The sequence below is a fragment of the Larimichthys crocea genome, chromosome XVII, assembly GCF_000972845.2.
Source record: "Larimichthys crocea isolate SSNF chromosome XVII, L_crocea_2.0, whole genome shotgun sequence".
NCBI lineage: Eukaryota > Metazoa > Chordata > Actinopteri > Sciaenidae > Larimichthys > Larimichthys crocea.
In genome coordinates, this window is record NC_040027.1 from 14,509,219 (window position 1) to 14,616,568 (window position 107,350).

A 107,350-nucleotide genomic window follows, 5' to 3' on the forward strand; every position below is an offset into this window, starting at 1 on the left:
GATTTCAACCCTTTTCATCCCTCTTCTATGAGAGACGAACAAACATGTAGGCCTAATTAACATTTTAATGTGTCATTTTATTTAAGCCTGGCCTACAATAACTTTTATACATTTTTTTTAAACAGTGTGTTTATTCATTTTCAGAGAACATTGTCACACTGCAACAAATATACAAGTGCAAAACATAACGTCACAGTAAGGCTCACCTCAGTAAGGTAAACATGACAGGGCAGTAGAATGCAAAGTCATCCTGTAAGTGTCCCGTGGTCCAAATGTTATCTTAGTTAGAGAAAAGCACTCCACAAAACAAACAAACGACAAACATACTAAATACATAGCAATACTAATTTGTTGATGGTTGACACACAAGGGAGCATGCCTCCAATGCTTTCTTCTCCTCTAGAACACCATATAAGGTCTCCACATACTGTCAAAAATGGGAATTTAACCTTTAACGTAAAAGTGAGTTTTTTGTTATTGTTGGTTATTAAAATGCCAAGGTTTGAACATGTCCCCTGATTCATCCAATTGGAGTGCAAATACCTCGGCTGTTTGTAGTTTCTTAAATATCTGTACCCTCACATTCACATTATTTTGGTAAAAATTGTCAATATTCTGGCAAAAACTGGCGGACCCCCCTGCAGTATCTTTGAGGACCCCCTGGGGTCACGGACCCCGGGTTGAAGACCCCTGGTCTATGTCAGGGACAAGAGTAAATCTCGGACTGATTTTTAGTCAATGGTGAGAGCTTTGTGAAATAAAAGGCTGAAAGACAACGCCAGCTGCTTTGTCTTTGTGTTTCTGCACTTGCTTGATTGTGGCTGTTTGAAAAGTTGTTGTCTCACTAGTTTTGTTCATAAGTAATATAATCATAACAAATACACATGTACAGCTGTTTTATTTAAAACGGTGGTACAAACTGGGGGCATAAAATCACAAAAATACCACTTTCAACACAGTCTTCCTAAGCGGTGTCATCTGCTAGCTGAATGATTCAAATTGGTACTTCATGTCACATCCAGTCCCTGCTCGCCTACTCCAGTTTCCCGCTTTATGTTTGTCACGCCCTAATCACCTGTGTATTTAAACCCTTTGTTTCCACTTCCCCAGTGCCAGATTGTTATGTGTACCATGTGCCTACTCTCAGCGTTTTCCTGTGTGTCTTTCCGGTTTTGCCCTTGCCTGTTTTTGTACCCTGCCTTTGCCTCATCCATTTGGTTGTTGCCTGCCTTACCTGACTGATCTCCTGTGTACCGAACCTTTGCCTGTGATTAAGACTGGTTAACTCCTTATCTGCCTCCCGAGTCCTGCAGCTGTTCCTGTGTCCGTGCCGTGTAACATTCATAACATTGGGTGAATTTTTCAGACATTTCTCTGGACAAAACTGCAGCTACACACGACATGATCGTAACGGCGAGTTTGCATTACTACAGCTATTACTACAAACAGCGTACATGTCTGGGCCCTTCAGTGTCAAGGTCATGTCATCAGCGGTCAAACGTGTGTATGACTAGCTGTATTATTTGATCACTGGCCGGGGATTCCCTGTTTTTCTGGGTATTGGTTAACGTATTAAAATGATGCATGGCTGTCAGTTCCAACATTTCTTCTTCCATTCAACTGCTGTATCTATGACTATCTTCACATCTACAGGCCATAGCTATTTCTCATCTGTAATATCTTTGTCACTTGACTTTACACGACATCAGAGCAGTTCAAAAGAAGTATGGTGCCCGAGGCTCCTCAGCTCTTGAGTTATTAACTGTTTTCAACACATCAGTTCTGAACTGTATTTCCTTCTGGGTAAAAAAGGAAAAGGAAAATGACTATGTTGACATTAAAGAAAAACGCCTGTGGCTTTAAATACAAAAGATTCATTCATATATAGTCTTCAACTCAGGCAGATTTTAAAGTGTAACAAAGCTACATGCTAACGAAGTAGTTCTGCTAATGGCTTCGGCAATCTCCGTCAGTCACGTGACCGTCAGTTTGCCGGTCTCCCGCTTCACGAAGAAACCCGAGCTCTCTGATTGGCTCCTGCCAGTGAACGAGAATCCGAGCGCTCCTAGTGCAACAACGAGACCTCCCATTGAACACTAGAGGGCAGGAGCCAACTATAAATATGTGTTTCCAGACTGTAAGATATATTTACATTTAGCATAGTAGGGGATTATTTCATTTAGATTTTCTACCATTAAATAAAAGATCTGGAATAATTTGGTGCGACACTGACTTCAGGTCAGTCTATGTCTATGTAAGGGGTCTTACATAGACTGCTGGCACCAAGATGCTCCACAGAGAGACACAAGAAGTCTTTCCTACCTGTGAGCATTAGTCTCTACAACTCCTCCTCAAAATATCAGACTAGCCATCGAACTTGCAATCTTCCACACATGCATACTGCACTTTACATATTGTATAATTCACAGTTACTTGGCTTTTATGTTACTGTTACTGCTTTTTATTTAACTGTTATTTATACCTGTGTATATAGTGTTAAAGTTTTTTCTTAGGATTTTGCTATCCAACCTCTATAATGTTCAAATGTTTTTCTTGCTATTATATTATATGTTTATATTGCTATCTAACTCACCATTTGGGAGCTGCTGTAACTAACACAATTTCCCTGCGGGGATTTATAAAGTATTTCTGATTCTGATTCTGATTCAACAGCTTTTTATCCCTCTTCTATGAGAGATGAACAGAACATGTAGGCCTAATTAACATTTTAAACAATAAACACACTGTTTAAAAAAAAACATTTCTATATATATATTTATTCATTTTTAGAGAACATTGTCACACTGCAACAAATAATACAGGTGCAAAACATAACAGTCACAGTAAGGCTCACCTTCAGTAAGGTAAACATGACAGGGCAGTAGAATGCAAAGTCATCCTTAAGTGTCACCGGTGGTCCAAGTGTTATCTTAGTTATCCCAAAGAGAAAAGCACTCCACAAAACAAAACAAACAAACAAACATACTAAATACATAGCAATACTCATTTGTTGATGGTTGACACACAAGGGGAGCATGCCTCCAATGCTTTCTTCTCCTCTAAGAACACCATATAAGGTCTCCACATACTGTCAAAAATGGGATATTTAACCTTTAACGTAAAAGTGAGTTTTTCTAGTGCAAGAGAGTCTGACAGTCCTAGCTAAATAACTTTTATATTTACTTTTATTTCACCTAATTAACCTATTTATATACTGGGTTTTTAGCCTATATGTGTTTATGATTGATAAAAAAAAAAAAAAAGTTATTGTTGGTTATTAAATGCCAAGAGTTTGGACATGTCCACTGATTCATCCAGTTGGAGTGCAAATGCCTCGGCTGTTTGTAGTTTCTTAAATATCTGTACCCTCACATTCACCATTATTTTGGTAAAAATTGTCAATCATTCTGGCAAAAACTGGCGGACCCCCTGCAGTATCTTTGAGGACCCCCTGGGGTCACGGCCCCCGGGTTGAAGACCCCTGGTCTATGTCAGGGACGAGAGTAAATCTAGGACTGATTTTTAGTCAATGGTGAGAGCTTTGTGAAATAAAAGGCTGAAAGACAGACGCCAAGCTGCTTTGTCTTTGTGTTTTTGCACTTGCTTGATGTTTGGCTGTTTGAAAAGTTGTTGTCTCACTAGTTTTTGTTCATAAGTAATATAATCATAACAAATACACATGTACAGCTGTTTCTATTTAAAACGGTGGTACAAACTGGGGGCATTAAATCACAAAAATACCACTTTCAACACAGTCTTCCTAAGCGGTGTCATCTGCTAGCTGAGTAATTCAAATTGGTATTTCATTGTCACATCCAGTCCCTGCTCCGCCTACTCCAGTTTCCCGCTTTATGTTTGTCACGCCCTAATCACCTGTGTATTTAAACCCTTTGTTTCCACTTCCCCAGTGCCAGATTGTTAGTGTACCATGTGTCCTACTCTCCAGCGTTTTCCTTGTGTGTTTTCCGGTTTTGACCCTTGCCTGTTTTTGTACCCTGCCTTTGCCTCATCCATTTGGATTGTTTGCCTGCCTTACCTGACTGATCTCCTGTGTACCGAACTTTTGCCTGTGATTAAAGACTGGTTAACTCATGTATCTGCCTCCCGAGTCCTGCAGTTTAGTCCTGTGTCCGTGCCGTGTAACATTCATAACATTGGGTGAATTTTTCAGACATTTCTCTGAACAAAACTGCACAGGCTATCACATTGACATTATCAGTAACGGCGAGTTTGCATTACTACAGCTATTACTACTACAGCGTACATGTCTGGGCCCTTCAGTGTCAAGGGTCATGTCATCAGCGGTCAAACAGTGTATGACTAGCTGTATTATTTGATTCACTGGCCGGGGATTCCCTGTTGTTCTGGGTATTGGTTAACGATATTAAGATGATGCATGGCTGTCAGTTCCAACATTTCTTCTTCCATTCAAACTGCTGTATCTATGACTATCTTCACATCTACAGGCCATAGCTATTTCTCATCTGTAATATCTTTGTCACTTGACTTTACACGACATCAGAGCAGTTCAAAAGAAGTATGGTGCCCGAGGCTCCTCAGCTCTTGAGTTATTAATTGTTTTTAACACAATCAGTTCTGAACTGTATTTCCTTCTGGGTAAAAAAGGAAAAGGAAAAATGACTATGTTGACATTAAAGAAAAACGCCTGTGGCTTTAAATACAAAAGATTCATTCATATATAGTCTTCAACTCAGGACAGATTTCTTGCTGCCTCCAAGAAGTTCCCATGGAGTGTATAGACTGATTTCTCTCTCTCTTTTTTAATTGAAGAGTTTATTTTTTAATTATGGACAGTACAAAGAATGGATGTCGTATCTGTGATTTTTCAGAGGTTGTTTTAAAAACTCAAGATCTGTGGCCACCATGTTGCCTCTTCTATCTACCGACTCATCTAAAAATGGGCAAAGACGCAGATCATCAGCAGACTTGGGGCAACTAAATGACACTTGGGTACTCAAACAAGCCATCTGTAATGGCACCCACTTGTGAATCAAAGCAGCCACGTGGTTATTAATGCGTAAATTTAAGCCTTAATATAATTTGAACGGATATTATATAAACATTCACCCTCAGTACAGTTGTGATGAACGGGAAAATTAGCTATAGAGAGCAAAACTTCCACTTCCACATTCACTCACGCTTCACTTCACAGCCACAGAGGTTGCCGCTTGTTCTACACCATGTTTGGCCTTTTAGTTTATATATTACAAATCATCCAAGATAAAGAATGCCCTCTGTCCTGCTGATTGCAGTGACGGTGATTCATGATTATCATAATATCACTGACCTTTCTGCACCTGAGTGTGCACCTTTCACTCTCAAATCCCACAAGTCAAACACATCATTTGCATCCACCTGGGCCATAAAGGGTGATATAAAACATTCCTGCAAGCTGAGGCATGACCACTAAATTCCCCAGCTGTGCTCACTCACTCACTCACTCACATACACCTGTTGGTATGTTGCTTGAACTGAGAGCTTGTAAAACCCTCATGACATGCATTCTTTGGATGTTATTGCTGACTAGTTAAGAAAATAAAGTGCGTTGTTATGAAACGTGGCTTCCGAGGAATTTATTTAATACAGAGAAGTATGATGAAATGTCAATAAGGAGTTTACAAAGGAGGTCACAGAATGAGGCGAGCTGAGACTAAACTAGCGTGCCATCCAGGCATTAACATGGGGTCTGCTGATAGGGGATTTTCAGGGGGAAATACTGCCTATGGCTCTCGGTTATGCTGACTTATCCTTCCTTTAACTCTTCTTCTTTAGCCTCTGTTGTTCTCATTATCTCTGCCATTTCACATACTAATCCGCCACTTACTCATTCGTCTACATGATTAATTACTCATTGGTATTTCTCACAGGTAAATAGCTTGCACCTGGATACACAGTGTCTGTTTACTACTGACTCAGGTGTCACTGTCTTTGTCTTCATTTAGCCTGGAGATCATCCTCTCCAGCACGTCTCTCCCTGTGTTTTGACTCATGCACGCAGTGAATCAGTCTTTCTGGATTGTGCAGCCTACTTGATTCACTGGAAACCACTGCAAACTTGAGACTGAAAATAGCCAAACAGCATAGATGAACCTTGTGCCTCATGCATGTTTCGTAAAGTAAATTGTCCAAAGAGTTTCTGTTGGCCTTAATGTGGAAACAGTGAGGGCTGGACCTTGGTTGAGGAGGGAGGTTTGGGGCTGGTCTAAGGACAAGGTTAGGAGGTTATATATACTCTACAACTAAAGCAAATAAGTGCTTGGAACCAATCCACTGTTACAGGGCTGTATTTAAGTGTTTAGGGTCAAATATGAGTCAAGTTTTAAGTCATTCAAAGGTCTGTCATAGTCAAGTTTCAAGTTCTTTAGGGCAACTCCAGTTCAGAAGTCTTCATTAGCAAATTGCAAGTCAAGAAAGTCTCTGAATTTTAATTGTCAAACGGAATAGAAGAAGAAAACTTGAGACGTGTTTTTTCCTGTCCGTCTAAAGTCAGTTCTTTAAATGGACTGTATGTGTATAGCGCCTTTTTTACACTACACTTTTACACTACACATCACATTCACCAATTCATACACACATTCATACGCTGACAATAACAGGAGGAACTAGAAGGAACTAGAAAGCAATCACATTCACACACACTGATGTGTCTTCAAGAACAATTGGGGTGCCCAAGGTCACTACGACATGGACAACCTCCTGAGCCCCAGAGCGTGAGGTCAATAAAATTAAGATCAAATTTAAAAGAGAAAATGTTTTCTGCTCTCCCTCTGATGTCCTCCAGCTGCTCCACGTCATCTCTTGGATCAACAGTAAACTGCAGTGAAGTACAGCTTCTGGTAGCTGACGCTAGTTCAGTTTGTTAGCCGTGCTGCCTGGACTGTGAGCTCAGACCACCAGAAGAGTGTTATTGTCATACTACAGGCGCTTTGGACCATCAGGAATAGGATATCTTCAGGCCCGAGGCGCAAGCGAATGCAGATGGGGAGTGCCAGAACCAAAGCTGGGCAAGCAGGCAATGTAACCAGGCCAGAGGACGTTGATGGAGGAAGAGAAATGGAGAAAGTGACCAAGCAAGAAGCCACGAGACAAGAGTAAATCTGGGACTGACTTTTAGTCGTTGTCAAGAGCTTTGTGAAATAAAAGGCTGAAAGACAGACGCAGAGCTGGGCTTCTTGTTGTTGGACTAGTAATAATAATAATAATAATAATAACTAGTTTTTGATCATAATATAATAAATACACGTGTATGGACATAATGGCAGAGGCCAGGGGCCGAAGAGGATGTTGACGGAGGAAGCTAACAAGAAGCTGCCAGAGAAGAGTAAATCTGGAACCCACTTTTAGTCGTAGAGCACTTTGACTATTTAATATGATTGTTATTATACAATGTGACATGTGGCAAAAGGAGGAGCATGAGGCAATGCAAAGGAGTGAGCCACGGTACAGGGGGCGTCACAGAACAGGTGTGGTACTCTTGCTGCTGCTCAGCCGCAGTCAACACCTAAAGCAAAACATCTCCATACCTTTGGCTTACGGGCCGCACAATGTCGCAATTGACACGGACCAAAAGATTTTGCTGCAAGTGGCCTGCTATCTGAGAGGTTTGCTTCATCACAGTAACAGCCCTAAAATTAGAGGACGGTGCCCTGATTTATGTGGAAAAGTTAAGGGGGTGGGGGCACATTCCTTGAGCGCTGTAGGCAGGAAGTTTTGGAATCTCCATGGAAATTAAGGCAAAACACAGAGCTCCACAGTTATTTTTTCCAAGTATTCCACACAGGCTTTTAGTGCAAAATGTGCCTCCAAAAGGAGACACATGATTTGTTAGCAATTGTCCCCTCTATTGCTGCCAGACACATTGATGTACTTGCATTATGACACAAATAGAGCATGACTTTAAAAGAGCAATAACTGTTAAAAGAGCCAAGATAAATATAAGCAGAGTAAACAAGCAAACGTGTAAAACAGCACGTAAAGAATGCGTATATATTTTTCTCATGACTCTATAATTTACTGACCACGGTAAGCAAACAACAAAACTATTCATTATCTGGAAAACAATCTGACTTCACTGACATCTGTTCCTGATCCACTATGACTGATGCTGTAGTCAAATGAGAACCATTCACAGTTGCTGGGAGTCAAAGTGGTGAAATCATGGTGATAAATGCAACAATCACAGTAATTCCCGCGGAACTCCAGATGTGTGTGGAATGCATACACGTACGTTGGATTGAATTTTCCTTCATCCTGGCTGGATGATGATGAGTTCAGGACACATGAAGGTCCCTTAAGGAATGAACGCCCCCAACCTCGCGAAGCTGTTCAAACTTGGCATCGCCTGGAGTCACGTAATCGTAACCTTTCACCTACAGAAGCCCCTAAACATCACTCAGAGTTTGGTGGTGTTGGGGCTCTTGTCTTACATGTGAAATGTGATCTGTCTGAGCACAAATTGGATCAAAATAATAGTAAATCACAGAGTCAAGCCAAGGCGCTACATGTGTCCCAGCTGAAAACGGTCTTCAGCAGATGGAGATTAATCACGGCAGCCTTTCTGAGCTGAGAAAAGTGGCACTTGGCTACAATAAGTAAAGGCAGCAGGAAGAAAATGTACGGCATGTATGGAATGCCATCCCAAGCTCACCAGGGGGAATGAGTGCGGCAAAAATATTTACATTAAAAGTCAAAGTATACAGACAAATTCTTTCATGTAAAGGCTGCACTGACGTCTTAGAAATGTACCAAACAGATCATACACATAAAACATAAACTTCCCTTAGAGTAAGATTCAATATTCAGCTTGTGCTAAGATAATTCAGACTTCACATTATCTAGGGTTTACATTTCTGTTTGCACTCTACTGCAACTTTTCTGCATTGAGTCACAGTGGTCAGTTAACACTGATTTATGCTCCATCACAGTCAACAGTCCCCAGCAGAAATGTCATGTAATGTGGAACAAAATGTTTTGTTCACGGTGAGACAAAGAATTTCCAAGTGTTTCTTTATTTTCTTGGGATTTGGGATGTACATAACTTTGTCATGAGAGAGTTGTTTGCTCAATGAAGAATGGAAAACAGACGACGGAGGCTACAATGTTGGAGTCAGGTGAGGCCAAGCTACAACCTCCGTGACTGTGAAGTCAGATCTCCATAAGTCCCCATGTTCAAATGTCCAACTTCACAGCAGAAATAAACATATTTACAGCCTGGTACAAAAAACAGTTTTGGTCTTTATAGCTAATTTCCCCGTTCATGACAACTGTACTGAGGCTGAATTTGTATAAAACTTACCATATCAAATTATATTTAAGCTTAAAGTTATGCATAATTAACAGCGTGGCCACTTTCATTGATTTATTATTGTGCGTGACGTTACAGGTAGCTTGTTTGAGCAGGTCTTTTCTGATTTCACATCAGCCGGGAAGTGGAAGATGGTTTCACAACAGTTTCTCAGAAACCTGTGGCTGATGTCACAGATATGACGTCCATCCCATATACTGTCACTCATGATGAGTTCTCAGTTTTGAAGATGTAGATAAAGATTAAAGACGGATATTCATACTATTAACTTACTTTCAGTCATCAGCCAGGGATCACTATCCTCAGTTATGATATCTAGACTTTCTCATGGCATAAAACTGCTAAACTAAACTCCAAAATGTAATGATCTAGTGGTGTAGCTTTTGTACAGATAATTTAAAGATCGATCATTCACTCATAAGTAAAATAATAACAAATACACGTGTACAGCTCTTTTATCTTGCTTTTTTTAAAAACATTTATTGCTAATTGTATTGGTACTAACTGAATCAAATTTGACGAAAGTGGTAAGAGTGGCTCAACTCTGCAAAAGCAACAACTGTGGAACATACTGAGCGTGCATGTGAAGCTCTTCAGGAGTGGTTTAAGGATGGTCCGTGGAAACTTTGATACATTTTGTCGCCTGTAAAAACTGGTCATCGTTGGAATCCATCATGACCGCCGTGAATTCAAGCCGACCACAGCCTTCGTATTCTCCATGAAGGACAGAAACATTTTGACACTGAACAAAAACTTTTGATGGACTAAATTAGAAGGGTCAGATCACACTGAAAATATACTACAAGTCAAAGCCCTGCATCAAATCAAGTATGTAATTATTTAACTATCAAAGTACTTAAAAGTAAAAGTACTCATTATTTCAATAAGATCTCTGTCATTGTTTGATTGCATATGATGTTTTTGGATCAATATTACACTGTGTGAGTGATACACATTTTACTGCTGGAGATTTTAACAGTTTTGCTAATTTTACTGTACTGTTGGGTAAGTTTACTCTGTAGTAATGCTTCATATTTTATGTAAGATACATGAGATCGTCACATGTTTGTAGTATCACTGTCCTGTGAGACATATCTCTAAGCTCAGAAAAAACATTTTCGGCTTTGTGACGATGAATTTTCCAGTTTTTTTTTTTAATAGTTAACAGTATCTAGTTTAAGAAATAGGGGAATTCTCTCAGTCCTGCAACTCCGCTGAATATTTTTCTTTTGTATAGTTTTTACATTGATATAACTATGTTCTTCCTTCTCTTAGTCCAGTACTTGTGTGCTCCATATGGATATACTGAATTACGCCAGTGTGACAAATCAACACAGAAAGCCTTTTTTTTCCAGACATATATTAAGAATTTTAATCTATTATAGTGAAATGTTAAGGCATACATACAAATGTTTCCTTTACAAAAGTTCACAGCAACAACAAAATGGGTCAACCAGCTGAAGCAAGGCTCCTGAACAGAACCTTTTGTATTTGACATCGGATATAACTTAAAAGTAGAGTACATCTTTGGCACCAGAAACAAAAACAAATGTGTATACATGAAAAAAAACCAAAAAAAACGACAACTACAAAATATATTAACTTCTCTCACTTCAAATAGCCATTCATGTAAACAGATTCCAAACAAAGTGAAGGGTTGACACACTGCATTGACCAGCAAACGCATTGTGACGGGACATATGATGAAAAAGGCTCAAGGGGGAATACCAGTCAAATGTGGGATTTCACACGGACTTCAAACAATACTCCCGTTGATAATGTTGTCAGGATGGAAGCTGGAAATAAATACCAACAAGGATTACACATTAGCTTCTTCACAAATCTACTGATGTCGAATTTTGAGCCGTATTCCCCCTCTGAAGAGTCAAACTAATCTGAATCGTGGCACACATTCCAGTTAAATACAAAACACAGACCTGGAAAACAGTTTTACATTCAGCAGTGTTCAGTGATCCTACAATCTTGCAGGCAGAAATAAATAGAAGAGTCCATGTTAAGGATATAGTCCACTCAGAAATGTGAGATACTTGAGCAATGGAGAAAACACGTCTGAATATAACACACTGATGGAGACAACAAATAGAGTAGCAAATGCGGGCCAATTATAGTTGACCATTTCTGAGCCCGTGGTAGAACCAGCTACCGAGGGGCTCAGAAGAAATAACCAGCCCCAGAAAAGGAATCATGTGGAGAATGCGTGCCATTTTAACAAGGGCGAGGGGTCAGACTTTAGATAGCCTTTTTCTTTAACGGGAGCATTCCCTCAGCGAGGGAATGTGAGAAGATTAGCTCCGGAGTGTCAGCGGAGGGGAGCGAAATACTGGGCAGTCGCCATTTGAGGCCCCAAACATTAACCCGGGATCTGGAAAATTAGACCCCTGTCAATCCTCGCAGGCTTTTTTAAGAGAGAAATGAGCAGACGTTCTGCAGGCTCCGCATTCAAAGGAAGTTTCCAAATCCTCCGCTGAGCTGTGAGCAGGGCCTCCGAATGTATTTTAAAGAGAGGAGCAACTGTTAATTCAGGATTCTGTTACACAGAATAATCCCTAAACAGGGCATGAAAACATAGAGGATGCTTATAGTGAGTCATTTTTATAAATATTCCCATTATTTTTACAGAGAGGATGGTAATAGGCTCGCTACTAGAAACTCAAAAACATAACCGTGTTGCGCGCTTAACCCAGACTAGTGAGTACATTTGTAAATAATTTAAATGGAGCAGAGCAGGACGAGTGATCCTTGTTCTGTAACGTCGCAATATGAGCAGCACGTACAAATATAAATACATAACTACAAAAAGTTACATGCACAACATATGTATATGCACCATCAGCAGCCCAGTCCCTATCAGAGCGCACAATACTGTCCAGGTACCTTGAAGACCTCTGACTGGTGAGGGAAAATGTCAATCGTTCATGGGGAGGAAAGCTCAGCTCTCCTCTCCACCATGACTGTGCCACATTCTGGACTCAGCATGTTGATTTAGATTTGCGTCAGACTTCTTCACTTGTGGTCAGACATCGAGGAAGGCCTTTGACATCACAGCCAAAAAGTCTCATCACCGAGTCATCGTTGGCTCTCGCTGTTCGGTCACACGAGCTGCACTCAAATGAGAATCTCAACCACTTCTGCGTCTGAGCCGTTGATGCTCTTGAACGTCTTGAGTGGTGCCTTTGGCTCCTCCGAGGTGTCTACAGTGAAGATAAAATTAGAAGATTAGAACAACTTTGGCACGCTAAAGCAAATACAACTGTAATGCCAGCTGTTTCATTTTACCAACAAAAGATTTAACTTATTAATATCAACCCTACATCCTTAGTCTGCCCTAATCCAGGGTCTGGTTACACTTTAAATAGTGGTCAAGTAGAATAAAGATCAAAAGACCAGCTGTTGAAATGAACACAGCAGTAGTTTGTGTGGTGGTGATTAGGTGTCAAACACTTAACAAAACTATAAACCCACCAGTGGTAGCTGCCTCAGCCGTCTTTAGCTTGCTGGGCTCTGCCGTGAGCTCAGGCTCTTGCAGGGCCTCGTCGCACTGGGTGCTGCAGTCTCGGCTCGAGCTCTGGGGCACCACACGGGGTCGGGGTTGCAGCGCAGCAGCAGCACCTGTCTGGTCATCTGAGAGGTTCTTTCCTACAAATGCAGACAAAGAGAGTTAATTACCCGCTTACATCCACATTTACACACCCCTCAACATCTGCCCCGCACAGTTCTTCCCATGACTATTCCTGATCGGGCTATTCTGGAGTGAGAGATGATATGCATTCCAGTTTAAAAACATGTTGTCTATTTGAGGGGCACGAAAGGGTTTTTTTTTTTAGGAAGTGTACATTCTGTCTGGCGACGCTGACCAGTCTGCCAGTTGTCGCTTGATAGCATGTGTCATTGAAGATGTAAAATGCCTCCATGTGAAGGCAAACATCTTGTACTCACCTTTACTCTCTGTGCTGCCAGCCACGGTGTTGATAGATGGGACGGACCTCGCGAGACGAAGCCCCTGTTTCTCCAGTTTGCCCTGCTCCCATCTGGAGCGCTGCTGGAGGACTTTGATCACAGCATCCTTCTCCAAGAGCTGAGCGTGAAGTGCGCGGATTCTGAAACACATGAGATACAAACACATTTGATCAGAAACCTCAACCCCACAAGCAGACATTGGCGAGTAGCTGAGGAAGAGGTGGAAAGATGTTTACCTGTTCTCCATCTCCTGGTGTCTGTGACTCGACAAAGGCAGGTCCTCGTTAAAACTGCTGTTTGGCGAGTGTCGTGGTGAATGATTGATGATGGTTGTGTCTCTGCAAAAGAAAATATATGGCTGTTAAAAACCATCCCATTATCCTGTTTTTGTTTTTTTAAATCTTTGTGATATTTCTCAGTCCTTCATCGTACCTCTGTGCTGCAGCAGTGGCAGCTGCATCCATTGCAAACTGCCTCATGGTGCTCTCCTCCAGGTATTTTTGCTCCCACTTGGTGATGTCTGCCTCCAGGGCCAGAATACGTTCCTCTTTCTCCCTCAGCTGTTGTTGCAATGTGGATGAGCTCAGCTCCGAAGCCGTTGGGTCAGCCGACTGATTCTGAGACTAGAGAGATAACAGACAAAAGTTAATATTTGGCTTCCAGAAAAACAAACACCCATAATTTGAATTCAAAGTCTGCTCATCTAACATCTTGACAAGAAAGCAAACACAAGTCTACGTCCTAACTCCTCCTCACCTGTTGTGCCCTGAGGCTTTTCAGTTCCTGCTCCAGCCGAGTTCGCAACCGCAGCTCGAGCGTCTCCCTCTTCTCGCACGCAGCCTGCAGCTGAGCCAGCGCGCTCTGCAGCCGCTCCACTTTCTCCACGTAGGCTCTCTTCCTCTGCAGCTCTTCCTCCAGTTGCCGGTTGCGGGCCTGCGTCGAGGCCAAAGCCTTCTCAACCAGCTCTCGCCTCCGTTGGCACTCATCACCGGAGACGCGCAGGTGCTGTATCTGCCTCTCCAGCTGTTCACGTTCCCGCTGCTGCTCCTCATCTAAAAATAAAGAGGGGGAGAAAAAAAGGTGAATGATGGTAAGAGTCGTATTTTAACATGGGGACTTATGGAGACTGACTCGTTCTGTAACCAGCCTCAAGTGGACATCTGAGGAACTCCAGTTTTTGGCACTTCGACACAGGCTTCACTTCACAGCAGCAGAGGTTGCTGATCCAATATGACTCAACAAGAAACATTTACACGCTATCATCGAGGCATGCGCTTTAACGTCAGACCAGTTGTCACCGTGCCATCTAAAATAAATCAGAGTGTCATTACGATAAAGTATTTCTTAAAAGCTAGAAAGGAAAGCCAGTTTCTCTGTTGTGCCACTTTAAAAGGGGGAGGTTGATTACACAACACGAGTGCATGCCTGTGGAGGGAATGCAGACTTCCTCTTATCCACTTACGCACACAGGCATAGCTTTGTACTGGGAAAAGCTCTGGAATGCTTCTAAGGACGTGAAGTAAACAAGCAGCTCAAAATATAATTCAAGTGGGTCTTGTAACAAAAAGAAAAAAGAAAAAAATACACATCCCTCTATTGTAATAAAAATGTGGTTTTGCTCCTGTTGCTCCAGGAAAAATGAGCAATAATTCTGATTTACTGGCTCAAAGTAACACATGGTTGTTTATAACACCCCGAAATGTCATTCCAGCGGGGTAATGAATAACAGAACAGTATGACTGATTATGTAACTACAGCTCATTCAAAAGATGTTCACACTGCAGCTCAGAAACGGAGGCGAGAAATATTAACAACTGGCCGAACGAGGTAAAGAAATGCCCAAAGAAGGAGAGTGAGCGAGCCGGGGGTCATGTTGAGTTAGGCCTGGATGCCCTGGAGTCCCAGACTTATTAGTTCCCCTTGAGGAGGGAAGTCAGCAGTGATGCAAAACTGAGCAAGGGGGAGGAGAAGGGGAGGATAGAGGGGAGGGAGGCATTCCTAATGCTGGAACAGCCTAAAATACCTTAAAAAAAATTCCTGGAATCCAAGGCTACATTTACTACCGCTATGAAAATTGGCTGGCATCTAAGTGCCAAGTGTAACTCTTAACATTTGTGTCCTGACACGCAGCTTTTATAACACACCACCTCACTGAGGGAGGAAACCAATCCCTGCTAAACTATGTTCCTGCCATTGTTAAGTGTTTCACACGGCAGTGCGATTTGTCAAATCAGATTACAAAAAAAAAAATAGACCCTCAAGTCTCCTTTTCCTCTTCTTTGTCATGAAGCACGCTATGAGAAGACTTACTCTGCTCGAGCAGTTTGACGAAGACGTGCTGCCTCTGGTCTGAACACTCAGCCTCCTTGGCCACTCGCTGTCTTGTCGCCGTGTCAAGTTGTTCTATACAAGAAGAAATAACACACAACGGTCACATCGGGTCACATTTCAAAGCAGCAAAACAGTTCTGGTCCAACAGATGAATGGATACATACCTCTCAGATCTCTGTTAAAGTCGTGCATCCTCTTTATCTCGGCCTCGAGCTTATTCCTCATTGTTTTCTCCAGAGTTTCCCGCTTGGCAGACCCTTTCATCAGAGTCTCATAAGCTTCAGATATCCTCTGAATCTCCAACTCCAGCTGGGAAGAAAATGCAAAGAGGATGATGATCATTCTCTCCATTCACAGTCTTTGGATTGTGAGTTATGTTTCAGTCGTTAATACCAGTGAGGCTAATTAGTCATACTGCCTGCAGGCAAATGGCTTTTCAACACTATGCGCAACTGAAAAGTGGGAATCCACATTCCCGAGCGAACACTTGTGGGTCCCAGGTGTCGAGGTATTTGACTCCTTTCAGGGTGATATGCCAGAATGTTTGAAAGACAAAGGGGGTGGGATGTTTTGTGGCACATTACAAGCTACAGTGAGGAGAAAACTATGTAATAAAAATGATAAAAACTCTGGGAGGTGTTTGTATGACGCTCCTCCATGTGTGAACAAATCACTTGGCTCTCTCTCTCATGCATATCCTTTAACTGCCAGACTACCATCCCACCCTGACTTGTACTGGCAAGAAACTGTTGTCTTTTTTTTTTTACGATTTCCACACCCTGCATGAGCCAACGGCTCCATTCATCACACCACCTTCTTCTCTCACCTTCTGCAGCCTGGCTGCTTTCTCGGCGTAGACTTCCAGCTCCTTCCTGAGCCGTTCGTTCTCCCGCATCAACACGTCGGTCTGCGCTGAGTTATTGCCGAAGGCTGCGGTGATGTTGTTGTGAGCCACCTGGGACTGAGCGGACACATACCTGCTGAGGGGAGACATGAGTAATACGTTACTACGTTGTTGAAAAACCACAAATCAGTGTATGAAAGCTTTGTCTGACGATGATAAGTCCACAGTGCGCTGCATGTGATTACCTGTGATGCTGCGAGTAGAAGGGGGGAGGAGGGTCTCTGCAGTACTGTCCATGCTCCTGCGAGTGGCTGACCATGTATTCAGGAAGTCTGGCAAAGATAGGATAGTCCGGAGGTGGCCCACGCTGGTCCACACACTGCTGGGCCCCTTGCTTTTCAGGTGCCACGGCATTTGTAACATTATTATTATTATACAGCTGCGGGTAGCTGTGCGAAGAGCTCATAGCCAGACTTTGTCTCGGTCCATTCCTCTCCAGAGAAAGCTGCAGGAGCCTCTCACTGAGGGAGCGAGCATGCTCCCTCTTCAAATCCCACTGTCCCTCACTGCGACTCCCCATTATGTCCATGCTGGGCCCTTCTTGCCCCTGCTGAGAGATCAGGTACTGAGAGTGAACCTTGGCTTCCTCATAAGTGGGCAGCTCCTCTCCATGGAGCTGATACAGATGGCACACTTGGCTCTCAGAGTGCAGGCTGTCCCCCTGGTGCTCCTGGCCTTGAGGCTCTTGCCTCTTTGACATCTGTATGTACTGGGACTCGTCTTGAGTCAGGCTCTCCAGAGAGGAACGAGGACTTCCCGTGCCCCCTCCGCCGCCGCCGCTGCTGCTGCTGCCTCCACGCAGGGCCTGCTGCTGGATGGCGAGAAGCGTGCGAGTGTCTGTCAGGTTCCCGTAGCGGAGCTGCTCTTGGATGAGACGGTGCAGGACCGTTCCAGATGAGTCTTCAGCTGTTCTCATTTCAATCAGTGGGAAAATGTGCACAATAAAAACAGCCTAGAGGTGGCAGTTTGAGCACGTCAGGAATCACAAATCTGAAAGAAAAATAAAAAAATCTTGATCAGATTTATGTCTCACATCAGCTCAGTCTGTTCTCAGGGATCCCCAACCATGTTGTTATCATCAGATTCATTCACTGATCTACAACAGTCCACATTTTTTTCTCACTTCATTTACAAACTCTTGAATTGCACAACTACTTTTCCTTCCTACATGAGCTATTGCTGGAAATACCCCTGTCAGTGATGTCAGTGCAGATCCAGTTTTATTGCCCACACACTCTAAAGCGTAACTTTCCCCAGACAGACAGACAGAAGTGTAATACTCAACGGTTGCTATAAACAGCACAGACTTCCCACACATACTCACCCAACAACTAATTTCCCAAAATGACACAGTGATGAACATGTTCCCACAAGAATCACACTGAAACCTGAAGAACGCTTGATTCATGGACTCACATCTATAATCTTACTACATCCTGAGTGGCTTTTAAATCCAAGAGAAACTCAACTTTTTGATCTAAATTCAATTACAAATGATGTGTGTGGACTTCAGGATCCAGTCTTGATAGATAGATACAAACTATAACTAATCATCAGGACCACATCTTTAGACAAAAAGCATAAAAACTAAGGATTAACATTGCGCCATGCGCAAATATCTCCAAACACGCAATCCGCCCGAGAAATAAACAAAATGTGAAAACTTACCGAATGATGTTATGATCACACACACACAGGACAGAGTTAATCTCAATAGTGTTTCGCGCTCTGTTCAGCACAAATTTCCACGAGTTTCTTCCTCCAGTTTTCCTCCATGTACGATTTTTTTTTTTGGATGTGTGCGCACCGACGGGCAGCGAGCAGCAGACTGAGCAGACTGAGCTGCGAGCTGCACGAATAAATAACTGAGGGCCGATTGTTCGCCGTGGCTGGAATGACTGGAATGTAAAGGCTCCAAGTCCCTGTGGGATCAAAAGCAGAGCACAGGGGGAGGAGCAGGAGGAGGAGAAGAGGGTGAGGGTGAGAGGAGGGGGTGTGATGGAGGAGGTGGTGGTGGTGGTGAGCAAAAATTGGATTCAGAGCAGCAGCACCATCTCAGCTGGCTGCTTGTGTCATGTAAAAGAGCTTGTTGTTGTTTTTGTTGTGTTGTAGTTTGAGGAATTTTAAGTCCCCATTGCTCCAACAGTCAAAGGAGATTTAAATCCTTACAGTTGTAAGAGACACAGGAATGTTATTGTGAGACTGCAGGAGATAAAACAAAGGTCATAAAATGAAGTAAAACATTACAACGCCACCATCAGACTTTAATGACAAACTCTAAGCAAGAAATGTAATGATATATAAGGTTTGCTGTGTCATAAATCCAGATTTAGGACAGACGTGTTCAAAAAGGAAATTGATTTTATTGATATTTTAAAGAGTGGTAAAATGATAAGGGCGCAACTAACAGCTGTTGTTCATCCTCTATTGATCCATTCATGAAGCTTTTAGTGTATGAAATGTCAAAAAGTGTGATAAAAAAGCCACATGCGATGTATTCATATAGTCAAAACCAAAAGTTATCTGGCAAACAGGGAAAAACAGCAATTTCTCACGTTGGAGAAGATGTAAATAAAAACTGTTTGACATGTTTGCTTCATATATTCTCCAAATAAACCCTTAAAATTAAAGGGTTGAGTTCTTAAGTGGTTCTTTGTGGTTTTTACCTGTTGGTACGTATAAGCTCTTCCCAAAATTTAGTGTAAATAGTATTCCTGGGCTCATTAAAGGTGCAATATATAATAATCACAATTAAAATATTTAAAAATTGGGTAACATTAAAAAAAGAGACCCAGTAAAGTTATTTATAACTTTATATAAACCATTATCACGTTACTGATTGCTATTTCTAAAAGGTAGTTGTAGAATATTACCCTTTACAATTAGAAATCGCATCACAGCAATAATTTCCACGCACAGCAACAAGTTAGTCAAAGAGTTAAACATATAGCAGCCGTTATTTAAAACCATACGTACTTCAGGTTCACAAAAAGGTGTTCAGACTGTCCCTTTGTTGGTTTTTATTAAAACCAGATCAAGTTGCAGAGAAGGTTGACCTGAAGAACCAGGAAATCAAGAGAGTATTAAACATAAGTTTCTTCAAAGCACCAAAAGTGCTGTGATTGTGACTAAAATAACTTTTTTTTGCATAAAATTCCTCAAAGAACATTAAACAGCAAAAAAAGGGGAACTTAAAGTGCTTCAGAGGACCTATCAAGAACCAGCTCTTTACTGATTACTTGATTTTTAAACTTAATGTAATGATGTGATATTGAGACCTCATTATAATGTGTGTTGGATGCTTTACATGATAGAAACTGCACATGCTTGGTATTAGATTTTATTCTAACTGCCACGCTGAGGCAGGGATTAAAAAACAACAACAACAAAGTGCTGTAATAATAACTGAGACATGGATTGATCATTATTTTTATTTTTTCTGACAGTCTTTTGTTTGCATGTGCCTGGTAAATATTTAAGCCGTGGCCCGTGCCAGTTAATTGCAGAGTGTGTGGACATGGAGGGAGAGGAGGGGTGGGTGCGAGGCACGCTGCCTGCCAGCTGTCCGTGGACTGAAATCCCCTTCCCCTCCTTTAATAAGAGCTCTGAGAGATGCATTGTTCTCTCCCCAAAAAGCAGACATGACGGGGGCTGCCCTGCCATCTGCTGTTCTCCCCTCCACCACTAGCACCAGTTTCATTCACACACATACACGCATGTAGATGGAGACCCTGGGATCAGCTGGCAGTGGGGGTTGGGTCATAGTATTGGATAGTATTGTCACTGAGTGCAGTCTTTTTTTTTTGCATGAAAAGGATCATCCTAATGTGGTGGTGGGGTCTAAAACAAGTCCCCTCTTGTGCAGGTTACTTTATCTCAGACACTCACAGGCAAATGTCCACCTGCTGATTTGCATGGCAGTTGAAGGCCGACAGTTCAGTTGAAGCTAAAAAATGCTGATTGCTTCAACGACTGATAAGAATCAACTGGTTTTGCCGTTTCTTGTTTCATTCGTGTCAACAAGATAAGAAAGACGTCTACAGCACCTCAGACTGTGTTGCACTATGTACCATTTTACCAGGATTATATAATGTAGAGCTGCAGCACCCTGTTGTAAGGAAGTAAACATGCGGCCACTGAAGTCGGCGTTTGGGGTTTTATTTTTTAAGTTGTTGTGCAGCGAATGTGCAAGAAACGATGCTACTGCCAGTGAAGACGAGGAGAAAGAAGCTCTTGTTGAGCAATGGCTTTGACTTCTCTGTGGAGGTGTGCGCAGATGTGAAGCTGGAGCCAGGAGTAGTGGGATCGTGACATGAATGGCTTCACAGAAACAGATTTCATCCAACATTTCAAGATGTCAAGGGCTAGTTCAAACTACATCTGTCAGCGCCTCTCCACAAAACAGTCTTGTGATTTCTGCTGTTCACATCATTGAGAAAAAACAGATTCCTTTAAAGAGGACCTGTGTCTGTAGAAATAAAAGTCTCATTGTACGGCAACAGAAACACAACGATTCTTATTTTCAGGTGATAATACGCGCATTAAACATAGTTAAAGCTTCAGCGTGTCAGATTTAGAGCGATATGTCAGCGGTATAAATCCTCCCATTTACTAGAACTGAATACAAATATTGATTCACACCTCTAATCTCTACTATGAAACTATACGTCAGCAACAATGGACCACATTCATCACACATCAGCCCCGCGTCCAGTCATTCAGTCCAGTTTAATGGACCTCATGTAGCATTTCTGTTGAACTGTGTCATCTCCAGCCAAAGAAAGGGCAGCTACAGACCAACATGACTCACACGTGTCAGTGAAACAGTGGAAAACTGTGCGGTCCATAGGATCTGTATGCTGGGGAAGAAGACAATTTAAAAATATACAAACAGGATGTTATCAGTGCTGTTACAGTTTATGGATATGTGTCATGTTAATGAGAAAATCATCAGCAAAGCCAGCCATAATGAAAATGAATCAGTGCTAAACCTGTTTGTACAAGTCCCTCCATGTCACCATATATATCGTCAAACACATGAATGAGTTACTATGTGATTCAGCTTCCTGAAATTAAATTTGTTTCAGCATGAGTATTACGTCCCGAAGCTTTCATACATACGGGAAGAGATACATACATGTATATTCAAGTTATTTCCAGGTATTCTTTCAACACATTTTAATCACACAGCATAAAAAAAGAGTCACCTAGAGCTGACATGTAAAGCTCACAAATTGTGTGCTGTGTTTAATACCTTTAAAAACACAATAAGTGGATTGTTTTTTTCTCAGCAGTGGACAAACCCTGCTTTATTTATTGAAGTTAAGCAAAGCTAGTAAGCTGCTGGCCTTTAGTTTCATATTTTGTGTACACATCACTGACGGTATAAACATGAACGCCACCCACAGGTTTCTGAAGAGCTGTTGCTGAAGTGAGCGTGGCAGCTCTGGTCGTCACCATCTTGGCAGTTCTGCCTCTGGCAAAGATGTGGATCATCGGCCGACCTGAGGCGGGCTGAATGACACCTGGGTGAAACCGCTATCAGTCTCAGCAAAGAAAGCGAATGAGTACATTTCTCAGATGTCCAACCTGTATTCCTATAACATAAATATATTTCTTTAACCACAGCAGGCCCTGATTGGTTGTTAAAATCAGTACACAGATGAAATTATTATTAGAATCGCTTTGATGAGAGAGAGAACAGTAAACGTTAGGAATATGTTCTTGACGTTATGGTTTATCTTGTGCTTCCCTGTCTGCTGACAGTTGTTTGCTCAGGTGACAGATTCTCAGGGGAGGCAGGTAAGACCACTGCTGTGTTTTTGAACAGTTGGTTGGAAGAGTGCATGTTTTCCCCAAGAGGAGAAAGTCAATGATTGAACTGAAGACTCAACATTTTACATGTTACACACATCCGACCTTTTCAAGACACACATTTGCCAACAGGAGTGACATTTAAGATCAACCATTCGAACCTGTTAATGGCAAGGCCTGGGCTGACTGGGTTAACACAATGCAGACTGTGATCTGGGAGCGACAGCCTTGTTATGTGAGGTGGGACAAGCTAGGCGCTTCAGCAGCTCCTTTTGTTTTCCTGCAAAGGAGGAAATGGCCGCATTCCTCACATTACCATGTCCATGGGGTCTGACCGAGCCTCCAGTCTGCTGTTTTACTGGGGACGACAGGAGGGCAACCAGCAGCCACTGACATTTTCATTTTAATGGGGGGGATGGGGTGTTTCTCTAATGAATAATACCGCCGTCTTAAATCATAAGCACATCTTTTCTCTGTGGACAATAGCTATGAATGACTTATGGTAATAAAGTGAGTTGAATATGCAGAGGCACATTTCTTTAGGTCATAAAACTGAATACAACGATCAAAATGGTATGACAATGTTGTGAATCATTTCAAAGTAGACGTAAATGTCTTTCCTTTGTCCTGTTGTTGTCATAACAGAGACATTTTCTTAGGAGATTTTTTAACATTTACATTTGGCCATTAAGCTGACGCTTTTATCCAAAGCAACTTACAAAAAGGGGGAAAAAATCAAGGTACAGTGACCAAGAACATGTTAGTCTAGCAATAAGTACGACAGTTTAAAAAGGAGGATAGATTCAGCATCAAATTGCTGATGTGGGAAAGGAGGTGCTATCAGAAGAGCTGGAGGTCTTCAGGAGGTCACCCCTGATCTGAAGACGTTCCACCAACGGGGGACAACAGAGGAGAAAACTCTGAGTAACGTGCCAAGTCTTTCTGCTCGGGGTACAGTGGCATTAGTTAGGGTTAGGGTTGGGTGGATTTTGTCTACCACTTCAATAACTTCATTCTACTGTTCCTCAGTATATTCCCCACTATCTCTTTCCTACCAGATTTAGGTGCATTGGGTCAGTAGTCTGATCTGGTTATTAAAAATAGATGTAACACCTTTTTTTAATGTTGTAGTAAGCTTTGAATTTCTGTGTTTGGGTCATGGCTGGATCTCAGCATTGAAAGGAGACTGTGCCTGAGCTGGAGGTATTTCCAAAAAAATCTGAATTTGCCAGATTGTAATATTGTTTCAAGTATTCAAATGTCACCGTATATACCAAAAGTAAATGTCTTTCCTGAAAGCAGCAGACATGACAAACCCAAATCTCTATAAACGTCAGCAGCCATATTTGAAGACTGTGAAACAACTGGAGGTGAACGACATTGACAGAAGTCTGACTTGTTGCAGGTCGGCCAAGAAATGGTCCCTCGCACCTGGTGACACAAGAAATTCCTCACTTAACCATAAAAGTAAACAAGTCACACTGAACCAAGTGAGGACTACGCCCTGCGGGTGATGCTGTGTACAGATAAGGCAAGGACACATATTTTCACGATTGCCCTTTTAGCTGATCGCTTCATTGGTTCCACTGTGTGCCACTTTAACTCAATTCAACCAAACTCATTAAAGATAATTTAATAAGACGATGGAGCGATATAATGAAATCCTGGGCTATGAAGTCATGTCCATCAAAGACTTTTAAACAACAGATCCGGCATGTCACATCTTTATTATGTATTTAAAATGTCTAGAAGTGAAAAAAGAAGCAGCCAGACTACAGTGAGGAGGTATTTTCTAACATTAGTTTAGCCCTGCTGATTGACCTACCAGAGTCTAACATCTTCCCCACACCTGCCACTGCGCTAACACATCCTGCAGTAATCTGTCGTCTGGATAAGAAACTGATCAACCCTCTATTAAACTCTTGTAAAACAGCCGTTATTGGTTTTATAATGTAATTATTAAATTTAGAATTGTAATCTTAATTACTGTGAATAAAAGATTTGTAGGCTACATGTGTGTAAACCGTTTAATAAAAGGCTTTTAAACATATTAAAAGGCTGTTCAGTGATGTTAAAAGTAAAGTGTACCGATCTGTCTAATGAGTCCAGGGCTGACATGTATGGTGTTGCACGTAGGCGTCTGGCCATTTGCTTTAGCCAGAGGTCAGAGAGCATCTGCTGTTGTGACAGTCATCTCTGCAGCTACAACCAACATCCTGCTGCCTCATTTGCCTAAACAAATCTGCTGTTTGCAGCCTGCAGGGTATTGACTAAGACTCTCTCCACGCCGACATACATGTAACCACATGTCAGGTGGTCTTGTGGACACTGAAACAGTACAGTTTTAGCGAGTGATTCTGGTTTGGATGCGACTTAATCTCAATCTCAGACAAACACACACCTCCTTTTCTATGTGAATATGTTACTGTGGCCAAAGTGTCTTGACAGCCACCTTCAAAGACAGGTAAGGATTGTCTCTTCTGCTACATTAAACACCTTCCAACCTCCAGCTCAGCACGTCATGACCACACAATGAACAAAGACTCACTGTGTCGAGGAGAAAACGCTATATATAAATCACATTTATAAAGTTTTGGGTTTTGTTAGGATGGTTTTGGTTTGGAAAAAAGCTGTTTCTTGAGGGATATGAGGATATTTATTGGTTTATAATGGAGTGTTCTGTTGCGATAACACATTACAAGCCAAAATAAGATATACAAGCCTTTTAAATCAAAAAATATTCATTCACTCATCGCCGCTGTGTAAATACTCAGAACAGCTGATGTCCAAACATTCCTCGCCGTCACTGTTGCGGAAACCTTTGGGAGGTGTTGAGCTCAATTTAGCCGTTTCAGAAAAACAAGCAACTTGTGTTTGGCTCACAACACAGATCTTGTGTCAACAGATAACACGAGCATTCTTTTGAATGCTTGAGTTGTCGGTATGAATGCTGCCTAATGTTTATTGAAAAATAACTTATCTGAAAGGAGGAACAAGAAGTGGCATAAACAAAGTAAAAAAAAAAAATCAATGAGGCGTTATGTCAAACACAGCAGGCTGTTTATTTGTACACGTCTCACTGCTGATGAACCTTCAAAATAAAAAGGTGAGTACAGTTAGGAATGTGTATTTTGTGCGCGTTTTATTTACTTTTTCAAAGAAAGGATGGTGTTTAGTGGAATATCACACAGCTTCAGGCTGAGGGGGGCAGATGTTTAGTGGAAACAAAGCACAGCGCAGGCTATCTCCTGCCCTCCAGCTTAGAGGCAGATGCACCTGTCAGCCCCCGACCATATGGACTTCTGTGACAAGAATGCAGTGTATGCAAAACAGAGGGCAGAGCAGGCGTACAGTCAACAGTTCAGAAAACACAAAGAGAGAGGCTTCAAATATGTCGTTAGAGAAAAAAGAAATCAACCACCTGTTTTTCAAACTGAGAGGACCTATTCAAGTGTAATCCTCCCGATTTCTCTTGTTCAAACCCTTAAAGCCATTATGTCGAGAGCAGGTGGAACAACCATTTAATGTCAGTTCACTTACAGCTGTGAACAAACGTCCAGGCTGTTTAACAGGCCCGCCTGTTGTTGCTCATCTCAAAGAACTCTCCATTTTAATCCGCACCATCATTTGCAGATCCGAAAATGACAGTCACAACAAGTCCGAACAATGGATCTCAGGTTACGCACATGCTTGTAAGCACTTGTGTATATAAGCTTGCCTGCGCCCCCCACCCTCTCCATTAATGCAGGCCTGGTGCAGTCCCAGTGGAAGCAGATGGCTGGGTAAAGCCATCGCATCCAGGCCAGATAAAGATGTCTCCTAGGGCCATGCTGAGTGCAGAGCCCCCCAATCTGCTCATCAGCCACAGAGCGGAGATGGATGCCTCTGTTGCTTGAAGCCTATAGAAATGGCAGTGTGTCAGGACAAAGAGCAGGTGGTGGACCTCTGTGACAGAGGCCAAATATCTCACTACACTGGGAGAGAAGGTGGGGGATGAGTGATGACTAGGACAAAGAACAACCAAAATGGAAGATATCATATTCAATCAATTTAAGTTTGATTTTACAAGTGATGTTGCAGTTGGATTATTCTTTAAACCATGATGTAAAATGCAAATGAAAACATGCATTGTTTTACCAAAATATTACAAATATATTCACATTTATATTTAGGGTTTGAAAGGTTAGCATGAACTAATTATGATGGAAAATATAAGCTTGTTTTATTCTTTATTATTAAACATTACTGACGTTAATAAAGCTCATCAGGAGGTATCAGGGCATCAGAAAACATTAATAACTAACTGAAGAAGCTGCCTCCCGGCTCATCTAAAAATCATCACATTTTATCATGAGGACTTATGGAGACTGACTCATTCTGTAGCCAGCCTCAAGTGGCTGTTTGAGGAACTGCAGCTTTTTTTGCCACTTCCGCATTGGCTTCACTCAGAATAGACAAAATTAAATGCATTAAAATTAAAATAAATCATTTTTCTTATATTCAAATGTTTTTTTTATCTCCCTGAATTGAGACATAAATATAATTCCATAAATAGCATTAATCCAGATTCATCCAGATAGACTCACTAATTAATATTTATGCAGAGAATTGACATTTGGATAACACATTGTCTTTAACACAAATGGAGTAACACAACATTTGATAGCTGCAAAGCTGATGAGGCCGCTCTAAGGGGCTCCATCCCAAGAAGATTAGACGATTCAGTTTATCCTTGGATATATTTATTACTGAATCAAAGTGTGGTAACAGAGGTTATTGTCTGAAAAGCAGCGCCTGACACAGTTTCCTCTGTCTGCCCCCACCTCTGTCCCAAATGTCTGACTTTGTGTTTCTGGCAATTTGCTCCCATTGTGCAGCACTTCCTGATAGGAGGCACTCTGGGAAGACTGGGCTCAGTCAACTGCAAAGGAATGTGACATTCCTTTCTAAAATTACGGATGTTTCTTTGGATTTCTGGGGTCGATTTCTGCCATTTTCACTGTGGTGTCTGGAGAAAGTGTTTCCGGACAGACACACAAGCGAACACAGAGTGTATACTCTGAACTTCATTCATGATTGACTGCAACAGACTGTTGGACGCCGACAAAGTGTTTATTTTCACCGGTGACAGACCAGTGAATATTGTTATTGTTCTTTTGTCCACATCTAACAACATTAAATATGTTGGGGGCCACTGAACATGGAGTAAAAAGCTGCAATGAGTATTCTTACACCAGCGTTAATAAAAACGGTGGTTCCCAACCATTTTTGGCTTTGACAAATGAAGCATTAGCTATCTGTGACCCCTGAGGGTCAAAATAATCTGAAACTGAGTCATGAGTAATAATTTTTCTATTTCAGCAATAACTAATTTTTAGGCCACTTGGTGGCAGCAGAAACAAGCTATGAACATTAACATGTTATCACTTTTTAAGTTCATAAATCAAAAACCTGCCTATTTAAACATCCAGCATACGTCCAACATTTGTTTAGTCTCCACCGACTCCTGAGACAAATATCTGGCTCTGTAGCTGCTAAATGCTCCACTATGTTCACCATCTAGACGCTAACTTTGTCTGCCTGACGTCTATTGCTGGGCAGGAAATGTAAGGCCATTTTAAAACAGCGTCATAAGAGCATAACAGAGAAGCAAAACTGTAAAGTTGAGGTTGTAAAATCAAAAAGAGCTAAAAGCCACCATAAAGCTCAGAAGAGTAGAGGCTGATCATTCTCTGTGAGAACTTGATCACTACAAGCAACAGTGTTGGAGTCAAGAAGACCAACTAAAATGAAGCCAAGTCACGCCAAAGACCAGAGAGTATCAAGACACTGACAAGATAATACTATGAGGGGGTGAGACAAAGTCAAGACCAAGACCAGACAGAATAAATCTCCTTACAGTAAGTAGCTAATATTCACCAAAACTCTTTGGGTGAAGCGTGGTTGCTACATTAAGTCACCTCATTAAGCGTATTTACAAACCGCTGGGAGTTCTTTCAGACGCTGTTCTGCAGATGAACTCTTTGTGGTTTAGGAAACCAAATTTTATCACAGAAGATTTGGCTGATGTCTCCCTTCCAGACAGTTAACAAATAAATCAGACGAGTGATATCCCTGCAGTTGTGGTCTTGACCTGTCTGGAGTCCTCTTTGTCTGAGACCAAGACGAGACAGAGTAAGACCTTTAAAAAGGGCCAATCTTGAGTTCTGCAACAGTGACGCAGAAACAAATAGTCTAATGACAAATTGTTGATATTAAGTTTATGAGTTATCTTTAAAACCATCATTACTAGATCATAATAAAACCTCAGCTTGACTCTTAAAGGAGGAAAAGCTGAACACTAAACTGAATGATTAGTCAGAGAGAGAGAGTGATCTTCCATAAAAGAAACCAGAGCTCTTCTATTTGATTAAACACCTGAATGTGCCCTCTGTTGATGAAAACTTCAGTGATTTTCCATATACCTCTGCCAGTAGTTAGATAATAAGTCAGTAAGTCAGGAACTAATATGATAAAATCCACAGTACTTAGGTTCAAATAACTTCATGTGATATACTGTCACATCATTCTCTTTGACATGCTTTTATTTTGTAGTTATGTGTCATTGAGGGCATCTACATGTAGATTTTTAAACAACAACCTGTTGTTAAATTAAAGAGCACTATGTCAGCAGAGAGCTTCAGTAAATACAGGTCGAGCTAAACAAACAGAAAGAGGCCACAGGCTTGCTGTGATAACCTCTATCTCCAGATGGTAGACTGGAGTTAAAGAGGGGAAAAGGAGACAGAGGAGTTGGAGGGGTCGGACGTCAGGAATGAGGAAATCCCACCCTGGCCCCAGCAGATAGAGGACAGGAAGTACTTCCATTTGCATACAAATTCACCCTCAGTGGTGCAACATGTGCAGCTCGGGGTGAGCGTGTTAAGAGCGTGGGAGGAGGAGACCTGCAGACCACTGATTGTGCATTGTCAGGTGGACCATTACGTGCTTGATGACATCCACAGACCCGTGACTGGGGGGAAGATAAAGAGCAAGAGGAAAGTCAAGTCCCATTCATCAAGAGAGGATCTAAACAAAAGCTGAAGGTCCAGACACATTTAGCCTACTAATAACCAAGCACAGACCTCTAAAGACATCATTTTTCTTAACATTTGAGTGGAATCTTCTGCAGTTAATGAAAAAAAGCTTGTACAAACAAATGGATAATCCCTCAAAACCTTTTGCGTATTATGTGGACAGCAATGTACACACCCTTATTAGATAAATCACATAAATAAACGGCTCACAGTGAAGGACTTTAAACACCTCCAGCAGCCACACATCACAACTCAAATCCTGTTTGTGTAATGAACGGATGCTGCGCATTCCTGGCCTCTCGTCGCATGTCTTTAAGCTTTGTCACTTCTTCTAAGTAAGTCAAATTCTGAGCAGCATCTGACTAAGGCATTTTATCTGTCTGTATTCAGCTCCACATGATTCTCTCTCATTTGTTGAATCAACACTGTCAGAGCCGCCTGAATGCGCGAGAGCCCGCTGATTTATGACGCAGTCAACCCCGCAGAGTGATCCTCACAGGTGACGACAATTTTCCCTGTGATCTTCGACTACGCTGACAATTTTATGGCCCACGTAATTAAAGACTTAAACACACAGGAGCACCAGAGTTGACTCAAGCATGAAAGGAAGGAAAGCCGTTAAGAGTCTATAATGTTTTAGTCTGACCGAGAAGGCATTTAAATTGACTTTGGATGGTCCAGATAAGGGAATGGCATTGCAAATATGCAATTTCAAGCTGCTGCACATTACAAGAAACCCTCTAATTTGCTAAGTGTCATTACATGTGAGGTTTGACGTGAGCAAAGGTCAAGTAAAAAGACATTACATAAGAGGATTTGTGAGTGGTTTAGGGTTGGGTACAGTGAGATGATTTCGTCTTTCTGCATACTTCACAGGGAACTGGGAGGAGGTGGGTGTTCTTGGACTGGACTGATAAAGAAATCCATTTGTTAGTGGGAATAATCTTGATAACATTGTGGTTATCTACCCCCCCACCTCCTAGTCAAGGGACAACAGCTGCCTGAATGTAATGAAGCATGAAAAGATTCCCAAGAGTGTGCACATTTTTACACCTGTAAAACAGATAACTGCACTGCACTGGAGATATAGCATCTGATTTCTTGTCGCCATGTTTGGTTTATATGAAAACAACCTGGCACTTTCTTTTTTTACTATTTTGATAGGGACAGCTAAAGAGTGACAGCAAATATGGGGAGAGAGATGGAGAATGACATGCGGGAAAGAGCCACAGGTCGGATTCAAACCCTGGACTTCTGCAGCAAAGACTGAGCTTTTGCACATGGGGCAGCTGCTCTACCAACTGAGCTAAACAACACTCCAAAGCAGGCACTTTCTCTCTGTGTTTTGTTTTGGACACACTTTCACAAACGTACAACTTTCTCGGCCATCAGTGATTGTTTGTAAAAATGGCAGCTCTTGGCACCAAAAGCTGGAGGAGGCAAAGACATGAAGTGGAGAGCTGATGACACATTTTTGCCTAGAGGGGATTTTATAATCTGTACAGGAAAACAAGTAATGAATGAACCGATGAGTTGAAATGATTTTTGGTTTTGCACACACACACACACACAGACACACACATCTTTCCCCGTTCCCTTCTGCTCCGCGCTAAATACGCATAACAACACACACATCCCTCTTCTCCTCATCGGACAATAGCGCAGCCAAAGGTATATGTGTATGTGTATGCACACACTCAAACAGATGAAAACTTACCTTACCTGTGCGCTTCCGGCGGAGAAACAGGGCGCACTGACCGACGTCATTATAAAGGAGGATGACGCGCGTCATTATTGATCAGGTGATGCGGAATAATATGTTTTTATTATTAAATAATGTCAATTTGTCCGAGTACTATGCAGTTTCTATGGAAGAGAAATGATGACCAAACTGGTATATTTTTTTGTATAATGTTGGTGATGATGACATGTGAAGGAAATTGACGTTATAACGAGAAAAAAAGATGTTTATGTTGTTTTTAGGTTGAGAGAGTGGTTGGTTACAGAGGAGGTAACAGTGGTTTGAGAAGTGAGTGCTGAGTATTGTGGGAAGTTATGGAGTTATGGAAGAACTCGTTTTCTTTTGGTTTTTGAAAGTGTTTATAGAGCATTTTGTTTCGTTCACTTTAATTTTTTTGGTTTGTACATATTGGCATATTGACATTTCAGCAGATCTACAGTAACTCTAGGAAAAAACATTGACCTAGACAAGACTAAAGGAGCATTTTCATCCATTTATTCTTATGCATAGGGTAAAAAAAAAGTCCAAAAAGAGGCTGAGTAAATAATGGTACATTCAGACAGGATCCAGCACACAGGTTTTTCCATTTATTTGAGTTAGGTAGTGCGTTTCAGCTGTGGCAGTGTTTACCATGTTCACAATCTTACAGCATACAAACATTTGTGAAATAGCACTAAACACAAAATATAATTGAGTTTTAAGTATTGGATAAACTGAAGGGGAGGAGGAAAAGTCAGGGAATCACCCGAGTCAATATGATTGATCCTCTGGGGACCATGAATGTTAGTTGTAATGATGGTTGTTGAGATATTTCAGGCTAGACCAAACTGGTGAACCACCCGACTGACTGTCAGTGCCACCTGTGGAGCCAAGATGCTTGCCAAAAACAAAACATAACTTTTTGCGTTGCTAAAATTATCCTGTAACCTTTTTTCAGGGTCTCACCTCTAACATTGGGAACTGCTGATCTAAAAGTGAAACAGGCAGCATAAACCGAGACGTAACAAGTCTGTAAACTCTGCAAGAGCCACAGTTAAAAGACAGCTGACAGTTAAATGAGTCTAATCAAACATATGACAAAGCATCAGGATACTTTCAGTTTTTATTCCAGGTAAATTAATCTGTGTAATGTGTCGTGGAAAGACGAGGAAGTTTTAATAACTTACTATCAGTAAGGGCGTCACATCCTCAGGCATTTCTCTAGAAAAGACAAACAAATCAAAACATGTTCAGCTGTTTATGTCACAACGACTGAAAAAATGTAAACCGACTCTTCCCCTTGCCAATTCATCAGCATATCCCAGGATGCTTGTGTGGCGTGCTTGTGCCCTGACATTTTTCTCAGATTGAATGGCACTCAAAACTTTTCACTAACATAGATATAGCTGCAAGAATGTGTAAATGAAAGGCTGTCGCATTCAGAATCATTTACGTCAACAGTCAAAGTGTCTGCTTCCCATCTTTTTATGTATTTGATATTATGTCATAGCTCACACGTCAATCCTGAAGCACGAAACACGGCACAGTGGTCACACTCGGTCAAACTTGTGCATGTCATTGCGTAAGACAGAGAAAAAAATGAGGCTAGCCTGTGATGTTTGTGCTTGCAGAGGGAAATCTCCAAACTAATTACACGAGACGATTCGAATGGATGCCCTCATTAGCCTTGAATGAACAAGGAATGTTTTACGTAAGAGAAACCAGCATCAAAGCGTACATGCAGGAACTCCTGTTCCTGAGTGAACTGAATGTAAACAAAACAGTGCTCCATTTTCCAAGAATTTATGTGATTTGGGTGATTTGGGACTGATAAAGTAATCGCTTAAAGGATACATGAGAGTGTATGTACTGTACAAAGACTCCTGTGGATTGAAGGTACAATCTATGCTCACACTGTAAACAGAGCTGCTCCAGCACTGGTGTGAATTCTACTTTGACTCTCAGATAAATAGGTCACATAACGGCTACAACTAAATTGTTCAGATTTTCTGATGTTGTTCAGATGCCTGTAAACATGGCAGCAAAAACTGGCTTTCAATTTTTCAATTCTGATCAGTTATCAAACAACAAATGTTCCTATCACAGATTAGGCCTTTAATTTAAAGTTTGACTCATCAGTAAAACAAGAGGAAGCTTCTTTCTTTGAGTAACAGGACACTGAGTCACTTTCTGTTCCAGTTAATATCAGTCTAGGTCAGATAAAATGGTCTAAAAATACCGACAATATAGTGTGTAATAATCGTCATGAGAGAATTTGGTCAACACTACAAACTAAGTATTTATTAATAGATGTGAATATGAATTATGGGACACAGACAAGGATGACTGTACAAATTACTGAAATGCTCATTGAACTTTTGTACGTTTGTCAGTTCACCCAAATTACACATTTACAATAAGAGTGATCTGAATCTTTGAGACAGTACACCCTTTCCACTGCTAGACTAAGTCTGTTTTTGTGTTCAGAACAACATTTGATTTAAATATAAATACAATCCAACACAGAGGAGTTCAACTCCAGCAAGTGAAGTACGTTGTACCTGTTAACCCCTGTGAAATGAAAACAGCTAATGTACATTTGTCACATTTTTCAAATGCCACAAGATCCACAGGATCCAGACTACCACACCCACTCCCAACTTTCCCTACCTGTTTTTTTTTTGTGGCTTCCTCCACTCGTAGATATAAACGTGGCAGGCCCTCGCTCAGACACCCTGCGACTCAGGCAGATGATTGAGCAGTATATCTTTAGGAGAGACTGGATCAATCCGAAGGTGACTGTGCTCGAAAAGTCTGAGGGAATCCTGGAGGCTGAAGTCTGTCCACCAATTATAGGTGTACCACAACCTTGGGAACCGTTTAGGATCATGGAAAGTAAAGTAGGCTTATAACGTAAGCGTCAGTAGTTAAGTGTATGACCTATAGCTTCAAAAAACAGCTTCCAAATCACAATTTTGCATCTTCCAGCAGCGAGCAACGACCCTAACCCAACCATTTAGCACCAACTCCAGCATCCACCTGCAGATCTATTCTCTACCTGTAACCACCACCAGAAAGTTACAGCCATGACCTACACCTACTGCTGTTCACAGCCGACGATATCCTCAGTTATTATCCTTATGTTAGCCCGATGCGGCCACCTGTTCCTGCTGGCCTTAGCCTTACCCTACAACGTTTAACAACAAGCCCCCTACAGCCTTTGGCTGCCCTCCTAAGCTTTCCCCTACGTGCACATTTAGACATCAACACTGAGCATCAGCTGAAACCTGCAGCTATTGCTTATCAGCTGCAGCCCCAGCCTTGGTCCGATGGTTAGATTCACAGCTTCCACATGTTCCATCCATTCTCCTTCCAGCCACAAACTCAGCCATCATCTACAGACTTTGACAGCCAGTAGACTTTGGCAACCAGCATCAGTTTCCACGTGCAGCTGCAGCCTAATACTTTGGCTGATTTTTATTTTATGCTTTGGCAAGCACGCTCAGCCCAGGTCTCCACACACAGGCTAAGGATTCCTGAAGCAAGTGTCACCCTGCAGCCTCCAACTGTCAGCTGTAACCCCCCCCGACCAACCAGCCACATCAGGTTCTACTAACAGTTTTCAGCATCTTTGGCTACTGCTTATCAACTACAACTGCAGCCACCACCAGCAACCTGACATCCACCTGCAGCTATCACCACTCAGCTATAAGGATCCGGTTTCTTCCCGGGTCAACAGAAGCCAAAACTTCTGTATGCAGGCTTGATTAGTCAGCTGGCCACTGTGTGCCTTTTACAGCTCAAGCCTCAAGCCTATATGTCAGACACTGCCCACAACAGTACCATCAGCAGCTGACAGAACCAGCCTCAGTTTAAAATGTAGTTTTCACCAATCAGCTGCAGCTCCTGGCACTCACCATCTCTCCACAGCCTCCACCACCAAACCCCCACACAGCTATCTTCCACTGCAGCGACCGCCTGTAACCTATATTTAAATTGTACTTTTTTACTTGTTTCTTTATTCTCATTGTACAACATGGTGATGTTTTCTACTTGATGTTCAACCTTACTTCTCTGAGTAACAGCGTTACAGTTCCACCACCCAGCCTGCAACTTTTTTTTTGCTGTAACCAGTACCCTACACCTGCAGGCTTAAATAGCCTCCACAAAGACATGTTGAAATGTATTTTTAAGGCAGAATTGTGTAACTTTTCTACCTTAAATAACAGATTTTTCAATCATCGACTTGTAATCAGGTGAATTCTCACTCTTCACCCTGTACATCTGCTCTTGCAGGTACAATCACCTGCGTGAAGTATGTAACACAGATTTTATAGAGATCTGTGCTATCTGTGATCATATCTGTGACAGGATGGATAGATAGAGGGACGTGAAGCATGACCATGGGGCACTCATGGCCAACAGGTACAAAGGGTGGATGATAAAAATCACCAAAAGACTTCTCACTAAATCCAGAGAAAGATCATGGAGGCCGTTCACGTCTGGCACTGGAGCTGTCCCGTGAACAAAGACAGGAATTACAATATACAATTCTATATTTAGATCATGTGATGACAGCTACATTATCACCATGAGATCTGAGTAAACTCCATAACCTGAGGCTGAAAGCTTCGGAAATACAATGCATGTTGAGAATGTTTGTCTAAGTCTGAGAAGACAAAAGATACTCCTACATTTAAGAAAAGACGTCAATACTTCTTCCAACTCTGTTTACATGCCACGGTATGCAAACAAACACAGACTGTAAGTAGGACATCAGTGTGCATGCACGCACTCATTGTGTGTTAGAGGAATGAGTCTTTTCCTCTTGGCCTCTCTGGCACGGTTCCCTTGGCACGGACTGCCGAGCAGGCCGATAAGAACGCGCCCCTCTGTCTCTGCAGCATTCCAAGTATCCTGCAGTGAACGTCCGGAGTCCCACTGCACTAGACGAGTCCGGCAACAACCTGCACCCACTCCCTCAACCCCACCCTGCCCGAGCGTATACTCAAGAACAATGAGACGTTCCCATCAAATAAGGGGACATGTCTGGAGCTAGAAGTGGGACATGGACACACGCGAAGCGCGACAGGCATGTTCTCTGAGGGCCCCGCCGTGGAATGTGCAACAAAGAATGCATGCAGGCTGCAACAATTCTGGGAAAAGTCATCTTATCTTGTAAAGGAAGTTCTAGCAATTCATAAAAAAAAGAGAGACATGTTTATCACGTCCGCCAAGGTGCAACAACCTGTGAGTGGAGCAGTTCATCACTTAGGAGCACGAGGAGAGGCATTTCTCTTGTTTACTGGGCAACTCTGATAAAATATTTTTGCCCACAAACCGTGGAGTCAAACACGTTAACCACTGCGAGAATCAGATATTCTTCCCTCCCCGTGCTCATCAATCTCCTGGCAGTGCCGGTTTAAGAAATCCCCGCCAACCTGCATCGCCTTTCAGCTATTCTACAGAGATAAGTCGGGCCTCTGCACAAACAATCCGTCTTCATTCTTTATTCCCATGACAGGTTATGATCTCACAGATAAGGGAAAATGCCTCAAACAAATACCTCAGACATCTCTCTTCTTCAAGATGGCTTGATAAAGTGAACACATTTTCCCATTGAGTATTCACTAAGCTAGCCAAATCCACTCACTCACTTGCTGATTTGGCTTCGTGTGACCATTGAGATGTCTGGTTTGTGACATAAGGCATTCAGTACGGCTTTGGACGGCAGAGGCAGGCATTCCTGTTTTATGACACAAGCAGGGAAAGTATGTTTCAAGCTGCAAACACAAACACAAGCCCGTGAATTACTGCTTGATTGAGTATCAAAGTTGGCAGATTCGTGACCACAGTGTGACAGCAAAGCATTTAAATTGCCCCCTCTGCTGCTTGTTTGTGGTAGAGCAAGAGAAGCAATGACGTGAATACTTGAATGAGAAGGTTAAGGTAGAGGAACGCTCTTAATAGAAGACAGTATATACCACATTTTCACTGACGTCAGGTTCAGGCTGGTTAATACGTCACTGCATGTTACGGTTTAAGGTGGTGCACATGGCCCATCTGTCCAAAGTCAAATTATCTCAGATCTACCCGGATGTCAATCCCTTGTGCGACAAATGTAAGAGGTGAAGCTTCATTTATCCACATTTTGGGCTTGTACCAGCCTGGAAAAATACTGATTTTCCAAGCCTTGTCCCTCATTTTTAATTTTGAACTCAAGCCCAACCCGTGATCGCCCTTTTTGGTATCACTGAAGAGGACGACATGCCCCTACCTCCCAAATGCTGCACACTGTCCTTTACTTCTCTTTTGGCTAGGCGTGTGATGCTTTTAAGATGCTGCCCCGTCCACCCACGCTCAGTGGTTAAGGGACATTATGTCCTGTCTAGACCTTGAAAAGATCCGCTACTCAGTTTGTAACTCAAACAAGAAGTTTCAGAAAGTGTGGAGACCTTTCCCGAAACACTTACCCTGCAATACAAACCTTGACCTCCAGTAATTTACAATGATCCTCTGGACTTATGGCTTGTAGATGTGTCTAGTGGGAAGGGAGGGATGTTTGAGATAAGATTGCATGAGATACTCGTTTTTCTAAGATATCTTCTCTGTAAAATAGTTTTATATGTTTCACACTGTGTAAACAGATTGTACATTTGATGGACGTTAGTGTATGTGTGATTTAAATTCAATAAAAACATCTGAAAGATGTGTTTTGCTCCATGTTGCTTCACTCGGATGTTCGTCCTGCACACTGCAAAAATGATGTAGGTGCATGAGTTTGACACTAGAAACTTGTTTTCACATTCATCTGCTGAAGTGTCTCCGTGTTCAGTTAGTTCATTTGTCTTTGAGTAACATGTATACGTACGAGCAGGATTTCAGTTTGCTCAGCAGACTAACTTACTTAACTAAATAGTCCCAACTCTAACTGAGTAAACAAGATGAGGCTGAAAGCTTCTGAAGAGCCAAGTGAGTGGACTTTATTTTATTTGTTAGGTCAAACTGCTATTTACAATATGAAGAATGAACCTTTGAAGTTACAAATTGTCAAGGTTTTGGTTTCAGTCTTTTTATCCTGTGTAAGGCTCTGTAGGGAGCTTTGGCTTGGCCTTGGAGACCACTACTTTTACAGCAGAAAACCTGAGTTTCAAACTGGGGTACATGTCGTTTGAACATGTCTATTTCTATGGTATAGTTGGACATTTTAACATGGGGACTTATGGAGACTGACTCGTTCTGTAGCCAGCTTTATGTGGCTGTTTGAGGAACTGCAGTTTTTCGCACTTCCTGGCTTCACTTCCTAACGAAAGAGACACGGATGACTGGCATTATGGTAAATGTAGGATGTCGTGTTTTGAGGGCTTAAAGTCCGAACATCTTGACACCTCTACAGCCTCTGTTTTGACCATTTCTTTTTCTATTATGTCTCTTGCAAGTCAGCTTAAATTATGTCACTTTAAACACATAATGTAATCATTAGAAGCAAAAAGTAAAGAACAAATAATCCTCCAGAAAATGAGGGTGATGAATAACCAAGAGAAGTTTATCCTCTGTTTCCATCATACTATTAATCATGCTCGTAACATTTGTCCTGATGGATCCTGTTAAGAGCCCAATGAATTCAGTTTATTAAACTAATCAATTTAGCCTTTAATCAATCATCTTGTTGCCCAGAGCCAATTTTTTCTTGTGAATCGTTATGTAAATAAGGCAGCCCGATCTCTCCCTGGACTTGAATCACTCCTCACTCCTCTCCTCCCTTTTACTAGGCCCCTTCAAAGAATCTCCACATATAAAAACCTTTTCACCTCTCTCCAGAGAGAGCCAGAGGAACGCCTGCCTTGCCAAATTCCTCAGCGCTGTTTGTTAGGGCTTACAGTGCTAGTAACACAGGCTACCAAATACCGAAGTGAGAAGGCACTTGGACTCAGGGGGACTCCTGAGCAGCTCCTCCTGTCTGGATGTGGTCAGCAAAAACAAAAAAACAAACATATTTCTTGAGATTTTTTCCACTTTATTTCCATTCCATCGGTGTGTCTTTCATTAGCAAAGCAGTAAAATAGAAGTATTCCCCTCTGGCCTTTCAGTGTTTCAGAGGTTGAGCGCCCCACATGGTTGATATTAACATTCCATCAGCTTTCTAATGATGAGGACAAAGCAGGCCGCAGGGGAAGGTTCATGACAGCATTTGGCATGGTGCACACATTCCTGCACTTGACTAGCCAGTGGGCCTCTGCAGGGTGGGCGGGTGGATGGGTGGGTGGTGGAGGTGCTTGGGAGACTGGTAACCGAGGGAAATGAGGAGAGCTACAGTAGGCTGCCTTCCCTCCCTCCCTCCTGTCTGGGACAGACGTGTACATATGTGGTATTTTCTCAGTTATGACAGACATGCAGGGAGGATGGACACCTCTTTGGCTCGCAGCAACATTCTTTTCTGCGGACGTAAATGCAAAGCTTGTATTAATGCTGCATTCCAGGGCAACTTGAAAAATTGGAATATGCAGCGTCCGACAGGGAGAAGTGCAAAGGAACTCCGACGAGAGACTCTTGTGGAATTCAGCAACCAAAAGTCAGCTATGTGAGGTCGCACAAATACGACAGACTGCAGCGCAGAATACTCCATGAATGGTCAACAGTTTAAAAAGCACATTTCCATTTTGGTCTTACTATAAAAACCTAAACTTTACAGAGACAGGTGTGCAACAACATCGTTTAACCACAAAGTGTTAAATAGGCAGCATCGAAATGAAGATTTGTCACAGCAGCAAACATCACTGGCATGAATGTATCTTCACAATCACTTTCTGCATCAACTGGCAATTTGGATGAACTCTTATGAGCCCTGACAAAAATGAAGCACATGACTCATAGTTAAGGAGGTCGGTCAAGTTGTTTTTCAAGAATAAAAATGCCAAACAGTAAAATGTTTTTCTTCCTCACAGCTAACAAGGCCAGCACAAAGTAAAGCAACATTTCACAGCACATGCTGAGTCTCATCGGACATATTCTCTGCATATTCTCCAGACTATGAGACACTGCATTAAAAATGCACAGTGGTGTGAAATGGTGCTCTAGTTTGTTTGTCTTGTGTTTTTTTGGGGGGGGCTTTGTAACTTCTTTCTCTCCATGAACAGAACACGTACAGGAGTCTCATCAGCTGTGGTCGTGTTCAAATATAAGACGTCAGGTGAAGCAAAGTGTTTAAATAGCTGCTTGTTTCCATCCACCGCCATTATAGACTATTAGCAGTTGGTTCATCGAGATTAAAATGAATTAAAAGAGCGCACTCTCTAAAAAACTGGATGGAAATATGACATTTCTGTTTGTTTCATGTGAGGAACGTGTGATCATGGATGTTTTATAGAGCCATGGAAGTGAAGAGGAGACTGTCAGAGACAGTTAAATGTTGTTCTTGTTCTTTAAAGATCAGCTTCATGTGGCAGCACAAATATATCATATCCTGCTGCCACACACAAAAAATAAATACATGATAAACAGATTCAATCTGCGGTGATCAGCTAATACTATGTCAAATGTGTAACTTCATACAACTTGGCTTTCACTAGGGGGACGGAGCAGGCTTGAAAATGTGTACAGGGCTGCAACACATATGATCTAACCTCATATAGTACGAGAACGTTCTGCTCTTCAAGGCACTTCTGTCATTTTTATTCCACCTTACTCAGTCATTAACACCAGTCTGCACTGACGTCTGGGCTGGCTTGAGCCCTGAGCCGCTTGGGAGGTACTTGGACACTGTCATGATGTTTTTCTCTCTCATGCCCTGGATGTGGGTGTCCAACCTCTGGAGCAGCTCCGTGGACCGTAAGTTCTCTTCCTCCAGGAAACGAGAGACCATGACACCTGCAGGCGACGCCGACAAAGGCTCCTGGGAGGGAAGAAAAACACACCGCTGTAAAACTGTGGAAAAAATATCTTTAACACAACTGTGGACTCAGTCATTATTTGTTTTGAGCCTCACCACTGGAGAGGGAGACGATATGATTTTTTCTCTGTAGGCTGAAGTCAGAGAGTCCTCGGAGCCGGAGCTTTGTCCCTCAGCAGCAGATTCATTTGAACTTTGGGCTGGCACGGAGTTTATCCTGGTGAGTCTTGTGCTACTGGAGGATGTGGAGGAGGATGCTGATGAATGAGGCCTGCTGTCTTGGACCTGGCTACACGTGTGCTCTCCAGAGGAATTGGACAGGGTGTGCAGCTGTTTGAAGAGCCTCTTGATCTCGCCCTCGGAGCAGGTGTTGTTCTCCTGCAGCTTGGCTTTTGTCACCTCCTCCTTGCGTTTGTGGTGTCTAGTATCATCATTGCTACAGACAAAACAAGAAGATGGGATCAGTGTCTTCATCCTTTGTGTGATCAAGTGTGACTGTCTGTATGCTGGCTACCTGTCCTGAGGAGACTGTGGCTGGTCAGTCATTGCGTGGCTGAGCCGAGCCCGTTCGTATTTGTCCTGACAGGTCTGCTTAGGGACCTCATGGTGGAGGTGGATCTCTGCAAGCGCCTGCCTCAGCTGCTGATTCTCTTGTTCCAGGCTGCTCAGAGATGACACATAACTCTCCCTCAGGGACGCAAGCGTGGCATCCCCCCTCTGAGGACAGCAAGGTGATTCAGGGAGGCAAAAATCAGAGAGAGATGAGTCAGATTTAGAAACAACCACTGAAGCCAAATTAAGAAAATATTCCTGTCTGCGGTGGTCTGTAATGACTACATGACCGCGATGTACAGCAGACAAACCTGAGGTGACTGAGACTCCAGCCTCTGCAGCAGACCTTTCAGATGCTGGTTCTCAGTTTGTAAAGTCTCCAGCTGGGCCTGAGTCATCTGAGAAAACCGAACAAGAAAAATGTGACTACAGTATGATGCAGTTTTCCTCAACCATGACCCATTCTCAGGAAAATGTAAAAAACTCAACAACACCTCCATCAGAAGCATGAACTCAATGCTGACACACTAACATAAAGGCAGCAGGTCAGTCTATAACAATGATCGTACTACTCTTGCCGTGCGTGAGAAAAGAGTAAAGACTGACGGGAATATTCATCTACTTAAACTGTGGCTATCTGTACACAACTGTATGGTAATCCATCCGACAGTAGCTGGGATAGTTCAGTCTGTACCAAAGCGGTGGACTGACCAACCAACAGAGCTGTACCTAGAGATGTGGTGCTAACATTTCTCTACAACTAAATGCCGACTGCATGGATGATATGATGAATATCCAGCAGACAGAAATAAAGCACGGGTCCCAACATAGCGCCCTGTCAAAGCAAAATAAAACAAACATCATAAAATAAACCAATAAATGTGGCAAGTGATTCACCGTTAGAGCACTGGGTTTCTTTAGTAGTCCTGTCGTGTCTGCATAAAACCGGAACAATCGAAGAACACTGAACATGATTTGTCAGTTTGCGACGACCAAAGACTAAAATAGTTTATCTGCTTACTTTAAGCTCTGCTGCCTTCTGTTCCGCTCGCTCCACCTCACCACGAAGCTGCTGCTTGACGCTGGTTGAGGAGCCGTTCAGCGTACCGATGGTGAGGTCGCGTTGGTGCAGCTCGTTGTTCAGCTTCGACACCTCCTTCCTCATTCCCTCCACCTCGCTGCTGTGAGTCTGCTTGGCCCTTTGAAGCTCGTCTCTGAGCTGCAGATTGAACGGTCACAATACAAGATGATCAGTATGTACGTCAAATACTCAAAGACTCCCACGACAGTCAGAGACATTTTCTGACCTTTTTCACCTCAGCGACAGAGGAGTCGTGCTCTGCTCTGAGGCTCCTCAGCTCCTCCGTCTTTGATCGGTCAGATCTCTGTCGGCTCACTCTCTCCAGTCTGAGCGAATCACAAAAACATCAAAGGGGAACACGCGTCAATATCACAAATTCAAGACGCACTAGTGTCAAGGTTACATGTGCAAAACAATAATAATGCAGGGATATACAGAGGCCAGCATTCACCTCTCTTTGAGACATGCCAGTTCAGCCTTGAGATGGACCTCACATGCTTGGGCACAATGAAGCTTGGCGGCGGTCTTCTCCAGATCGTGTCTGAGGGTTTCCACACTAGCGCAACCCTGAGCTACCAGACAGTCCTCCAGTGAGCTGAGAAAACAACAATTGACTTTGATAAAAGAGAACTGGATCTGTTGTATCGACCTACTCATCAGCCCATCCTGCCTACAGTATCAGTACAGAATGCCCTCTTGTGTATCGTTGCTGTACTGCAACACAATGAAATGATGTGAAATCCACCCACCGAATGACATGATCTTTAGCATGCAGCACTTGGTTCAGTCTGGCAGCTTCATTACGAAGCCTTTGCTGTTCGAGACTCGCTCTCCGCACAAATGTATCCTGGGAGTCCAGCGTGGCGTGGAGTTCTTGCCTTTCCTCTGTTAGCACCTGTGTTATTAAAAAAAACAAACATGTGATCCTCTATTACCATCACCATTTATTTAAAACTCCACTCTTTGCATTTGTTGCTTGTATACTGGTGCAGATTAACACGCAGGCTGACCTTTGCTTCTGCCTCAGAGGCCACAGATTGATGATTTTTTGATCATATTGTTCAAATTTGGAGCATGAATTAGTACAAATCAGGAGTGGTTCATATCTGATTATACTCTGAAGACGGCCCTCGGGTCTAGATTTAACTCAAATTCATTTTTGTATTCATCTCAGCAAATTTAAACATCTCCTGCATCAACATACTCACAAGGAGCAGGCTGGACTATGACTGGAATAGTTCGGGGAATTAATCTCATCATAAGTATCATACAAATCTTCATGCCACAACAACTAAACTGATTTTATAGTCACAGACTTGTGAAAAACTTTTTTTTAAAACTTATTTCAAATATCTGCAAGGCTGTTATTTCCATATACTACGTGACTTTGACTGCCTGCTGCTGCATCACAAAGCTAGTAAGGAAATGCATTACAACTGTTGAACTGATTATGAATATGATCCAGGGCATGACCGAGTTGGACCGATCGGTTTCAGTCTGGGTCAGTTGACAGTCAGCAGAGAAAACTGTGTCATATGTAAAGATTCTAATCTAAAGTCTTCAGATCCAGTCGCTGCCACCCGTTCTCATGAAGAAAGAACATGTTTGATATTTGTGGCTGACATCAGCAACTGATGATGTCGCTTGCGTGTCGCCCAAGGGAGACGTACGAGGAAATAAGGAAATGATAAAGAAGAGGAATAATGCCGAGCAAAAAGGTGAGAGAGCGACTGTCAAAGACTAAAAGAATCTGTGCGAGTTTCTCGAAACAAACTTTCCGTGTTTGTTCCTACCACTCTGCTAACCTGCTGCTCTCTCTGGTACTGTCCCAGCCACTTCTCGAGGGGTCGGAGGCGTTCCAGTTCGAGCTCCTGTGAGTGCAGCTTGCCCTGAGCCTTCTCCAGCTGGGCGCACAATCGCTGCACCTCTAAGCAGCACTCCCTGTGCTCCCTCTCCTTCTGCAGCAATGCACACTGGGACTGGAAATCAAATGACACAGCAAAGTGTGTGAAAAACAACGTGCCTCCACTTAAGGCCTCAGCATTAAAATGTCTGACTTCACAGCGCTGTGCTGTCATGATACGATAAGGTTATTAATCTGTTTTTACTTTCACGTGTGTGAGTTCATCAGTCAGGCTCTTATTTTGGGCCTCCAGCGCTGTCAGCTGTTTTTGGTGCTGGATGCGCAGCTGCTCCCACTCCAAAGAGTTTTGGTGGTATTCCTGCAGAGAAAATCAAGGACGATTGTACTCCACATCACCAGTAGATGACAGTGAAGAGCTATCTTTAAGTGACTAGGATACAATGAGACTGGAAAAAAGATGTCATGGTACCTGAATCTTTTCATTGAGTCGGGTCACTTCTGAACGGTCTGTGTCTTTAGCATGTGCCCCTCCGCTGGTCTCCTTGAGCTGTTTGCGCTGAAGCTTGTGATAACTTCTCTTTAATTTATCCACCTGCAAGCGAAAAGAGTTTGTGAGGAAAGAAAATTGTGTTGATGCTGAGCATTAGCATTAGACTTCACAGTAATCAATATCAAGTTGAATTGAATATGATCCAAGATAGCTTTATATCTGTAAACTACCAATTTAGGAACCTATAAAGACTTATAAAGGCACAGGTTGCTTTAAACTGTGTTTCACCTCTTCTCTGAGTTTCTGCAGTTGTTGCTCGTACTTGGTAACTAACTCTTTTCGACCAGGCTGGATTTCTTCCAGCTGTTGGTGGAGTAATCCAATCTATAATCAGAGATAACAGAAATGGTAAAAATGTAGGTCAAACATCAACATAACAGTATAGTCTCTCTCTCTCTCTCTCTCTGTCTGTCTGTCTCTGTCCGTCTCTTTCAGGGTTATGCCTAGTCACGGTATTGGTTGAAGATGCAGTCACATCTCCCTTTACTGAAATCTTTCTCTCTTTCTCTCTCTCACCACCATCTATAAACATTCATGTCTCATTAATGCATGTTACTAACTAAACTTCTTCCCCGGAGTTTCTGCTCTCTCTCGTCCAGCAGGTTCTCGTGGATCGTAGTTGCTGCTGTGGTCCTGCATGACGTCCACTACACATATTACTGATGTCATTATTGCTGCCATATCTCCATTACAGTTTATAGTTAGTTTATGATTTGCTGCCGCTGTGCATCTGTGTCTCTCTATCACAGGTTCCACTGCTATTGTGTTATGTTTGTAATATGTTTGTGTTGATTTGTTCTGTACACGTGACGTCTATTGCACGTCTGTCCGTGCTGCGAGAGGGATCCCTCCTCTGTGGCTCTTCCTGAGGTTTCTTCCACCTTTTTTCCCTGTTAGAAGTTTTTTTTTGTGGGCAGGTATTTCCTTACTCGAACCGAGGGTCTAAGGACAGAGGGTGTCACTCCCTGTACAGATTGTAAAGCCCTCCGAGGCAAATGTACTTTGTGACTTTGGGCTATACAAATAAAATCTGATTTGATTTAGCACTACAGTATAATATAACTTTAGGAAGCTTCTGCACCTCCAGATTCCTCCTTTCAATGAGATCCCTGGCAGTCAGCAGCTCCTCTTCAGCGCTCCGCAGCCTGAGCCTCATGGCCTGTGTCTCAGCCTCCCACTCCCTCTTCTGATGGTTGATCATGATGTCAATCTGTCTCATCAGCTCCTGAAGCTCTGGCTCACACGATGAGAGGACAGAGCTGGAATACAGAAACAAACACACACATCAAAACATGATGCTTGTTTACTACAGCTGTTACATGCATATATATATATAAGAGGTTGTGATATCTGTGATCAAGCTGAAGTTTGAAGTCACTTTACCTCAGATCGGGATTTTGCAGAGATCTCAGAGAGGCGTCCATCTCTTCATCAGGTTTGTTAAATTACTTTGAACATCTACCGGATCACCTAGCAACCTGTATCAGCATTAGCAACTAGCTAACCACAAGCAGAGCGCCAGTTAAAGTTGACATTAAGTAACTTACGTTACAACAGTTTAGTTTAAGATAATTACGCAGACTGTTAAAAACTTCTAACGTAGTCAGCAGACGTCAGTAGCCACCGTTAACTAGTCACGGCGCGTCAAACTACTTTTGTTTACATCGTTAACTGAACTACTAAACACAACTAGGCGGTAACTCCTCCCACAGCCTGTGACGTCAGCGCGCTGTACGTCCCGGCTCTGGCGGTTGAACGGTGGTTACAGGTCAAAGTAGCCGTTAGGTCCAAAGTGAACCAAATTAAGTTATTATTTTTACATTTTTAACACTGTAATGAAACCGTTTTATTTGGATTTTCGAGATTGCAATAACGATATATACAATACCATATCGCCAGTTAGCCCGGTAGCATTGATTAAAACCTCTTGTGTCAAGCGTTTTGAACACGTGGCTCGTTGGTCTAGGGGTATGATTCTCGCTTCGGGTGCGAGAGGTCCCGGGTTCAAATCCCGGACGAGCCCACCCTTTTTGCACCCTGATGAATCCTGCTGCTGCTGTTACACTTAGCCGTGTGCTAACACGAAGCAGAACAGGCGGCATCAACAATAACGCGAGTTTTAAAATCACCCGCTGCATCATAAATCGACCTCATTTGCAGCTGCGGGACGTAATTTGAGACGTAATTTTGTTAAATATGTCACCTGGACGTTTGGGTTAGCTGCTGGCTAGGTTTTTTTTTGAGTGGATCATCAGCTCGGTAAATGTCGTGGAGTGGAGTCGGCGACATATAAACATGGATAAAGTAAATAAACAGTTACATGAAAGTAGCTGTGTGTCGTATATTAGGTATTTATACTTAACATTGTGAAACATCAAGTGTGGCTCGTTGGTCTAGGGGTATGATTCTCGCTTTGGGTGCGAGAGGTCCCGGGTTCAAATCCCGGACGAGCCCAACTTTTGGATTTTTTTTTCTCTTATCTCTTTGTCCATCCATCTACCAGCTTCATTTCTAAAAACACAGTTCACATTTTGAACGCATCAAGCCAGGTCCGTTTCTTTATACCCTCACTGTGTGCCCTCCCCACACCCGTCCCTCCACCTGCACCTCCCGGCCAAACACTGAAACACAAAGACCGATCTCCACCGTCCTGCTTCCCCAGCTGTTGCGCTGCGAGAGGCCGTGAGAAGAGATACAGACGCTTTCTGTCCCGCCCCCACAAACACACCAGACACTTTTAACAGGCGGCAGACGAGCTCCCGGTCTCCATTCACTGCAGTGTGGCACTCCACAGAGGGACAATACTGAAGGAGCACTGCGCCTGTCCTGGGAATAAGGTTATTACAGAGGCTCCAAATATACGGTAAGTAAGCTTTACAGGCAGATATCATTATTAATCTGAACTTTTCAACACTGCCAATTTGCTGTATATACTTTTGTACAATATATTTTTATTTACTATAGCTATTTTGATATTTTATTATGTATATTTTTTATTCTTATGTTGTTCTATTGTCACTGTGTGTAATGCTGCACTGTAATTTCCTAGCTTGGGATACATAAAGTATATCTATCTATCTATCTATCTATCTATCTATCTATCTATCTATCTATCTATTTTAGTAGTGGAGACTGGTTTGTGTTGTCAATTTGAATGTTTTAGTCTTGACTATACTCACAATATACATCTGACTGTTATCCAGCAGCACATCTAATAACCAAACCTATCTGATTATCCTGTATGTTTAACAGCTGGGACCTTAGTATCTGCAGCAACCATCTACTTCTCCAAGCCCTTATAAGTTGGAGTGCTTTTCATCAAGACTCATCATTTTGGTCCATCATTTCAGCCTGACCATGGTTCTCTGTGAGGACGGAGAGTGCAGCGTCTGCCTCCTGCCCTACTCTCGGATGGACCGGATCCCCCGGGTGCTCCACTGCAGGCACACCTTCTGCGACCTGTGCCTGGAGACCATGTCGCAGGCCAGGAGCGGGATGCTCACCGTGGGCTGCCCTTTGTGTCGTCGGGTGACCTGCATAGGACGAGGCCTCAGCCTGCAGGAAGCTCTGTGGGTCAACAGCAGGCTGTGGGAGCAGATACCAGAGGAGGAGGAAGAAGAAGAAGAGGAGGATAAAGAGGAGAAGGTAGATGGAGGACTGAAACAAGAAGCCGAGGAGGAGAGGATGGAGACTAAACAAGAAGAAGAATGGTGAGTTTAACAATGTGGAAGGAATGTGCGATTGTGGGTTCAGTTTCCTGCTTGTTTATGGACTGTTTACATAAAGCGATGACGTCTACAAACAGAAAACTTTGTGACCTTTGACCTCTTGTTGCTTACCACGACTTTTCACGTTTCTGTGGCTGCAATATTGAACCATCTGCTGTAAGGTTCAGACTGAAAACGCTAAAAAAAAACAAGCTGGAAATAGCTGAATTCCAGCCATACCGACCCATTCACACATCGACGTTAACCACAAAGCTTCTCATTAGCACTTCGGCTCTGCAAGTGCCACATTTTGTCGTAGGGGTAAAATACCATCCTAACAAAGGAACTTTACTTTCCAGCGTTTCCTCCAGGTCCGCCAGAACAAAGCTCAAACTGCCTGCGTTCTTCCGAAGGTTCAGTCTGACAAAGCAACACCAGGAGAGGATTGTGCCTGGCAGCAATGTGTAAGTTCTCTGACTGACTTTGAGAGAAGCGACAAGAAGAAGGTGAAATTTAGGTGAAAGTGTGGACTAATATTTTTCTTTTTTTTCTGAAGGGAAATGAAATCCTGGCGCAGACTTTCAACCGAAGAGACCCTTTAAAAAGTGACAGGTGACAGCAGACGCCTCCTGTCAAAGGAGGGAAAGTTGAGGCCGTTAGCGCACAGAATCCATTTGTGTTCCTGTCAAGACATTGTTTTGTCCTCAGCCAAAGGTGCCCTGTCCGACCCTCCTCCCCTCCACCATTATTTATTCTGGGCTTAATTCTCCCAGCTGGTGCTGTGGGATTTGGTTCAGCTGTCCCAGTGGGACCCACACCCAAAGACCCCCCTCGTAACAGATGGCCTTCCCGAGGATGTTCCCTTTTTTTTCTTCTTTTTTTGTTGCATAGCCACTGTCGATTCAACACAACTTTTAGTTTCTTTTTGTAATTTATGATAGCTAGTTGACAAAGTATTTAATAAAACTATTTTTGAAAGAACCGCTCTGTATCTGTGTTTTGGTTTACCCATCGCACCGTGCGGCTGCGGGAGACATGGCATGTCTTCTGTTTTATCATTTACATGACACGTTAAGTATTTAACTGACTGAAAATAAGTGAAGCCGGTAGATTTCTGTATAGCATAATGTGAATATTAACAAAAACATCTCACAAAAGACTCATTCAACCATGAAAGCGGATTATAAAATCCATTCATTGAGCATCTGGCAAGTATTCCATGTTCAAAAGATATTAGAGTACTGGATCATTATTTTAATCTCTTGCCTTTGCACCGTATGTGCAATTCAATCTCACCTCAAGGGCACTGTTAAGTAATGTAGTGTTTGTAGTGGATTCATACGTGGTCATACGTTCGTGTTCTCGTCATAATGAGTTATTTTCATTTGTTTTCTCAAGACCTCGAGTTATTTAGGTCGTTATATATCAAAATTAGAAATGTTGTTATCCTGAGATAACGGGATAATTTTCTCCAGCTCTTAAGACAACGAAACAAAACAACATAAATAATACAAGATCTCAAGAAAACAAAAGGATAGTCTAATGTATTAATAAAAATATATAATCCTGCTCCTCCTCTGACATTACACTTAATTATGTCTCCTTGAACCTTTTTCTTATTTAGTAAGTAAATATATCGACATAAATAAGATCGGCAGAAAACAGGTTAATTAACTTTAAGTTATCACGAGAAAACAAAAGGAAATAAAATGTATGAATGTATGACTGTTTGGGGCTTCCGTAGTTTCCTGCAACAATTCAATACACTAGACAACCTTTTGTTTTCTCTCAAATTTATTATCTCGAGAAAATGATCCCGTTATTTTGTTATTTCAAGATAATGACAGAAATAATTTGAGATCTCAAAAACAAACAAACAGAGAAAATAAATAAATGCATGACCGCTTAGGGCTTCCATAGAGTCATATTAATGTCACTGTCTGTTTGGAGCCATGGTGGATAAAGCAAGAAGTCCGTTAGTTGTCACACTGGTTTGGTAGCCAGTTAGTTGCAACAGGCCGTCTCACCATATTTTGATAGACGCTGTGTCAGTTTCCCTTTAAGCAGTATCTACGTGTTCCCACGGTTAAAGTATTATCCCAGTGACTCACATCATCTCCTCCATGATGCCAAACACAGTGTCCAAGTTTTAAAATGAACTGGCATCAGCAGTGTTGGCTGTCACATCTGCAGTCTGGACCACAGCAGAGAAAGGCAGCAACCCTGCAGAGAACAAACAAACAGACTCACGATTGTGAAAATGGCACAGTACCAGTTTCAGTTTCGCAATGTAATTTACTGACTCCCAGTGCAGTCTCAGTAGTGTTGATCACTGGGATTAGGTTGGGAAACAACTCCCAGTGCAGGTTGGCAGCAGTAGGAGTAGTACTCAGATCATTTACTTAAGTAAAAGTAGCAGTACTACAATGAAAATACTCAATTATAAGTAAGAGACCTATAATCAAAGGCATAACACCCCAACTGTCATATGTTTTGTATAGCTGTCAGATAAATGCTGTGCAGAAGTATAGTGTTAAAAAGAAATACTCACAAAAAGTACCTAAAAAATGTAGTACTTTGAGTACTTTACAGGTTGGCAGCAATCTGATCAGGTGCACATGTAAACACACATGGTGCAAGACAGTTTCCACATTTCCGCCCATTACAGCCAGCAATAGTACATTCCTTTTTGAGTGTGTGTTGAGCCTTTGGAATAAAAACCAAATACCTTCAGTGGTAATGTATTTTGACAATATTACAAACCAGGACAGAACAGTTGTTGTTGTGAAGTGTGAAGCGGCATGACCGGGCAACTGTGATCAGAGAAGGTTAGCTGGTCATTGGTCATAAATCTGTAGTTTCTTGCTACCCTGGTAGGTGCAAGACCTAGGGAGTCAAATCTGATGTCATGGAGGATAGTAGGTTTGGCTGAGAGGACCAGCAGTTCAGTTTCTATCCATTCATCCATTATCTGTCACAGCTGACTTTGGGCAAGAAACCTGGTACACCCTGGACAAGTTGCCAGCTCATCACAGGGCACACCTTTAATATATGACTTGATATTTGACTTACTTAATTGGGGCCAGTGGCTCATTTTTTGCTCATTGCAGGTTAGTCCAGCCCTGACCACACACAGCAGCAGGTAATCCCGATGACTGGAGACATTTGTTATTGTGTCAAGATAGAAACCGTGCATGCCACAACGTGTACAAATACTTAACATTGACACAATTATTGCTCCATTACTGGTATGTACCACAACATGCCAATCATATGAGCTCAAAGGATCCCTTCAGTAACACCACCTGTGTTGTAGATGCTAAATAACACAGAAAAAAGTGTATACAGTCATAATCATTTTTCCACACAATAGACCTTTTTAGGCTACTTTATTAGCTAACTGTTTATCGTTTTATCAAACTATTTAAAAGATCTATACATTATTTTACCTTTTTTCCTATAACTGAGTAAACTGATAACCCATAACAAGGTAACATATTTATATAATTTACATTATATGTCATCTTATATTCAATGTATAACAATAGCGGTACAGAACAACTGATACACTGTAGAATTAACCCAAATTGTGAACTCAATAAATGCAGGTTTGTTGATGAATCACAGATGAGTTTTATTTCCACTTTTATTAACTTTTATTGCATCTATTCAATATTATTTCTGTTTTATCATATACAAACTTAGAAGGATTCTCTTTTGACATATTCGGCCTTTTATTTTACTTTTCTAATGCAGGACGAGGCTGTTGAGCATGAAGACTCTGTGATCATAGTGAACATTACTGAGTCTCCTGACTTTTTCTTTTATCTGTTGGTTTCACAGCCTCACGGTTAAAGACAGAAACAGCTTAAACAGTATTAGTATAAGATATACTCTTGTACAAGCTTCCCTCTGCAATCCAATCACTAAATGCTCTGTAGTCTTTTAACCATTGTCACTGTTGATATATGTTTTATCTGTTTTTTATATGATCTTTTATTTTGTCCTTTTTGTATTCAAGCTCATTTACTAAATTATGTATAGACTCTTACACATTTAGCTGCCTTGTATCATTGTTCTGTATATTTTATGTCCATGTAAAACTGCTCCAAATGAATTGCCTCCGGTGGGATTAATAAACTTCTTTTGAATTGAATAGTTTCTGCTTGGGTCTTTACTGTGCCCTCAATCCTAGAGACTTTATTTTAAAGTTTATATGTTAAATAACCTTTAACTTAAAAAAAAAAAAAGAAGTTGCCCCTAAATTTCATTTCATTTTCTTCACACAAATGAGTGAGTTGCTGACATACAGTCCAACTGTTCTAAAATAGACGCTACTGTATGCTACCTCTTAAAGTCAGGCCTCACAACCATGAACCATGAAGGTTTGGAGACCCCTAGTGGGGGTTTAGAGCCCAAAGCTGAGAATTACTGCTTTAACTAACCATTTATTCTCTTATTTTAGGTGATTATTTCAACTGTTTGACTTTAAGTCGGTGTCTTTTAATACAACAGCAACATTTAAAGAGACTTTTAGCGCCACAATAAGTAGAAGTATGAAAGAGACTTCAGATTCAGAAAAGTTCAAGAAAAACAAAGACAGCATAACTTTGGTAATAAGACATCTTTATTAATCATTTGGAGAGACATGCTAGATCTCTGTACAGTGTGAATGGAGAGCCAGCTCTGATCAGACTGATCAGGTCTGCTGCACAGAGCTGTGACAGAACATACACCCCCAACCCCATCAGGCAATGACCATGGCCTCCGTCCTCAAAATGCAGACATGCAAAGACATATGTTGCATTGCTTGGTCCATTTCCAGGGAATGTTAACACGGGCCTTATGGAAACAAAGGTGGACTTGAATACGTAAGGGGAATAGATACAAAGGAACGTCTACAGTAAGTGATAAATCATTTTGTCCTCATTTAAAAATAAAAACCCATGAGTCATTTCACAAAAGGTGCTCTCCTTACAAGGCTGTGTGGTCGCTAATGAGAGCAGTACATTCCTGTTTGGACATAATAAATAGGCAGCAATACATTATTTTTCATTTCGAGGGATTTTAGCTTGAAATGCAACCTGTCTTTGTCATTCCCAAACCCACAGAAGAGTGTGTTCCAGTCATGATCTCCTGTGATATTCGATCCAACTCTGTCTCTATCATTATTATTGTTATTATTATTATTATTTGGCTCATTATGTGGGTTAGAAAGGTTCACTAGTTTTCACAAGAGTGCTCCCCTCCTTTTAGGACACGTGTGAACAATTCATAAAGTCTACTCTAAGACACAGTACTCCAAATGTTCTGGAGATAAAGATTTTTTTCTTCTTTTTTTTTTGTTTTGTTTTTTTAAACCATGTTTTCTTCTAAGACTTACATCGTCACTCTAATTTCTAAAACATGTTCTTAAAAAGTGCAGTAAGATTTCACTTCAAAGACGAGTCAAATCAAAGTAGTGTTCTCAACACTGGCTGACTTCACCACCAGTACGTCATGATACCTGGCTCTAAAGAAAACTTTTTTTTTTTTTTTAAAACAGCATTGCATAATGCTAACGTCAGTAGTCAGTTTAAACACAAGCAGCAAAGAAAACCTCATCTCAGTGGGGGGACACGCTATGTGAACAGTTTCTATGACAATCAGATGGGTCTTGAATTAAGTGACTGTACATTTACAATGAAGCTTTTCAGAACTTCATATTAACCTGAAAGGTCTACATGTGCAAATTAGTTTTTTTGTCAGGAATGAAACGATGCACTGATTTACAATGTTGAAGGTCTGTTTACATCACAGAACCTACAGATCACCACCACACGAAGGGGGGAGCAGGGACTTTTGTGTTTACGTCCCCTCTGTGACGCAAGGCAAGGGCTTCGATTCCCCACTGCTCACTTATACAGCATATGTGCAGGCTACCATAATCACATAACTACAAGATATCACACAATGCGGCGACAGTAGATGTCATACTGCTGTGAGTCGGGGGAGTCTATGACATACTGTGGCAATGTGGCAAGAATGACACGACCTGGCAGTGGCCCTCTATATAACTGCATCCTAACGTTGCCTATACAGAAAGCACACATTTTACACACGCACGACAAAAAGATATTCTCAAGTCAAGTATACAAATCCAGTTCAACAGTTTTCAGAAACAAAGAGACTTGGACTAGTCATTATCAGAGTGCATTAAGTCACTGGTGTAATGTTACATACTCAAACTTGTGTACACTGGTAGACAGTACCTATGCTGAAAAACTAGGCATGCATTAGATACTCAGGATGTAACTGTTCGTACTGTAGCATCTAGAACGTAAAATTATGGATCCCACAGGGGTTATAGGCAGGAGCGCTGCGCTTAAGATTAAAAATGTTTAGGTGAAGTAACAGGTTAGGTAAGAGTTTAATGTGGTTAACACTTAGGTACATTTTTAGACAGAGGGCCTTTATGTTGTTGTTGGTTTTTTTTGCCTGTAACAAGAGTGCGATCCATAAAAATACGTACTCAAACCATCTGTTCTTATCAAGCTCTCAAATACAGAGCAAGAGTCGTTTGCATCTTTTAAAAAAAAACAACCTTTCCAGAGAGATTTCCCTGAATATACAAAAATATACAAAAAAGAAACTTGGGGAACTTCCTTATCTACTTAAAAAATTGTATCCACATATGCAACTTTGGGGATCTTTTTTTTGTTGTTGTCACATCTTTGTCTTCTTTTTTTTCCCTCTATCTTTTATTTTTTGCAAGTTGTAAGACATTTTGGCAGTTTCGTTAACAAAGTAGGCTACACTACTTTAGAACCAAATTCACATATTGCTAGTTCCAACCGATGACCAGTAGTCAGGTGAGGAGGCCAGATTCTCAACGTGCAAAAGTCAACTGCAGGTTAACCAATAGGAAGCAACATAACAAGCATGTGGTGTAAATGATGTTTTGTTTTTTTGTTTTTTTCTTCTTCTCCAGGACGGTGCTGAGTATTAACAGGAACATCCGCCTTCAGTAGTCTGGGGCTCTTGCGGTTTGTGCATGTTGATGTTGACCACTGGAAAGGAACGTTAAGGAAGCTTTGGAAACATTTGGTGTTGATCTCACTCAGTTACACGTGTCTGATTGGAGCAGTAAGATGATGTGGAGTTATCCTGTAATTATCATTCATGTTTTCTTCAGAGAGTCGACACTATGTAGCTGTAGATAGACAGGAAGGTAGGGACAGAAATGGTGCCTAAGGGCAGCTGTGGTAAAAACTTTAGCCTTAGTTAAACAAGTCTGTACTACTCACAGTGCCTTTACACTACATATGCCATTCACCCATTCACACACATGGTGCAGCCATGAGATTTTGGGATTTAGTATCTTGCTCAAGGACACCTTAACATGCAGACTTGAAGAGCCGGGGATTGAACCGATCATCTGATTAGTGGACAACCAACTCCTGAACCTTTATTGTAGGGGGAATGAATCAATTGGCCACAGGTCAGAATCGAACCCTCGGCTTCTGCGGCAAGAGCTGGGCCATTGTGGGGCACATGCTCTACCAAGGGCCCCAAATACGTGTAGAATCACTTTACTACCACTAGATGGCACTATTTCCCATGAATCCATTTCATTTCCAGACACGACAGCCAAAATTTAAATAGTCAAAATGTTTTTGTGAGTCACAATACAAATAATAAAACTATATAATTTACCAGACAGAGGGTTTAAAATATTCCTATAACAAAATCTGTAATCACTTCATTACAGAAGATATTTGGACATGGAGTGTTTTCCAACAGGAAATCCTCTCCTCTATTGTTAGTCGGTTAATAAACCGAGAATGGATGTTGGCAAAAAATGATTGGCGCCGCTGTGCTACAATTAAAGCTGATGAACAATGGTGAGGGTGTGTTAATGGGTTGTTGCTGTCAGAATGATTCTGCAGTTTTCTCAGTTCAGATGAGGTGTTATTCCCAGTCAATCCTCTAGAGCATTTTTTATATATTTAGCAGTGAGAATGAGGGGCAAACCTCCTCTGTTTTAAAGGAGACAAGAAATGTATCATGACTGAGAGCTTGTGAATGCTTCCATACACTGCTGATGGTGAGTGTGGCAGCACAGCAGCAGGCTTGTAGTTATTCAGTTTTCTGGTGAACATTATGTATGTATAAGAATAGTCTTCAAACAAACATGTACATGAAAACAAATGGGCAGCCTCAGTCCTGAATATCTTAGTCCTGCCTACATCTGTGTGTATGTGCAGGTACAGTCTACAGTCAGTGAGTAATGAGCCCTTTTATTGCGCCACTGGTAGAAATTAAGAACATTTGTTTCATTTTGTACAGGCAAGGCAAAGTTATTCATGGAGTAACGAGCTTGTAATGGGGTTTAAACAATAGATGAGTGGCTTAAAGCTGCGAAAAAACAACTTCTGAACATTGTTTCAAATGACAGCCAGAGAATATATATATACTACCAATTAACAGAGTTTTTTGGCCACTTGCAGCAGAACAACATGCTATGAACGCAACACTGACAATGCTGATACGACAATGACAATGCTGTCCAATTAATGAATGCAAGTCCAGTATTCTCTGTCATTTAAGCTCCTTTCCCTTCTAGAAACATCTGTCTGCTAACCTTGTGCATCTGCTGTGTGTAGTGCTGGGCAGGTAGCATACTGTTGGTTTAAAAACGGCAATGCTGACGAGAGCTGTGAGACTGAACCAAAACAGTGACGCCATGGGCTGTAAATATCAAAAATAATGAGCTGAAAGATGCTAAAACGCTCTGTAGAGCTGCAGGAAACATTCACAGCTTTCACTTTTCACTTTTGGCCCACAGTAAAAACACTGATCTTGTTACATTTAATGATACCAATATGCCAATACTAATATACCTGAGAACTGCATGAATCTGGCTTGATTTAATTTTCCTTCTCTGGCTCTCTTATTAACATGGATGACCCTAACACTTGATCTGGGTCAAGCACTCCCTTTAACCTTTCTCTCTGCAGAGCTGCAGTGGTTATAATACCCGGTGACTCTCATGAAATTGGTCTCAGAAAGAGAGCAGAAGACTGTGTGCCCCACGGGCCCTGACATCCTCCATAAATCAGTATGACCCAACCGTCAACCGGTTTAAAGCTGGCAATTAAAGGGAAAAGAGTTTGCCATGAAAGATGTTTAAACAGCACTGAACTTCACAAATCTTGTGCAAGTGAAACCATAATGTGAGAAAATATGTGTTAAATTGTCTTTTTGTTTGGTTATGTGTCTGATTTCATCTACATCTGTCCATGAATGGTTGCTAAACCTGAAACATTGTAAATTCCCAGTGCACCACACTTAAACCACCATGATTAAAAGTGGCGGTGTACTTTCAAGCCATATAACATGCGTGTATATACTATATGTCCTGGATTAAGCTTCTAACAGTGAAATTCACGATACAATAACAACGGACGAGTTGCTCCATTAAGTGACAATGTCAGCAGAGGCTGCTAAGGAAATGTCTTCACGTGCCATCCATCACCACACCTCCACCTCCCACATCCATTACGCCTCATTAAAACAGAGATAAAACAAATGTATTTAATTGGCTGAATGCGTGTGATGCATTATAACCAGGAAATATGGCTGGCTGAAATAAAAAAAGCAAAGCGGTTACTGAGTTTATTATTGAGGCCACGCAGTGTACAAAGGTTGGACGGCTCCCAGTAAATGACGAGTGGGCTATAATCAGACATGCACAGGGAGACAAATGTAGGTATTCCTTCACTACACCAAGGTCAGCATCTGATTTATGTTTATGTTAGAGCAGATGCATGCTGCAGTGTTCATCTTGGAGACGGCTTCATGCCGAAGGAGAGACGATCAGATCAGAGGCAATTTCATAATTCACCCAGTTACCATAGAGATGGCACCCTAGCTTGTGTTTTGAGGAGGATATGGAGGGTCTGTGCTGTCAGAGGAGAAACTGTGATGCTGCTGATTTACTGCAAAGACATTAGGAACATGTCTATAGACTTAGTTTTAGTTGTTTTAGTTGCAACATTCAGGGACAACTGTATTTAGACTGGAGAACAATGCAATGTTGAACAGATGTGTCAACCCATTGTGACATCACCCATTGGTTTGTGGACATTTGAAGCCTCGAATTTGGCCTAATGGACGCTGCCATCTTGTTGATTTGGAGCCAGAAGTGAGCATATTTGGCATATTTGGCATAGCGTGGAGCTGGTCGGTGACGTACTGTGAGTTGGGCTGCATTTGGTTTAGACTCTCTTTTCAAGCACGAAAAAATGTCGGCCTCTCTGGTCACAAACACATTACAGATTAACAGTTCACTAAGATCTGAAAACATTTGAGGAGAGAAAAATCGATAATCCAGTAATAGAATACTGATTTGTATTTTATCAGAACTGTCTAGTTTGACAGTTTAATAAGCCTGGTGTGTCGAAGTATACCTTGCTTTATCATCTATTTTACTCTAATGAGACCATAATTTAAGAAAAGAACATGATATGGGAGAAGACCTGCCCTGCTAGTTATTAGAAAGAGTGCAGGTTTAAGACACTTCGCATTGGCTTCAATTAAGAGACAAAGCTCTGTCCACTAATTATATACTGTTAAGATGACGAGGCAGTTAAGGATGGAAAGGTCTACCTACACCGGTCTCCTGGACTCTAATGGGTTGGGTGGCAGGTCTTGTTGACCTGTAATTTATCTCATCTTTCAGCTACCGGATCATACTTTGTAAATGGACTGAAGGTCTGTCAGGTGGCCGTATATACATTAAAACAGGTTTTGCTTGTTGTCATGATCCCTCATGTTCATACTGGCTGTTAAGAGATCACCTTCATAATGCATTTTCAGTGTAAGTGTCGGAGGACAAAGCCTACAGTCCTCTTCCTGCTCCCCTGGGGCAGCCACGAGTGAGTTGAAGGGCAGGTGAAGAAGAGAAATGTGAATGCACAGATATTGCATTAGGTGAAAGGGACATGCTGGTGTCAGATCTAATCATAGAAACATAGAAAAATATATATACTTCCCGAGAACATTATCCTTGATGTGCATCGAAAGTTGAGGAAGCCCACAGTGATTTGAACTAATGACTGCTAACTTAAAACAACTGTAAAGCAACACAACGCTTGTCTGGAAAGATGTTTTATCTGATATTAAAATGAGAAAACTTAACAGATATTAAACCTGGACTATGGGAGATGTACTGATGTGGTGAAGGGGTCTAGACTGACCCGCACTTATGATTTAACATGCATGGAAACAGCTCAAAAACCCTGCAGCCTGTGTTACTCAGTATCATCTGTCTGCCTCTTGATGTGTGGGTGGAGGGTTTATCTTTCATTCTAACCAGTTTATTGTTTGTTTGTGAATACAATGTGAAAGGCTAGACATTTATGTGTACTGGACTGGTGCTGTGTTAATGGATTTTAACAATGTTTGTGATGCAGTGCTGTCATCTTGCTTGTCCTCTGTTGTTAGGCTCTTTTTGCTGCGCCTGTTTTTGTTCTTGAACCGGTCTTGAAATGTCACGTAAAGCTTCACAGAAGCACACTGCATCAAATTAGTCTTAAATGATCTAAATAGTTTGAATTTCTAAGATTATAGCAAATAACAAACTGCAGCCGCTTCAAATAAAAAAAAGCTAAAAAGCTTTCTTTGACAAACAAACCAATCAAAGTGGAGTAGAACTGTGTGAAATCCCTCTTTGACTGAAGACTACAAAAAATAATCGAATAGAGTCTGCGTGTGAAGTGTAGGCTGCCCTATTGTTACCCATGTCGGCTGTATTTACAGATGTAAAAATCAATGTAGGAGCGTGAGAGGAGCCCAGACAGCCCGAGGGCTCTCTTTAGTTACTAACAGGAATAACAGCTGAACTCTGTCTCAGCTGCTGAGTTTATAATTCATACAACTGAAAAGCTATCCAAGATTCTCTCAATCATATTTAGAATATTTTTGCAGTATTTCCATTGTGTCAGATTCAGGAGGCTCTATTCACAGAATATGGCAGAATATTTAATATAATATTCATAACTGTGTTTTCATGACCAGACAACCGAGACAACCGATCAGAGAAGGTTAGTTGGTCGTCCATCATGACTACTAAATTTCTCGTTAACAGCTAGGGAGTCGATTTTGATGTTGATGTCATCACAAAATCACTATAAGCCACTAATAATCCCACACATTGCTTCTTGAAATGACACAGGTTTTGTTTTATGAGTGAAGAATTAAAGGCTGCGGCGTCTGGCAAATCCTCCACAGGTGGAGCTGTGACACGCTCAGTTGACAGCAGCAGATATGAGGTGCCGGTTAGCAGAGCTGTGTGCAGCAGCACTACAGGCTGAGGCTCCTGTCACCGGTTTAAATGAGCAAACCTGCCTTCCCACCACAGACAAAACTGCAGGCGCCCACTGTCTGACTGACCAGACACCCACTCCTCCTGCACTTGTCAGGCTCCATGAATAGTTATCGAGAGTGTCGTGCAGAAAACAAATTTAATTGGACAGGTAGCTGACAGTGTGTTTAAACAGGTGTCTGCATGAACTCCTTTAATTTAAAAGCGATCAGTGAATGATGCTGTCACGTAGAGATTAAAATGAGGAAATGTTTGCTCTGAGCTTGTTCGCATACATTATTAATAAAATAGGTTTGTCATATCATGAAAAGTAGGTTTTCATGATATGTAAATGGGTCAAAGGATACTCCCTTGTTTGCTTGGTTCTTGAATACTTTCCATTCCCGGAAGAGCAGCTGCCACACGCCGAAACAGCTGGAAAGAAAGAAAGAAACAGAATGAGGGCACTTTGTCTTCAGACTGAATCAGAATACACAACATGAACGTACTGTCTCTACTGCCTTTTGATACGCACTTATTCAATTCATTAATATCCACTGATTTAATATCCACATAGTGTCCTAACCAAACTAGTGTTTTGCATGATTTAGCACTCATTACGGCAAAACATGCAAGTATTTGAACAGGTGAGTTTTATAAAAAATCTGATTCAGAACATGGAAATTAGCTATAGAGACCAAAACTGTTTTTTGTACCAGGCTGTAAACATATTTCTGCTGTGTAGTTGGACATTTTAACATGGGGACTTATGGAGATTGACTCGTTCTGTAGCCAGCCTCAAGTGGACGTTTGAGGAACTGCAGTTTTTCACTTCACAGGAAGGTTGCTCATTGATCATTACAGGTTTAAAAACAGAAAAAATGATTCCCACAAAGGAGTTTTGGCATCAAATATCTCTAATAGCATTTGTGCCTGTCATAATCTAAAGTTCTGGTTACAGTATGTGCTTACATACATCAACACATTTATCATCTACAGGATGCATCTGTCCCTTTACCCTTTTGGGTGGCATTGTAAGAATAAACAGTCAAATGTCATATTTACATGATCATTTATTTTTCAATGTTAGAAAGTCTTTTTACATTATTTATTAGTTCCCATGAAAATCGAGACACTGATGCCTATGAGCTCTAATCTGCTGACGTCTCAGTGGGGAGCGATGACACAGCCAAGCAGTGTGAACACTGCAGCCTTTGGAGGCGGCACTGTGACCTTTGTTTTGCAGGTTTCACACCACTATGTTCCATCCTGTCCACAGCCCTGAACTAAAAAGGTGAAGAATAGCCTCCTCTGTCTGAGCTGCCACGGGCTGAGAGAGGCGCCCGCCAGCAACACCATTCACTGACAGACACAATACTGCTCGCCTTCATCTCTCTACTTATTAACTTAACAGACAGTCGTTGTTTTCAACGACAAACATCTGTTAAGAGACAAATCACAGTTGTTAAACCCGGGAAGCCCTTTTCTTTGTATCTGAAACCCTCTAATTTCTCTAAATGTTAAGAGTGACTAATTAAATGTCACTACAAGGAATGAATATGTGCACTCTTCAGTCTTGGTGAGGTGCAGCATGGACTTTCCTTCTATATTTATTTGTGCTTCTCTGAGTGGTGTTTACATGAAAAAAATTTGATTTTTGTGACCACTTATACAGACACATAGCAAAGTTTTGATGAGTGTATCTTGTGGATTTAGACGCAACACATTCCTGCTGCCAGTTTCATGCTATACCACTAAAGCACAGTTGGTGGAAGAAACAGAAATGTGCCAAAAAAGGTATTGAAGAAAAATGGTTGGTATACTCCAAAATAATTAGTTTGTACGACACGTTGTTCGAAAACTGCTTGAGTGAGGAAACACGGTAATCATTAAATATGTGAGTAACAGTGCACAGACTCTTACAGTTTCTCCTGGAAGGTATTCATGGATTGACACCTGAAGGCTGCCAGCTTGCAAACTTGGATATGAAGTTGTGTTTCAAGATTATATAAATAAATGAATCACAAAGAATTCAACACGTCTGTCAGACACCTAGAATACACATAACAGATTTTGAGGGACAGTGAATGTAAACATGAAACTCTTAAGCTAAATAAATAAGTATGCCGACTTATATCCTGCTACAATAACCATTTTATAAAGTGCATTACCATGATGATGATAACTGATCCATTAATGTACAAACATTCATGTCGACACCAAGCGCAACCTCCATTAGTGTGAAGTAAAGCTAATGTGAAAGTGCCAAAAACTGCAGTTCCTCTAACGTCCACTAGAGGCTGGCTGCAGAGCGAGTCATTAAGCCCCCATGTTAAAATGTCCAACTTCACAGCAGAAATAAACATGTTTACAGCCTGGTACAAAAAACTGTTTTGGGTTCTATAGCTAATTTCTCCGTTCGTGACAACTGTACTGAGTCTGAATTTTTATATAACTCACCTGTTCAAATTATATTAAGGCTTAAAGTTATGTAGAATTACTTTGATTGAAGGTGGGTGCTGTTACAGATGGCTTGTTTAAGCACTGAGGTGTCATTCAGTCCGCCTCCACCGATTATCCACGTCTTTGCTGTTTTTTAGATTAGCCAGGAGGTGGAAGAAGAAGGACTACAAACATGGCGGCGGCCAGAGCCACCACACTCTGAAGTTTCAAAACAGCTTTATAGAAATCTGTGTGCGACGTCACACATACACCATCTATTCTGTATACTGCCAATGTTCGACACACTTGTCTCTAAATCATCAAAATCTTTGGTTGATATTTTCATAATTGGATCAGTCTGGCCTAGAAGAAAAGTGTCAGACATACTCACCTGTTTGACGTTGTAACCCGTCTTGGCGCTGGTCTCTATGAACATGACGCTCAGCTCTTTAGCCCTCTGTTCGCCTTCCTCAATTGTGATTTGCCTGTGAAAAGAGGGGGAGTATCATCAAAACACTGCAGAGGTAGACACAAAACAGAGGCTGGTTTTTCTTATTACTCAAGACAAATGGACTCAGTAACGCCCCACTATTTGCAGCTGAAGCTCCTTTTATTCTAGGCTACTGAGGATACACCAGACTTAATTAGGCACTGGCTGAGAAGATTAATTACATTGTCCTGAAAGAAATTAATAACAGCCAATCTGCATTACATTTTAATGAATCTGGAAGTGATTGTTTGGCTCTCGCTTCGAGACGAGACTGTGTCAGGTGTCCATTAACACAAACAGAGAGATGGGTGCAGTCCTGCTGACTCCACAGCTCGCACAGCCAGCAGGTTCGTTAAGACGACTGGCTTAAATCAACCTGCCACTAGTCTTCTGGGGAAACCATGACGTAACCAGTGTGTCCTCTTTGTTCCTCTTCACACAAAGGGAATCTTAGCTGTGTACTAACTCAAGAATACCACTTCTTTACTTTCAGCAAACCTCCTAAGTGGTGCAACGCCTGTCTCGACGCATTCACAGACAACTTATCCTGTTGCGCAAAGCATCAAACAGCGCAATGTCACACTTAACCGATCCCCCCTGCCCCTCCTTTGCATCACAGCGCAGAAGAAAGATTCAGTCTTTGTGTGAAGTTTCTGCAGCGAGAATAGAAAACACTGCACTGAAGATGTATTTACATAATAACACCACCTGACAGAGCTGCACCAGCGCTGCTGTGACTATTTCTGGGTGCATGCCTCGAACTTCCAACTTAAACAACACGGGGGGGTTATTCATCATCCGACAGGCAGTTGGCAAGAAAATTGCATAATGGACGCGCAATATGTGGCATCCAAGCAACGTTCATGCACGCTGGCGGGCATTTAAAGTTTCAGAGCAGTTGAGTCCTGAAATGTGGCATCAGCTCTCGCTTAAGCTCTCGACGATCATGTCACGTTTTTTTCTTTTCAATTTACATTTTTACTTTTCTAGAGACAGAGCGCAATTAACCAAAGAGAAACACTCTCCACTGACTTTGCCTAAAAGCTGCTGTATGGTCGAGTAACCCGGAATTAAGTTTTAATTTGGGCGGGGCTTTGGGGGACAGATAGAGCTGATGATAGACAGGAAGGACTCAGCCTTCGTACATGATATGCTCACTCTTCCAGGTGAATTTGATCTTTGTTGTTGTTCTAAATGATGATGTTACCTGCTGTTTCTGAGACAAACCGACAATACTGAGTTTATTAATATACCTTTTCCTCTCTGGTAGAAATGGGGTGTTGAAAGATCCAATGACATGCTGAAATCATTGACAGTATAGAGAATGGATGGCAATGGGGTGTTTAGCTCAGTCGGTAGAGCAGCCGCCCCATGTACAAAGGCGTAGTCCTTGCCGCGGCAGCCCAGGGTTCGAATCCGACCTGTGGCTCTTTCCCGCATGCCATTCCTCATCTCTCTCTCCCCGCATTTCCTGTCTCTATACAGTAAAGCCCAAAAAATGATCTTTTATCGCCTCTTCTTTTTAGATTAGCCAGGGGGTAGATGAGGCCAACATGGTGGCAGCCAGAGCCAGAAACTTATGAGTGACGTCCTGCATATGCCGTCAACCAAAACAGAGCTAAAAGAAGAGTGAGTACTGGACTTGAATTTGCCAGGCGACACAATTCAAGTCAGATAGATCACCTCAAACTCCTGACAATCATTGAGCAGGGTTGTATTAAGTGAAAGTACATTAACTTCATTGCTATTGTAGCAGCAGTGTTTAGAGAAACAAGAGAATAGCTGAACAAGGTGTTCATTCATACACTGACTTAACCAGCACAGTTTTAAAAGTCCCTGAGCTACTCCCTGTCAGTGTACAGCACATCAGGCTCCACTTGGTTGATGCTGCCTGGTGTACGATGCACACTAGATTTCCCTCATGCAGGTCTCTGGGGACTGTGCAGCACCTAAACTGTGCATACTTTAACTCCCCTCAGCACTGAGCATTGTGAAGAGCTCCACCATGCATGAATGAACAAACCAACAAACACAGAGTGAGCCCAGCTCACAAAGGTGCTCCTCTCGAACAACTGATGATTAAACTGCATTGTATCACGGTAATGCAATATCCACGAATCTCTGCTTCCTTCACAAGTAATGTCGAAGGTAAGGTTAGATGAGTCAGTGCTGATACAGTGGAGAGAACGTACCTAAATCTTATTTTAAGATGTTGTTTTCAAAGGTCTAGTTGCACAAACAACCGCCTACAAACAGATTTAGGACGTCAACTCGTTTTTCAATGTCAGCCACGTTATTTACAGAGCTGAGTCATTTCATTAGACAGTGACATACGATGCACATGCACCACTTGTTCTTTTCATTCGATGTGTCTTTCTACAGTACGTTGTCACGTAGCAAATCCAAATAAAGCATCGCTAGAGACGCTGAAAACACCCAACAGTATCCATAGTGACAGCAACATTTATCATCTCTTGCATGTGAAACAGTCACCAGCGTGACATTTGCACAGGGAGTGTCATTATCATCAATTTCCGTTTGAAATCAACTACATAAAAAGGTAGAAATCATTTCTAAGGTTCAGAATGATTGGTCAAGACAATGCAGTTGGAGATTGGAGCACAGAAAAACTGCAGAGTATTGTAGTTTAAAAAGTAATTTTGGTTTTTGTGCAGTGATTTGGGGCAAAACCCTGTCTGACTCACACACACAGCAGCAGAAAGACCAATTTATCTCTACGAGGAAGCAAATTAGCAGAGGACGCTGCGGTGATGTTAATGCAGTAAATAGCCTTCACTTCTTTACCATGGAACATTTACTGGAGCTTTAACTTCCAGACTCCATTAAGGCTCAACTAAATTGCAGTTGGGATAAATGATCCATAAATTAAAGGGAAAAGGGTTCAGTGTTTTTTCATGGAGGCCAAACATTTTCAAAATATTTACACCACATCTAATGCAGCTGATTAAGCTAAGCTATCAAGATATATTTAAACAGATACACTGGTCAGTCTTAATTTGATATAATCTTAAAATTCTCTTTACTACATTGTGGAAACGCATACTTTATACTTGCCCAGTCTTTTTGTACCCTCCACAATCTCAATCTGCCTTTGGTCTGCTGTTATAGCAGCCGTTTTATTGACAGATCCAGTGAGATACATCCTGAAAACTGCCACCACCAGCAGTTTTCTTGCTTTCATTCAATCTGAGAGCAAGTATGCCAAAGGGAATTTCTGTCTGCAGCTCAAAGTATGTCCTTGACATGTTGAAAAATAATGTTAACAGTTAAATTTATGCATATCTGTGCATATGTATGCATGGCTACTCAGGACACAAGGGGACATAATTTGTCAAAATGGTCTGAACACTCACACAGCTGCATATTTGACAGGTGGAGAGAGAAGAAAGGGAACGGGTAGGACGAGCCATCACGGGTTGGCCTGCTGGTTTCTTAAAGTGACACGAAGATCAGTCAACCAGATCAGAAAGTAAATGGTCAGCTGTTTCTGCAAAGTGTTGACTTGGGAAAAGAAACAGACCAGAAACCTAAACAGCTGTCCAAATTAAGATAAAAGATGTCCCGGAGGGCTGTCATTACTTAAGACAGCAGAACAGCAATAATAAAGCAGGAAGATGGATTAGACCACATGAAGTGTTTGTCAGTCTAACCGCAGCTTAGAAATATCCCGCTAATGGCAACTAATGACTACTCTAATGGGAACTTAAGTATGTGTGCATGCGTTGTTCTCGCATACAAAAATATGTACATGTCTTACGTTATACATGATAGTACTGTACAGTGTTCACTGTGGTGACTCGGAGGCACAGTAGCACTTTGAGATTGAGACGTCAGCATGCTAACATGCTGATGTTTAGCAAATATATTTACCGTCTTAGTTTAGCGTGTTAGTATGAACCAGGGACATAAGCAGACCATGTTCATTCAGCGTTAATGTCTGTAATAACGTCAGGCTGCACGATTCTGCACATCTGCATGAATAAAGTTAATTAATTGTGCATGTTTTTTTGTCTTAGAGATTTTCTGGTAAAATAATACACAAACAAGTTGTTCAGTTTCATTTTCTAAATGATGTCAGCGTGACAAAGTGGGTGAGAGCACACCATTTTTACTAATTTGTAGCACATTGTTCAGTTTAACCATGCTTGTCAAGTGTTTGCTTTAGCATTATTCAAGCAGACACAGACAATCCCGGGTTCATTTGTCTTTTGTATTATGTTCAGCATATTTGGTTAAAATAAATACACATATAAGTACAAGTATTGTTAAATTTAGTTTTAAGTTATTGGTTTATTTCTAATGTCTAAGATAACTTATCATTCTTTTTGTTACTTGCCATACTCACCATGTGGAAGTATGTGGGGGGTGGAGGTAAGATGATTTATTAGGTTTATTTGTGATTTGAGTCATGTTTGGTTGAAATGGTCATGATAAATCAGGTAGAAGTGTTTCTATTGTGAATGTAACTTTGTAAAGTCCCTGTATCAGGAGCATTAATGGAGTCACTACCAGTGGTACAGTCTGAGGTGATGCCTGCTGCATATGTGCAAGTGATAAGTGGATGAAATCTGTGTTACTGAGTTTGGTTCAGTTCAACCTAGTTTAGTTATTGTTTTGTTTTAAATATGTGTAGCATGGTGGCATGTTCTGTAAATAAACACACTACGACTTTATAGTACACTTAAATTTTCTCAAGTCTTCCAGTCCAGTCTCGAGTCCAGGCCTTCCCAACAGTCAGGAGTAAGCAACTTAAGATCTGAAGACTTGCCATCAGCTGTGTTTTATTATATCAGCTTCACATTTTACGGATTACTTTACATCTGCAATCAATCTCGAGCAAAGATTTTTGTACATACTGTACAGTATTCACCATTAATACATTCTGGCATTCTGACACAAGTCATTTCATGGTTCATTTCTCCCTTTATTTTCCTCACTATTATAAAAAAATAATAATATATTTCTGCTTCATATCATTTTATTTTGACCCTGCTTCTCCAAGCATTCCCTTTTCAAATCAATTTCTTTGTCGTTGTCAGCTTTATTAAACACCAGCCTGTTTTCACCTCACTAGAAAAGTAATATTATTTATATATATATTTATAATATATTGTATATATGAAAAGAAAATTCCCTTGTGCTCACCAGGAGTGTTGCCGGGGGCTAAAAATCACTGAATAATTTCCTCAAGCAAGCAATAATTTTCTCATTTCAAAAGCAATAAGAGCAGCTGACTTGTTCCAGCATAATTACTTTAACATAACCGGTCATGCTAATGAGGTCTATTCATTTAGATATTTGATATTTAATGTGGGAAGCATGCTCTCATACCTGTGCTCATACAGCATAGAGGTGGTATTCATATTAAATTCACATGGTAAAGTATTAAAGAGTTATATTGGGGCTCCACATAATCAGTTCTGTCTCATTGACATACAGATTTATTCAGCAGGATGCTCTGACATCTAATCAAATCATCCACTCTGCAGGGGCGCCTCTGAAGTTTTGTTCTCGAGGTATTGTGCTCAGCCGAATGTTCCCGCAGACTGACTGACACTTTGGCACATCTCGGGTTGCCATGGCGTCATGGATTAAAAGGAAACACTGACACAAAGCGCTGACGTCCGAAGACGGCAGGTTGAGTATGTACCTCTTATCTGCCAGGTCTGTTTTATTGCCAACGAGCATGATGATGACGTCACTTCCTCTCTCTGTTCTCACGTCCTCAATCCATTTTGACGTCTGCTGGAATGAATTAACATCTGTTTATAAAAAAAAGAAAGAAGAAGAAGAAGAAATAAACAAAGCGGAGTCAAATTAAAAGACTGACATTCAGTGTGCTCAACACCTCTCCAGCTGTTAAAGCTCTAAACAAAACCACAAACATTTCAAAGACACGCTTGGAGTTTCTCAGCAGCTGGCACAAAATAATAATAAAAAAATCTGCTGATATAAAACTAATCGAACGTTTTGCAGTACACAGTGCTCCTAATTATTAATGCAGGGAGAAGATACAGACAAAAATCCCATGTGGTAGATCATATTAAAAAGGCATTAGCTGATAGATGATACACAGTACTGGAATTACACAATAAATCCATGTCATGCTGTTCATGCCCAGCTCTGTGGCATGTTAAAGTTCTTCCCTTTGTCCTTGCCACATCCGTTAAGCATGCAGGCTCACTGGCATGACACTAAGGGGTCGTACTGTATTCCTAGACCGAGCTTGCTTTTGTGGGGATTCTATAAAACCTGGAATAAATTTCACTTCCTGAGTGCAGCCGTGTTCCAATAATTGTGTTTGCTCTTTTAAACGATTACATAGGAGCCGCTGGCAGATGTGACAGAGAATAATGTCCTGTTCTGTCATGGAAAATGATAAATATTCCTAACAACACAGACTGGAATAAATTACATGGCTTCACAGGGTTTTAGCTGTATGGACGAGCAAGGTCCACCTTCTTAATACAACTGCTGCTACTGTTGTACTATGTACGTACTATTGTATGTAACAGTTGAATTATTCAGGATAAACAGTTATGTCTGTAAGAGGGGGGTTATGTTAGGCCCTTTGGTTTTCAATTTAGATATCTACCTTTGCAGTCATAGTTACTGGCCCTTGGAGTCCAACTGAATTCACATTTATTCATCCGGCATAATGCCAGTATGTTTTTTTAAATGAACTGTTAAAATGTTCCTTTTCATCTGAGTTGCCTGGAGGGGTGGTGTCTGTGTTTGAACGACAGCAGCCAGCACGTTGGGACCGAATTGACATTTGCAGCTACGTCTACATGCTGTTTAATGTGCTGCAGCTGAGCAGCTTAATTAGGCTATCGAGCCTCCACACTGACATTAGCAGTGCACCGTGTGTTTGTTTGGTCACTTGTTTAACAAGGAGCATGACAAGACCTACGTTCATGTTTTTAAGTTTGATAAAGAAACAGAGACAAGAGCTCATCTACATGGACAGATAGCTAATGGTTTTCTGACGTGTGAATGCAAAGACAGAGGGAACCATCATGGAACCAAAAAACATCAAATATTCATTTTTCCCCTCACGGTTTCTAATTTTTCTCCAGGAAGAAGACAGGACAGAGCACATACTTTATCTATGCTGCTGTAGAAGACAAAGAATGTGGTGGGAAGTTAACACAATAAGACTCATCTCATCATCATCATCATCATCTCAGTGAATTTGCTGAGAGGAAATATCAAGGAGATATTTGATATTTGCGAAATCTTAACTTGGATTTTGCAACTCAGGGAACTCCATCTGTCATGTTTCATAATTAGAGAGAGTGAAGTTTTTTTTAGCCAAGGCTCTTTAGAGTGACAGAGACGAAGTCTGAACATGATCACAGATGAATAACTTCAGGTGTAACGGAGAGTTGGACATTAATCTGCCAGCATCATGTAAGTGTAAGCATGAAATTTAAATATATGATAATAGGAAACTGACTTGTAATGTCGTAGACCACCACAGCCACAGTGGAGTCCCGTATATAACTGGGAATGAGGCTCCTGAAGCGCTCCTGTCCCGCTGTGTCCCAGAGCTGCAACCTCACCTGGGGTTCAGAGAGAGAAAGCTGAGGAGGCTGAGATTATTCAGATCAGGTCAGAGAGCCTGGAAATAGTAGGCTCCCCCTTCACAAGCTTATGCAACACAAACACTGTCATAAAAACATGTGCAATAAGATGCGAGTGTAGGTAAGATTCACACTCAGGCGTTATTTATGCAAGCGGACTCCTTATAATGATACTGCCAAGGTCGTAATGCTGTATGAAAGATTCCCCAAGATATACAGACGTGCAGACAGCTTTCATTATACCCATCTCCACATCACATGCTAGAAAGATGACATTCTGTTCATAAGGTGATGATTCAGTGCATGCATCATTGTAGTGATAAACAGTTGTACAGTATGTGTTTCTCTCTGGAAGAAGCACTGCTGGCACATTGCGAACATTTACCATCATTGTCATGACATTAAACAGCTGTAAGTGAGGTTTCTTACCGTTCGATCTTCCAAGTACATGGTTTTCGACAGGAAGTCAATTCCAATTGTGGCCTAGTTTGGAGAAAGAAGATATCCATGGATCAACATCAGTGTAAATACCTTGAAAAGCAGAGGACAGAGTATTTACTGAGGAACTGAATCGTGGTACATTCAGACAGGATCAGGCACTGCAGCGAAAATGCAGGTTTTTCTATTCATTTGAGTTGAGTGTGTTTTGGCTGTGGAGGTGCAGGCTACAGGGGTGTCCGCCAAAAACCCAGCAACCTGCGGCGGAGAAGCTGAGCCGGATTTTTACACCCAAAAAATAAAACCTCTTGGGAGAAATTTTTTGGAAAAACTAAAACAGAAATTACGGAGTAAGGAACAGAAGGAACACGCCTCGGGTATCATTGTCTCACATTATCCCTCAATGGGACTACTCAGGGAGAAACAAGCTCAAGGCTCACACTAATTCAGCGTAATGGTGAGTTGTATTTTTTTATGCACTTTATATTTGCTTTTATGCTGGTCATATCATTCTATTTTGTCATATTTATCCCCCCACACTTTGAACACTGGTCCGTGAAAATACTGTTTTACCGCAAAAAAAAGTTGGGGACTGCTGCTCTAACTGCGGCGTTCTGGATTTCTTTACTTCGTGTACCCAGCTTCTAAATCTGTGTCTGGCTCGCAATTTATGCTGCAAAATAGAGACACAAAGAAGTTTAATTTGGTTTGTGTCTGATGGTTTAAGAGAGAGAGACAGCAGTGGTTGATAGACAGTGAATGAGGGTAGGGGAGCGCTGGCATTGAGAAAATAAATAGACACCCCCAGCAGCCCATTTCACCTCCACATACCTTCGCACACCCCTGCAGCGATTCACCACATCGCCTGATGCTGTCTGAATGTAAAGAAGAGGATGGAGTACCGCAAGATGAACAGTTCATTACAGTCGTGATCACATGACATAACGTACAGGCGTAATATTTAATTTGATCCATTACAACAGCACTGCAAAATAAATAAAACGTCTATAATGTTTAATTTTAATTGCTTGTTGCTTCAACCTTAATTTATTTTTTAGAGTTTCCAATGTTGTAATCAAAGGTTGTTAGTTTTTAAATTGCAGCAGGCCTCGATAAGTCAGCTCTTATTGCGAAAATGTTTCACTTCCAATAATCAGGACAACTCTATTTTGTCAATATGTTGTTTATACTGAAACGGGCTACTTAAACTCATGGCTCTTATCATCCCACATTATCCATTTATAACAGGAATCTAATCATTGCCTTATTGTGTCATGAGGCAGATGGCACTGTGTTCCCTCCGCAAAGGATGTTTACTTTCCGCAGCCAAGCCCACGGCTTTCTGCTTTGCTGCCTGCCATGATATCATCAGGTGCTCTGGCTCAAAACGAATCAAAACATAGAAATCGATGTTGAACTGCAGGTCTGGGTTTGTTTGCTTTACTGATGCTAGAACTGTTTAGTTTTGAACAGGCGACAACAAACTTTCACATCTCACAAAGATGGCTTCTTTTCCAAATGAACAAACAGTGCCTTTACTCCTCGTTAGTCATTATTAGGAAATTCAGTACTAGCAGTAACTATCTTACCAGTGTTTTGCAGCCATGTTAGAAATTCTCTTATATTCTGTTGACAAACAAAACATGAATTGTAGGAAACAGAAGTGTTTTATTGACAGCTGGTTAAGGCAGGTTCATGTGGGGCATCCAGATGTTTGGTGTCTCTGTGAACGCATCAGGGTGACGAGGGTGTAAAGGGCGATAGCTGGTGCAGGTCTGACCCAGGATTATGCAGCAGTCTCCAGCTGCATGTTTAAAACCTGCCTGACCCCAGCCTGCAAATTAAAGCGCCGGCCAGCTGGAGCACATTCTGTAGATGCAGATTCCTACTTGTCAAGTTTCTGTTGATACGTTTTATTTGTGCTAAGGCACATTATGAGACATTTGTTCCAATCTGTGATTAAGCAGGTGGTTATATCGGTTGTGTTTATCTATGTTAGGCAGTCCAGCAGGGTGCCCACTGCCCACTTTGACAGAACTGGGCATCAGCAGCTTGATCACGCACTCGTTTCCTTGGCGATGCCAGCTACCACAGTGGACTAAGTCAGAGAGTCTGGCATGGAGACAGGACGTCATTTATACTCTTCCTTTACACTCGGTCAGATCAGGCACTGCTAGGCTAAAAAATACTCAGCCGGAAAGAAATAAAAGTACCTATAATAAAAGTACTTGATACAAGATTGTAGAGAGTGAAATAAAACATTTTTTTTGTTCTATCAGCCACAAAACAATAAATCCACCTTTTATTCTAGCAGAATTATGCTTTAAGAGTATTTCACAACTTACACAGGAACGCAGACAGACTCATTTTTCATTCATATAATATTGAGCCTGTTTGTTCCCAATGAAAGAAGCTATTTAAATATGTGTATTAAGATATTTAGATATGTATGTCTTTGCCGTATACATCTATATTCCAATTCCAATTATAACCAAACCCATTTGAATGAAGCCTGGGTGCTCAAACTAGCCATCTGTAAAGGCACCTACCTGTCAATCAAAGCGGCCACACTAGTAATTATACATAACTTTAAGTCTTAATATAATCTGAACAGGTGAGTTCACCCTCAGTACAGTTGTCATGAGCGAGGAAATTAGCTACAGAGACCAAAACTGTTTTTAGTACCAAGCTGTAAACATGTTTATTTCTGCTGTGAAGTTGGACATTTTAACATGGGGACTTATGGAGACTGACTCACTTCTGGAGCCAACATATGCTGAACTAAAGAAAGTTTTGAACATTTGGGTCACCTGAGCAAACATTAAAAACTGCTGATCTGGAGAGATTTCATTGACACAGCAGCTTGAATACATTTGATAGCACAGAGATGTTGCAGGAGGGTGGAAGAGGTGCTGAGGGCTCTTTCTGGGCTCGGTTTTAAATATAGAATGCCACAGAGACGGCCATACATGAACAGATTAGATCACTAGAAATTATTAATATTCCTTTTAAATTTTTAACTAGCGCACACAGCCAGAAGACAGACCTCTCACAGCCCTGTGGACCATCCTGCCAGGGACAAAGGCACAAAATGCTTTTAACAGATCAGACGGGTTTTACTCACTGTAGATTTTAAATGTATTTTAGACATTTGAACTTCAATATTGCTTTAAGATGTTGGTCTTAAGATATCTTTTCACACATTTTGACCAGTATTACCACAGTAGTACCACATCAGGAGACATTTGTTTAAGGATCATTAACATTTACTGCTGTAGCCAAAAACTCTGTCAAACAACAGAGTACACGTAATATAAGCAACAGCATTATGACCGAGTCAGGGTGAATGAGCTGTATATTACTTACGCAGGTCTGCTGAACAAAACAGTATTTGCATTAGTACAATTATATTAAAGCAACATTGTGAAACCTTTTTCTACCATAAAATAACTGATGTTAAATCATTTTGTTGCTACATTGATGTGTAATCAGGTCAATAGTGTCTCTGTTGATTCTCACTCTGCGTCCTGTATGTCCATTTCTGCACTATGTAACCTTGTGGTCTGAAGAACAGGCCACGCCACCAACTATTCGACTTATTTTGGTGAAACTGGATCATATTTTATGGTTTTCCCTCTGATGTCCTCTGGCTGCTGTGCATCAACTCTTTTTTAAAGAGTTTTCTAAAGGACAATAAAGTAAATTGGGCGAATGCTGACAGTGTCGTGCCAGAACTGGAGCTGAACAAGCAGGCAATGTAACCAGGCTCTATGAGTCGTTGATGTGTGGCTGAAAGTTGTCGACTTGCTAGTTTTTGATCATAAGTAATATCATAACACGTGTACAGCTCTCCATATTCTCCATATTTACCACAGTAACATTGCACTCTGAAACTGGGGAGCTAAATCCCAAAAATACCAATTTGTACACAATGTCAAGAAACAAACTGGATCTGTAAATGATTCTTTGTCTTAGTTTATTTGTATGTGGTTGTATAGATGTCCCACAGTTACCACATACATGTTTTTTCAGAGTCTGTGCCTTTTGGGTGTTTTAATTAACAAATGCTGGACTTTGAACATGGAATATGTCTTTTTCCATTCTGCTTTCATGTGAGTACATAATCTGAATATTTCCCCCATCACTGCTGCTCCCACGAGGACTTTCAAGGTCCTCCATCTGGCAGAGATGTTGGTGAACTAACAGACCTTGAGTCACGATAAGCATACTGGCGTTTCTTCACAGTGCTGTGTGTGACAGCAGTATGTGAACACATCAAATCTGATTAATTTGATGTTTCTTGCCAGCACAACAAGGAAAAAATGAGTCTGTGATCATGCCTTCTTCGTCTGACAGCAGGCTGTGGTTATAACATATGTAGAACATAATAATTACAGCATGCTACATTTGTAAGCAGAGTAATGAGCAGATTCATAATTAGTCCATGCACTTGACTCGTGTCAAAGAATTAGGAGAAGATACAACCCAACTACAATATTCATTTAGGTTAAAACAATCTTCAAACAAAGGATTGAAGCTGTAACTTATCATATTTTATTTTTTATTATATATCGGTCGTCTTTTCAAAGAACTTTTTAGTCTTCAGACAACTGACAAACAACTAATGAATTATCGTAACCGCTGCAGATCAATTTTCACTTAATTGACTAATCAGTTATTGTTAATTGTTTCAGCTATGCAGATATAAGATGTGTCTTAAAATAAGTTTAGATTGGTTGTCTTTAACATTTAATTCCTCTTTTAGAGCTGCAACTGCCAATTATTCATCGTTAAATAATCTGCTCTTGAACAATTCATTGTTTGGTTTATCCAGTCAAAGGCGACGTCTTCAAAATGTTTGTTTTGTTTAAAACACAAAGACATTCAATGTAGGATCAAGTTACAAATAACAACTTTATAACGAGGTTCAGGAACACGCCAAGCTCATCCCATTTCCGCACCTGAAGTACTGAAGCACACCTCATCCGTTCACTCCCTCAGTTTTTACATCCCTCCACCCCAGATCCCCTTTTCTTTCTTTTCTCTCTCGCTCCCTTTCCCTTCTCTGTATTTCATTCAAACAAACAAAGAAACCACTGGGGCTCTAATCAACAGAGCGACGAAGAGACGGCTCCACCATTTAGAGTCCGGTTCCCTCCTGTCTTCCCACCACCAGCCAACACTGGCCCGTCTCCAAACTTCTTCATCCATCTATGACCCTGATTACTCATCACTAAGTCCTTCATCACTCAACCACTATCACATCATCCCTCAATCTCTTGACACTCATCACTTTATCTTTTGACTCTCATCCCTTCATCCCACATCCCTCCGACAGTATATCACCTTGGTCATCATCTGCAGTATGCACTAAACCTCTAAATCTGTATCTATACTGGCGTGGTCCTTGTTAGTGAATTAGAGATAAACTAAACTTTTTGACTAATCAATGAATTATTTAATTTGCATACTATTAACTCAAATAGGATAATACACATTAGATACACTAAAACCATTTTTAAACTACAGAAAGAAGATCACTAAGTCAAATTTTTACACCTTTATTGTCTTCAAATTGTCACAAAGCTTGACATTTATATATTTCTGATCAGATTCACCAGTTGCTACACTAAACAGCTCACTATCTGAGCAGACAGATGCAGTCACAGCCTGGTGGCCAGGCCTGACTGACAGCTCCACCACAGCTGACAAAAGCACTTTGCCTCTGGAGGGCTCTGAGCCCTTTAGCATGTGCTGTCAGGCAGCGAGGACGCCTGCCTCTGTGTCTTTCGGCTGGGTGGCTGCTCGATGGGAGTCTGCTGCTTTAGAGGCAGCAAATCTGGCCTTAGTCATCCTCCTGCTGACTAAAGCCACTACCACGCTCGGTTTCATCTTTCTGATGGCCCTCAGTCTCTAAATATGCTGCTGCTGCTGCTGCTGCTTCAAAAGGATTGAACTGGATTTGCTCCTATCTAAAAGCTTGACGTGGATGAAAACAAAAAACATGCAGTGATTCAGTATGTAGGCCTGGAGAACATGACTTCATAAATCTTCTCATCAGGACAGATGCCCCCCGCGGGCTCACATTCATAGCATCTTTCTACCATCGCCGGGCAAATCGAGCCTCCCTCCTGAGCAGCAGCATAAACACTCAAACTGAGCTAATGCATGCAGCATTTTAATTAATACTCAAAGGTCTCAGGGGATGAACCAGAAAAATCATTTACAGCCCTACCTGTCACCGAGCCAGGGAGGAAAAAGAAGAAGCATTAAGACACGAAGGGGTGGGGAGCAGAGTGGGCAGCATACAAACACACAGCTTTGGCTTTAATCTATTGCTACAAAGCAGAGGTTATGCCACCCATAACATGAAGAAAAAAGAAACAAGACTGTGAAAAGGGAGTGAAGAGGCAGTTTCATATCTCTCCCTGGCTGCTGTTACCATTTGATGCACATGCCAGTATAACAGTGAAGGGCGGAGACTGACATTAAACAGCATATGGAGACATTATTAAATAAGCAGACGCTATCTGTCCGGCATCTGTCTGCCTACCATGCTGCCTGCCCACTTACAAAAGCAGGACATGGCTGAAAAGGCGAGGGGTGAAGACAGTGGGAGAGCTCTCTGTCTTTTCAGGCTTCATCACAACAACGGGGCGGATGTCGAGAAATCAGAGCGGCTGACTTTGATGGCTGTTGGATTTCAAAGTCGTAATTTATTCAGCTGCATCCATGTTGAGAGTCAGAGGAGTGGCCTTGGAGCGAGACAGGCTGCAGACAACAATAGGCGCCCACATTCACTCCAGGTAATAGCACTGATGAGTGTGCTACTGTCTGCAAATGATGCAGGGAACTATCTGTGTCGCACTCACTATCCACGCATTAAAGCCATGGCCTTATTTATGAAGGTATTCATCTCACGAGACACATAACACATTGCATAATAGTTAAGAAGAAGAAGAAACATTTTGTCACTCCTATTATTATTTATTACTTAAGGTTTTGTATCAATGCAGAACAGGTCGGCGCCCTGACATTAGTCAGCAGTGTACTTATGGATGTTAAGAGAACTGTCACTGTCCGTCACTTTGATACAAAAGGAAACTTAAAAACATGATTGATCACAAGTTCTGGAGTTATAAGCATTTATTGACGTTTTTCCATGATGGCCATAAAGTTTATTTACCCTAGAAAGGAAAGTGCAAGTCTCTCTGAATCTTAAAATATGTGCATCATATGATAGGATAGACTTTAATGATCCCACAGCGGGGAAATTCAGCTCGTTTTTGTACCATCAGGTGGATAAGAAATGACTCATAAATAAGAAATATATAGAAGAAAGTCATGAAGTCATGCTGGTATTTAAGAGTCTGACAGCTGTTGGAATGAAGGACCTGTGGTAGCGCTTCTTCTTACATGGTGGGAATCTGTTGCTGAAGGAGCTGTTTACAATTTAGAGGAACACGGTTTTTGATGCAAATTGCAGCAATCAGGCAGTTTTCAAGTGCCTTAATTAAACTGAGAAGCTGACCAAATCAGTGGGCCAAACTAACCTTCTGTTCTGCTCAATCTTTCCACACTCTTCCTTTAACTCTCCGGTGCCCTGAAAGCTCTGAATTAAAAACAACTTAACATTTCCCAGCATCCAGAAGTACTAATCATGAATTTTAAAAATATACAGGCATAGCTTCTTTCAACTTTCAGCTAATCATCCAGCAAACCACTCCTGTTTTTAATGAGAATCAATGAACAAATTAATTTCTCTTTTTTACCACTGAGACACTGATAAGGTAAGACGTTGCATAAAAAGCTGTTATAAGTCTGCTCTGCCCATTCTACAGCATTTTGTGACAAAGAGACGTTCAAAGAAACATCTATGCATCATGGAGATTCAGCAGCTTAACAACACAAAGACATTTCAGTGTGAAATGTCTGGCTCTGTAGTCTTTCACGACTTATGAATGTAGAAATATAAGAGGATACAACGGCAACTGTGGAAGAGCATCATCGCAGAGCTAACACAGACAATTTAATCCACAAACAATGAACCATCCAAATCCCATTACGGCACAGCACAGTGCTCGTGTGAGTGCTGAAGAATGGAGACATGTTTTTTTGGGAGGTTAGCAGGATACAGTGAGCGCTCTACATGATGTGCAGTTCTTCAAAAGTTCAACATGATTTAGATCAATATAACTCTAGAAACAGACTAGAAACAATCTATCTATCTTCTGTCTTCCTTGAACACATTCCTGATGATAAGGGAGTCAGATTTAATTCTTTATAATCTATATTTTGCGTCTGTGTCTCTTCCTCTTTCAAGAGAGAGACTAAGCCTCAGTTCTTGATCTAAGCAGGCTTAGATCAAGAACTGAGGCACTCCTCAGAGGCCGCCGTGGATGATTTAAAATAAGGAGCATGTCTCGAGCTTTAGAAAGACCAGGAGGCTGCAGGACATCATTAATTCGATTAACCCCGATAGAAAAAGTCACAAACGTTTTTAAATTAAAGAGATACTGTAGAGTCCGATAAGACGAGGTTCAGGTCTCACTTGTCCTACTGTAATGAAATGCTGAAAAATGGGGTTCACAATCTCTCACAATGATGTCTGCAATTTGCTTCACCTGTCTAACAGTCAAAAGAAGTAAATTCATGAATAACAGGAAGCTGGAACCTTGGATTTGTGACTTTAAATGTGTTAAAGATTTTTTTGGGGCATTTTCTGCTTTAATGAAAAGTGACAGGTCGAGAGATACACAGGAAATTTAGGCTGAAATCCAACCTGGGTTCTTTTGCTGCATGTCATCCCTGCAGTAAGGACTTTAGCCTTGATACACGAGGCGCCGTGCAAACTCGTTTGAACCAGGAACCTTCTTGTTATGAGGTGTTAGTGCTAACCACTTCCCCACCGCCCGTACCTCATCCTGTTAAAGTTAAGTTAAATAAAAAATAATGTTTATTGTCAAGCAAACTGCTCGTGAAATTAAAAGTGTAGATCAATCCTGAATGGTAGAAAATTAAACTAAATTAAAATTGATGTTAATTAATATGTAGTGGACAGCTGGAGGCTACAGTTTGTCTGAATAGCAGAGATTCTTCCTTCTGGCAAGCGACAAGAAGTCACTGTTTTGAGTGGTGCACTGGTAACATTATCAGCTTTACTGTATTTCTTAATTAAAGTTTAGCAAAAAAAAAAAGAAGTTACCTCTTAAGTTTTCTTCACGCTCAGTGTTCTCATATTGATGCTATTTTAGTGCGTTTCAGTGCAGCTAATCTTCTTAAGCTTTGTCACACAGGCTCATAACCATGTACATTCCCTCAATACAGAACGTGAGTTAGACACACACACACACACACACACACACACACACACACTAAACTATATGAAAAAGAGGGCAGAATAGCTTTGTGAGATTTATTTTTAATTCCTTTTTTATTACTATATACGTAGATACTTCTTGCTTATAAAGCAATAATACTGCAGGCTTTATTTAAGGGTCCTTTGCGTGTCTCCAGATGCTTGCAAAGACCTCTATAAGGGCTGTAGCTGCATAAGCAATATTCTGTTTTTAGGACGATGAGTGTGAGATTAGGCTGCTTTGGAGAACATTGTTAGAAACAGTGATCGCCTGAGGGCCCGCAGTTCAAAAGGTGTTTGTTTTAACATCCATGTTGGCTGTAACTTCCTCGTTTTACACACAAAAATAGGTAATTCTGTTGAGTTAATGTCCTTAATTATGTCTTTGATGTACATACAGCTGTATGTTTCACTATGGAAGAAAAGACAGACAGCATGTGATCGACAGTGACCTACCTGATACGTGTTGTCAAAGCTGTCATACATGAACCGTGTGATCAGAGACGTCTTTCCAACTGCAAGAGAAGACAAAAAGACAGGATGCATTAAACAACAGGCTTTGTCTTCCTCACTTCACACACTCAGTGAATGTAACAGCAGGATTGGTGGTTATGGTTTCTGCCAAGGCTGTCACTGCTGCCCAGGGAGCTCATTACTGAGTGTGGAGGTGACCAAGAGGTCATCAGGCATCAGGTCCAGATGTAATTACAGTGCTGCTGCTGCTGCTGCTACTACTACTGCCATTATGTGCATTCCCAAAACATGTAAATTCACTGCATAATATTTATGAAGAGATGTAGAGGTCCAAGCTAATCCTTACAGGACAATGTGAAACCACTGACAGTATAAAGAATGGATGTTGTATCCATGACGTCACCCAGAGGTTTATGAAGAGCTGTTGTGAAGCTCAGAGTGTGGTTACTCTGACCGCCACAATCCTGGCAGACCTGAGGTGAGTTGAATGACGCCTGGTCGATCAACAGACCAACTGTAACAGCACAACAGTTTTTTGTACCAGGCTGTAAACAGGTTTATTTCTGCTGTGAAGTTGGACATTTTAACATGGGGACATATGGAGACTGACTCGTTCTGTAGCCAGCCTCAAGTGGACGCTCGAGGAACTAGAGCTTAAACTGATATTGTTGAATTCATGGCTTGTACTGCTGCCCGTCTTAGCCAGGACTCCCCTGAAAGAGATTTATAATCTCAGTGGAACCGTTCCTGATTAAATAAAAGGTTAAATAAAATAAAAACACTACCATAAATAAAGGGACAACTGATTCATCGCCTTTCATAATACCCGATGACAAGCTGCTCTCCCAGTGAATACATACGAACAAGACGACAAGTATTCATACTGTGTACCTGTGCCACCTATTAGATCTGATGCTTTGCTCTGGGGAAAACTCATTATGGAGGCGTGTTACGGTATGTGACTGACAAATGGAAAACAGCCAACTAATTTCATGTTAATTCAATAATGAATTTGTCATTTCAAAGACACGAGGCACACTACAGCAGAATTAATCCCTTATAGAGGTGAGACGTGGATATGGTTTTCTGATTTTTTTTTTTTTAAACCACAGTGTTTTTATTAATAAAGGGGACTAGAGCACAGCAAATGGGGAAGCAAGCAGGAATCAATCACATCCTCTTCTTATATCCATTTAGCAGCAGGAGTGCAGAAGGTTGGCTGAGAGCCGGTATCTTATATCCCTCTAACTCAAGTGGAACAGATCCAAAGTGCTTCAGTTAGGTCTAATCTGCAAGTAGACACTGACCCGCCTCTTGATGGTGTTTGCTACTGTTGAGTTGACTAACATTTTATTTTATTGGCTCTAACAGACCTAAATCTTGCTCATCTACACATACCCCAATGCATCTTTTTTTGTGCAGCTGTCATTCCAGATTTGTTGTTATTAAATATTTGTGAAATTTCAATTCATTATTCATGTGAAACAAAAGCACTGTAACTGAGTTCTCGAAAATTAGCGAGCACAGGCTCACTCAGTAAACATAATCCGTCGTTAATTCGCAGTTCTTCAAGCGGGCAGTCAGCTCCAATTGTTTACAGAGTGAGTTTTAATCAGGGAGACTAATTACACGTGTCTGTGCCCTCACTTGGTTCCAATATCTGCGAGGCAGGATCTGATGCACAGCTACTGATTATGCTTATGATCTCATGCTAATTTATCAACACATCATCTAGCTTACTTAGCTCCAGAGCTGTCCTACTTTAGATGGATACCGGCTACTTTTACACATTATACTAATTCAGTCATGCTCTATTTGTGATTAAATCTCCCATCACGACTTGTCTTAAGTTTAATCTCGTGTGCTGCATGGAGCTGTTGTAAATGCGGTACTCAGATGCGGCACTGAACAAGTATTAAGGGTGATGTCTTTGGTTTAATCACTTTTACAAAATCTGCTATAACGTAACACTGTATCAATAGCACGCCTGGTTAACTAGTTACCTATGGTGAGCTCATAATACTTGCCTGGCTTAGCATATCATTAGCATATCATTAGATAAGGAGTTACGTTCAAGCTGCAACCTCTGTGTGTGTGAAGTGAAGCCAATGCAGAAGTGTCAGTTCTGCAGTTCCTCAAACGGCCACTTGAGGCTGGCTACAAAACGAGACAACCTCCATAAGTCCCCATGTTAAAACTTCACAGCAGAAATAAACAAAATAAATATTTACAGCCTGGTACAAGACAGTTTTGTTCTGTGAAGAGAGTGGATTTTTATAGAACTCACCTGTTCAAATTATATTAAAGCTTAAACTTATGTATAATTGACAGCGTAGTCACTTTGATTGACAGGTGGTTGCTGTTACAGATGGCTTGTTTGAGCACCCAGGTTTCATTCGGTCTACCGACGTTCCATCTTTGCTTAATTTTATATTAACTGGGAGGTGGCAGAGGCAGGACTGCCAACAAGGCGACGGCCAGAGCCACCACACTGAGCTTCACAACGGCTTTTCAGTCCACAATGAAACAACTGAACAATGTAAAAATGTCTATATCTCTTCTTCTTTGCTCTATTTTTAGTTGGCGAACACAAAACAGCATCACAGCCAACATCTGGTAAGTTGTAGGACAGACAGGCCAGCTGACCAAATAATTGTTTCATGTAAAAAAACATAAATATAGACTGACAAGAGCAGCAATTACAGAAAAAGGACTACAGAAAGTTATTTCCTTAACTCTACTGCCGCGCAAAACAACAACATACTCATCTCAGAGTATTTCGTTTATTAATTTTGACATTAATCCATAATGAAAATCATGACCGTGTATAGCTGTTCGCACAGCGTGCCTTCACGTCAGCGCTCATGGCAGAGCAGAATATTAGGATGGAGGGAGTCTGATCCAACATCCTCGCTGCTGATTCATCCTCCTCGACCACTAAGCAACATGAGACAGCACTCTCTGTGCCTCTCCGTCACTGCTGAAAGCTTCAAAACTCAGAGACAGACAGCACGTCCTTTTTTCTCCCTCACACTCAGCTAGTATCTGGGAGAGTGCAGTATGAACAAAATGTGACAAGGCACCAAAATTCAGTAGCACAGTAGAACCTGTTTGTCCCTCAACGTCCCAATCCAACCTACAGTATTCTTCCATTCTTAAAAGGCTGAACTGAGTGCTGTATTCAATTTTTGTCAATATCCTCAGATAGAAATCCAGGTCTTGTTTGTGTGAATTTAATTACTGGGCTGGAAGCAGGAGGCTTAGTTACGCTCATGGCTCTAATAATTTAGTACATTTTCTGTTAGGCTAAAAAGAAATGATTAACAAGGCAGATTTTTGATTACATTTCAGAATTAGCTCTGCATTTCTGAACATTTCCTCTTCTCATAAGCTTTTCATCCTCTTTGCCATTAAGGCTGAGCACTATTTTAGAGATTATGATGAGATTCGAATGAATTGCAGCTTCAGTCGACATAACGGTAAAGTCCAAAGCAGAGGCAGAGATAAAGCAGCAAAGATCTCTTTTCATTCAGGTCGTAATAGAGGTGTGTTCACAGGGCAGTGGACGACTGTAGCTTATTCAGTTGATAAAAGGAAGGACAACATTTAACTACGAGATATTGAACTATAATTTAAGGTGCCTGACTACAGGCCAGTAACAAACCTTAAGCAAAGCTAATAACTGATAAACAAGTGTGGCAGACTACTTATCATGAATACGTAAAAAAGGTTGAATGCTTTAGAATTAAATGATATTAAATGACATAATATACATGATTGCACATGTTCCCGTTGCTGTGAAAGCGATGAAGTTTTACATTTGATGATTTCTCCCATTCCAGGTCGTCTGTGCAAATATCTCATCTTGGACAATTAGGCTATTCAATGTAGCTTTTTTCTTCCTCAGTGTCTGGCACCTATTGATTACCATCACACTCTAATTAAGGTGGACAGCATGTTACGAGCTCCTCTCGTGCAAATGGCCACCTTAATAACAGGAGAAAGCAGTCCACCATTCACAACATGTCTTCTGACGAGAGCAGCCTAATCCACCCTGGACCGCCTTCAAATGTGGCTCTCACCAGCCAAGGAAACGTGTTAATAAAGACCCAGTGGGCTTGTTTTAAGAACAGCTCATTTAAGTCTTGATCATCTCCTGGACTCAAAGGAGGACCTCAAAATGAATATTCTAATGTGATCCTTTGTGTGTTAATTAGTGACAGTGTCTGCACTGTTTTATTTGTAATATCCCATATTCTTTGTAAGCCTACATTACAGTGTATTGGAACAGTTGGAAAAATATGTTTTTCTTGTGATTTTTGGTTACCATGGTTATGTAAAGCTTTACTGAAATGGCCATGGTAATTTTAGAGTTATTCTTTTCTATTATGTAGCTGCAGCAGGGGTTAGAGAGGATGAATTTATGATGTTACATAAGGCAGTTACATCTTTAACGTCTTGGTGCACCTCTGCATGTGAACATTTACCTTCCATTAAGATGAAAGCAACATCTGATGGGACAGCAGACATCTGTTCAAGACTTGTACAACCTATAATGTTTGTGTTCGTGTAGCTGCATTGGAAACTAAAGCGAAATTAACATGTGCCAATATTGTGCGTAGAGTAGTTACACATGCAAATTTGTGCCATTGACAGTGCTGATGGAGGAAATGGAGGAGGTTTGCCAGCTGTGTTGCACCACTGTAAGGATGCATTTATGCAAAGATGTATGTGGTAAGAGTTTTATGTCCTGTGTAAAAGCATGTTTGTTTTCATTCATCAGTTTGACATGCACACATCTGGTAAAACAAAGATAAGTTGATGGTGTTCCTGAAGCCCTAGGATGAGTATCGGATCAGGTTCAAAGGGGACCCTGATTAGAGGTACAATGGAGGAGGTCCAGAGAAATGTAAAGGGTTTCCAGATGTGGAGTTTGCCAAACTATGTTGAACAAGATTGTCTGTGGTTTCCTCAGCGCTGATATTAAACCGTCAACTGAAGATCAACTTGCTGATTCATGCCTCTTGGTCCAGAAGATCCTTCAACAACTATCCACTTTTATTTGAGTAAAACATGTTACAAAAGATCAATGATTTGCTGATAGATATGAGACAAGAGTAGATGGTATAATTACGTCTTGTTACAATCGGACATGGCAGTTAAAACGCAAGTTTTAGTTTTGGTGTGTGCCGCAGGGGGTGCTCCACCCCCAAATAAAGGCAGTGACCGCCAGCCACGTCCAACTTTTTGGAAAATGTATCCTGACGTTATGCTGCGGGCGCCAATCAGATGATCAGACTAGTCAAACCCTCCACAGTCAGCCTGAAACATCTCTGAAACTGAGACTATCCAGGTGGATTCATGGACTAAACTCTGATACTCTACCTGTTGTGCTCTGGTTTGTTTATTTCATGTACCCAGCTTCTAACTCTGTGTCTGTCTCACAGTTTATGCTGCTATAATGTGGTTTGTGTCTGATGGTTTGAGAGAAAGAGAGAGGCAACAGTGGTCTAACGACCGAGACAGTGAATGAGAGTGAAATAAAAAGTTATTTCCTGATTGTTTCACAGTGATTACGTTCAGCTTCAGCCGCCCACCACCGCACAGACCAGTCCTGAGTGTCCTGACCAGCAATTCATCGAATGGCTGATTGTGTCTGAATGCGGCCTTAATCTACCACACTAAACTGAACTTACCTGGTTTGCTTAGCCTCTGACCACAAAAAGACAAAAGCTATGGATAGCCCTCAGGAAAAAAAAACCTACAGGTGAGCAGTTCAAAGTATTCAGACCCTCAATGCACGTCTCTACACAGTGCAGGTATTCATAACAGTCCATTACAATATCCCTGTTAATAATATACAGCCACACTGAGTGAGCCATCAATTATGTAATCACCTTATAGACAGCTTAATAAATAGTAACACAGATAGGGGATTCCTGCGCGGTGGGTTTCCAATTATAGCTTTGTTTTTAATGAAGTATCTCCTTAGTATGATTCTTCAAAGACTTTGCGGAGTGAGTTAGCAACATGAGGGCTAATTAACGGAGAGAACTGAGCACCTGCTGCTGCACGACCTGCACTCTCACCGCCAGGACTCCGCTGAGCACAGTCAGCAGGCAACTCCATCAAGGCATTTCTTAAGAGCTCAAAATGCAATTTTACGGCACGTTAAAGGCCCAACACAGCTGGGCTCACATTAGGCTTTGCCTCCCTCCTGCCATTTGTGAACCGTGTATCCATAAAATGAGTTAGTTAAGGATTCTCTCACCTCTCCACCTAAACAATCAGTGACTAAAAGAGTAATGTGTAACAAATACGCTTGAACGAACTTGATAAATCCCTACGACATATCACAAGAAGTGTAGATAATTATAATGAATGGATGTGATTGAAATGAGCAGCCTATCTAAAAGGTAGTAAATAGAAAAGACTGTTTTCACCATTATGAAAGAGATACAAACAAATAAAATCTTTATATTAGAACTTTTTCTTTCTAGTTGTTACCATGCTGATCTGTGTTTTTAGTATAGACAGACAGACAGACAGACAGACAGACAGACAGACATGGACTTTAGTGGAGATTAGTGATTTGTTTTTTTTCCTGTTATATGGACTACTTCATGATTGGGTGACCCATTCAAAAGAAGCCATGGCTCTCTTGTTTACACTTGAGAACAGCTGTTTGTGCTAGGCAGTGCTAGCATACCTTCTGTGGAACGACCGGTGACCCATGCTGAAGTGAGGAGAAGGAGACGAAGATGCAGAGCTGGATCTAAGACACACCGTGCGTACCGTCTGTTATCATGGAGAGCGCCAGGAGCGGTACAGAACGTGAATGAATGAGCTCAAACTGAGATTGTAGAGAAGCAACTCCAGGTGCAGGAAGCACAGGGAGAGTGAGTTTGCATGGTCTTCAGTCTGTGTCCATACACCGAGGTATAAATTATGATGGACAACATGAATTACAAGCAATCACCAGTTGCTTTAACTGGTTTGGTATCATGTTGCAAAAGATCAACTATGATACCTTAGGTACAAAACATGAGTACCGTCTGTTATCATGGGGAACGTAAGGTCTCTCCCCAATAAGATGGATCGGGCTACCAGAGGGAGTAACGAGAGTGGTAATGGTAACTCTGGATGGCTTGCAAGAGCGAACAGCTGAAGACAGACAGGAAATTAGGGAGAGAGAAGGGGAACGACACACAGCAATGTACCACAGGCTGGAACTGAAACCTGGGTGCCTCAGGAGGGACTCAGCTTTTCATACATGGGGTGCCCCTATTCATTCATTTCCCTGGCGTGGGATCAATAAAGTCTATCCTATCTTATCTTACCTTAAAAAATGATCTGCAAACATTTAAAACGCTGTATTTAAGAAGATGATGCTGTAAACAGTATTCATAAGTTATATATGATTGTCCGTGCTATCAGTTTAAGGACCAGACATTGCACACACACACATACACACCACTTCTTGCTGCACTCTATATACCTGAATAATAATTTAAGTTGTCCATCCAGCCCTGAAGCTGTGTGCTATGCAAGCCAGGTAAATCCACTGCTGGTCACTTGGCGGCAGACATCATGGAATACCCTTGAGGACTTGGCAGCCAATCAGAGCATGGCAGTGCTTTTCTACATGGGCCCGACTCCCACTCTCGGGGAGGTGGATAAAAATAAAACAGTGCGTGTCATGCCTTGCCTTCGCACGACACCGAGTTGAGAGCTCAGCACGCTGGAGAGAAGCATGTATCTAATATTTAGCAATGAATGAAGGAGCAAAGAAAAATAAGTGGTTATTTATGATTGTCCTTGCTGAGGAAGGAGACCTGGAGAAGATACAGAACAGTGGGAGATATATGGACTCTTGCATCTGTGTACTTGTTTATTCATAGTCACAGCAGCTGGCATACAGAGCCCGACAGGAGAAAGCCAAACAGCAGATGGCCTCAAAATGAATTTCCTTCAGTCTAAGTTAACAAATTACACGTGCATTAACAAATCAAAAGGAACTGCCACGCTTAGAGCAATGAAAATTCTGCTGTAATGAAACTTTCTAGTTTTAATGCTACTTTAATATCTTATTGACAGTCACAACGGTACATGGATGCTGCACAAGCTGCATCTGAGCAGACAGAATCAGTATCAAGTCATAGTTTACTTCAACCAAAACGATGCCCTTCAGTGTAAAAGATCTAAAATGGTTGTGTTTCAGGATGTACCTCCAGAGAGGGGAAAAACATTTTTTAAAAATCAAGATCTTGCATTTTTCATATCGGCAAATCCCCAAACTGAGCCATGATGAGCTCTCTCTCTAGATTCAAACATCAAATGTGAGGCCGCCTCAAGCAGAACTGCAGGACCCTGGTTCATCATCACATACCTGAAATTATGCATGAAGCAAACACATAACTTTATGGAATAAGTTCAAGGTATGGGCTTTGCTGTTTTTGCTAATTAAAAGCTGAACTGTAACAGCTTTGCCTGTATGTTGTCTCGCTGGAAGTAAACTGCTGACATCCTCTTTGCTTGTAACCTCCATGTTTCATGACTGATGAAGTTACACTGGCCTGGTTTGTTAAGTCTAGCTCTCCTCCTCCCGCATGGTTGTAAATGAGCAGATTTGCTACCATGTTGGTACACTTGGAGTAAGTAGTTTATGATAATTAAAAGAAGGTTTCGTTTGGAAGGTGTTTGTCAGTTGAACGAGCGACCAGGAGGCGAATTGAGGAGAAACACTTTCTCTGGTTGTTTATAAAAGACTTTACTATTTAATAATTCACTCCCAATCCAAATTGAACCAACAAACTCCAAAAATCGCCAACTCTCAAATACTTACAAACTCCTGCCTTCCTTATATTTCAATAGTCACATGACTAATTAGATTATACCATTGACAGGTTTTCTTACATGTCTACATAGGTAATAATAAACCATAAACATTTACATAAATAACCAATATAATATATACAGTATAAACACCTATTTGCAACCCAGTTAACCCTATTAACACTACAAAAATAAATATAGATGAACATATTTAAACACAAATTGCCAGCTTATTTCCGTCCTCTCAGAACTTTTCTTTTGGTGTGACACCTTGGGAGGACAGAGCAGCAGGTAGTGGTAAATTTGGCATTCAGTTCAATTAGCATAACTTTAACTTGATTGCAACATTTACCACCGCAGATTTAACTTTCAGTCTGTGTGTGTTTGTGTGTGCAGGCGAACGACGAGGGGACCGGACCGCGTTCCAAACCAGGCTACATTCAGATAATAAGGTCAATTGTTTAACTTTATCTTTTGATATGTGACAGCACATGCAGTATAACCACTGATTCAGATGCCTCCCAGCCTGTTTCCATGTGCCACATTTAATAAAGGTTTTTACAACTCATTTAAATTATAAAGCCCTGGTCTGTCCACACAGGTGTTTCCACTTAAAATGTCTAAATCTCTCCTCAGTACTCTGTGAGTGTGTACAGGCTGTGCTTGATCTCTCTGCACCTGTTAGGACAGGACAACTCACACCTCTATTATTCCTGTTAGTACAGCATGGCTCCGCCCACACCCCCACCTGTAGCCGAGGTCTAATCAGCCACACTTGAAAACACCTGTGTGAGTATACATGCCAGTTTAAAACAGGATAGAGCCATCTTTATTAAATTCAACATAAAAAGTGGTCACTAACATACTACTGTATGTGCTGTAACTTGATATCCTGTGTTCTAAGCCTAAACTTTTGATCCTTCAATTATCGGTGATGGATCGTATGGACGCAACAAAGCTGATCTCTCACTTTAAGTTCAGAGCCATATAAAAACAGCAGTCTGGCACAAAATCTATGTAGAAAACAGGTGAAAATCCACTGCCTTAGACCAGTACAATGAAATAACTCATCTGTGTACTGTCCCACTAGCTTCACTCACATGCCTGTGAAACTTTTTGGTTTGGATAACATGGCAATGGCAACTCAAAGCATTACATTTAAGCTAAATATTATTGTGGCAGAGGTAACACAAACAGAACAAATGGTTTCTACCCATATATAACCATTGCCATTTTTAGCCATGATGGTGCCATAGCTCTATGTCTGTCAGTTGGTCACTCTACCACTTGAAATATCTCAACAGGTTGTAGTTGGGCTGTCATGAAACTAAAGTAAGGTTGAGTAAGGTTGACATATGTTTGGCTGGATTGCCATGAAATCTGGTTCATATATTCATGCCGACCTCAGGATGAACTGTAATAACCAGTGTTGTAGTCAAGACCACTTACACAGAGACCAAGACCAGACAGTATGAAGCCTACTTAGGTGGCTACGGTGTAGCTAATATTCATTATAACCCTTTGGGTTAGTCGAGTTTCCAGTCTTCTCATTAAGCTTATTGCAGGAATTACAGATGCTGCTTTGCAGATTAACTCATTGAGTTTTAGGAAATTTTATTACAGAAGATTAAGCTGATATCTCCTCCCAGGCAGCCACAATCATTAATTAATTCAAAATGAGAAATGAGTTATTGGTTTCGTTTGAAGCAGGAAATTTTACCTCCAGTCACAATGTCACCTGACTTTTTATCTAGCACCAACATCAAAATCTTTAATAGTCCAAACACTTGTTAGAGTAATGACATTCCCATCAGCGTGAGTTATACTTTAGAGTTAGAGTTAATGCAGCTGACGTTAGCATTCAGCTCAAAGCACTGCTGTGCTAAAGTACAGCCTTAGAGATCTGCTCGTGTGGCTGAAGACTCTAAGTCTTGTGAAACTCCAAATGACTCCAGGAAGTTATGGACTTCGAATGGATGGATTTCTTCCTCTCCTGTCTGGCTACATGACAGAATCTGTGCAGCATTAATTGATTTTAAAGCGTGCGTCACACGGACGTGCACCTGCAAAGAAAATGCAATATGAACTCTTACCAGGACAAGTCCATTTACCGATACCTCTGAATAATGGATGAACATGCTTTCAAACTCAACAAAGGCTGAGTCTCCCGTGCACACATAAAGCACTCAGAAAGCCATTTCAGCTCTTATGCAGCCTAATGAGGCATTTGACGTTACTAAAAGCAATACACACATACACAGTAAGAGCACATCCACCAAGGTGTGACACCAGTTTTGAAATATCTTACTCTTGTGGTGTTTGTGACTGCCCTGGGAAAGAAGATAGAAGTCATCTATCTACTGTTTGAGGCCAGAGGGCTTGAGACAAACCAACCTGACGTTTTAATGTTTAAATTTAATTCTGTTCTCTTGAGGCAGAGGCCAACTGGAGGCTGGAGAAATAAAAACAGCATCTTCTCAGAAAGAAAAAAAAGAGGACAATGCTTTTAATTCCAGTGTTCCAAACGTATATGTTGTTGTACTACTTTATCAAATATACTCATGTTCTGTCAGTGTTAAATACAGCAGATATAAGATACAAACCTAAATAATAAGATAAGATTTTATTGATCCCACACCGGGGAAATTCAGCTGCTCACAATATACAAGGTGGATAAGGTTCCGACTCCCTCTCACCCTCTCTCTCTTTGATTTCCTGTCTATCTTCAGTTGTCCACTCTCACAAGTTGAAAGACTTACCAGCGAGTCTGAAGTAAGTTCATTCAGCCACGTCTCCCCATACTCCTTCTGTAGCGTGTTTAGCGCCGTTAGCTCCTCCATCCCATTGAGGAGAGCTCTTACATTCCCCATGATAACACATGGTGTGGACGGTTTGTGCCACCTTAGTTCCAGCTCTGCATCCCTGTCTTCTGCTCCTCACTTCAGCATGGATCTTTGGTCTTTCCACAGAGAGTATGCTAGCTCTGCCTAGTGTTAACAGCTGTTCTCGAGTGTAAACAAGAGATAACAGAGAAAAGACAAATCACTAATCTCCATAGTTCTTATAGTGCACGTTTGCAGACAAAACAGATGGAGATTGGTGGTGAAAAAAAAACAAAAGACACGAAAAAAAGTACAAAAAATACTAAAAACGCAGAAGTGTTCAGAGCTATTGTAACTGGCTGCCACCCACGTGGCACCATGGCAACAGTATATGCAGTAAATCTCATTAGTGAAATTACAAACAGGCGCTGAAAGTGTTCACTACACACTGTTGAATATGTTGCACTAATCTCTCGTCAATCCACGGCCTCAGGGAAAAAGAGCAGAGGTGCTATTTCACTCAGCAAATGTAAAGCATATAATAAATATGATTATTGTTCAGGCCAGCATCTCCAGATTTAACTGAACACGGGACGGTTCACATCACAATCTGGCTGTCTTACCAACTTGGCTAACAATTTCCCTGTGATAAATATTTCACAGCTTTTGTTTGACATCACGGGCTGGCCAAGCAGTGGAGACTTTAGAGTCAGTCAACACAATACTTTTCACACACGTTGCCAACAATCAGAACACAACACTGTAGCTGGGCTGTAAGCCAGCACAACGTTACAGAGATCTCTGCTGTGAACAAATATCCAAGTAATGAGATTAACAATGAACAAGTATATTATTATAACACCATCTAAAACCTTAATCAAACATCTGTTCTTTATTTTAGTCTGAGTAAACTGTCAGTGTCCTACATTCTCTGTGTACTTAGTCTGCACCAGGCTACACTTTTTTCTTCTTTGGGTTTTAGTCTCTCATTTCAGATTATCGGTCATCAAGTTGTTGCTGCTACATCAACGGAGACCAATACATCTGAATAAAACATTGATACAATAAATGCATCGAATTACCTTCACTAATTTTAATAAAAAAACTTGTAGAATTCTTCAGTATGAACCAGACATCATCATATTTCCAGCTCAGACTCTTTCCATTTCATTCCCCTCAGGAGTGACATTGGGTACCCAGAGAACTAAATAATGCATAAATGTATTTAGCAAACAAAATCATTCAAGTCCAATCTGCTTATTAAATGATGATAAATGAAGTTTGTGTATGTTGTAGCAAGCATGAGTTACAACAACATACCCAACAAGAGAATATTATGTTAGTATATGACTCGTATGGAAACACACATTCTTTTTTCACTGCATCATTTACATCATCTCTGTTTTGCATGTGTGAAACATAAATTAAATGTGCATCAATAATGCAGCCTGTTTGTCCAACGGCCCAATATGCAGGAAGATAAGAAGAAAAGAGAAAGTGATTTTTCATTAGACAATGTAGACTCTGCGTTTATCTGAGAATATTCTATGTAAAAAAACAAGAGTACATTAGACCAAAGAGACGATTGCATAACTAACAGATTTCCAAGATCGTATAAACAATTTAAAATAAAAGCTAATGTCTGGGTCGAGACCCTCACTCCACCAACTTGATTCTCTGGTCTGGCATCGTGACATGAAAGTGTTTTTTTTTTAATTAAAAAAATTAATGTTCCAATGGATACTGTAAGGGGACTAACGATTAGACAATTAGCACCATGCAGCAGGACTAATTGTTGTCAATTGTTGTCAAACTGCACTAAAACTAAGAAGGAGTAATGCCAACAATGGGCGATTGCTATACACAAAATAGACGCTGTTATCAAGACCATTTTAAGTTAAGGACCAAAACAAGGAAGCTAAGTACCATGGCAAGGTTGGAATTAAACAGGATTGTGTACAAAGTCTTGGGAGTTTGAAAATTTCGCCCAACATCATAGTACCTAATTATTTTATTCAGCTCCAATCTTAAAACCACGGCAAAACCTAGTACGTTGGCATGGCAGCGCACCACTGTCGACTTAAAACATACACATTGGTCTCTAGTGAATCAAATCAAATCAAATTCACCTCCCCAAGTGAGATCGGTCAGAATGGAAGAAATGACAGACTGAAGATGGAAATGGAGTCTAACAAGTTGACAACTCTGTCTGATATCAGGTATCAAGGAGTAGTGGAGTAAGTAGAGTCTTTTGACCTTGATTACTGAATGTGTCCTGAAATTGGTGTAGTTTGGTTAGTTTCAAGCGAACACAAGAGGAAAACGACAGCGAGCCTCCACCTTTATACAAAAGGCAAACACTGTGTAGACTGGACTTTGATAAATGTAACTAACTGTGATCATTTACACCCTTTCTTTTCTGTTACTTAATGGAAATATCATCACCAAGGTGCCCATGAGGTGCAATTCCCTTTGGTGTAAAAAGGAACAACAAGGGGCAGCACAGGAATATGAGAGTGAGTCCATGTAACGTAGCATTTTGTCTTCTAGTTGGAGCACTAAGCTTTTTGTGATGTTTGCACGACACACTTTCTATCCAGATACACCTGAAACTGTCATATTAAATACCCTGTACATCACAGGACTAAATGTCATTGACCCACTAAAAATTCTTTTAACACAAGAAGTCTGAAAGATATACAAACAAACCTAGCAGCAGAATCTTCAAGGCTTCAAGTTCTCACGGCTTACAGAAACATGACTGCATTCTGACCCTGGCAAAACAGCCAAAGCCAATAAATATTTTGCTTCCGAATGCATGGTGAAAGCAGTGGGTCAGACTAAGTTGGCTCAGCTTTTGTTTGCATGGACCACATAAGCAAGAAGAGCTCTTACATTTTTTTGAGTTGTTTTTAAAAGGAGCCAGATCCTGTTTGACTTTTAGGGCTCTTGATACAGGATCTGGCCTCTTGATTTGACAGGATCATGAGCTTTGCACTACATTAAAAAGGCACAATCCATGCTCCATGTGTTAACAGAAGTGACAGTGTTAAAAAATTACCACAGGGTAAAACTTTTTACCCCATTGTCCAATCAAAGAGATGGTGAGACAAATACCCCAGGTGCTGAACAAGCGGCAACTTCCGTTAGTGTGAAATGAAGCCAAAAGCTACTGTTACTCAAACGTCCACTTGAGGCTAGCTACAGAATGAGTCAATCTCCATAAGCCCCCATTTGAGGAGAAATGGACACTGCCAGTCTGAGTATCCACAGTATGTACCAGATGACATCCCAAACTACCAAAACAATAATATGAAAAACAAAACTTAGAAGAAAATATGCTTTGGTAGACACGGGGCCTTTTGCTGAAATTGAAACTGAAGAATTTTGACAACAAAATAAGTCTTAAACACCCTTAAAGATTTGTTTACACATGTGTACAACAGGCCTATGCTTCTAATTATTACCACCCTTAGAAAAGCTGCAACATATTTGTACAATGGCATGGGTCCAGGAGTCCAAGACCAAAGTAGTTCTGATATTTAGATCGAACAGTCATGAGCCCAGCAAAGAAATGCTGACTCAATGCTGAACTCACACCATGAAACTCAAGCTTGTTTACCTTTAGATCTTTGCTCGACGGCAGAAACAAAACAAGCATTGTAACCATTGTGTTTGGGATCAAGACTTGCCTTTGGTCCAAGGCTGAACTATCCCACAGCTCTCAGGGTGTGTGTTCACCTAAACAGACATCAGCTTCTAAAGAGTTAGTCCAGGAAGAAGAATAGACACAATTCAAACAGAGACTTCCTGTCCATTAAAGAATCCTGACAGGATACGCACTGTGAGAGGAAATACACAAATACAACTGATTAAAAAACAACAAAGGTAATGTAATGCTTTTAAAAACAGTAGTCACTGATCACGCTGACATCATGAGTGGTCCAACATTGCTGCAGCCTCATTGCATCTCTGCCACCTGTTTCGTGTTGTGGTTGATTCATTTCTTTGTCCACCGAGTTAAATAAAACACTCCCTACTATGTTAAACTAGAGTGATGAATGTTCAGCTTGCATCCACTCCATAAATCCCCACAGGGCCCCTCTGCATGGCGCTCGTACTGGCATTTCAATGAGACAATATATTCTTACAAGTCACGTCTACAGCGCTGATTAATAACATTAACTAACATGACATCAGTAAATATTGTACGGTTGTGCACTCAGGCTAAAGCAGCCCCGTGATGAGGGCTCTCATCTGGGGAGCTGGGGAAAGGGTAAATGCTGAAGGAGACCTGCTGAACTCAGTGAAGTGTCACATCCCATGCTGGGTAAATGACAGCCTTCCTCCACAGTGGGGATTTTATTCACAGAGCTGTTCTGTTTGAGCAACTGGGATTATGTTTAAATGGTATTCTCTGTCTCGCTCCCTTGAAAGATCTCACATTAAGCAAGAGCCCAATCGATTTTTAAGACACACAATTTAAAGAGAATGGTCTGCAAAAAGTCTCTCCAGCTGAACGATGTGATGTACTTTGAAAGTTTACGAAGCTCTGCCTCAAGTTTTACTCTAACATTTGTTCAAACAAAGCAGGCTAAGAAGTTACATTTGTAATAAGACCGGTGCCCCGCTTTCTCTATTTTATTCTTGCTCTTTACAAAACTGTGTCGTCAGGATACTGCTTCCAAAATCTCTTCACTGGCACGCAGGCGGGTGGAACTGAATCAGACAGTTTCTCTACATCACTGCATGGGCAGCAGACAGATTTGCAATCCTGTTTTATTCTGGGCAGAGTGTATAAGTGAGGCTGTGCTTTCCCATGGGCCATTGGGAACACGCCCACTCAGCTGTGCAGCATATGTATAGAGCTACAGTCGCTCCGCTTGCTATTCCTTGGCTGCAGACCAACTCCTGCAGGACTGAAAACACCTCTGAATAAGTCAGAAAATCATAGTCTATTCAAAAAAACACACCTACAGTCATCAGTATTATTTATAGGCCCCTCAATTTTTCTATGCATCTTCAGGGATGTGCAATATATGCAGGTGAAATGTGTTGCAGCAGAAACGCCTAACACCTAAGCAGATGTAGATGTAGGTTATAGTCTTCTTGTCCCATGATACAGACAGTGCTACAGTATATAAGAGCACTTTTGTGGAGGAATCCTGTGTTGGAAGTGGAAACAAGACTAAAGACACAACATGATTTGAGCTGAGCTTGCTGTTGTGTTCAGCATGTCTAATTAGGTGCTCAGGGAAGTCACAGAGTTTTCAAAACCTCTAGAGGGACTACGTCATTTTGTTGTCGCCAGCAATGAATTTGTCCTGAGTTAAGAAGCATGCGCTAGCACTTGCCCTGCTATGTTTATTATACAGGTTGCATATATTGCCTACCTACAAAACTCACCTGATATGCCTACTTGGCTGGAAACATGTTTCTAAGATCGCTTTCCTCCTGAGATCTGGATACACTTGGGAATTCAGATAAACGCGGTATTATCTCTTGCTCATTTTTGCCTTCTGTGGATGGCTGGCTGCGCACATGTGCTTTGCTAAACCACAAGCCATTAGAGGTAACTGGGTTCAGAGTGCAGCGGTGACGGGTTCTGTGAGGTTGTACTTAGGTCCAAGCGGTGCTTTGAGCTAAATGACATCAGCATACCAACATGTTCGCAATGACAATGCTCACATGTTGATTTTTATTGTGTTTTGATAGCAATAAACAAAGGGGGGAAGTCATTCGTTTGGCAAGTATTTCATCAAAAAACAAAACATTGGACAAATTTATAACCTGATAAAGTCACTTGGATCCATCCTCTTGGGACCGTGAATGCCAATCCATTTAGTAGATGTAGTGAAAATCAGTGAAATCATAACCTGAAGAAAAAGTCAGAGGAATGACCAAAATCATTAGAATTCATCCTTTATTGACCACGAATGTGCAAAATTAAATGACAACCCATCCAATAGTTGTTGAGATATTTCAGTCTGGACCAAAGTGGTGGATCGACTGACAGAGCTGTGCCTCTAGCAAGACTAAAAACGGGTAAGGAGGCTCAGTTGCTGGGATTGCTGCCTTTTGATCAATTACACCCATTAATGGGCAGCTGAGCCGATCAATAGCAGATCAAAGCTGTCAGGGAGTGGCTTCCCTCAATTCATCAGAGAAGAAGAACACTTGCCGGGAAGAAGCAATGGGATGTGAAATGAAAAACATGACCAGTTATCTTTAGACGCAGTCTGATTATCAAAACAGACTCCGGGGCTGGACTCTCAGAGGATTCAATCTTCAAGACTTCTACAAGACAAGTCAATATCGACAGTCTTAAATCCCTCGTTTAAAGAAAATCCTACAAGTTGAAGGTGTGGTAACTCCATTTACTCCTGTGCCACACTACAGGATTCAGTATGAGGTGAATGTAAAAATGTTAGGACATCCAGACCATACCAGCTGAAGATTGCTGATAGCACCAGAGAGCTAGCCAATCAGGCCCTCTGACCTACCCCACTCTGTTTTAATGGTACATTCAGACAGGATAAGGGGCTCCAACGAATCGCTGCAGAGTTGTCCAGCGGTGTGTCTGGCTGTATCAATGCCAGCGCTCATTCACTCTCATTCTCTGTTTATGTCGCTCAACCACTACTCATTGGCTTTCTCTCTTAGACCATCAGACACGAATCTTTGTGTCACTATTTTGCAGTGTAAATTGCGAGCCAGACCCAGATTTAGAAGCTGGAAACATGAAATAAACAAAGCCAGAACACAATCAGGGTTCAGTCCATGAATCCACCTGGATAGTCTCAGTATCAGAGGCATTTTAAGGCTGACTGTGGAGGTTTGACTAGTGTGATTGGCAGCCGCAGTTGGCTCAACTTCACCGCCGCAGGTCGCTTCTGAAAAAACCTGCATTTTGGCTGTCTGAATGCACCATAACCCGCCAACTGAACTCACCTGCTCCACCCTTCACACACCTGAGGCTCCACACAGAGCAATGCATGCCCTTGCAAAACAAGAGAAGATTTTGTTTTGACAAATGTTATGGTTAATGTGGTTTTGGTGTTGTCTTGAATCTCTAAAAACCCTATGGTGATTCATCATATTATCTTTGTTCACTACTTAATGGCCTGTTATGATGAAATGATTCTTTGTTGTATAGAGCTTTAAAAGGAGTAGCAAGCACAAAAGCATAGATGAAAATCACAGCAGTGTTCTCAACACGTTTCATCTGCAACCTCCTCTGATTAACACGAGCAAGATAATCTCACTGAATTTTTCTTTCAGTTTCAGGAGGAAATGGGTGCACATGCAAGCTGCACATACGTTATCTACACCACATCAAGTCCCGGATGCAGCTTTTAGAAGTTACTTTTAAATCTCTACTTGCCTTTACTGAGCTGCAGTCTTACTTTGCCAAATGGAAATACATCCAATATAAAGTGAAAGATGTGTTTGCTTCTCTGGCTACAGTAATATGCAAAAAAAAAAAAAAAACGGATGTAATGGAAAATTCCAGTCTTTAAACAAACCTTTTACACTTCCCTCTGCTTATCATTGGACAACTTCTGTATAAAAAGCTACATGTTATTGATGTGTGCATTTGTGTGCAAATGCATAGTATCTATATCCGCATCTGTGGTTTCACACAGCCTCAGTGAGGAAATGTGTCGCCTGCTCCCTGCCCAGGCAAGCCAAAACTCAGAGTTTCATTTGCCCAGAAAGCTGTACCCCGGAGACACGGTGATTGATGCATTAGACAACCAACTAAACCCTACTTTGAAGCATATTGGTCCGGTGATTCAGCAGTATTTTGAAGCCAGTTCTCATTTGTGCAATGGCAATCTCTGTGCAGTGAAAGATGGCATTTTGATTCAGTGGGCAAAATCTCACACGGCAGCCATGCGGATGCATCTACCAAATGTATTCCCATCTGTTTGTCTGAGATGAAATGAAGCATGGAGACAGGGGATTACCTCCAAACAATTAGCTTTTACAAAGTGCCGTGCAGCATTGCCATTTTGAAAACGTGCCGATGGCAAAACATCTATGACCTAATAGATGCAGTAATCTGAGGTGTTCAAACAATGACCTGGAAGATCGAGGCTGGAACTTGCAAAATGCTGTTTCTGCCAGGGACGTGGGCACACACACACACACTCTTGGAAACAGCTGATTGGCCTGCTTAAAGCCTTCAGCTTTGTCAAGGAAATCTGTAGCGAGCCTCTTTTGTACAGGCAGTGTAGAAAACACCCAGAGAAGTATGCAGGAGGAGAGACTTCCTGACAGCTCATTTAACATTCTGCCTGCTTCCACCCACTTAATCCAGAGCCCCCACCTCTCTGACGTTAGCTGATTCTTTTATGAAAAACAGAACATCATGCCATCTTTCCCTTTATAGACACTTCCACCATTATGGGCCTTCACTGTACACAGGAACTATCAACCCAGAAAGAACAAATGGTTCTTTTCACCGCAGTCTCTGTACCCATGGCCCCTGTTCCTGACATACTTGAGTCCGGCCGCGTACATTAATAAATGATAGTAGCAGAGCTGGTGGGATTCACGCCCGCCTGGGCACCAGCTGCAATCATGGCAAGACATGTCAGAGAGACACAGCTCCACCGGAGACGATCCAATCAAACACCAAGCTAGGCGCTGCCGCTGTCTGGATGAGCACTGGTTGACAAATAAAGTCCCGCTCGCACTGATAACAGGGACGGACTTCATTCATCCAGACTGGCTGGGATCCTTCACTTACAGACCTGCATGGTCCCCGGTGGCGTAAGAGTTCAAGAACCCCAGCCATCTTACCGGCAAACACTGCAGAATGAGGCCAACCACAGCATGTTGCTTTATAAAATCCCTACAAGCCTCCACGATTATATCAGGCGAAAGGTTTACTAAAATTACCGTGCAGTGATGTCAGCAGTAATTATGGGAAATGCTGTCTTACATTTTATTAGAGCAATACAAAAAGACAATAAAAACAGTAACATATTAACAACCCTCAGTCTTAAAAAACACAAAGGAGCCTTTTAAGAGCTGATTTTAAAGAGCAATGAGTGCAAAGTAAGTTGCCCCATTATGGAATTTAATTACTGAGAGGCTCCTGATGAGAAATGATTCATTGATGAGAAACGCTTCACATCAATAATTCAGTCCTGCAGTCAGTTACAACCAATTTATGTTCATATATGACACACACACACACGTCTTTAATTATTTCAGATATTACACACCACAGAATCATAAACTCCAACCTGAAGCCTCTGCTTTTATATTGCTACCAGTCAGTCATTCAGTAACACAAATTCTAATAAAGAGAGATGACTCTGTGCCACTGACAGTATAAAGAATGGACAGTGTATGTGTGACGTCACCCACAGGTTTCTGTTAATTATGCATAACTTTAAGCCTCAATATAATTTGAACAGGTGAGTTATACAAAAATTCAGCCTCAATACAGTTGTTATGAACGGGGGAAATTAGCTATAGAGATGAAAACTGTTTTTTGTACCAGGCTGTGAGCATGTTTATTTCTGCTGTGAAGTTTTTTCAACATAGGGGCTTATAGACGTTGACTTGTTCTGTAGTCCGTAGGGACTTGGCTTGGAAACCAGGGAGTGGCCAGTTCAAGTCCAGAATGGACTAAAGTATGGGTGGTGGTTTAGTAGCTGGAGAGGTGCCAGTTCACCTCTTTGAGCAAGGTACTGAACCCGCTACATGGTGGGGCCCCATCACTCCGCCATATCTCTCCACATTTACATGTCTATGAGCCATTTGTGTGTGTGTGTGTGTGTGTGTGTGTGTGTGTGTGTGTGTGTGTGTGTGTGTGTGTGTGGTTGTAATTCAGGCCTATATATGTATATGTAAAAATAAAAAAAGAAAATTATATATTCTATTCGAGCCTCAAGTGGTCGTTCGAAGAACTGCAGTTTCTGGCACTTCCACATTGGCTTCATTTCCCAGGAACTGAGATTGCCACTTGGTATTTATGTAAATGATAATAAATAAACTCTGAAGTGTGAATCATCAAGATTTACAAAGCACAAGCACACTCAAAAACAGTAAAACAATCAGATCTATTTAGTCTGATCAGCTGGAGATGGCCTCTGTGCCACCCAACTCTAAAAACCCATAAATCCCGAATAAGAAACCTCAGCAATAGATGTCAAAACATTCAGCCGAGTTCATCGTCTGGCGAATACAGTACACTCCCTGATATTATGTTTGTGCAGCCAAATCCCCTTTGGCTTGTTGCTTGGCACTTAATATCATAAAATTGCCCAAGAGTAAAGCCAAACAACAGGCCTGTGTTTGCATATTATACATATGCTGTGTCTAATTTAGTTTCACATAAAGATGAAAGCACCAAGCGAGGGAAATCGTCAAGGTACATAGGTGACGAAGAGTAATTTGAAGCATCATATTTAATAACCTTTTACTGGAAAATAATCCCTGAAATCCAACCTACCTAGGGGAACAAATAATAAATATATTCATCATTGATTGATTTTTATTTAACTCATTATTGTTTAATCTATTAAAAGATCTACCCAGACCCAAAGATATTCAATTAAAGAGGCTGGAAGCAGAGAATGACTGGCATTTTTTTTAAACTTAATTAGTGATTAATCGATTACTGAAACAGTTGTTGATCAGCTAATTGTTTCAGCACTCGCGGGGCGTCATTAGCTGTCAGTATACATTTATACAGGATGCCTTTAAGTTCAGTTAAGGCATCCCGAATCCTTTATCGCGCATAGAGCAAACAACACGTACTCAGTGGAACAATGTGCTATGAAATGCATGACCCCATTATACCGGATGATCAATAGGGCCCACTGAAGCGCTGAACCGTGACTAATGTGGTTCATTTGTCTGCTCAATATACCTCTAAAGCCTCAAAGACTCAAATCATGTCTCAGCCGGCTCTTCGTCTGAGGGTGTGGGTGAGTAAAGCTCGGGATGATGATGATGATGCTGATAAAACCAGATCAATCAAACATGAAGAAACAATAATAGATAGATAGATAGATAGATGTAAGAAGAAGAAGTCAGCATGCAATAAGCACAAACTTGTGTCAGCCTCAGCAGACAGACTGGAACAAGTCCAAAGGTGCAAGAGACTATATACTGCAGCCACACACACACACACACACAAGTTATCTCATCGCCACTGACAACCTGGGTGTGTCTCAACACAGGAATATTTACCAAGTTGGATCATCCAGGCTGCCTTCAGGCACATATACCGGGATGTTTTCAAACTAACACCCAAGGCGAGACATTAAACTTAAAAAAAAGAGACTGCCTGTGTCATTGTGTGAAGCCTTACAGGGCTGGTAATTTGATTATTATTAAAATAACGTCACATTTCTCCACTTGAAGACATTTTTTTCTTCAGTTTAAACTCAAATAACGGCCACATTTAAGCTTTAAACGTCCCGTTTCCTCCTCGATATGAACTTAGTGACAAAAGCCAAAGCAAGGTGCAACGGGTTCACGACTAAAAAATAAATAAACAATGAAGTGAATTTAAAAAACAACGTCTTACCACTTTGCTCCCCCAGAAAGACGAGTTTGAATTTTCTTAAAGGGTTCCCAAAGTCACTGCCAACGGACATTTTGAGGAGGAGGAGGAGGAGGTGGAGGAGGAGGAAGAAGAGGGGGAACTGTGGACAGCAGGAGGACAGTCTGTGTGTGTGTGTGCTCCCACTCGAGTCCGGTGTCGGTCGGTGGAAGATGCTCGGTGGAAAAGGCGGTGATGTTTCTCTCGGTCTCTCTCTTCGTGATGAGACACACACGCCGCTGCTGCTGCTGCTGCTGCTGCTGCACCGGTCCGTGACGCTTCCAGGGGGGTGTTCAACTGAAAGGTGTCAGCGCATGCGCGGCCTCTCCTCGTTCTGTGTTCAACTGACAGCCGTGATATGCGATGACGTCATGATGCGAGTCGGATGGAGGAGACGGGACAGGGCGGGAGAGGCAGACATGTTTGGACTCCAGTCTGGACTTCTTCTTCATTTCTTTGTTTAACATTAACTCATATTTATTAACACATATATACTTTAAGGCAGGGGTGCCCAAACTTTTAATACTAACATATAAAAAACAATCACCAATAAAAGTTACTGTTATGTAACACTTTTGTTTTAAACTTGCATGAAGTTGATACAAATCTGAACCTCATCTTTATTCTAAACATGTCTTATTATGAGTAATGCAAAGCCTGTTAACATTTCCTGTCCTTAAAGGTTCAAATGCTGGACTTCTTCTCTTGTTCAACACTTACTGTAAAGACATTAACTCATATGTATGTACTTACCAACACATATATACTTTAAGGCAGGGGTGTCCAATACTAACATTTAAAAAACAATTACCAATAAAAGTTACATATAAATGCACTGTTCTGTAACACTTTTGTTTTAAACTTGATGATACAAATCTGAACCTCATCTTTATTCTAAACATGTCTTATTATGAGTAATGCAAAGTCTGTTAACATTTTCTGTCCAGGTTCAAATGCTGGACTTCTCTTTGTTCAACAATTACTTTAAAGACATTAACTCATATGTATGTACTTACCAACACATATATACTTTAAGGCAGGGGTGTCCAATACTAACAATTACCAATAAAAGTTACATATAAATGCACTGTTCTGTAACAAATTTGTTTTAAACTTGATGATACAAATCTGAACCTCATCTTTAATCTAAACATGTCTTAACATTTCAGTGTTTAAAACGTGTCACTCTTGCACTTGTCTTTAACAAAAATCATTCAAAAAAGTTATATTTTGTGTCACATCTACAGATAGATAACACCAGCAGTTATGCTGGACTTCTTCTTTTTGTTCAACACTTACTTTAAAGACATTAACTCATATGTTACCAACACATACCGGTATATACTTTAAGGCAGGGGTGTCCAATACTAACATTTAAAAAACAATCACCAATAAAAGTTACATATAAATGCACTGTTCTGTAACAACTTTGTTTTAAATTTGCATGAAGTTGATACAAATCTGAACCTCATCTTTATTCTAAACATGTCTTATTATGAGAAATGCAAAGCCTGTTAACATTTCAGTGTTTAAAACGTGTCACTCTTGCACTTGTCTTCATTCAGAAAGTTATATTTTGTGTCACATCTACAGATACATAACACCAGCAGTTATGCTGGACTTCTTCTTCTCTTTGTTCAACACTTACTTTAAAGACATTAACTCATATTTATGTACTTACCAACACATAAATATACTTTAAGGCAGGGGTGTCCAATACTAACATTTAAAAAACAATCACCAATAAAAGTTACATATAAATGCACTGTTCTGTAACACTTTTGTTTTAAACTTGATGATACAAATCTGAACCTCATCTTTATTCTAAACATGTCTTATTATGAGTAATGCAAAGTCTGTTAACATTTAAGTTTAAAACGTGTCACTCTTCCACTTGTCTTCATTCAGAAAGTTATATTTTGTGTCACATCTACAGATAGATAACACCAGCAGTTATGCTGGACTTCTTCTTCTTTTTGTTCAACACTTACTGTAAAGACATTAACTCATATTTATGTACTTACCAACATATATATACTTTAAGGAAGGGGTGTCCAAACTTTTTTTATAACTTTTATTCTAAACATGTCTTATGATGAGTAATGCAAAATCTGTTAACATTTCCTGTCCTTAAAGGTTCAAATGCTTCAGTAAACCAAAAAAAGACAAATCTTCCAG

The 107,350-nt window shown here is 41.3% G+C and overlaps 4 protein-coding genes and 2 non-coding genes across 9 annotated transcripts; 3 read left to right on the plus strand and 3 right to left on the minus strand.

The window, feature by feature from the left end:
• Nucleotides 1-10,677: 10,677 nt before the first annotated feature.
• On the minus strand, nucleotides 10,678-31,165 carry amotl2a (angiomotin like 2a). 3 transcript variants are annotated; one of them, XM_027290409.1, is made up of 11 exons: nucleotides 31,146-31,165; nucleotides 16,724-17,528; nucleotides 16,461-16,614; nucleotides 15,799-15,943; nucleotides 15,614-15,706; nucleotides 14,060-14,355; nucleotides 13,736-13,926; nucleotides 13,540-13,641; nucleotides 13,283-13,443; nucleotides 12,809-12,982; nucleotides 10,678-12,537 (listed from the first exon to the last, which is right to left on the minus strand). In XM_027290409.1, the coding sequence occupies exons 2-11, from the start codon at nucleotides 17,452-17,454 to the stop codon at nucleotides 12,452-12,454; spliced, it is 2,133 nt and encodes a 710-aa protein (XP_027146210.1). In that variant the 5' UTR covers nucleotides 17,455-17,528; nucleotides 31,146-31,165; the 3' UTR covers nucleotides 10,678-12,451. The 3 variants fall into 3 exon arrangements, with proteins under 3 accessions (XP_027146210.1, XP_019130922.2, XP_010738109.3); XM_019275377.2 differs by lacking the exon at nucleotides 31,146-31,165 and adding an exon at nucleotides 18,207-18,447 and having other exon boundaries at nucleotides 16,461-16,611; XM_010739807.3 differs by lacking the exon at nucleotides 31,146-31,165 and adding an exon at nucleotides 18,207-18,447.
• A 7,969-nt stretch (nucleotides 31,166-39,134) lies between these two features.
• cep63 (centrosomal protein 63) lies at nucleotides 39,135-46,819 on the minus strand. Its single transcript, XM_019275350.2, has 14 exons — nucleotides 46,468-46,819; nucleotides 46,166-46,343; nucleotides 45,313-45,408; nucleotides 45,004-45,126; nucleotides 44,779-44,892; nucleotides 44,476-44,649; nucleotides 43,420-43,565; nucleotides 43,122-43,265; nucleotides 42,897-42,996; nucleotides 42,611-42,808; nucleotides 41,901-41,987; nucleotides 41,552-41,754; nucleotides 41,134-41,473; nucleotides 39,135-41,040 (listed from the first exon to the last, which is right to left on the minus strand). The coding sequence occupies exons 1-14, from the start codon at nucleotides 46,506-46,508 to the stop codon at nucleotides 40,834-40,836; spliced, it is 2,151 nt and encodes a 716-aa protein (XP_019130895.2). The 5' UTR covers nucleotides 46,509-46,819; the 3' UTR covers nucleotides 39,135-40,833.
• A 216-nt stretch (nucleotides 46,820-47,035) lies between these two features.
• On the plus strand, nucleotides 47,036-47,107 carry trnap-cgg (transfer RNA proline (anticodon CGG)). The gene has a single exon. It is a non-coding gene; the product is annotated as a tRNA-Pro (tRNA).
• A 359-nt stretch (nucleotides 47,108-47,466) lies between these two features.
• trnap-ugg (transfer RNA proline (anticodon UGG)) lies at nucleotides 47,467-47,538 on the plus strand. The gene has a single exon. It is a non-coding gene; the product is annotated as a tRNA-Pro (tRNA).
• Nucleotides 47,539-47,594: 56 nt separating this feature from the next.
• im:7152348 (E3 ubiquitin-protein ligase RNF186) lies at nucleotides 47,595-50,111 on the plus strand. The gene is made up of 4 exons (XM_010739806.3): nucleotides 47,595-47,947; nucleotides 48,435-48,794; nucleotides 49,151-49,255; nucleotides 49,348-50,111. Exons 2-4 carry the CDS (start codon nucleotides 48,442-48,444, stop codon nucleotides 49,391-49,393), a joined length of 504 nt encoding a protein of 167 aa, XP_010738108.1. The 5' UTR covers nucleotides 47,595-47,947; nucleotides 48,435-48,441; the 3' UTR covers nucleotides 49,394-50,111.
• Nucleotides 50,112-54,141: 4,030 nt separating this feature from the next.
• On the minus strand, nucleotides 54,142-105,494 carry rab6ba (RAB6B, member RAS oncogene family a). Of its 2 annotated transcripts, none has more exons than XM_019275375.2 (8): nucleotides 105,158-105,494; nucleotides 81,929-81,987; nucleotides 72,106-72,159; nucleotides 71,550-71,676; nucleotides 69,741-69,852; nucleotides 63,971-64,064; nucleotides 61,506-61,572; nucleotides 54,142-55,840 (listed from the first exon to the last, which is right to left on the minus strand). In XM_019275375.2, the coding sequence occupies exons 1-8, from the start codon at nucleotides 105,225-105,227 to the stop codon at nucleotides 55,776-55,778; spliced, it is 648 nt and encodes a 215-aa protein (XP_019130920.1). In that variant the 5' UTR covers nucleotides 105,228-105,494; the 3' UTR covers nucleotides 54,142-55,775. The 2 variants fall into 2 exon arrangements, with proteins under 2 accessions (XP_019130920.1, XP_010738107.1); XM_010739805.3 differs by having other exon boundaries at nucleotides 71,550-71,655; nucleotides 105,158-105,491.
• Nucleotides 105,495-107,350: the final 1,856 nt, after the last annotated feature.

Bases quoted from the DNA above. Each gene is read 5' to 3' on its own strand.
- amotl2a (XM_027290409.1), bottom strand. From the start codon at position 17,454: ATGAGAACAGCTGAAGACTCATCTGGAACGGTCCTGCACCGTCTCATC. The intron at 15,707-15,798 runs GTATGTATCCAT...CTTCTTGTATAG, and splicing joins CTTTAACAGAGATCTGAGAG to AACAACTTGACACGGCGACA. The intron at 12,538-12,808 runs GTGGGTTTATAG...TCTTCACTGTAG, and splicing joins GGCTGAGGCAGCTACCACTG to ACACCTCGGAGGAGCCAAAG.
- cep63 (XM_019275350.2), bottom strand. From the start codon at position 46,508: ATGGACGCCTCTCTGAGATCTCTGCAAAATCCCGATCTGAG. The intron at 44,650-44,778 runs GTAAAAACAGAT...TTTGATTTCCAG, and splicing joins ATGAACTCACACACGTGAAA to TCCCAGTGTGCATTGCTGCA. The intron at 41,988-42,610 runs GTAAGCAGATAA...CGGTTTTCTCAG, and splicing joins AGAAGGCAGCAGAGCTTAAA to ATGACTCAGGCCCAGCTGGA.
- im:7152348 (XM_010739806.3), top strand. From the start codon at position 48,442: ATGGTTCTCTGTGAGGACGGAGAGTGCAGCGTCTGCCTCCTGCCCTAC. The intron at 48,795-49,150 runs GTGAGTTTAACA...TTTACTTTCCAG, and splicing joins ACTAAACAAGAAGAAGAATG to CGTTTCCTCCAGGTCCGCCA. The intron at 49,256-49,347 runs GTAAGTTCTCTG...TTTTTTCTGAAG, and splicing joins ATTGTGCCTGGCAGCAATGT to GGAAATGAAATCCTGGCGCA.
- rab6ba (XM_019275375.2), bottom strand. From the start codon at position 105,227: ATGTCCGTTGGCAGTGACTTTGGGAACCCTTTAAGAAAATTCAAACTC. The intron at 71,677-72,105 runs GTAAGAAACCTC...CAGCCTCCTCAG, and splicing joins TGTACTTGGAAGATCGAACG to CTTTCTCTCTCTGAACCCCA. The intron at 69,853-71,549 runs GTCAGTTTCCTA...TTTTATAAACAG, and splicing joins GGTGGTCTACGACATTACAA to ATGTTAATTCATTCCAGCAG.